This window comes from Solea solea, chromosome 21, assembly GCF_958295425.1.
Source record: "Solea solea chromosome 21, fSolSol10.1, whole genome shotgun sequence".
Taxonomy (NCBI): domain Eukaryota; kingdom Metazoa; phylum Chordata; class Actinopteri; order Pleuronectiformes; family Soleidae; genus Solea; species Solea solea.
In genome coordinates this window covers 16,993,763-17,100,345 of record NC_081154.1, presented here as the reverse complement: position 1 = coordinate 17,100,345, position 106,583 = coordinate 16,993,763, and the positions used below count along the sequence as shown (strand labels likewise).

The 106,583-nt window shown below is 40.2% G+C and overlaps 8 protein-coding genes across 11 annotated transcripts; 4 read left to right on the top strand and 4 right to left on the bottom strand.

Annotated features, from left to right (window-relative positions):
• The first annotated feature begins 12,076 nt into the window (after positions 1–12,076).
• Positions 12,077–14,780, top strand: LOC131448623 (carbonic anhydrase 4-like). The gene is made up of 9 exons (XM_058621231.1): positions 12,077–12,129; positions 12,230–12,305; positions 12,398–12,424; positions 12,525–12,695; positions 13,275–13,423; positions 13,518–13,613; positions 14,075–14,153; positions 14,224–14,387; positions 14,483–14,780. The coding sequence occupies exons 2-9, from the start codon at positions 12,230–12,232 to the stop codon at positions 14,660–14,662; spliced, it is 942 nt and encodes a 313-aa protein (XP_058477214.1). The 5' UTR covers positions 12,077–12,129; the 3' UTR covers positions 14,663–14,780.
• A 13,558-nt stretch (positions 14,781–28,338) lies between these two features.
• On the top strand, positions 28,339–33,363 carry LOC131448621 (carbonic anhydrase 4-like). 2 transcript variants are annotated; one of them, XM_058621229.1, is made up of 9 exons: positions 28,339–28,433; positions 28,735–28,810; positions 28,913–28,939; positions 29,399–29,569; positions 29,727–29,875; positions 30,736–30,831; positions 31,561–31,639; positions 31,710–31,873; positions 31,969–33,363. In XM_058621229.1, the coding sequence occupies exons 1-9, from the start codon at positions 28,431–28,433 to the stop codon at positions 32,146–32,148; spliced, it is 945 nt and encodes a 314-aa protein (XP_058477212.1). In that variant the 5' UTR covers positions 28,339–28,430; the 3' UTR covers positions 32,149–33,363. The 2 variants fall into 2 exon arrangements, with proteins under 2 accessions (XP_058477212.1, XP_058477211.1); XM_058621228.1 differs by having other exon boundaries at positions 28,392–28,466.
• Positions 33,364–34,969: 1,606 nt separating this feature from the next.
• Positions 34,970–38,279, bottom strand: LOC131448622 (uncharacterized). Its single transcript, XM_058621230.1, has 5 exons — positions 38,178–38,279; positions 36,728–36,836; positions 35,936–36,055; positions 35,744–35,822; positions 34,970–35,339 (listed from the first exon to the last, which is right to left on the bottom strand). Exons 1-5 carry the CDS (start codon positions 38,273–38,275, stop codon positions 35,248–35,250), a joined length of 498 nt encoding a protein of 165 aa, XP_058477213.1. The 5' UTR covers positions 38,276–38,279; the 3' UTR covers positions 34,970–35,247.
• A 1,829-nt stretch (positions 38,280–40,108) lies between these two features.
• LOC131448589 (alpha-tectorin-like) lies at positions 40,109–62,278 on the bottom strand. The gene is made up of 24 exons (XM_058621190.1): positions 62,100–62,278; positions 61,974–61,997; positions 59,364–59,479; positions 57,145–57,423; positions 56,670–56,765; positions 55,536–55,701; positions 53,332–53,732; positions 52,664–53,240; positions 51,994–52,577; positions 50,555–51,107; positions 49,872–50,467; positions 49,577–49,734; positions 48,451–48,851; positions 48,167–48,363; positions 46,979–47,374; positions 46,591–46,874; positions 46,228–46,505; positions 45,985–46,104; positions 45,193–45,377; positions 44,899–45,062; positions 42,784–43,035; positions 42,523–42,682; positions 41,591–41,681; positions 40,109–40,976 (listed from the first exon to the last, which is right to left on the bottom strand). The coding sequence occupies exons 1-24, from the start codon at positions 62,140–62,142 to the stop codon at positions 40,882–40,884; spliced, it is 6,216 nt and encodes a 2,071-aa protein (XP_058477173.1). The 5' UTR covers positions 62,143–62,278; the 3' UTR covers positions 40,109–40,881.
• A 4,548-nt stretch (positions 62,279–66,826) lies between these two features.
• On the top strand, positions 66,827–77,329 carry cenpt (centromere protein T). 3 transcript variants are annotated; one of them, XM_058621993.1, is made up of 14 exons: positions 66,827–67,142; positions 68,673–68,793; positions 68,873–69,017; positions 70,114–70,207; positions 70,440–70,576; positions 71,456–71,513; positions 71,638–71,783; positions 72,006–72,410; positions 72,441–73,241; positions 73,795–74,085; positions 74,615–74,714; positions 74,894–75,061; positions 75,252–75,356; positions 76,708–77,329. In XM_058621993.1, the coding sequence occupies exons 1-14, from the start codon at positions 67,057–67,059 to the stop codon at positions 76,835–76,837; spliced, it is 2,787 nt and encodes a 928-aa protein (XP_058477976.1). In that variant the 5' UTR covers positions 66,827–67,056; the 3' UTR covers positions 76,838–77,329. The 3 variants fall into 3 exon arrangements, with proteins under 3 accessions (XP_058477976.1, XP_058477977.1, XP_058477975.1); XM_058621994.1 differs by having other exon boundaries at positions 72,006–72,524; positions 72,603–73,241; XM_058621992.1 differs by having other exon boundaries at positions 72,006–73,241.
• Positions 77,330–78,361: 1,032 nt separating this feature from the next.
• On the top strand, positions 78,362–90,892 carry LOC131448758 (speckle-type POZ protein). Its single transcript, XM_058621490.1, has 10 exons — positions 78,362–78,466; positions 84,927–85,126; positions 85,217–85,338; positions 86,296–86,447; positions 86,576–86,703; positions 86,804–86,981; positions 87,066–87,121; positions 88,374–88,496; positions 89,438–89,580; positions 90,658–90,892. Exons 2-10 carry the CDS (start codon positions 85,049–85,051, stop codon positions 90,800–90,802), a joined length of 1,125 nt encoding a protein of 374 aa, XP_058477473.1. The 5' UTR covers positions 78,362–78,466; positions 84,927–85,048; the 3' UTR covers positions 90,803–90,892.
• A 4,984-nt stretch (positions 90,893–95,876) lies between these two features.
• Positions 95,877–98,298, bottom strand: LOC131448092 (neurexophilin-1-like). The gene is made up of 2 exons (XM_058620191.1): positions 98,158–98,298; positions 95,877–96,848 (listed from the first exon to the last, which is right to left on the bottom strand). Exons 1-2 carry the CDS (start codon positions 98,233–98,235, stop codon positions 96,117–96,119), a joined length of 810 nt encoding a protein of 269 aa, XP_058476174.1. The 5' UTR covers positions 98,236–98,298; the 3' UTR covers positions 95,877–96,116.
• A 1,845-nt stretch (positions 98,299–100,143) lies between these two features.
• LOC131448093 (cytochrome c oxidase subunit NDUFA4-like) lies at positions 100,144–104,621 on the bottom strand. Its single transcript, XM_058620192.1, has 4 exons — positions 104,252–104,621; positions 101,940–102,028; positions 101,687–101,747; positions 100,144–100,422 (listed from the first exon to the last, which is right to left on the bottom strand). Exons 1-4 carry the CDS (start codon positions 104,297–104,299, stop codon positions 100,366–100,368), a joined length of 255 nt encoding a protein of 84 aa, XP_058476175.1. The 5' UTR covers positions 104,300–104,621; the 3' UTR covers positions 100,144–100,365.
• Between the last annotated feature and the right edge of the window lie 1,962 nt (positions 104,622–106,583).

Sequence of the window (106,583 nt, the reverse complement as noted above, 5' to 3'; positions counted from 1 at the left end):
ACTCATTAACTCATTAACGCCAACATTAAAATACAGTGATGTTCATATAGGTCCAGCAGAGCCAGCTACAGCCTCTTCACAGGAGGCTCTCTCGTCATCCTCCTCTTCCTCAGGTGTAGTGAAATTAGATTAAGATGGGGCGAGAGATAATTCCTCAGCTCCACTCTAATCACGTACTCTGGTATATACAGTACAGTGGCGATGGCTCAGCAAGGGAAGCTCAGCTTCCTCTAAAATGTCACTTTTAGAGAACAGTAGATGTTCAGCTTCAACTGCCTGATAATTGGGTCGTGTGGATGAGAAGACCAAGGCTGTAGGTGCACAAGTGTAAGGATAGATCGCATTAAATACTGTAGTAGCTGCCTTTTTAGTTGTTTTTTTGTTGTATAAACTGTATGGCGATTATTGCATTGCTAAAATAACAAATCTAATGGTGGCAAAAGACTTTTCATGAGTGCTGTAGATATTTGGGGTGCAGTGGTTCAACACGTCCTAAGTTTGGTTTGTATTGCAGTTTGGGGTCACAGTCTCATTTTTAGTTATTTTGTTTAGTACAAAGCTAGTGCTGTGTTCATTAACGTGGGAAAAAAAAAAATAATTTCCATATCAACATAGTTTTGCACACAATCCAATCCATGCAGAATTTATTGCTAGAGAATTTGGTTGGGCCCCAAACCAAAAACTCCTTCCTCATTCCTGTGACTTGTAAAGCAGTTGATTTCAGTGTAACTGAATCATTAGAATCAGTTAATTAAAAATATTTGTTAAATATTTTAACTGATCTACAGTTCGGCATTGTTCGGCTTGATTCTTGTGCCGGACGTCTCTTCCTGTGACGGCACTCTGACCAATCAGTGGCCGGCAGTCTGGCAACGTCACGCACAGTATCACCTCAGCTTACCTGGTACCAGGTACTTTACTACTGCAACACAACTTAACCGTGCCAAGCAAAACCAGGCGTGGTGAGCCGGTGGAAACACTACCATTACTGTGGGAAAAGAACAAGTGTTGTATAAACATAGTTTTGCACACAATCCAATCCATGCAGAATTTATTTCTAGAGAATTTGGTTGGGCCCCAATCCAGAACGCCTTCCTCATTCCTGCCACAGAAATGCCTTGGTGAGGCTGGCATACTTGGGCATTCATATTAGATGTGTTATTGTGAGCAGACCTGACTCACATTGACAAACAATGCTTGCAGACAGTCTGGGTTTTATTGACGAGGTTTACTCTGCTGCTGCCACAGTCCACGCTAATGGATTTAATAGATGACGGTGCAGCCTCAAACGTTTGATTTTGTCCTCCACTCGCCGTTCTCTGCTGACACTAACGGCCCTTTTCCATTATGGTATTATCGGTTTGGGTTGCTTTCCACTGCACTACTTCATTTTTCTCGCGACACACACACACACACACAAACGAGTGGCCAGTGACTTGTAAAGCAGTTGATTTCAGTGTAACTGAATCATTCAAATCAGTTAATTAGTAGTAGTTAATTATAGTTTTTAGCTTAAGATAGCTTAAGATTGTGTCGCTTCAAGTGGAGGTGAAGCCACCTGCGGATTACGTGGCTTTGTACAGCCGTTACGCTGCTCCTGATCACTTCGTAGGAGTAATCATTCGGCCGTCCTCGAATCCGTCCACTGTCGTTGGCCGGGCCTACTGTTTTTAATATCTCCAGCAGGCACCGCCATTTAATAGTGTATTGTTTTTCTAGTGCTTATTTTCCTTGATTATAGTATGGGTTTTGTGTTTTTCTATTTTTTGGATTTCTTTGTTGAGTTTACTTGATCTTTATTAGTTGGTTTTGTTTACTTTTGTTTAGAAGTTATCATTTTCTGTTATTAGATTATTTTGGATGTAAATTAAGATGTGTTATATTTGTCGTGTTGTGATTTAAGTGTTTATATGTTTGTTTGTTTGTTTGTTTGTGTATGTACTTTCTCAGTATTATTTTCGAGTAATTTAGTTCCCTTTTCTTTTTTTGTTTAACGGATGCTGTGGGTCGACACGTGCGGCAGCCCAACTCCCTGGTGGTGGTAGTGTGTTGTGTCACGGGTGGTGTCGTGTTGGATTTTCCCTTTTTGATTTTCCCTTTTTATTTTTCCCTTTTTTCTGCCGCCGTGGTAAGCCCCAGTCCTGTTCTTATATTGATTCTTGGTTGTGCCTTTGGAAGCATTGTTTTTATTGTGTTAGGAAAACGTTATATGTTGTTAAATAAAATAAATTATATTTTGTAACATAGAACCCGCTCTCTGTCCTGTGTGTCAACGAACCTGTGTTGCCCTTTTCGATACATTATTCTATAATTCCTGGGGGTGAATTCCCCCAGGTGGTGTTGTCGCTGGTCTGCTCCCCTTGGTCCTGCCACATTCAAATCACAAGCATTTCAACACAGACATCTCTGGTAATATAATAGCTAATCAATCATCAGTAGATGTGGGAAGGAGTTGGCTCTTGGCTGTCTTGTCATGGTTTCACCTCAGGCATCCACTGTCACAACTTAATTACCTAACTGCGAAAAACAATTAAAACGGTAATAAGTCATTTAGAAACAGCCACTGTCATGCCTGCAGGTAAGGGTCAGAGGACGAGATAGCAGATGTGACATGCAGGTACTGTACAGGCTGCTTTGATAAACTAGTTTCATAATTGGGGCCTGTTTTTTTATTCCGATTGTTGCAACAGGACAAGGCCCAGCACAAGAAGAGAAGGTAATCTTTCATCTTATCTTGGTGACGTCCATCAACACATGGCAGATGGTATGCTGCACATTATCTCCACATGTGGTGTGAGCTTAGCCATGTCTCATACCTGAGCAGGTGTTTGACTCTTTGACCTGTACATGTAAAGCACATGATGTTATTATTCTGCCTGTCAGGCCTTCATAAACACAAATGATGTCATGTTTTTTGTACACGGTGTCCTTTAACTGGGGCAACAATGGCAATCAGTGGCAATCAGTGGTAATCAGTGGTAGAGCAAGTTGAACTGAAAGGCTGTGGGTTTGATTCGCGCCTCCGCTAGTCTACATGCCGATGTGTTTATGAGCAAGACACTTGACCCCATGTTGCTCCTCACAGGTGTGTCAGCAGCGTGTCAATGGGTATGAGAGATGAGTGATAGATGCGCTGTATGGATGTGAGAGTGAACGACAAAACTATAGTGTAAAGCAGCTTTGAGTGACAGCCCATTAACCATTGAAAGGTGCAAGTACACGAAATGAGTAAATGAGGATTTATTTAAGGATTTACTAGGGATTTATGAGGATTCTCAGGCTTTTCCATTACTAACGATATAGTGGACACAGAAAAGTGATCGTCATTTCAGCTTCTTCAAAAGGTTCAAAAATGTGTGTCACTTGAAACACGGTTACACTTAATCAGCTTTGTGCGAACATGATTCAATAGCGATTGTTGTGATGCTCCTGTTGCTTGGGAAGGAAGAGTTGAGGGTTCTTCCTGTGGCTCTTCCGGTGCATGCTGCTTTCGTATAAGATGTGCGGGCACTCGACCATTGTAGATAAGAGAGTGTCTGGGCCCAGGAGTCAATTTTTCTTTGCTGATGCTGTTGAACATTAACCACTTTAAAATGCAGTCTTTACCTATAATATCTCTGTAAGAGTTAATACTTAACCTGTTCTATGCTTAGATTCTGCAATTTCCCATAAATACAGGGCTCACCAAAGTTTATTAACCAAATAATGTCACAATCTCTCAACAGACGTCAAGTGTTTGTCTTTCCTGCAGCTCATCTTCCTCTCAGTGAGTCAGAAAATCTTATGAGCCATGGTATTTATGGCTCCAGGTCTCTCTATGTCTACAGAGAGAATCCACTCTTAAGCTTGTTCTTGTATGTATGAGCCCTTTCACTGTTGGTATGCCATATTGTTATTATGTGTTATTATATATATTACATATATTATATACCTATACTGTATGTCTCATCACATACCACACCTGTGGTGGAGTGATATGATAATGAGGCGGTGTAGCCCTGAGCACCTTTACATGTAATTAGACACAAAATAAATCAATTTATTGTGTTAGTCAACAACAATGTTGCTTAAAAAATACATGTAAACATATTTGTCTGATTGGAATTGCACAAAATCCCATTTTTATTGTCAAACTAACACAGCCACATGATGTGACTGTGTACAAACTACGACGGCATATACTGTACATCTTCATTCTGAGTTGGACTCAAGCTGATGTTAGTGCTGTGTGCGCGATTCTCTGTGACTCACACTTTTATTGTGTTTTATGTTACACAACAAGAACATATCATCTCCACACATATGGAAAAAAAAAAGAGAAAACAAATGAAAAGCAGCAATAATAATGAAGACAACAAAACAACAACAGAAACAAGGTTCCAAGGCATCATCATTTTTATTTTTCCACCTCGTTCATCAGGCTATATGACATTCTTTTCTAATGCTACCTTAGCCAATTCTGAAACCCATTCTTAAAATGATGCGCCCCAAGCATCTTCCCACTTTCTCATTATCATCTGTTTGCCAATCCAAATACATGTCTGGACCCAGCTGGCCAAAGGCTTTATCAAGTGGTTAATGGGTTGAGGATAGTATGTACAGTATAGTTCAGGGCATAGTTTGTAGTCCCATGTGGCACGAGTTTCAACGTCCTGGCTAATCTTTTGAAATAACTGAGGAAGCCGGTCCACAAAAGGATAAGACAGCAGCAACAAAAACATGTTGAAATTGGGGCAGGTATATTTTATGTTCTATTACCTTTACAAAAAAATAAAAAAAATACATTTATATATTTTAAATTGAGTGGATGGTAACTCGACGCGCTAACAACTAGCCTCATGCTAGTCAGAAACCGCTTATTACTTCCAATCTAGTGGAGTCAAACTCAGTTCATGTAATAACTGAACCACCAACTACTTATGTAACGGGACAAAGGCAGTAGTACAATAAAACAGTCTAGCTGAGTGTGACTTGACTGTGCACTGAAATGTTGTGACTGTTGGAATGTTGACTTTTTAGAACATAAAGGACTGAAAAACCAAAGCAGTTCAGGGTGACAGTGACGTGTGTTCATGCACCCGCATTTCTTCTGTGAGACAATGGACGTCAACCCCCCTGTCATTTATCACTGAGGTGATCATGTAAACTATATACTGTATATGTGTGTGTGCAGCTGTGCAATCATTAGGCTAATGTTTGCATTTCTTAGCTGTACTTATTAACATATTAAATAATGCTTCCTATTTATCATACAGTCTACATTGGACACATTTGACTTTCATTCACAGCAGTTCTGGACTTCAGCAGGTAAAATGAGTTAGCTTTGATAAACAAGGGTCCGAAAAAAGTCCAAAAACAGGTCCAATAAACCCATTGTATAATACATATTTTAAGTAATGCACTGTTCTGATCTCTTTCTCCATGTAAATGATCGGCATTGCAATGAAAACGGTGTTATTTGCAATTAAATAATGGTTGTTGGTTAGGTTTTATGTATGACTTTATTATGACTTTAATATTTTCACTTGAGTTTGGCTCCTATGTAACTCGAACCCAGTTTATGTGTGATTTGTTGTTTCACTTTATCGCAGGCTCTGTGCTATTGTTTTGTATTTTGTGTCCCCATCTTTCATGCTGGGGGAGATGAATCTTATGTATACATTTATTAGTAAACTTAATGACTCAAACAATTAAATCATAATGGCATTAACTGTCCATGAGCTATGTTGTTTTTGGAGACACTGAAACAACTTTTAATTTTTAATCCCTAGTGCACATGGCAGATGCAATCATACATTTATTTTTCAGTGACCATTATCCTCATCAGTGTAGAGCAAAAAGTGCTATTTGAACAAACTAAAGACTTCACTTACCACTGAGTGAATTCTTGTGATACAGAGCACGACACCAACAATCTTCTTTACTAAAAACTGTTTGGGACTAACTGGTTTCTTCCAGATTCCAGTCAGAGACAGTAGTTCAAACAAGTCTTGTTCCTGGATTATATAACATTACATGTCATTTAGCAGACACTTTTATCCAAAGCCACTTACAATAAGTGCATTTCAACATTTGGGTACAAACAAAAGCTAGAAGTAAGTAAGTGCTTCAAGTAAGCTTTTTTTGTCAGTGTATTCGTCTTAGTCGAGGTAGAGTCGAAAGAGATGTGTGTGTGGAGATGTTTCACCCTCTTGCTCAGCAATGTTTCTTTAACACCGATAAAAGAAACAATGCTGACTATCTGGTTATCATAAACAGTGTGATTTACTTCACGTTGCATTGTGTAACATTTGCTGATTTCTGTTGTTTCTCTGCCTCTGGTCATTGTGAACAGAAATGATATATCATTATTTTTAAGCTGCATCCTTCACCTGAAAACAGCCTCTGTCAAGCAACACTATCAGACCTGAGTGAGGGAGCCTTTGTTTGTTTACAGTAGAATGCTGCTTGGGCCACATTTTTCTGTCAAAGATAATATAGTGCAATCCTGACATGCTTTCTGTACTTTTTGTTGGAGCCAGGCCAATCAGAGATTGTCTCTATGTCTGTCACGCAGGTCCAGTCATAGTCATCTGAGATGGTGTAGTGATCTCAGATGTTTATGATTATATATATACTGTATATCTTAGATTTAGACATCTACAACGGATTTACTCTTCCCTAATAGCATTTCATCTAGTTTTTATTCTAGTAGATTCCGTCATCACATTTTGGAGACTACTTGAGTATTTTCCTTGTGTTCGCTAATATTTTCTGAGATTGGATTGTGTTTACAAAAAGCGGCCACCTTATTGGTCGAGCACTGTCAGGTGAATGCTTTACCACTTGTGGACAAAATGTCACTACACCCAGAGCAAACTACTGTCGAATTAAGTCACTGACCATAAAACTGTGGGGTTATAGGATGATACATTGTATCCTCTTGTTCAATATGACCAGGTCTTTTAGTAAAGTAAGAGTTAAGTAGTCCCTGAGTATCATAATGGCTGGTCGTAGAGCTGAATGACAGCGAGCGCCCCCACAAACCAGAAGAACTTCTGTTATTGAATCTGGTGTTTATTCTCCTGCTGGTATTTATTCTCCTGCTGGTGTTTATTCTCCTGCTGGTGTTTCCTCTCCTGCTGGTGTTTCCTCTCCTGCTGGTGTTTTTTCTCCTGCTGGTGTTTTCTCTCCTGCTGGTGTTTTCTCTCTTGCTGGTGTTTTCTCACCTGCTGGTATTTATTCTCCTGCTGGTGTTTTCTCTCTTGCTGGTGTTTTCTCATCTGCTGGTGTTTATTCTCCTGCTGGTGTTTATTCTCCTGCTGGTGTTTCCTCTCTTGCTGGTATTTATTCTCCTGCTGGTGTTTATTCTCCTGCTGGTGTTTTCTCACCTGCTGGTGTTTATTCTCCTGCTGGTATTTATTCTCCTGCTGGTGTTTTCTCTCCTGCTGGTATTTATTCTCCTGCTGGTGTTTATTCTCCTGCTGGTGTTTCCTCTCCTGCTGGTGTTTTTTCTCCTGCTGGTGTTTATTCTCCTGCTGGTGTTTTCTCTCCTGCTGGTGTTTTCTCTCTTGCTGGTGTTTTCTCACCTGCTGGTTTTTATTCTCCTGCTGGTGTTTTCTCTCTTGCTGGTGTTTTCTCACCTGCTGGTGTTTATTCTCCTGCTGGTGTTTATTCTCCTGCTGGTGTTTCCTCTCTTGCTGGTATTTATTCTCCTGCTGGTGTTTTCTCTCTTGCTGGTGTTTTCTCACCTGCTGGTGTTTATTCTCCTGCTGGTGTTTTCTCACCTGCTGGTGTTTATTCTCCTGCTGGTGTTTTCTCTCCTGCTGGTATTTATTCTCCTGCTGGTGTTTTCTCTCCTGCTTGTATTTATTCTCCTGCTGGTGTTTCCTCTCCTGCTGGTATTTATTCTCCTGCTGGTGTTTTCTCTCTTGCTGGTGTTTTCTCACCTGCTGGTGTTTTCTCACCTGCTGGTATTTATTCTCCTGCTGGTGTTTCCTCTCCTGCTGGTATTTATTCTCCTGCTGGTGTTTTCTCTCTTGCTGGTGTTTATTCTCCTGCTTGTATTTATTCTCCTGCTGGTGTTTTCTCTCTTGCTGGTGTTTTCTCACCTGCTGGTGTTTATTCTCCTGCTGGTGTTTTCTCACCTGCTGGTATTTATTCTCCTGCTGGTGTTTTCTCTCTTGCTGGTGTTTTCTCACCTGCTGGTGTTTCCTCTCCTGCTGGTGTTTATTCTCCTGCTGGTGTTTCCTCTCCTGCTGGTGTTTTCTCACCTGCTGGTATTTATTCTCCTGCTGGTGTTTATTTTCCTGCTGGTGTTTTCTCTCCTGCTGGTGTTTTCTCACCTGCTGGTATTTACTCTCCTGCTAGTGTTTTTTCTTTTGCTGGTGTTGTCTCACCTGCTGGTGTTTATTCTCCTACTGGTGTTTCATCTCCTGCTGGTGTTTTCTCACCTGCTGGTGTTTCCTCTCCTGCTGGTGTTTCCTCACCTGCTGGTGTTTTCTCACCTGCTGGTATTTATTCTCCTGCTGGTGTTTTCTCTCTTGCTGGTGTTTTCTCACCTGCTGGTGTTTATTCTCCTGCTGGTGTTTATTCTCCTGCTGGTGTTTCCTCTCTTGCTGGTATTTATTCTCCTGCTGGTGTTTTCTCTCTTGCTGGTGTTTTCTCACCTGCTGGTGTTTATTCTCCTGCTGGTGTTTTCTCACCTGCTGGTGTTTATTCTCCTGCTGGTGTTTTCTCTCCTGCTGGTATTTATTCTCCTGCTGGTGTTTTCTCTCCTGCTGGTATTTATTCTCCTGCTGGTGTTTCCTCTCCTGCTGGTATTTATTCTCCTGCTGGTGTTTTCTCTCTTGCTGGTGTTTTCTCACCTGCTGGTGTTTTCTCACCTGCTGGTATTTATTCTCCTGCTGGTGTTTCCTCTCCTGCTGGTGTTTTCTCACCTGCTGGTATTTATTCTCCTGCTGGTGTTTATTTTCCTGCTGGTGTTTTCTCTCCTGCTGGTGTTTTCTCACCTGCTGGTATTTACTCTCCTGCTAGTGTTTTTTCTTTTGCTGGTGTTGTCTCACCTGCTGGTGTTTATTCTCCTACTGGTGTTTCATCTCCTGCTGGTGTTTTCTCACCTGCTGGTGTTTCCTCTCCTGCTGGTGTTTCCTCACCTGCTGGTGTTTATTCTCCTGCTGGTGTTTCCTCTCCTGCTGGTGTTTTTTCTCCTGCTGGTGTTTATTCTCCTGCTGGTGTTTTCTCTCCTGCTGGTGTTTTCTCTCTTGCTGGTGTTTTCTCACCTGCTGGTATTTATTCTCCTGCTGGTGTTTTCTCTCTTGCTGGTGTTTTCTCACCTGCTGGTGTTTATTCTCCTGCTGGTGTTTATTCTCCTGCTGGTGTTTCATCTCTTGCTGGTATTTATTCTCCTGCTGGTGTTTTCTCTCTTGCTGGTGTTTTCTCACCTGCTGGTGTTTATTCTCCTGCTGGTGTTTTCTCACCTGCTGGTGTTTATTCTCCTGCTGGTGTTTTCTCTCCTGCTGGTATTTATTCTCCTGCTGGTGTTTTCTCTCCTGCTGGTATTTATTCTCCTGCTGGTGTTTCCTCTCCTGCTGGTATTTATTCTCCTGCTGGTGTTTTCTCTCTTGCTGGTGTTTTCTCACCTGCTGGTGTTTTCTCACCTGCTGGTATTTATTCTCCTGCTGGTGTTTCCTCTCCTGCTGGTATGTATTCTCCTGCTGGTGTTTTCTCTCTTGCTGGTGTTTATTCTCCTGCTTGTATTTATTCTCCTGCTGGTGTTTTCTCTCTTGCTGGTGTTTTCTCACCTGCTGGTGTTTATTCTCCTGCTGGTGTTTTCTCACCTGCTGGTATTTATTCTCCTGCTGGTGTTTTCTCTCTTGCTGGTGTTTTCTCACCTGCTGGTGTTTCCTCTCCTGCTGGTGTTTATTCTCCTGCTGGTGTTTCCTCTCCTGCTGGTGTTTTCTCACCTGCTGGTATTTATTCTCCTGCTGGTGTTTATTTTCCTGCTGGTGTTTTCTCACCTGCTGGTATTTACTCTCCTGCTAGTGTTTTTTCTTTTGCTGGTGTTGTCTCACCTGCTGGTGTTTATTCTCCTACTGGTGTTTCATCTCCTGCTGGTGTTTTCTCACCTGCTGGTGTTTCCTCTCCTGCTGGTGTTTCCTCACCTGCTGGTGTTTATTCTCCTGCTGGTGTTTTCTCTCTTGCTGGTGTTTTCTCTCTTGCTGGTGTTTATTCTCCTGCTGGTGTTTTCTCTCTTGCTGGTGTTTATTCTCCTGCATGTGTTTTGGGTCGTTGCAGTGCGTTTGCCCCTGTCAGCCACTGTAGTATTACTATTGTAAATACAAATCTTACATACTTAGGTTCTTCACACGTATATGAAACCTTAATAAGTGTCTTAAAAGCAATGATACATGTGTTCATAAACTTTATTAACACTTATATTGACTTATCTTGGGTAATCGGTCAGGTTTTATCAGTGCCTTATTGATGGTTAATTACAGCTTATCACAGGATCTTAAAATAAAAAAGTTTCCCAGCTGAAGCATTTTTGAGTCTGGCCACTCCAGCAGTTCCACCCCGTGCACCATTTCTATCTGGCTCAGATCAGTCTGTCTCTGCCTGTCTGTGTATCAGTCTGTCATCTCTTCACAGTAATGTACGGAGTTTCTGTCATGTGGCTTTGTACGGGTATGGCCCGCACCAAAGCCACCTGACAGAAATGACCAATGTTACAACATCACACTGCTCCACTTTAAAGTAAACAGTCACTAAATGACCAAGCTGCTTTATGATATGAAAATATCCCACTTATATACACACGCTTTTCTACATTGTAGATTAATACTGAAGACATTTTATAGCCATGTTTTCACTGAGTGGAACGGTTCAGTTTGGTACAGAACAGAATAGTACCAAAATAACCAGCCCCAACCATTGCACCGTTCTGACACCCTTCCCTTGGGGTACAAGAATAAAATGGTAAGCTACAGTACGGATAAAGCTAGACCTGCTTCACCCATGGCAGTCAGCTAATTGGGCAAAGAGGCACATTCAGTGTCTTTGTTTGTTTGTTTTTTGAACCAGTACGACGTCATGCTACATGTCTCAAAACATGTAGGATTTTTCTCTGTTCGATATCCAACCAAGTGATTTTTGACCAGTTAGGATCAATACAGATATGGAGTATCTGAGTGGTACAATATATACCACCCCGAAATTCTCATATGGGGGGAACCGTCTTCAAACTCTGAAGGTTAAGGACAGTTTGGAGTTTATTCCATTGAAAAGCATTTAAATTCCTCAAACCAGTTCTGCCAACATCAGTACACATGCAGGTTGTACATGGTTTAGTAGTCACTGAATCTTGTATTGTAGAAACTTGATTTGGGTGAGATAAGAAACGATTGTTAGGAAGGCCACCCCTTCTTGTAATACACAGAACAGTTCCGTAACTGTCTTTTATGACACAAGCAGTCACTATGATAAACAGGGTTTAAAAGTATACAATATAAGATGTCCCCATAGTCACTTACAGACACAATACATACTACAAATGGTTTGTATTTATATAGTGCTGTTCTAGTCTTTATGACCGTTCAAGGCTCCTTCACACAGTTTCACCAAAGCCATTCACCCATTTACTCACACTTTCATACGGCACATTTGAAAATGCCAGTCATCTTTCATACCCATTCATGCACAGCCAACAAAGCGTCTTGCCCAAGGACGCATAGGCAAGAGTAATCCTCTTACGGATGATATATTGAATAAAGAAGTATGTATACCTTTCAACATTGAAACAAATAGAGTCCCAATGTCTGGAAATGTTTAATTGTTTGTGACTCCCTGGTTGGAGGGGGACAGAAAAGTCCTACCATTGTTGTTGTTTTACAGCATGACATACCTCCACCAAGCAGGAGAGAAGATCCACAGACTCAAACTATGCTCTATCACAGGCATTAATCAATGACTCTTCCTGGAAAATTGTGCTTACAATCATGTCACAATCATCATCATCAAAAAAAAAAAAGAAAAAAAAAGTGAAACACTGTACAAATGTAGGGAGGTGCCTCCTTGTGTATGGACAAGGTCAATAAAAGAGAGACTCCACAGCTATTTGAAGACTCACTGCAAAGTCAAGGTACAGCAAAGGTGAGACACTGATCAACTGGATTCAGATACTCAAAGATCGTTTAACATTTGTGTGGATGTATATAAATCTGGTGAGTAACCTTTTGACTGTTACTTTTAGATGAGCGTCCTTGTAACAGCTCTGTTTGCTGCATGCGCCCTGTTTTCAAGTGTCAATTGTGCCGACAGTTCAGTTGGTAGGTATTTTGATTGTTTATCTCAGATTTACACTCTGGTATTAATACTCTTCAGCCATTAATATGCAAATTGTTTGTTTCTCTTCTTTCAGAGTGGTGTTATCATCTGCCGTCCTGCAGTGAGTAATCTTGTCTTTTTTACCTGTAAATGTCCACAATATGAGGTAAATGTCTCCTCTTCGTTGTCACTGCTCCTCAGAGTCTTGTCTGTGTTCACAGATGATACCAAGTGGCCGGTCATTGCAAGTAAATATTGCAATGGAACCAGACAGTCACCCGTCGATATCGTCACAACAGCTGCCAAAGGAGATGCTAAACTCACTGAATTCACCTTCCATAACTTTGACAGCAAGTCTGCTTTCAAAACAATTGAGAACACCGGAAAGACAGGTGTGTCTGTGTGTGTTTGTGTGTGTTTGTGTGTGTTTGTGTGTGTTTTCTGCCTTCATTGGACAGGACGGTGAAACATGAAAGAAAGAAGACCATGTGTGGAATCAAACCTGGGTCACTGGATGCACTAGTGGATAGTACTAGTACAATTACTTAAATTTGAGTACTTACTGATACTGAGTACTACCATTACAGAAAAATAAAAATAAAATATTTTTTAAACAAAAATACATGTAAACATTTGGGTTGGTCATCAAAAGATAAAAAAATAAGGCACAAGATCAATATTTCAGCTTTTATTTCCAGCTATTTAGATCAACACTTTAGGAGGATAAAGCAGTAGATAATGGATGGATGGATGAAAGATACATAATATTTGTCCTTTGCTGTGCGTCCTGTTGGTTCTTTCTATCAAATGACTTGTGTTGAGGAGCTACTTTTCTGATTCTGATACCCGGTACTGGTTTTGTTGCATCTCTAGTGTTTATGGTAATAAACATATACTCAGACTTTATTGGTCACAGCATCTACTAAACCAATGACTTTTATTTGTACTCCCTATTTTTGAACCTGCTCCAGTCAAGGTTAATTTCAACGGTGGCATGACGATTTCTGGAGGAGGTCTGTCCGAGCCCTATGACAGCCTCCAGTTACACTTGCACTGGGGAAACGGCTCCTCCATTCCTGGCTCTGAGCACACTGTGGATGGAAAGCGCTACGCCATGGAGGTAAACACAGTTTTCTTCAATGCTGATGTATGTATACAGAGTGGAATTAAAGAACAATAGCTTCATACTCACATACTTTTCTTGACGTCCACAGCTGCACATTGTGAACGTCAAGTCAGTCCATAATCTAAACGTGACTGCGGCGGGTGCAGACTCTACTGGCCTGGCTGCTCTTGGTTTCTTCATTGAGGTGAGATGCATTCCATTACTATGTACATGTATATGTATGTATAGATACATACACACAATGACATCAGTAAAACCTTTTTTTAGGGGTGCAATAATTCAAAGTGCCAATGCTAATGAACTTATATATCTGGTTCAATTCACATGCTTTCTTTGTGAAGTGCAAGTGTTCTCTGGAGTAGAATGAGGGAAAGTTTATCAGAAGGATGAGGATGTAATGCTGCAGCTCTGGAATAATGTCACTCCGGCTATTTCCATACTTGTGAAAAGGATGTAAGGATGAGATATATTGAGTCTGTCAGGTTCTGTGATTTTGTTGGGGCGTGATCTGTGTGGATTCAAAGTGCACAGTGAACTCTTAAAGCTTGAAACCAGCATTGGTCTAAATTTTCAGGAGCTTTGCCATCCAAGATGGGTCACAGAATTCTAGAGCTCTACTGAACATTATGGTGTGCTTTCCTTCAGGTAATGTCAGGTGATGCGACTGGCCAACCAGCTAGCTGGAAGACCTTGACGTCTTACCTGGCCAATATCACAAAGAAAGGTAAGGAAATGTTTTACCCCTGGAATGACATGTCAGCTGCAGTCTCTTCAGAGGTTGTTTCTGTCCCCAGGTAACTCGTCGTCAATGGCATCTGGGATTTCACTGGATGATCTCCTGGAAGGAGTGAATCGCACAAAGTATTATCGCTACCTGGGCTCCTTAACCACCCCTAGTTGCAATGAGGCCGTGGTTTGGACTGTGTTCAAGGAGCCAATCAAAGTCAGCAGAGATTTGGTGAGTTTTCCCTGAGGGCCTTATAAGCACCGTGACCACTACATGTGCTCCACCAGAGTCTCCCACAACTAACTCATTTAATATCCCGTCTCCAGATTGACCTCTTCAGCACAACGGTGCATATCGGCAACGGCTCATCGCCTTTAATGGTGAAAATCTACAGAAACCTCCAGCCACCACAAGCAGTCACAACCCAGGCTTCGGACTCTTCTTCTACAACCTACTTATCTATGGGACTGTTGGCTCTGAGCCTCATGCTGGGGAGATGTTACTAACTACTGTTGCTGGTGAACCTGTCTCCCACATATGATTTTTGTCTGAACTAAGCCTTGTCACTGAACTTTGATTTCATGATTAGTATAGTGCCCTAAATGTATGCTCCAATATGCACATCAGTCTTTTTACAACCACGGATATATGAGCGTTAAAACCACGGGAACTTCGCGTTGAACAAAACCGTTTCCATCACGGCATTTATGATGTGATTGTTTATTGCCAAGTAGTTTGAGGATCCTGCATGAACCGAAAGACTAATACAAATAAAATAAACTCCTGCTACTACTGATTCAACTAGGAGCCATGTAAGTTTGCATTTCCACATTGTGTATACAATTCACTATGTGCTAACAATTATCCCACTCTCTGTTTTATTTTTATCAACATGAACCTTTTCGCTCAATTTGTGTGTGTCGGCACCAGGCAGAGATTGGGGTGGGTCGGGCCGCCCTTACACAGCATCTGTCTTCAAATTCCCAATATGGGACTTTAAACCATGTATTTCTTACGTACAGTTCCTTTAAGTGCATCATCATATATTTCATGGTAATGCTATGCTGAAATATTTATAATTTTGTAAAGATTGTTTTTAAAGGTTGAGAAGGAAAAAAAACAATGTATGCAGCCCAGCTGCGATTTGTGCATAGTCTGTGTTTATTTTGACCAGATGAGGTTATATTCGGGGATAAGGGATGAACACTGTTTACTGAGTAGCTGCTAAAATTAATTCAATTAATCAGAGTTTGTTAAAACATCTGAGATTCGAATATCAAGAGTTGACAATTTGATTACCAATAGTTGTTGCATAATATGATACTTTTGATGTCTTTCTTTTTAAATGGACTCATTTTGTAACCAGATTTGCATGATGTTGCCCTCATTGATGTAGACACTGTGAGCAGATGAAATGTGGTCACAATATTAAGCACTTGTTATGAAAACGTTTGCTGCCTCTCTCATTTAGCGAAAACGCTGCAGTCACACTGAACACACATTTTTGCTGCGTGCTGCAGGGTCACTTTTGAAAGCATGTAACAGAACTGTCAGCTCTTCTAGACCTTTATGAAACCTGGAATGAAACTGAACCTCTGCTGTTGCACTTGCACTGGCTTTGAGCTAGACAATAGAAAGGCAGCCATTGAGGCCTTATCAGTTAAGTTTTCATAATATTAGATAACATAAAAGCGTGTCAAATTTCTTGACAAGGAACAAACATAAACTTACTTAAATAACATTAGTACTCTTTGAACTGGAGACTTAATGGCTCACCATGGATCTTAAATGACACACCTTTGTCAGATTAAGGCCTGAGTGAGAGCAAGTTCATTCATCAGTCAATGAACAATAGACAGTACTTGATCTAGCTAAATGGCACATCCTTTTATCTTCTACTCTGTTATCACACCTGTCATGGCCTGAAAGGAATGGTTACACCTGACAGATATACATCTGTGACCCACAGCTGAAAAAAATGTCTGGCTGTGAAGTGGGTCATGATTGTGTAGCAACATCAGGAAGTAAGCACCTAACAAAGGTGTGGGCTATTTTCAACTCAGCCTGAGATGAAGATACAGTGCGTGAGCTGGTCTTGCTGTATGGAAGAGTATTAGGGAGAAATTCTGAGGAAAAAAGTCAGAGGGTTAGGGGTTAGGGTTAGGATTGCTTTTTCTGTGACTGTGCACCTGCTTATGCCAAGCGTCCGAGTATGAAATAGTCTAAGGGCCACATGTAAAAAATGTTTTTGAAAGAAAGTATAAAAAATAAATAATTTCCCTAATATTCTTCTGTAAATATTTACAAAAACACAAAAATGGGACAAATACAGGTAATGTCACACCGCGGTGAGATCTGTCCTGTCTTTGTCTTGTGACTTCCTGTGTTTTACTTTAAAAGTAACACTAGCCCTTCCTCCATGTGTCACCAGTCTGCCCTTGCCTTGTATTACGCTCCTTACCTTGGTTCTGATTTTATGTTCCTCGCTTCAAGTGAGGTTAAAGTAAAATATCAAATAGGGGGAAAATATCTACACACTTACATTTGAATTTACACCAATCCATTCATACAAACCATCGTTTAGGCCTGTTAGTGATAATATAAGCTAGAGTATCTTATTAAGGCAACGTAAGATATTTTTTCTTAAATATAGATTTTCTCATGCAAAATTTGCTTGCCAATTAAAATGTCCCTTTTTAACAAACACAATTCCCCAGAACAAAGGGTTATTTTGCTTTCTTCAAAATCAAGTTTTGCAGTGTAGAGATTCAATGTCCCAGAGGTTAAAGTTCCTCTGCAGGTAATATTCAACACAATAGGGCTGAAGACACATTACACACACAAACATTCCCACGCACCATTCTTACTCGGAGACATGATGCATTCCCTATTGCACCTTCACTTAACATTCACCATCACAACTTAATGCCTGACCCTAACAAGTCTCCCAGGGGGCAGATTCTGAAAATGTGGTTTCTACGCTTCCCAATGATGTCAAACTGGTTTAGGGAGAATTATAGCCTCAACGATGTACACCTTCCGGGGGAACCAAGTGATATTTACATAGTCCAACCCCCTCCCGGTCTAGTTGTCAGTGACATCTGATATCTGTTAGCCCACAGGACAGAAACTATTGTAGTAGGTTTAACAATGGTTATCCATAACATGTCTAGGGGCACTGAGGGTTCTATGAAGAGGTCCCAGGGGGTTCATTTCAATTCAATTCAATTCCATTTTGGTGGACATTATTATTAGTAATTATGGACCACATCATAAATCAGTTCTCTCTCGCACACACAAGCAAAAACCTACTATGAAAATGTTCACTTTGCTTTGTTCAAAACTTCAAAACGAATGCAATAGGCTCACCTGAATGGATTCAGGAGTGATTCAGGTGTGAGCACAGGTGAGGTAGGCGGGTACCTGCCAAAACAAGTTGTGCCATATTCCCATTATTAAAGCGCAGTGTAATGGCACTTTAATATCATCATCATCTACCGCTTTACCCTCTGCTAGAGGGTCGCGGGGGGTGCTGTGCCAATCTCAGCTACATTGGGCGATAGGCGGGGTACACCCTGGACAGTTCGCCAGTCCATCGCAGGGCCACATAGAGAGACAGACAAACAACCATTCACTCTCACACTCACTCCTATGGTCAATTTAGATTGTCCAATTTACCTATCCCCACATCGCATGTTTTTGGACTGTGGGAGGAAGCCGGAGAACCCGGAGAGAACCCACGCACACACGGGGAGAACATGCAAACTCCATGCAGAAAGGCCCTTGTTCCAACCGGGGCTCGAACCCGGGTCTTCTCGCTGCAAGGCGAGAGTGCTAACCACTACACCACCGTGTGGCCGCACTTTAATATATAATATATAAATGAATGACCACAGTTTTGTCTGAGTTTGAAAGTAGAAAGTTACAGATTGTCCAGGACTTAATGTCTCTGAGAGTTGGACAACCTGATTTATTTCATCCGGCCTCATTGATAAACAGCTGTGTGTCATCTGCATAACAAAGAATGTGTATGTGGTGCGTTCTTATAATGTTCCCTAATGGAAGCATATATAAGAAGTCAAAAGTATACGCCCAAGCACTGACCCCTGTCGAACTCCACAATTAGTTTTTGTTTGCAATGAGGTATTATCATTAACATGAACAAACTGGAATCTATCAGATAAGTATGATTTAAACCTGCAGAGAGCTGTACCTGTGATCCCAAGATTCTGCTCCATTATCTGCAATAGAATATGATGATCAATAGTGTTGAAAAAGATATAAGTAAGTAACACTAAGCTCTAACAGGACAAGTAAAGAGACTAGAACATTATCTGAGGCCAAAAGAAAGTCATAACTTTATCTAGTGCTGTGTCTGTGTACATTGCTGAAAAGAAACTCTGAAATAAGGTACAGGTGGACGATAAACTGTGACTCAGAATTGGTTTCTGTGTTTTCTAACTAGGATATAAGAAAGATGAATATCCACGTTTGGGCTTGGGGTTTATTAATAGTCTGGTATTAAAAATGGCTGCTACTCCTCCTCCTCGGCCTGAGCCTCTGAGCATATGGGTGTTAACATAAGTGGGTGGATTGAACTCATTTAAACTTACATCTTCTTCATGTAACCACAACATTCAGTTACACACGATAAATCAACTTGATTGTCAGTAATGAGATTAATTAAAACAGTCCACATTTAAATGTGTATTCTTGGAATCTATTTTATTGGCAGACAAGCTACACTTAATAAGCTAACTTAAGCTAGAAAAATCACCATGTGTGAATCCACTTGAGAGTTAAGCAAAAGTGTCACCAACAGAGGTTGAAATTATTAATCAATTTACTTATTAATCAATTTACTACATTACATTTCAGTACATGCCATTTAGCAGACGCTTTTATCCAAAGCGACTTACAAGAGCTAGAAGTAAGTAAGTGCTTCAAGTAAGCCAAAGTGCTAGTCATAAGTGCGATGTATAAGTGAGTGCTTTGTTTTTGTTTTACTTGTCGTCGCCGTTGTCTTAGTCGAGTTAGAGTCGAAAGAGATGTGTTTTAGTTGGAGATGTTGAAGATGTGGAGGATTTATACTGTGCGGATGTCGATGGGGAACTCGTTCTACCATTTGGGAGCCAGGACAGCGAACAGTCGTGAGTTTAGCGATTGCCTCTGCGATCCTCTCAGTGAGGGGGCAGCAAGCCGGTATGCCGATGCGGAGCTGAGTGGGCGGGCTGGGGTGTAGGTTTTGATCATGTCCTGGATGTAGGCTGGACCGGATCCGTTTGTAGCATGGAACGCAAGCACTAGCTACAGGAAGCCAGTGAAGGGAGCGGAGTGCAAGAGTGCTTGTTCAGTGAACTGACCGTAACAGTAGATAAATAATCACAGGAGAAACACACAGCGTTACCACCCTCCTTCTAAATTCCAAATGTCTGTAGGGAGTACAAATGTCTTCCTATAGTTCCTTTAGCTGATGTTTTCTTCTTGTGCATCTCTGTGGCAGAATGCTTTTCAAGTTGTTTGTGTCATTGCAGCTGATCCCAAAATCCCGCCAACACAATGTGCAGAATTGCCACCCATGGGTTTAGCCCAGACATGGGCATCTTGCGGCCCGCGGCCCGCGGGCCACATACGGCCCTTTGGGCATCACTGTCCGGCCTGCGGTATTTCAGTCATAAACACAGATGAATAAGTATTTATGCTGTGCATGCAATACAAGTGTGTTGCTTTTATTTTGAAAAGCCTGACGTATAGAAGCACGTATCTGCGTCTGTCTGCACAGCGACAGGTGACCCTAGTCAGTTACCCCTGGCCGCCTAAAAATGTCAGCTCACGTTAAAAAAAGAAAAGTTAATTCTGAACGGCGCGTTTTCAACTGCACTACACCACAGTAGTATAGTATAATAGTATTCATTATATAGTGTAGTAATTTGATATTTTTAATAGAGTTGGTTAGTAATTGTGTTTATTGTGTGTGTTTGTATGCTGCCAAATTTACACCAAAACAGTACAATTTACTGCTTTTTTAGATAAAAGAGATACAAATTAAATTAAAATGAGTTCAAATTTGGCCCAACAACAATATTTGTTGTTTCTCATGTGGCCCCTTGGGGAAAATAATTGCCCACCCCTGGTTTAGCCCAATCAAACATTTGTTCCTGCTTTTTAATGTAGTAATAGTTCTTTCTTTTGGAGCAGGGCCAGCAGCCGACGCCCCGGGCTCCTCGCCCGAGGCTCCTCATCGTTATCACTCATGTTTTCCACCACCAGTCACAGATTTTAGCACCTGTATCCACACCAATTTTCTCTCTCCCTCTCTCTCTCTCTCTCTTTCCCCTTCTCCATCTGATTAAACAAAAAAATCATGTGACATTTCCTGTCAGAGTTAATCAGAATGTAGGACGCAGAGTAAGAGAATAAATGCAACACACACGTGAGCGAGTGGCAGCACCAGTGTTGAAAACACCAAGAAGCGTCCATTCATCCATCCATCCATTTTCTACCACTTTATTTTCCACATCTCTGCAGTTCATGACTGTTTCCTAGATGCACACTGAGCAAGTAATGCCAAGGTAAAAGACAGATAAACAACAACTGTAGAGAAAACTTGAAAAGACTCCATTTCGCTCTCTCTCTCTCTCTCTCTCTCTCTCTCACTCACCATCTTGGAATATTTGAGGTCTTCTTTATAACTGAAGCTCCTCTAACATAGCACACCTCCTCTTGAGCTGTGGCTGCAGTTTAGTTTGGTGTGGCAGAGTCATTAGGCCTTGCTACACTATGTCCTCAAATCCAAGGTCAGCATTCCAGGCATTGTGCTCTTGTATTTACACAAGACGTCAAACACGCTTCCTTTGTCTCTGTGTCTGCCCTGCAGTGGACTGGTGACCTCGCCTTTTAGTCTTTTGACCCTTTTCCACTATGGTTCCAGCTCGCCTCACCACGGCATGGAACGGTTTAGGTTGGTTTTCCACTACAAAAATAGTACCTACTCAACGTGGGCTGAGTCATCGCTGCACGACTTCCTCCATGACTAGAGCACAGACTCCGTCTGACACAGTCACTGGACTGAAACACAGCGGCTGCTCGTGATCAGCAGTGCTGTCACTAAATACACCAGACTCCTCTGTTAAATATAGAGATTTCCCTGGTAACCGTTGGAGATTAACCCACATTTTTAGGATTGTTAAGTAGTTTTAACTGTTTTAACAGTTCGGCAGTCTGACCAATCATCGCGTAGTATCTACTCAGCACACTTTTGGAACCTCGTGGGAGCAAGTACTAAAAATAGTACCTGGTACAAGGTACTATGCTAGAAATGCTACTTAAACCGTGCCGTGGCGAGGCGAGTTGAGGTTAAGAAATGTTAAGTAGAAAGTCAAAATCATTTTAAGTTTTCTTATTTTGGACTATAAGATTTGAAAAAAATCTCAAAGCATTATTAATTCTGTAAACCTTTGGATGATTTATTTTTGAGGATGCACTTTTTTTATTATTATTTTTTGTAATTCTGGTTGACATGTCAATGCATTTCATTTTATATTTACCTCCACAATACCTTACTGTTATTGTTATTTACAGCAAATGACCACATATTTTTGTGTGATGACATGAACAAAATAAACATTTGAAGAGCAAAAACTTCTTTGCTGTTATAGATAGACCAGAGCTACTAAAATATCAGTTTTTCACCACTGCATTGTGCACAAACTGCAGATTATATTCAGATTATATTAAATATGAATTTATCGGTTATCGGCATCGGCCATGAGAAGCAGGAAATTATCGGTTATCAGTATCGGTTGAAATTTTTCATATCGTGCATCACTAATAAGTGGCCCTGTGATGGGCGGGTGAACTGTCCAGGGTGTGAACCCGCCTATCGCCCTATGTCATGGATGGATGGTAAGGTGATACCAAATTTGAGTGCTTTTGTTGTTTTTTCCGCCAATCAGCTGCACAATCGAATCCCATGGCTACAGTACTTTATATGCAGCTCCTCTTACATAGGCTAGTTACTGTTACTGCTATTTTGAAAGCTGTGTGTGTTTTCATCAATGAATGAAGAAGGAACCAGGAAAAACGGAAAAAATAACAAAATCGTTTCCGTTACGGCATAAATCTTTAGGAGTACTTTCTTAATGAAGACAGAAGCACATTTCTGCTACGGAAGAAGAAGCCTCAACGTGTAAAATATGTTTTTTTCATACTAGACGCTTTCTTTTAATAATCCACTGTGCGTTTCAGAACATCGTGTGGTGTACATAATGTAATAAAGAGTGTATAAATTGTATAGATTTTTCTCTGGGAACCCCCTGGGACCTCTTCATATCTTCCCTGGACCTGTTATTAATAGCCATCGTTCAAACCACTACAAAAGTTTCTGTCCTGAGGGCTAACAGATATCAGATGTCATTGACAGTTAGACCAGGAAGGGGTTGGACTATGTAAATGTAACTTGGTTCCTCTGGAAGGTGTAAATCTTTGAGGCTAAAATTCTCTCTGAACCAGTTTGAGGAGTGCCTTCATTCAAATATTTTCAGAATGCCATGTGTTAGACATTGGTGAAAAGCTTAGAAACCACACTTTATGTGTATTTCAGTAAATAAGAATCAGAATTGCCCTTTAGAGACTCATATATGCATATACATGACAAATAATGTGTCTATTGCCCCGAGTCCTATAGAATCCCTGGCATTTTGAGATTTTTTTAAAAAAAAACAAACAAACACAAAACAGTCACAGGTGTGTCTGCAAGGAGTAGCGTAGCCTCACATTGAGCATTTAAAATTAAACATAAGTATGATGACAAAAGGCACTGTCCCAAAACACAGGGAACATTTGTGTAAGAGAGAAGCTTGACACACACCAAAGTGGAAAGCTTCTCGGTTATCACTTTGCAGAACCACCCATATATTAAAGGATTAGTCAATGTGAGAGCATTGTAATGCCATTGGAAGTTTCTGTGGAACAATCTTTGTCGAGATTCTTCTTTCGTTCATTTGTATTTAAGTCTTTTGTTGCTGAGGGCCACAAGTAAGGAAGTGTCAAATAAGACTTCAGCTCAATCCTATTTCACCCCTAGCTTCCACCACTTAGCCCTACTACCCCTACATTGTGTATGTCCACATATAGACACAGCATGTGCCAACTCTGGTTCAAAAATCGTCAGAAAGAAGCAGGCATGATAAAATGTTGCCGCTTCTTGTACCCCGTCTGCCCCTGAGCTGCTGCTGTATAGAATACAGAGAAAAACCCAAAATCACCAAACATTTTGCACAGATTAAAGTAATGCTTAGTAATATGTCTTTACAATGTAGAGAGCCAAGTTCTTTGATATGTCACACCCAAGATTGTTTTGACATCTTTGATTACATGATGTTTCGACCTTTCCTTCTTCGTAAATGCATGTCTAATGAATTCAAAAGAAACAATGCTGATCATCAGGTTATGATCAAGACAACATTGCGTCACCATTCCATAGCGCCATCCATCTCAACCACCACATTTTCTGCCATTTGTACGTCAACTGACATTCTCTTCTGCTCTTATCATAGTCAGTAGAACAAGCCTTCACTATAAAGCACAACTGAAAAGTAATGGGCACTTAGTCATTTTGACATCTATGTTTTATCCGTCTGTGTTTTACAGGATAGTCTTTGGTTTAAGACGGTAGCTGTGATTGATGATAAGAAGGAAAAGATTCAGATTAAAGTTCGGTCCAGCAACATACAGAGTAACAGTGTTTCTGAACTGTGCAGTTGCAGCAGTTATTGTAGAAAGACGGCGTTCTATGAGACCTGAAACTGTGTTTTTTGGAAACGCCTCCCAGAGTGGGAAAATCTCAAAACGAGAATGCGATACTTAACGAAAATGATGACGTCATATTCCCAGCTCTCTCTTGTGCTGTCGTTCATTAGCTTGTATTTGGAGATTGACAGTTTTACCAATTACTGTCAACGAAAAGTAACTAAAGTCAGCCTGAAAAGACACGAGATATCACCAGAACACGTCCTGTCTTTAGAGATTTAACACACAGGAGTGAAAAAAGTATTACCTGCAATAGATACAGTTAGATAGATCTACAGTTTATGACAGAGAGTCTCTAGATTTGTCGATAGTGGCTTTTTTTTTTTTAAATAAGAAAAAAGTTGCTAAATATGCATGAAAACGGCACAAAGCGTAAAGTTAAACAGACTTTATTTCTCTTTCTTTCCTCTGGCTCGGTTCATTCTGTCTCTGTTTCTGTTATTTTATCTGTAACGTGTACAACGTCATAACTTACAGTCATATGTACGACAGCTTTTTGAGTCGTTTCAGGAGGTTCCATGTGCACAGAGATATTTCCTGACGCGATGCCGTCTTTACGGGGAAAGAAAAAGAATGTTTACGTTTGTGCCCGTCTGGACGTGGTCTAAGTCTGGGAGTTAATGAGCCTCACAGCCTTTGGGAAGAAGCTGCAGTTAAGACTTTTGAAGCTTTGATGCTGCAGAAAATTCTGAAGGGAAGGGGGTGAATAGTTTGAGTCGAGGCAGATGGAAGTTTGGCTCTGTCAGAGATTTCTTCTTCTGTTTTCTTTTACGTTCCACTTTCAAGAGCTTTGAAATGCCTCATTATGCAACTATAGACTCACAACAAATGCTATGCAGTAATGGCATCTAGCGACTTTTGCCTGGGGGAGCTCTGTGTAACAAGTTGTTTAAAATGGAAGCAACAGCTAAATCAAAGGACAGCTGCTCATGTTGGATGTGTACAGAAGCTCCTAGACGTCGCTTCTCTGTCATCACATTAAGCAGAAAATTACATCCTTGCCAAATATGTGCGAAGCGAAAATCTAATCGCTGGTAGACTTGGCTGAGTTTACCCCAGCTAAGGATTTACAGTATAAAAGACAAACTTGACGGGAAATATGCAGTCCTTCATAGAGACTCTGATCAATAATAATAATGTACATAATTAGTAGAGAGGAAAAATGCTTACTCCGATGGCAAAAGGATGAATAAGATACGATAATCCTTTATTCGTCCCACATAGGGAAATTTGTGCAGTGTTACAGCAGCATACAATCACAACACTGTAGGAAATTAGAAATAAGGAAAGGAAATAAAGACTATTAAATGTTATTAAATACGTGCAAGACAACAAATGAAAACAAGGTAAACAAGGCAATCAGAGATGGCAGACTTCAACAATACTTCCCTCCCACTCGGGGAAGACAGTGTTGCACAGGGCCTGAGGCAGTTTTGGTGCGGGTGTGGTCTACTGACAGTGCTGGTTGTAGTCTGCCTGCAGCAGGGAGGAAAGACACGCAATTCCTTTCCTAAATACACCAAGGGTGCAGCAGCCTGTCACTGAAGGAGCTCTTCACTGTCTCTGCCTGCGGAAATCCACCACCAGTTCTGTGGGTTTCCCAAAGTTGATCTGGTGTTGGTTCCGCTGGCACCAGTCCACAAACTCCTGCGTCAGTTCTCTGCACTCCCTCTCATCCCCATCGTTGATGAGTCCGATGATTGTGGAGTCAACAGAGATTTCTGAGGTGACCTGAACATGAAGTCCGCAGTGTAGAGAGTGACGAGGAATAGAGCCAGGACTGTTCCCTTCGGGGCCACCGTGCTGCAGACGACCATGTCAGACACACAGTCCCATGTCCTCACATATTGTGTACGGTTAGTGACGTAGTCCACAATCCAATCTGTGAGGTGGTGGTCCACCCCTGTGTGCTCCAGCCTTTCCCTCAGGAGCGTGGGCTGGATGGTGACCAGGTGGGGAAGCTCCCTTTCTACTTGGCCCTGGGCTCTCCTTAAAATCTACTGTGCTCCAGATGAGATGGAAGAGAACCAGCCTCTCTAGTGTCTTCGTCAGATGAGATGTTAGTGCCACTGGTCTGTAGTTGTTGAGGTCTTTTCGGTGTGATGTCTTTGGCAATGATCCAAGGGACACATACATTGAGTCCAGGAGGATATCATCCACCATGGATGACTTCTATAGTCTGTGTGTTGCATTCACTGTCCTGTCGTAAATAGCACACTCCAGTTGTAAACACTATCAGTTTCTACTTCTTATCCCATATTTTTACTTGTTATACATCTTGTTTAAACCATATTTGTATTTAAGCAAAAAACATTTAAATTCACCAAAGTTTACTCTATGTTTCCCCAAAAGAATGTACCATGTCGATTTTATGCCACTGAACCAGACCTAAGCCCAAAAATCTTGTATATCTTGTTGCAGTCCTGACGGGGTGAGGAGTGATTAGAGCTCATGACTGACCAGAAATGGTCACAATTGTGTCAGCAGAATGAGGGCTTTCAGAGACCATGAAAGTGTTTTCTCAGGTTTTAGCTATCCCTCACACAATCACACAGGAGTTGTTCTTACTCGTTCTTACGCACTTTAATAAAAACAAATAGCCACTATCTGTCTACAGTCCAATTCATGGATAATAATCCGTACGATAAATGCACTCAGGCGAGTTTGTTAATTTATGAAGCGTGCAAATCGCCAAGATGGACGTCAAATTCAAAATGGACGACTTCCTGTTGTGTTGAGGCCGTGGTCCCAGTGGACTTTTTTTTTTTTTTGGTTCGTCTTTGGCTATAACATCTTCCCACCGAGTTTCGTGAAATTCGGCGCACTTGGCGTGCTCCATCCACGTTTCACATCAGGGGGCGCTATATTGAGCAACGTTAACTCCCCAATCAATAAATAATAACCCCCAATAAAATTAATCTGAAGGATAACAATAGGTTCCTCGCATGAATTTGTGCCAGGAGCCGTTTTGGCCCCTGCTATTCGTGGCTCGGGCCCTAATTACATTTTGGCATTGAAAATATAATTTTGGTTAAAGAGGTTCTACATACTGGTGTATTAACCAACATTAAAATGATTTTGATAATTACCAATGCTGTTAACATAGGGCAGCTGTGGCTGTGGTGGTCTACTAAATTTGTTATGCACTGTATATCATCTGCATATAGAGGATTTAGTTTTAATATTTATATAGGTACAGATATTATATATGCGCATATATATGAGGGGCAATATGTTCGTATATGCTATTATGTATCACATATATGTCACATACAGTCTTGTGCAACCTTAGCCGTACTGTTGGCCCTGTAAATGCTAAATTATGATTATATGTCTGTACAATTGGCATTTTGAATGTCATTACATTACATTACATTACATGTCATTTAGCAGACGCTTTTATCCAAAGCGACTCACAATGGAATTGAGTACAATCAGCCAGGGGTGGAGTCCAACTTGCGACCATTGCGACCATGATGTCTTTCATGTCATATGATTGAAAGTTGCTCTCACATATTACCGTCTCAAATGAGTGACACGTGTACTGTAGCATAGTTGACCTTATTAACAGCAGCTATTTCTAACATGAGAACAAACACAGGCGTGTTAACACATTACATACAAATGTATGTAATGTATGTAATGTAATGTATGTACCAAGTATGTGTTCACATACTTGGCCAATAAAGCTGATGCTGATTCTGATTCTGATTCTGAAGAGAGTCAGAGTCCTATACTGTTCAGGTGTGAGATGGAGGTCACTAGTTTAGCATAAAAAAGCTATTTTTTAGCAAAAATGGATATGACATTATATCAAATGAACACTTGAGATGGTAAATGGTGACCAGTACTGAATATTGTGTTAGTCTATGGACAGCAGCATTTTCATTTATGTATTTTGGAAAATACAGAGGTGTAACTATGTGATGCAGAGCTGTCATCTTAGGATACGCTGGCAGATCCACCTTTGCGTGCCTTCTTCATGTCATTAAAGAATTTCGAGCTGTCTCAGATGTTTTCTCTCTGTCTATTATTCTGTCATCGATCTCTTTGTACATTTGAAAGGACATTTCTGACATGATAAACATAGGCCCAGCTCTCCATTATAACCTTCTTGCAGAAATACAAAAAGATTTTTTGTGTAGTTTTAGGACCAAACTTGATTTTCATATTATTTTTGTTCATAAATGTTGTTCTTTTGGTCCTAAAATGTTTCTAACAAAAATTATTTTTCTTTCTTTTACAAAAATAAACGACAATGACAAAAGATACCTACATTTACCAGAATCTCATTGCCTTTTACTTTCCCAATGAGTAACCACTGAGAGCTCAGTGTAAAAGTTCCTGCAGGGAGGAGCATTCTCGGCTGCTGCTGGATGAGCAGGGCGAATAAAAGAGGGAGGCTGAGGCCCCCACTTGACAGAGGAGACACAGAAAGGTACAGACAAAGGTACAGGTGCTACAATGGTAAGACACACTGCTGCTGCTGCCGCTGCTCAGGTCAATTGCTCAAAGATCTGCTCCAAATTTTTGACACTTACCTGCTTTATTATTATTATTATTATTATTATTATTATTATTATTATTATTATTATTATTAATAATAATAATAGTAATAATAATAATAATAATAATAAAATAAATGTCTGTGCTCTAGTTAATTTTGGTTTATTTAAGTATTTCTGCACCAAGGATTTAGTGTGGTGGATGTTCACTGGTTTTGCTCTATAGATTTGGTGAGTGACTTTTACTGTTACTGTTACTTCAGATGAATTTCCTTCTAAGAGCTGTGGTTGCTGCCTGTGCCCTCATATCAAGCACACACTGTGCCGGCAATGCAGTTGGTAGGTATTTTGACTGTTTTATCTTTGATTTAAACACTTGGATAAACACTGTGTTTCTCTGGAGACTACAAGCCATTAATAAGTGATTTTCTTTTTCTGCAGCTTGGTGTTACGATCAGCCAACCTGCAGTGAGTAATCTTTTCCTCTAAATGTCACAATGATACTACTACTACTACTACTACTACTAATAATAATAATAATTTTATTAATTTATAAAGCACCTTTTCAAACCCAGTAATGAAGTACCTTGCAGGACATATGGTAAAATGAAGGCATACCATATTAAAAGCAGAATTAGAAACAGATATAAACAATAAAAGCTGTAAAATAAGTCAAAAAAATATTGACAGAAACATTAAAAAAGGGATTTTAATGGTGAACACAGAGTCCTGCAAAAATGCTCATGTGAAGAGATGATGAAAGAATGAAATGGATCTCAGGTTATGGTTATTCCAGGTTATTCCAAAGTGAGACAGTGTCCTTACCCTTTGACCTTAGCTGAGGTTGACTCGGGAGAGTGTGACATTAATGTCTCCTCCTCGCCATTGCTGCTGCTCCTCTAGAAACTTGTCTGTGTCTTGTTTTAGATGATGCCACCTGGGCAACCATTGCGACTAAATATTGTAATGGGACGAGACAGTCACCCATAAACATCGTCTCATCAGCTGCCAAAACTGACTCTAAATTGTCTGAGTTCACCTTTGAAAACTTTGACAGCAAGTCTGCCCTGAAAAGCATCGAAAACACTGGCCAAACAGGTACGTGGGTGTGTCTGTGTGACGTCTGATGGTGTCTTTTTTTCTAAGTTTCTTGGCCAGCAGATTTTAATGGCAAATGTCAGCACCTGCATGGCCAATCAAACACCTTTCTTCTGCTTTCATAAGTTTGGTTTTTACCTTCTTTTTTTTTTTACAGTCAAGGTTAGCTTTGGGAGCGGTGTGAAGGTTTCAGGAGGAGATCTGCCTGAGGCCTACAACAGCCTGCAGTTCCACTTGCACTGGGGAATGGGCTCCTCCATTCCTGGCTCTGAGCACACTGTGGACGGAAAGCGCTACCCCATGGAGGTAATTTCGTCTTTTATTTTCTTCCATGTGCTAAACTGGCTTAACAAATGGAACAATTGCAGATAACGAAACTCAAAGGTAAACGTGAGGTTAAAATAAAACATCAAACATCAAACCATCCAAAATTGAATCTGTAAGCTGAGACAAAAAGGAACTAGGGAAAGAAGGAACAACAAGAACCACAAACAAAAGGCAAACATGGGAAAAGAGACTTGGGAGCACAAAGACAGATGATGCTAGAAAACTGAAGGACCGGTTAAAGGCGGGGCCAATAAAACAAGATAATGACAGGTGGCAACACAAGCTACTTAACTACAAATTAGAAAAGGAATTCTACCAGATACAAAAGGACACAAGTAAAGGACTATCTTATCTTACATCATCAAGAAAACAACAACCAAGGCTCATACATAACAGAAATATATCAAAAATCTTTAACTGAATCTTTTAAAATAGCAAAAAACGATTGACATGCTTCCTGGCTGCCTCTTCTGTGACTCACATTTATCTGGATATTAGGCTGTTTTATAAGGGTCTGACCATGCAGATGTTTCTGTAGTCTCTGTGTATTAGTGTGAGTGCCCAGGAAAGAAAGCTCAGTGAAACAAAATCAATCAAAGCAGTTTGGAAGCTGCTGTAACACTGTGAGATTTGAATCATTGAAATTGCATTAGTGTTAATACTGCAGCGATGTCTATATCAATAATTCCTTCATGGGTGAACTTCCTAAACCACTTTTAAAGTTTGATCAGTTTGATCAGTTCGATGTTAATGACAGGTCTGAAAGCACCATGTTAACATACATAGTGGAGTCACGTTCATATTCACAGGGTTTTCTGGGGTGTTTTTAACTCCCACAGTTGCACATTGTGAACATCAAGTCATCTCTGAATGGAAACACAACCCTGGCGGTTGCAGATTCTACAGGACTTGCGGCCCTTGGTTTCTTCATTGAGGTGAAACACATTCACATTTATTTATGAATTTATAATCTATTAAAGTGGTACACATGATTGCTCTCACCTGTGAGGTGAGCTAGCATGAAGAAGACATAAAAAAAAAAGTTTCTGTAATTATTTTTTCTAAGGTGACCATGAGAGTCCTGAAAGGCGCCTATAAATAAAATGCATTATTATTATTATTATTATTATTATCAACCGATCCCTGTTTTGGGTATGAAATGTAAAAGTTAATGAACAGACTGCAGTTGAACAACTCTCATCCCTGTCCTTTGGTGATTTTGAGGGATCTCTTGATGAAACTGCGTTGTCACTACCCTGAGATTTGAAGCTTAAACCCTCCAGAGGTGATTGTGAACTACAGCATACATCACTCGTATTAAAATATCCTCAGTGTATTTGTTATCTCTGCTTCGAAAAAACCTGCTGTTTTAAGACATAAAGCCAGAACACCATGTGACATCAACACGCACAACTGATGTGTTGTAATAGTAGCGCCGTCTGGTGGTCACTGTCAGGAACAACCACAGTCTGGCAAGTCAAATAACATGAAGTCCCAGGTGATGAATCTGTCACATGGTGCAAACCGATATTTCTTGTTTCCAGTGTTTCAGCTGTTAGACTCTTCACTGCATGTTTGAATTCTCTCTCTTTAGTTTCAAGCATGTTTTCCCTCCACTGTGTGTAGAAAAACAACCAAATATATTATGGTGTGCATTCCTTCAGGTAATGTCAGGTGATGCGACTGGCCAACCAGCTAGCTGGAAGACCTTGACGTCTTACCTGGCCAATATCACAGAGAAAGGTAAGGAAATGTTTTACCCCTGGAATGACATGTCAGCTGCAGTCTCTTCAGAGGTTGTTTCTGTCCACAGGTAACTCGGTGTCAATGGCATCTGGGATTTCACTGGATGATCTCCTGGAAGGAGTGAATCGCACAAAGTATTATCGCTACCTGGGCTCCTTAACCACCCCTACTTGCAATGAGATCGTGGTTTGGACTGTGTTCAAGGAGCCAATCAAAGTCAGCAAAGATTTGGTGAGTTTTCCCTGAGGGCCTTATAAGCACCGTGACCACTACATGTGCTCCACCAGAGTCTCCCACAACTAACTCATTTAATATCCCATCTCCAGATTGACCTCTTCAGCACAATGGTGCATATCGGCAACAGCTCATCGCCTTTAATGGTGAAAGTCTACAGAAACCTCCAGCCAGCACAAGCAGTCACAACCCAGGCTTCGGACTCTTCTTCTACAGTCTTCTATTCTCTGGGGCTGGTGGCTCTGAGCCTCATACTGGGGAGATGTTTGTAACCATTCCTTTCACATATGAGTCCGTGTGAACTTAGCCTTGTCCAAACAATTGCTCGCCACTTGTAAGATGTGTTTAGCAACAAAAATGACGCATGTTAGGCAGATTAAGTGTTGCTCCGCTCCTCTCAAGTTGTGATTTTTCTTATACTCTGTCGTATGATTGGTAGTCAACTCTTCCATGTAAGCGTTTCATCTACAACCAGTGAACCGTTGTCCTCTCAGTTGAAGTACTTTCAAATTAGCTTCCTCCTCAGTTTTATGGACCATTCATTATTAAAACTAAAACAAAAATAAAAAACACACACAACTATACTCCATCTTCAGGTGCCTCTTTCATAAAACAACAAATTTGTCATGAAATTGGACAACCTTGAACTGCTTATTATTAACTTAATTATTTGTGCCCTTAATTTAATATATAGGCTGCGATACGCACATAAGATCAGTCTTGATATCACAAAAAAGTCAAGTTAAGTGAGTTGTTTTCCAGTGATACACAATATTAAGAATATTAATAAGTGCACCAACAGTTTTAAGCATTGCACTCATTGCAAAAACATTTTTAAATGCATTGCATCCAGAATTCGAGCACGTTTCATGTCGGTTGAGCAATCGATAGAGGTGTCCTCGTTTTCATCACTTACAATTTCATCCAAGTCTGTGAAAACTCCAGTTGCTTCAGCAGTGGTTAGACATGAAAGTAAATTTAGTCTTGTACTGCGATTCTCCGGTAGATGTCGTTCTTATATTTCATATGCACATAACTGTTAACTCTCTCAGGATCATTGTAAAATAGAATGTAGGTGGTTATTTAATGACATAGACGGGTTACAGATACATGGCTTCAGGCTCCGTTGGTGGAAGAAGATCACTCACTTGTTCTCAACTTTGGTCTTTGTAACTTGGTTGATATTTATATAAGCATTAAAGCTATGTGAGGCACAAAATGGAAAGTCAAAAGGTGAAGTATAATATATGCATCTCATTACGCATTTTTGTGTTTTAATTCAGTTTTAATTTGAGACTGATGAACTGTTCGGTACCGGTGACTGTAACAGTAATAGGGTCATTTTAAATGTTTTTTTTTTGTTTTTTTTTAAATATATACATTTTGTAACCAGATATTATGGAATATGATGTTTTGATTGATGCACATACTGTGAACAAATGAAATGGTGCCATATTTCAGTGATCAAATTAAACGATTAAAGGTGAGCAGCCTATTTCAGTTGGTGTAATGAGGCGTCAGTATGATGAACACTGATGTTGTTTATCACAATTCACGCACTTACAATGGAGACTCAGTAAAGACCGTAGAGAATCAGTTAGTACTCAGTAAAATGTGAGTAAGGACTCAGTGAAGAATCAGTGGAGACTCAGTATGGACACACTTAAGGTGCATTAAGCCTGTAATGACCCTTTAGTGACTCTGTTACTACTTGGTAACAAATCCTTAAAGTCAATAAAGACTGTAGAGACTCTAAAAAGTCAGTAATCACTAAGTTAATATGCAGTAGAGATGCAGTAAATACTTATTAGCATGCACTGATCTTTTACTCACTGATTGGGTGAAAGTTTCACCCTCAAGAGCAGTACAGCTTGACTATGTTATGTGAAAATATGACTTGTATAAATGTAATGAAAAAGTTTGCATTCTATACCCAGGATCATAGTTTGAATGTAAGTACACATTCATTTTAATCCGAATAAATTGCAGAAAAAAAGTACATTGTTAGCCTGCATATAAAACACTATGTATTATGTATGAGTATTATTCACTTAAAATAATAGAAAATAAGACTTAATTGTGGAATCACAGATTGTTTTATGTATATATACTGTATATATATATATATATATATATATATATGTATATTATACAAAGAACATTAACCTTTGTATAACACCTTGTCACACTTTTAATTACAGTTTAAATGTAAAATGACATGTGCCTTTCAAAAAGAAAATAATGTAGATTGCTTTTACTGTCGTAATTCTTTATATAATGTGCTGCAGTTTTTTATTATGGATAATAATTATAATTTTACATACATTTGTATGTATTTTAAGAAAATGTAATGTATAATTAATCTGGTAAATTTACTGAAAAAAAAGGAGAAAAAAAAAGGAGAAATGTATTATTATTTCACATAAAATAACTGGCAGGTTGTTTTACAGATAATTTACAGATAAATTACAGATAATGTCTGTAATTTTAAAGTTTGCAATGCTGTTCTTTCTAAATAGAAAAATACTATAGATATAATATAAGTCGATGAGTTAAGGATGTATGTGTGTATTTTGAATTTGTGAAGTTGAGTTTGTGGAGTCTCAGGCTGAATGTGGTGGGGTTGTTGTGCTACCGATTGGATCCACCTTCAACTTTCTCTGCCCTTGTGTATAGTGGAAAGTTGAACCTGTACAATATTACAGACGTTCTGCTGAAGCGTGTAAGCTCTTGTTTGTGATGTGAACCAAATTCAACCGGAGAAATGCCACTATTTTGTCCTTCTCCACTTTTTCATTCAGCATACCTCTTTAAGGTTTTTACATTCACAGACCGCAAACATCAGAATAACGTGAAAACAAAACACACACCGTATGAAATGTCCTTTTAACGTCTTATTTTCTTCTTATTTACTGAGGAGCATCTATTCCTCCATTTCACCTGTGTTCAAATTGAGCATGAGAAAACCGTGATCTTGCACGTTACCCACGTAACCAGTAGGGGTCTTTCCTAAATTAAACAAATGAATTAATATTCATCTTAATGCAATATAGTCATTCAGTAATTTTACTTGAATTGGTATGTAATCAATACAACTTTAATTAACAAAACATGAGCCAATACTGTAAATAGACAGGGATAAAACATTTCATAATATCTGTCAACAAAATGTGACAATACATGCAAAATATGGAAAGACTGTTCACTTAAGTTTACTTACTTACTATGTAAGGAGCACAGAAAATGTACTCAAAATAGCAACAGCAGCAAGAAGGTAGAACTGAGAGTTTATTACAACATTCGAAGAAGAGGAAAGCCAAAACATTGGCTGGACATTGGCTCTGATGGACTCTGGTCGTCTATATAGTCCATCAATAGACAGTGCAGTTAGCAGAAGAACGCTGTGTACATTGGAAGTCACTGGTCACCTCTTTATAACCACGGGCTTCATTAAGACCACTTCCTGTTTGACAAATGACAAGAGACGGGGCATGTTAAATGTCTGTCCACAGATGAAGTACACAGACAAGTACTGCTGAGACTGTACAAGAAAACCCTGAGGAACCGTGAAACGTTTGTTTTTAAAACACATGAACACATGAATTCTGTAATTCAATACGTAAATCCTTGCTCTTACGTTTCACCATCATCCCCATTTGCTCTTTGTCATTGGTAGTATTCTCATTTTTATTCTATCATTTTGTTTTAATATATCATTTTTTAAAAATACATTTAGTTACATCCATTATGATTCTTTTTATTGAGGCTCATAGTGTCAAATGTTCTTATATAATCATATCACTGATAAAAAAAAAAAAAAAAACACTTCTGAAAATATAATACAATGCTGTCTGTGTCTGATCTTACCCTCCATTAGATTGTAGAGGTTGCAGTAGTTGGTGCCATGATCTTCAATGGTGTGCCACGTCTCAGAAATGGACATGGCCTAAAGACAAATTACAAATGTATTATATACATATACTGATGGTGTATGTGTGTGTGTGTGTGTGTGTGTTTTTTGTATGTCAGCTAATGAATTTGTGCTAAATGACAACTTACCGAAACATGACAGCATGTGAAGAAGTGATAGGAGACCAGCCGGAAGTTGATGTCGTCCACATGCCTCTTAAAAGGAGTGGTGTGTTTGGCTGCTATGAAGTGAATGGAGGCAGACTGCAGCTGAAGAGAGAGCAAACCAACTATGAGTAAAAAAACAGTGACTTAAAACTCCTGAGAAAACTTTCTCTCTTAAGTCATACAATAACACACCTTTAAACTTATTGATGGAGGCAGAACTAAATGATAAATTATTAAAAAAGAAAAAGCCCTGCAGGCTGGCAGGAGAAACCCCTTTACCTGGTTTCCCTCTAACTCACCTGCAGCAGATTACGCTGATTGCCACCACTCATTCACTCCTGTTTAAAAGCGAGGAACAGCTCACCAGTATCCATCAGATTGTTTTGTCTTCCTTCCGGTAACACGCAGCCTTCATCCTTGCCTTCTCAGCTTTTGATGCCAGCCATGGTAACTTATTTTGCTTTTAATTTTTTTTACAGCATCACCTACCTCCTTTGATTTTGTCGCTTACCCAGCCTTGCTGTCGTGTTTTTGTTGTATTTGGACTGCCTATTTTATTTTGGTTTTGGAAGTGAAAGATTTTACTTTCGAGTAGTTTTTGTGTCTGCACTTCTGCTAAGCACACGGCACTCACACCACGGAAACATGTCTGATTGTCATGTTTTCATATACTGACAGTATATGAACATTTGACAGTGTTGCAGATGTATTTTCTCTTGGATACGTGTTTATTTAGGAAAACAGATTAGTCATTTGTGTGGTGTATACATTTACCTTGTAAAGGCACCTCTGTCCTCCCATGGTACAGCCGGCCATGGTTCCCCACTTCTTGATCTGTGAGACCAGGGACTCACTAACCACTTGACATGGTATTCCAAAGTACCTACATGTGCATGAAAAAAAGCTCAGTCAGTGAAGATCCATATGAGTCACCTGGTTGTTCTGAATGTGTGAGGAAGAGTCTACAGCCTACATGGAAAAGCAAAAGCCTAAAATCGTGATATGAAACAATGTAAACTAAAAGATATACATACATACATACATACATACAGTACATACATACACACTAAAACTGTCAGCTCTTATACATGTTCAGGCTAGGCCAAGGAGAAGAAGTGGATTTTTAGTCGAGATTTAAAAAAAAAAAAAAACTCATGGGAGCAAGTTTAATGTGGGGGGGGGGGGGGCAGTTTGTTCCACAATTTAGGAGCCACCACAGCAAAGGCTCAGTCTCACTGATGTACAAGTGGGACAAAGTTGGAGCCTGATTTCAGGTTTTGCCCGTCGTGTGGGGTAAAGCTTCCGTCTCTCGTCGATGGTTCCGCTCCTGTGAGCTTGAATGCATCTTTAAATGTCTCCCCACACAAAAGGGATGAAGTCGCAACATCAGTCGCTAAAGTGGTGACACCACTTGGTGCAAACCATATGACCTCATTAAATCTAAAAAAGTTCCAGGCCATCCAAGCTTTAATGTCTGCTATGCAGTCAAACAAGCGCTGTACAAAACTTGTGAATTAGTGAATTCCTGTGCGCTATATCATTCCTGGCATGTCAATCTTCTTGACAGATTTGGTTCAGTGAGTATGAAGCGAGCTTAAGGCCTTCACAAGGTGTCCATAGACAGAAAATAACAGAACATATGGAGATAATTGTAATTACATGAGCAGGGATTAAAAGAACACAACAGAATTAAAAGCTAATTGTCAGAGGTAAATTGACAGAAAGTTCTCATTTTTGATAGTTCATTATAAATTCTCTCAACATACCAGACCAACGCCAAAAGACAACAAGACAACATCTTCACAGCTGCTCATGACAGCCTGAACCTCTAAAAAATACATGCATCAAATACTGTACATAAACCAGAGACAACAAGTACTACACTATTTGATTGCACTCTAGTATACAGTATAGGGTTGGTTGTATAATAAAGCACAAGTTAAAATGAACTGAGTAATCCTGTGGAGAAGGAAAATTTCGCCCAAATCTCACCACTAGGTTGGAAAAACAATCATAAACACAGAAAATAAAAATAATTCTGCAGTAAAAGAAGACTAAAGACTTAAAACAGATATTCATTACAGATATGTTAACCTGTAACTCTTGAATACTGAGCTTTTAGTTACACTGTTGCTATGGTAATGTCCTAAATATGAAACGGTTGAAAAAGTACATCAAATGTAACAAATCTTGTAAATAATTATGTAGACGAAAATGCACCAACCATTCTACTTTGCACTGAGCATGAAGTGGTCCTGCAGAGCAAAACACGGAGACGCCAACGACCAGAGAAACTGCACGGAACCAGTGGACTGGATACATTGTCAGCAGCCTACTCACACTGATGAGAGCTCCGGTGGCAGATACACATTAAAGTAACAAAAAGGGGGGAAAAATAAACCCAATATGATCATGTGCTTTTCTGAAACGGATGTAGACTAAATTCAATTTAGTTGTTAAGATCAGACAGTTAAGGGTTTGGTGCACTCTGGATGGGTGTGCAGTGTCTTCTGTATGTCTTTCACAGTTACTTTGTGATTTCTGTGAGATATGAAGTGCAATATTTATCTACTGCAATTATGATTAGTTTGAGTATCGTGATCGCCTTCTTGGAACCAGCATTTGGTGTTACATGATCGGGAAAGAGCACCACCTGTTTAGGTTTTTCTGTCGATTCGACCAGTTTCAGTCTAAAAACGCCTTTTGCAATCATTTCTTTTGATTTTTAAGTTCTGTCTCACTCTGACCAAATCTCCAGTGACTGAGACCTACAAAGAGGCCAAAGGGAAAAAAAAACATCACAAGATGATCATGTGCTTTTCTGGCGAAAAACCTGCATGGTCTTATGAGGAGAGAGGGCATACTTTCCATTTTGGATGGATCAGTCACAGTTTATTAGACATCCAAACCCCTGACAAGCCAGAGTTGAGACCAAAGCCCGACATCACAAACACAATTTGCCTTGAAGGGCTTTACGCTCTCTACAGAAAGTGACACTGTGACCTCTGTCCTTCGACCCTCACATCGAGTGAGGAAAAACTCCACAAAAAAAACTAAAGGGGGAAAAAAGTTTGAAACCAAAGGAAGAGCCACAGAGGAGGGATCCCCCTGTCAAGACGGACAGACGTGCAGTAGGTGTCACATGTACAGAAACAAGTCCAGCAGATTACAGACCCTGGGGTCCAAGCCCCCCTTAGGGAGGGGCTGGTTTGTCCTGGACACAAGCAAGGGGGGCTTCAAGGTAAAAAGGTTGGGGACCAGTACAGCTCCGCTCTGTCTCTCAGATGACAGATGGTGATAAATAAACACAAAACGGAAGCTTTTTCATCACAGAATATGACGTAAAGAGTATCTGACAAAAAAATCATTCACATTTGTTTAACTTTCATAAAGAGTGAAGCTCCCGTCAGCGTTAGCCTACGAACAAACTATGAAAATGAGGAGAAAAACATTTAAAAAGTAAAAAATGTTACTCATGTTAATGAAATTGATAATGAAGTTTATTCAGTTTAATCCTCTGCTGTCCCCTACAGTTTAGAGGGGGATTGTTTACACTCATTCTCCAGTTTTTATATTAATGTTGTACTTGTCTATGCAGATGATACACTTTACTTCACAATCATTGTAGAATGATTTAGTCAAGGCTGGCCTTTGAACATCACTGCTGTTAATTAAAGGAAACACATCTTTAAACAGTTTGGTGGGGATGGGATCTAACTGACAGGTTGATGGTTTGGATGAAGTCTCATGTTTTATTCTTCAATCAGGTTGACTCACTGCAGTTTGTCAGAGATCAGCTGTGCTTCTTTGGCTTCTCTTCTGAAGTCCAACCCAGGATTCAGGAGTGAAGCTGCTGTGTTCTGGGTTCTGTGTTTATTTGGACTCAATATTCAAATAATTGATGTTTTGCGTCATGACCCATTCGCCAAACGAAATATCAAAATATGCATTGGCCATGGCAACATTGCAATGAAGTGAACCTACAAATGATTTATATTGGATCATTTTAATATTGGATGATGGAACTACAGTACACACTTTCACAGACCAGATGGAATGAAAGAATGCTTGTTTCAAAAAGAGACTTGTGAACACCTCTGGAACATGTTGCAATAGCACAGTGGCGTTTGGTCATTTCAAAAAATGAGTCACAACTTTGACTAAAGGCCATTTTTATTGAAATAAATTTAAAAAATGCTGCCGGACAAAAAAAGTGAATCAGCTTTGAAGAACTTGGATAAACATATTGTCAATTTGTGTATTATATAAAAGGACCTTAATGTTAATATATGTGACATTATTGAGTTGTTCCATACATACATTACATTAATTACAGTTTTCTACCTGATCATTTTCACAGAGTACATGTTGTTTAAGAGATAATTAATGCCTTCAGACACTTGATCACACATATACATTATACTGAAAACAACACAGTGGGCAGCATTATGTTGAGGTGTGTGTTTGATTGTGTGCTGCCCTCTGCTGTTGAAAAATTAGAAGCTTCAAAATGACTTAACATGAACTCCCTAAGGAAAACACACAATTCAGATATATGATGTCTGTAAACCTAAGACGGCAGCTCAGTATATGTTGATCACAATGTCAAAAAAAATCATCATTCTTTATATCAGGTGTGCAGAGATCAAGCTACAGCTGACTGATGGTGTGTGTGTGTGTGTGTGTGTGTGTGTGCCTGCGAGAGCTTGTCATTGTCACCTCTTCAGGACTCTGCTGGCAAGTTATAAGGCTAAGATTTGTGGTAAGATTATGGTTAATGTTAGACATTAACTGGTAAGGGATAACGCCTTGGTTAGGCTGTCCAAATAAATGGAAGTCAATGCAGTGTACTAAGAAGAGTAGCTGTACAAGCATGTGTGTGTGTGAGTGTGTGTGCGGGTGTGTTTGTTTGCCTATCACTCATTTCTCTAACTGAGGATACTGCCAGTCAGAAAACTGATTAGCAGGGTCACCATGGAGATCATTTGGCCTGGAGCGCCACTCGGTTTTATTCGCCAGACGCCTGCAAGAGAGCACCAAAATATATACATGTTATTTTTATACATTCATTTTCTACTGCTTTATCCTACACATGAGGGTAGTGGGGGTCATACCCTGGACAGGTCACCAGTCCATCACAGGGCAAACATACAGAGATGAACAACTGTTTACTCTCAATTTAAAGTGTCCAATACATTTAACAGGGTTACAGGTGGACCAGATAATCAAAAAAATACAGAATGATGAAAAATCACAATATACACTATACAATTCACAGCATTCAGCAATAAAACGAAGCACTGTGATTCAGTTAAAACATCTGAAGCCAGATTTACAAGTTATTCAAACACATTCTGAGATCAGCTCTCAGCTCCCACTTAGTGCTTCACTTTGCCCTCTATGATTAAGATAAACACCAGCAGTAGGTTGTGGTAGATAACACAATAATGTTACATTTCTCTCAATAATAGTCAAGCACCGGCTATTCCAGGGTGGTGGGAGGGGGCCCAAATTCAGCTTGGGGCTGGCCCTGACTGGCATTTGTGACTCAAAGGTTTTCAAAACTTTGAGAACCCTGGTCAGAGTGCAGTATGTCATCAGCAAAATGTACACAGGTTATGGAAATGTTAGCATTACCTTTTTTCTGGATTAGTGGTCCCAAGGAGATGGCTCCACTGTCATGGTGAGAAACATCTCTCTCCACTCTTGTGTGACCAGGGTAGCAATGCTGCAAGAAAAAACAACATTTTCAGACAGTCACTAACAACATGGCTGCCAGTGGGGACATGGCACTTAACAAAAGGCTTACAGAATAAAAATAAATGCCTGCTTAAATCATGCTTGCCTGCTTTGTTACTTTTTCTCACTCATTAAGACTTTCCTGTACCAAAGTCCAAAGAGAGCTGAAAAAATGATAGAAAATCTGCATTTTTAGCCCATGGGGACACAGGAGCTGGAACCAAGAATCAATTGCTGTACAATTGCAAATTTTCTATTTGGACTTTGATGCAGAGAGTTAGCAGTTTACTTAACAACTAAAATTGTCATTTCAAGTTGGAAAAGGCTGTCTAATGGCGAGATAAAGATGTTTATCACAACTCTTGTGTGACCAGGGTCAACATTTAAACTTTTCAGCTGAAGCTTTTTACACAAAGTGATTTACAGCAACTATACACACTTTAGGATATTTCCTCCATGTTTACTCTCCAAATACCATTCATCCATCCATCCATTTTCTACCACTTTATCCTCCACAGGACGGTCGTGGGGGGGTGCTATGCCAATCTCAGCTGACATAGGGCGATAGGCGGGGTCACACCCTGGACAGTTTGCCAGTCTATCACAGGGCCACATATAGAGACAAACAACCATTCAACCATTCACTCTTACACCATGTTCAATTTACAGTGTCCAATTTACCTAATCCCCATATTGCATGTTTTTGGAATGTGGAAGGAACCCGAAGAACCTGGAGAGAACCCACGCACACACGGGGAGAAAACATGCAAAAAAGAAAGGCCCTTGTTCCAACCACGGCTCAAACCCAAATAAGTCAAATTTGAACATACGGCTGTGCAGTTGTTTTGTCTCAAAAGACAAAGGTGGACCCGGCAGTGCAGGTAGATGGATGAATAGTTGGTAAAGGTGAACATCCTGAAGGAGAAACGGGCCACAGTGGAGACACCATTTTGAACAAGTTCTACTGTGCTATCTGCTGGATTAGGACACCTGGGGAGACAGAGAATGACATAAAAGTTACTTAAAACCAGAATCAGTAGTGCAAACAGAAGGACACTATACTGGAACACTGTACTGGAATACTGCTTTACTCTGTATTAATGAGATCCCAGCGGACAGGGCAGGTAGCATTATTGAAAGGTGTCGCCCAGCAGGAGTCCAAAATGGTGGAGATCTGCCGACTGTCGACTCCCACCGTCTGCACCTCAATGTACAACCGCTGGTCTATTTCCATTTCGAAGTTTCTGCTTCTGGTCAGGGGAACGTGGAAGCCTGGGTCTTCAAAGGGGATCATCCGCAAATGATAGCGACCTTGGCCAGAGGGAAGTCTCTTGTTTACAATGCTGCAGGAAAAAAACATTACACCATGTGATTTAATCTATGGAGGAAAGAAGGTTGTCTGTAGATTTCATACTCAGTGTGAACATAAACTCATCCAGGATGGTTGAATGGGAAAAATATACTCAATGATATCAATTACCAAGTAATAGCTTGGTAATAAATTGGAAAAACTTCATGGGACATAAGGAAGGGTGAATTTCAACTATATGGAAAACAATATGGAGTACAATAATGCATGTCCATGTAACAGTGTAAATAATTACTTTTTTACATTGTTTTCATTGTTAAATTCCTGTTAAACTTCGGACTACAACCGCATCATTGTGTATTCTATTTTGAAAGTCCACAGCGGAAGTTAGGGTTACACTTAATGCTGCTAATTTTGCTTAGCGCTCAGAAGCAAAATGTTACGCTGTGGGTAAGTTGTCGTCCTGTCCGCTCGGACATAAAACTCTTTTATTGCTTTACGATGGATTGTTGCCGTAATGTGCGAAGTATTTACGTTAGCTAATGTGTGAAGAGTGTTTAAGCTAGCTACTAACAGCGCGAGGTGTGCGTGGTCTGGATGTACTAATACGAACTCCTCTTTTATAGTTCGAGCGGGAACAGACCATGGATGTATTATAAGAACTGGATAGAGCACCGCCCCCCCCCCCCCCCCTGCCTTGAAGACAACTGTGTCATGGTGGCTACTCCCGGTACTGCAACAAAAAATACTCATGGGCCCAAAAAGCATTTTTCCCATTGACCACAATAGTAAAAGAGACGCCTATAAAACTGTTCACGGGACACCTCGAGACATGAACACAGGCATGTATAGATCTTTAGATTCTATATTTTTAATTCATGGAGTTTCACATTTGTAAAACTGTGACATCACAGGTGTGTGCGAGCACCTGTCAGTAGCATACTCCCATCATGCCTTCACTGTTTATGGACGCGCGGACGGCTCGTTCACATAGCCGACAGCATTATGGGGGGGTAACACTACTGCGCATGTTCATGCTCTACACAACCCGGAAATAAACGTGGAAGTCAGAAACTTTTTTGGCATATGCACTGGGTGAGCAACTCCATAGGAATGATTGGAGCCAAAGGGGCGGTGCTCTATCCAGTTCTTATAATACATCCATGGAACAGACTTGACATCTTATTAACTGCACACTGGTTGAGTATTTGTCCCATGTTGCAGGTATGTTATTTGTACTGTTGAATGTGCAATATTGTTGTGGGTTATTAATATGTGAATGCGAAACTGAGCTTTGGCAGGTGAATGCTCTGATTTAATGTCAGATTAATGTAATGTAATTTTACTGTTACTCATTACAGATCATTAAGATATTTAATGTTTCATATTTTATTTACAATATGTTGTTCTAAGCAAATAATGCCACTATGCGATCACTATGCTCAGAAGCAAAATGTTACGCTGTGGTTCGAGCAGGAACAGACTTGACGTCTTATTAACTGCACACTGGTTGTGTATTTGTCCCATGTTGCAGAAATAAACCAGTCGAGTGCTCCATCCAACCTGTCTCCATGAAGTTTATGCAAACAGCAGCAGAGCATTATAACCAAAGTCACATCCACATGTTATCAGGTCTTTGAAAACCTGTAGCTAGTTTTCCATAAAACGTAATGCTAATTTTATAGCAGTTGGTTTATGCATCTGGTTTTTGAGGGCAGAGCTTTAGAGTGGACATTGTAAGCTCCTGCTTCAAAATAGGACAGTTTAAGGAGATGTTTGGAGTTTGTAAACTTTTAGTTTTTTAGAACCACATTCAAAATGGTCATTAAAAAACAGGCAGATGGAAATGCACCTAAAATCAAAAAACAACAATGACAATGGACACTGTGGTTATCACCTCTCTACAGGGTTGATGCCCACATCCATGGATAGAGCCTGGGACAGAAGATATTCACAGCAGAAGTGCAGGTGAATGGACTTCTCACGGCTGATGATGAAGCCCTCATGAGGGTCCACATCCCCCTGAACGGTATTCTCATAAACGAAATGGGTCCCATTGCTCTGTAAGAGTAACACAATAGGAGAGTTTATTTTTTAAAGTAAGGTGCTTTTTTTTTTTTTTTCAAATGTGGGTTTTATTTAAGTGTAAACTGTGACCATGCTCTTTAGACTCTGTGTATATGGACTGTACCCTGAGAGATGTCCCACACAGCTGGTCATCATTGTTAAAGTGGAACACCAGTCGTCCGTCCCGCACAGTCCCTTTGCAGGAGGGGTCCCGCAGGTGTAGAGCATCAGAGTGGAAGCCGGCTTCGAACAGCTGGCAGCGGGAAAGGGATAAGGTGCCAGAGCTACTGACACATGTGGTGGATGGGTCTATGAATCAAAAACATGATGACTAAAACAAGTGACTTTCACTGTGACAGGAAACAGACAATCAAAATGTAGTTGCCAGTAGGGACAGATGAAAAAAACAGATTTCAGTCACTTAATAAAAGGCTTGCCTAATAAAATCAATGTAAGCCTAAATATCTTAAGAATATCCCTGCTGCTTTATTTCACTGTGAGACAATCTTTTCTCACTGGAAACTGAATTTTGTCTTCAGTTTGTAAGTAATTTTACATCACAGCACACAAGAGTTGTCGATCCACCATGAGTAGTTCAAATGTGTTATTTTGGGACTTTGTTGAAATCCTTCATTCCAACTTACCTTAGTGACACAAACTTACCAAACAGGGCAGCAGTAAGCATGCAGCTCCTCTGTTCCTGTCAGCTAAAATGCTCTTTGTACTGTGGTGTGGGAGAGTGAGCAGCTACCATATTCTTAAAGAGGAACTAAACCCCTGGTCTGAGGCTAACTCTGCCCAATGCCTGATTTTGAAAATCTTCAAAAAAAGTGGGCAGGCCTATGACTACCATGTCCTGCATGATCTAACGCAAGGCTCCTTTAATTAATACTGAAAACGGATGCCTTTTTCTTACCATAACTCTCATTGTTGGGCCGATGGTGGTGTTCGTCACAGAAGCAGCCGTAAACGCCGTCTTTCTCACCACACCATTCATGATCCCAGCAGTCCAGCTGCTCACATGGGTCTGACTCAGCTGCACCAACAAGAGAAATGTTTGTGGAAAATAAAACAAAATGAATAAGGTAGAAGATACTGTACCAACAGTCACCAACAGAAATATTAATTTGTCTCCATTATCAACCCACTGTTTACATACCACAGTGCAGTGCTGGACGCCACTCAGGGATGTCCAGTCCCAAAACTGAGCAAGTTCTCTCATAGGCTGCAACAGCACTACACAGCATGCCATTGGCTGCAGTGTAGAGGCAGAGATCAAAGACACAGGAGGTGAAAAAATGCTGGGGGTCAGAGTGTGGGTGACAGGTCCTGAATGGGCCAGTGGTGTTTGTGATAACACTACAGAGGGCAGTGTACTCTTCCCTGAAGGTACAGTCATTCAATCCTTCATCAACATCCCCATCTTCGGATCCACATCTAGAAAACAACACACCAACTTGTCATCAATATCTCATGCATACTCCATACTATTCATTTCATACCACTCTTCACAACAGCTCACCCTGGTTGGCTTGTGGGTGCCCTCCAGCTGTGTCCAAACTTGTTGTCATTTTGTGCCAGAGTGCCATTGGGCAAGACTTTGTCATCTGCAAGATCACTGTTGAAATTTCCACACATTCCAGTGACTCTGTTTTGACGATGTTGGGAGACCCTTACCAATAAAATTCTCTGGCCATCAAACTGGACCACCAGGTCATTAGCATCGACCACTACAAAGCTTCCCTGCCTAACGACTTGAGCTAAGCCTCCTGTGGCATTTGTAGAAGATGCATCACTTCCATTTATCTGATGGGACGAGAGATGAGGCACAGTTTATTTGTGAGCACCTCTTACCCCAGACTGAAGTTTTATATACATACATACAGTATATATAATTATGAAATTGTTACCTTTACTCTTTTGTTTGGTCCAATCTTGATGTACATGCTTTCTTGTTGTTTTGAGATATATATATCCACAGTTGACACAAAGGACACAAGGTTGTTACCACGGTGCTTATTGGTGGCAATTACTTGGAACTGGGTTTCATTGCTCCTGTGGCTTAGACTCTCAGTGATGATGTAAGAGCATGTGCCCTGGAAATTGACTACTGCACCATCAAAGGTGATGTAGTGTGGGTCCCCCAACACGGTGCAGGTGGACATTGAATCAAAGCAACCCAGGTGGCCGTCTCTGATGGTACACTGTTGTGCAGGAGTGCAAGATGCAGCCGTACAGAGCAGGTCACTGGGGCCACGGCATTCACATCGCTGGGAGCAACCTTCTGTCCAGAAAAACTCACCAGCCTAGGATATATCAGGAAAACAGATAATAAAAATTTACTTCAAAGCATAGACTGTGTATAACAAATGGATGTTGCCTTCTGGTGTGAAGAGTGAGGCCCATGAAGTATGACATAAGTAACAGTCAGCCACAGAACCCATTTGGATATTAGTCTGATTGTGACGATGTGTCTTGATGCCAATATTTGTCTCTGTGTGTGTATAAATTTAAATATATCTTTGTGGGGTCGAAAAAGTATACAAACCTGTGAGGACATTTTGACCTTGTGAGGACATTTTGTCTGGGCCCCACAACTTCAAAGTGCCTTTTCAGCGTTAAGACCTGGTATAGGTTTAGGGTTGGAATGAGTTAGACACTTAGTTGTGATGGTAAAGGTTAGGGAAAGGGGCTAGAGAATGCATTATGTTTATAATGTGTTCTCACTAAGCTATACAAACAAGTGTGTGTTTTGTGAGGTCCATTCATCATTGATGATGATGATGATGTTAATATTGTGGTTGTGGCTTCACATAAATTCATGTATAAACACTGATTAGTATAAAAAAAACTGATAATGTGTCCTAAACCACCCCCGAATATGGGTTTTGTGATTATATTTCAGGTTATTATTAGGAAGGATTGGGACAAAATGTGATCAAACCAGTCAGGATACATGTTCATATTAATTCTAAAAGGTGTCTTAGTGTGCAGCCCTGCTAAAGGCTCACACAGAGGCACATGTTACTAAAGACCAACGCAGCTCAAGTTATTGCTAAGTAATTCACATATTTAGTAATTATTTGGACATGACTTACTTTATAGTAGAAGCCATCATATTGACAACCACAGTTTTCCACATGGACACACAATGTCCCACTCCTGACATAGTCCTCGTCACAGAAACATCCCTCAGAGCAAACGTGGTCACAGCTGGCATCAACAAGGCTGGTACAGGTGTGGCCACAGTCGGTACCACACAGCTCATAATGGCTGTTGGCCGGACAGCTCAGGACTTAATGGTGTAGAGAGAAAAAGTTTCATTTAGACTGAAGCAGATGGCTATTTAGCTTTCCAGCAATGCATTGCATGGTTGACTTACTGCAGGTGGTGTTCTGTCTCCAAGGGTAGACACGAACATTAGCCAACTGACAGACACTGACATAGGCTTCAATGGCTTTGCACAGGAGATCGTTACCCTGATTTCCCGACACACAAACGTCAAACACACAGTCACTGAAATATGGCGTTGGGTCCACATGCTCATGGCAGAAGCTGAAGGGGCCATCGGTTGCTGTGATCACTTCACACTGGGCTCTGGCAGGGAGGTCATCGGTGCACTGAGGACATGAGGAACCACAGCCGTCACTGCAGGTGTAGTTACCCGCCACCTTCCAAGCTTTCCCAAACTCATCAGGAGTGTTGACTATTGATCCAGATGGAGTGCGGAAGTCGTCAGTGCGGTTTCCATTGAAGTTTCCACAAAGTCCACATGTTTTTCCTCTGTGAAGATGACATCATGCAAGTACATGATTAGAGAGGTGGTTTTTAATGGCTGAAATCAAAGGGATACTTCAGGGTTGTTGTTTGAGTGTGATTGTATGAGTTACTGATACATTACTGCCAGCAAGGACACAAGGATTTTAGCCATATAAAAACATCTAGTGAGTAAGAATTTGTGACATTAAATGGTGAAACTGCACAGGTCCCTATCCCAAGTGTTTCATGTAACTACAGTGGCTTTTGCATGAGAGAAAGTATATAATCCTTATTTGTTTGCAAAGTAAGACACATTCACACAGCACAACTATGTACTGCACTTTTTTGATCACACACACTGGGCAAAGCTGTCAGGAGCCACTTGGTGTTACTTGGGGATACATCAAAGTGTCCCAGTAGACAGTAAAAACATAGCCTTTTAACAAAGTGCTCTATGACTGTTCAAGTGTATGATGTTTTATGTTTGCAACTTTATTTTCAAATTTGATGGTCTTTGCTGCCTGGAAACAGAAATGTGTTTCTGGTTGCCATTTTAGCTGGCATGAACATGGGAGCTACCTATCTTGTTTGGTAGGTCGCTGAATTGCTGATTATCGCATAGAGTCTGCCTCCCTTCCTTCCTCATGCTAGTTCTTGGCACTCTTAGCACTAACTTATACAACCACACTTCAAAAAACAATTAAACATGTCACAGCATTCCAGTTTTTTTTCTTAATGAAGGAAGGTACCTGTAATTGGCAGGTACAGAGAGGGACACTGTACTAGAGCCATCATAGGTAACATTTAAGCCAAAATTAGTACTAATGAATATACGGGATCCACTTGCATAGATTGAAACATGACTTCCATTCAAGAGGACTGGTAGATTTCTACTAAATCCATTGACCTAAAAAAGAAGTTGGAAAAATACAATTGTCAATGCTCCATTTAGTAACTGAAATTGCAATAGCTTGTTGCAACTTGATTAAAGCTAAATGTTAATTATGCATAAAACAGCTATCTTATAGGAATTTATGAACTCACTTGAACTACACCACGTCTTTCCCTTGAAATGTGCAGTTGGTAGCCCCACACTTTGACAAAAACTTCAGCTACGATTGAAACTGGCAACCCATTCCATAGCTCATTCTTAGCTTCCACTGAAAATTGGTGGAGTCCACCAGTGATGTCACAAAGGGTTGCCAGAACATAGCGACAGGTTCCCTGGAAGTCATAAGCCTTGCGATCAAATGTCACGTAGTGGGGGTCTCCAGAAGCAGAGCAGGTACCATGAGGGTTTGGATGGCAGCCAAATTCACCCCCCACCACACGGCAGGACTCCTGGGGACCACAAGAGCTTGGGGTGCAGTACACTGTCCCAGTGGTGCCATTACAAACACATGAGCTCTGACAGTCACCGTCCCAGAACTGCTCACCATCGTGCCGGATGCGTCCATTGTGATGGCATCCACAGGATGTTGGCGGCACACACTGGTTGCCATTGAGGACAAAACCATCATTACACTGGCACCCCTCCTGACACACTGCATCACAGGTGAAAGGGAAAGAGAGGCTGGGGCAGGTGGAAGGACAAGGGGTTCCACAGACCTCGTAATGGCTATTTAGTGGGCAGACTTGTTCTAGAGAAAAAGAAGTTGAGACAATATTGTCATGATATAGATTTATACCACATGCAAAGTCAATTTAACTGGAGGAAGAGTGCTTACCACAGCCAGTTGCATTCCTCCAGTGTTGCAGGACTACACGGTTCTGTTGACATATTAGTGCATAATCTCGTAGGGCTTTGCATCGTGCTGATGTTGGATCTCTAGAGGCTTCAAGAGTCTTGATGCACATTTCCACATGTGGTTGTGGGTCTACCACGGCCCAACACTGAGGAAATGGCCCATTTTGTGAGTTAAGAATTCCACAGTACTCAGTAGAATTATAGTTTGTTGTAGAATTATTATTTCCACTTTCAACACAGTGTGCAGCGAGGGAGCCATCTCGCCAGCTGTCTCCAAATTCCTGAGAGCTGTTGACCAGAATGCCACTGGGTGTGCGGAAGTCATCATATGAGTGACCATTGTAGTCACCACAGAGTCCACCCAGTGAGCTACTATAGACACCGGGAGCAGTGATTCGCACAAAGTGAGGCCAGACTGTCTGCACAGTCACACCAAACGAGGTGCGAATAATGATGCTGTGAACGCTGCTGTGGTAGATTTGGATTCGGTTGGATACAGAGCTGAAAGGGAGTCTGATCAGCTGACCGTCAACCTAAAGAGAAATTCAGTTTCATTTATTGCAGTTAAAAACATTTAAAGAAGGGTTCAAATACAGTGCACATATCACATTGCAGATGTTTTCAGACATGAACTCAAGACAATCTCCAAAGAATTGGGTCCAGGCATTTGGTTTGCTGTTCCCATTGGATTACTGGCAGACTGCAGTTTCACATCTTTCACCAAAAAAAATTAAAAATGAACTCCTATTCCCATTGCCAGTGGTTGTTCTACCCTGTAGTGTTTTTTTCCACTCCTTTTTCACCCATGTCTGAATTGTGTCACTGATACACTAGAAACAACTAAATGAGTCTTTACATCAGTCTCTGAATGATCCCCTTGTTGAAATCAATGATATCGAGCATTGTCCCGTTTTGAATACATGCTAATAGCTATCGAAATGGCGGATCTCTGGCAAAAAGAGAATAGATGAAGTAGAAGTTGATGCATTCACCTGGGTCTTTCACTGTTTATTCCCATTGATGCCGATCGGCGCCAAAGCTGATGAAAACCCATTTGCATTGCAATGTCAGACTATTTGTCTCACCCAACCCATTGGCCAGTGCCAATGTAGATCTTTGGACAGAATAGTGCTGCTTTGGTGTTGCACTCTTTCGCTACACCAAAGTGAAATAACATTTGTCCAAACCAGCCGCATAATTGGATCTCAAGGATTTTAAAATGTTTTACAGTTCATATTATCTAAAGATTGGGGTTGTGAGCTGGCAGCAGCAGCAGTCTACGTATGTTTAGAGAAATTTCTGCAGACTTTGGCATTGTTGCATACAGCTCCTCTGGTCAATCTCTGTCTGGAAAATGTCTGGGTTCAGTGCATGTCTGAAAGCATCATAAGAATTTTTAAAAGGTCTGTAGTCCCTTACCTTAACAATGCTGTTGTTTGCCATCTCAATGGAGACATGCATTCCTGCTGCCTCAAACTTAAGCAACCTGGCAAAACTCTGATGTCCTCTCGGCACTTTTTCTGCTATTACCGTAAACTCAGTGTGATTTAACACTCTCATCACTTTGGCAAGAGTCAGCTGACACGCCCCAGGATACCAGTATGTCAGTCCATCAAATGTTTTATATGATCCTGGGCCCTTTATCCAGCATGATGAATAGCTCTTAGGTCTACATCCTCTTTCTCCTTCCTCCACCTTACACAATTCAAGTGGACTACAGCTATGCGAGCGACAGGTCATGGAGCCGTACTGGCAGCTACAGCGTCTCCCACAGTCCTCATCTAGTATCACAGTTTCTCCAGAGCTGTAGTAACGACCCTCAAAGCTGCAGCCACAGTCGGCATGAGGGACGCAGACCCCAGCACTGAGGATGTACCCTGAGTTGCAGATACAGCTCTCCTGGGGAGGAAGAGGGCAGTTTTGTGTGGAATTTGGATTGACACATGTAGCTGGACATCCTGTGCCTTGGGGATCAAAGTGACTGTTGGCTGGGCAGGAGATTTCTAGACAAACAGACAAAATTAACTTTGACTTTATGGAAAAGTTGAAATTATATTTGAAAACAATGTTGATTGACTGACAGACATACCACAGAAGCCTGGTCTTCTCCAGCTTGGCAACTGGATACCAAGTTGCTGACACTGACTGGCATAAACATGCAGGGCTTGACACAGAATGGGCTGGTACCCTCCTCCCACACACAGATCATACACACAACTCTCCACAAACATTCGTGGGGGAAGCTGCTGATGGCAAGCTGCAAAGGGTCCTGAAGTGTTTTGGAGGAGCCCACAATGGTCTGAATTGCTGTATAAAGCTGTCTGGTGTTCAGTGCAGGCAGCACAGTCCTGACCTTCACATGGAGGCTCACATCCAATCTCATTGTACCATTTAGCTCGCCAGCTTTCAGCAAAAACCACATCGGAACTCACAATTTCACCTTCGGGTGTTTTAAAATCATCTCTGGAGTCGTTGTTGAAGTTCCCACACAGACCACATGTTGCGTTCTGATAAGTGAAGGGCACATTAATTCTGACAAAAAAATACTTGTCATAAGAAACCTCCAAGCCAAAATCAGTGCTGATGACCATAGAAAATCCTGACTGATAGACATGGATTGTGCCGTTGTTAAGGTAGAACGGTGTGGCTGCAAAGGCTCCGTTGACCTGTCAACACACAAACATGTTAGCTGAATGAAACATACGTTTGTTTAGTGACATAAAAGTGCTGTTTTTAACCCAAGTCAGAATTACTAACCTTGGCTTTACCCTGATTTCCTTTGACGAGCTCAATAGTTTCGTTGTAAACAAACACTCTAACTAGTTCTGTCCAGGAGACTCGAGTGCTGCCCCGGTTCTCATTCTTAGCCTCTACCCGGTAGTATGGCAGCCCACTGCTGCTTTGCTCTGAAATAACGTATGTGCAGGTTCCTTGAAAGTGAAACACTTTGTCATCGAAAGTATAATAATGTGGATCACCACTTATGGTGCAGGTGCGCTTCCGCACCGTCTGGCAAGCGAACTTAAAAGCAACTGGTTGACAGATTTGGGAAAAGGAGCAGGGCTCCGGGAGGCAGCGCAGTCCTGCTGAGGTGCAGGTGCACTTCTGTGCACAGGTCCTGTCGGTCCAGAATGAGGCTCCCAGCTGCACAGATTCACCTTTAAAGAAATCACAGGAATCAGTGTCACTTATCTGCATACTAATATGCACTGGCACGCTCACAATGGTGGTGTTTTATAGCATTTTTAACTTGGCCTTCTTCTGGATTCAACCACCCATTACTGCTTAATTTAAATGGATAATTCAGCTTTTTTGAAGAAGTGTGGTTGTATGAGGATTGCGCAGTGTGCACCTAATGTGCCTTAAACTAGATACGGAGGCTTGCTCTCCCTGAAAACATGGCTCTCAGCAAACACACAAGGAATAGCACATTTAATCCACTTAAGGCTAACCTAAAAAATATATACCTGCCTAAGTCAACAGTAAGAATATGTCTGCCACTTAATTACACAGTCTTTTCTGACTGAAAACTGAATTTCACTTCGCTTTGTAAACCAATCGGAGGCAATTTTATCAATGCTCATTGATCGAGCCTTTTAGAAGTAGCAAATCACTACAGATACGCATTGTGACCAGATTGAACAGAAATTCAATGCGTCTCACATGTGTCTCGCTTCCACCTACAACAACATGATGGGGATGACTGTAGCAATAGGATTTTGATGTGGACACCGGAGACACATGTTAATAGAAGGTGTAAATGCATGTGGTGAAGAGCTATCCACGCTATGCGGACATCAGCAATTGGGCACAGCCCACACACCGCCCACCAAGTACTGTTTTCAGTCGAAACAAAAGCCTGTTTCAGGGCTTTACCACTCCAAACTGTACCATACCATGATGCGAACACAACAATTGAAAGCACGCCATGTCTCCTGTTCTCATAGAAGAAGAAGAAGAGAAGGGGGCGCTCACAGCACAGTTTGCACACTTCATGACTATTATGAATTGTTTAATTTAATTTATGCAGTCTTAAATGCAGTCATTTATTGTAATGCTCAGTACACTGAGCTAGTGTATGTGCATAATTGTGTAGGGCATTTTATCAGGTTTATTGAAAGTACATGATCAAGCAGTGGTCACTTGTTTCACAATCTGAAGCAGATAGGAACTCGTTAATTCTGTGCAATACATCAGAGGCGATTGCACTAAGACAGCAAGGAAAGCTTTGCTTCCTCTAAAATGTCATAAAAGAAAAAGTCAAATATATACTGTTGTATCAGTACATTATATTTATCAGCTGTTTATCACAGATCACCTGAGCTGATTTTCTTTTCATATATACCCGCAGCAGCTCGGTGCATTAAAACCAGTGGAAGCTCAGCTTCAATTCATCTCTATGAGACAGAAGAGAATAAGGGTTTTTGTGGTGAGCGAGAGGGTGATTGGATAAATGAGGGAAAAAGGGAAGTTCAGTGTCTCTGGGAATCAATGGAGCAGTGGGCAGGTGTCATGTGGCATTTAAATCTGCATTGTAAGCTACATCAAGAAGCAGCAAGAAGAAGTGTTACCAGGAACTGAGGAGCTAGTGGTCAGAAAAAAGTCTGTTGTAATGTGGAAGATTTTGATAACAGACAGGAACCTCAAACCCCGTCTGCAGTGATATGATACACAGACAGACAGAGTGCGGCAATTTTGTCAAAAAGCTCTCAAGCAACATTTGGAAAATTACAGAACTTGAAAGTAGTCATGTTGTGTCGCATTTCACTTTCTTTCTTTCATTTCTTTCTTTCATTTCTTTGCCTTTCAAAGTTGCATAATATACTGTAATTTACAATATACATGATATCCTGAGCAACTCAGGGGAAAAAAATGCCCTGAAGTGAACTGAAGTCAGTCTATTAAAGAGCCTTTAATGGACTGATAAACATTACTGCTATGATCACTGCTTTTGCTCTTACCGTTAAAGGTGCAGCCTCTTGATCCATGGTCTGTTCTGAAGGCCCATCGACCAGGGACATCAACGTTGCTTCTCAGGCGGAAAACTGAGTTGGGGCCTGTTGCAGAAGTGGAGAATGATCCAGGGATGGTGAAGTAGTGAGCAGACCCTACTGTATCATAGCCAGCCTGCAGAACACAAAACACATATCATGAGTCTGATGAAATAAAAATTAATTAATAAAAAAAATGAACATTATAATTTGAGTAGTAGAAATAGTGAGAGTATGTGAGTTTGTTAGTTATGAAACACAAGAAATAATTTGTGGTTCAATTCACTTCACTTAAAGCACCTTATGGCGCATTTCCACCGGCTCTACTTGTCTCGCCTCGCCTTGGCATGGCACGACACGGCACGGCACGATTAGGTTGCATCTCCACTACAAAAAAGTACCTACTTAACGTGGGCGAAGTCATCACTGCACGGCTGAGTGAGACTACGGTGACTTTGTTTTATACGCGACACACACACACACGAGTGACTAGTGACTTTACACCAAACTTCTGTAGTTGTTGGAGATTAACCCACATTTTTAGGATTGTTAAAAAGTTTTAACTGATCTACAATTCGGCACTGTTCGGCTTGATTTCTGTCCACACGTCTCCAGAGTACCGGTGTACAGGCGATGTCCCTAAATACACCACTCCACTTTAAAATACTCCTGTTAAATATAGAGGTTTCCCTGGTAGTTGTTGGAGATTAACCCACATTTTTAGGATTGTTAAGAAGTTTTAACTGATCTACAGTTCGGCGCTGTTCGGCTTGATGTGTGTGGGACGTCTCTTCCTGTGACGGGACTCTGGCCAGTCAGCGGCCGGCAGTCTGACCAATCATCGCATAGTACCTATTTAAGCATGCTTGGAACCTCGCTTGGAGCAGGTACTAAAAATAATACCTGGGACCAGGTACTATGCTAGTGGAAACGCTACTTAAACCGTGGCGTGGCGAGGCGAGTAGAGCCGATGGAAATGCGCCATCAGTGTCATTGTGTCATACAACAAAAACGCTTTTCAAGGCATAAATTAAGATACCAAGTCATCAAACAACAATAAAAAAGATTCCAAATATACACATTATCACCGCGGTGCGCTCTGACCTGCACATTCCGGGTGGTTGAGGCTATTATCCCATAGTTCATCAATACAAATGACGTCTGGCCCCCAGAGATCAACACGGCCTGGACAGTGGTGCGCTGCAAAATATGAATATTAACATCATATGTACACTTTTCTTCATTCCAGCACTGACCCTGCAACAAGCAATGTACTTATTATCTTACTATTCCAGTTTATTGTATTCACAGTTGATTTAAATGACCGGTACAAAGTCTTCTGAGCAAACATTTTAAAAAAATTGTTGCTTTTTTTATTAAAGCTGCATGGTGTTTGCGAACTGCAGGCATTTGTCTCAACTTCCAAGGGATATTTACACCGATAACAAGGGAGTGACAGGGAAAGGGTGCTAAAGAAACATTGGAGCTGGTTATTTTGGTACAATTCCAAATGGAAATGCAACTGAAACCATTCCACTTGGTGGAAAAACAGATATTAATGACATAAATTCAGACTTACTGTTCCTGAATTGGGGTAGTAGGCCACCTCGTACCATGTTGCAACAAAGACAAACGTGGCTTCAAAACTGATGCTTGAGAAATAGGTGTTGATGTCTCGCGTAGCTTGTTGGAGGACACTGCCGCTGGTGTACTGGTTGTAGTAGACATGACCATTTCCTCTGTTGTCCAAATCTGTCCAGAAGGGAGCGATGAAGTCTCGATTTCCGTTCATAGGAAAACGTTGAGGAGTGTAACTGCTCCATGCAGTGTTGAAGGTTAGGTGTCCATTCTGGTTGACCTGTAAATGTAGAAATGTTTTCAGTATCATCACTGTAGGTACTATAGTATATTTAGATTAAAATGTCAAGGACCACACGTAATATTTATTTTGTGTGTGTTTGTGTGTGCACATACAAAGAAAAGGGGCAAGCTAACAATTTCATGCATACTTACTTAGGGTATTTTTAGTGGACAATTTAAACGTTTAAACCACAATCTCGAAATAAAATCATTATGAATCACTAGGTTGTGGAATCACTGGAGAGATGTTGGCCCCTCCCCCTTTGGCACTTATAATAAATAATAAATCACTCTTAGTGATGTTTGCAAGCTCGAGATTTTCTCACTTGTTCACATGGACAATAACTGAAATTTACCACAATCAACTAATTGTGTTATTTTTTTTTAGATGATGATCAGAGCCATCTTGTGTCGAACACACGCATCTACAGCCATGCTGTTGTGCGTTTCGGCCTGAGATCCACAGCCACAGCCTTGTGTTAATATGTTTTAGGCACCATCTTGCGTTGAACACACGTCTATGGCTATGCTGCTGTGCGTTTCAGCCCAAGTTCTGCGGGCTTATGTTAATGTCTTTTTGGTGCCATCTTGTGAAGAGGCGTGCATCTACAGTCACTGTTACTGCGCACACCTCTGCCATTTTGGTTCTGGAAGTGGGAGCGGCTACGCTTTGTTACCAACCGTGTCATTTCACTTCAGTGCACAGATTCATACTTTCAATACTGTTTAATTGGAATATCTTTTGATATTACAGTTAATTACAGTGATTATTTAGACTAATTTTAAAGGCATAGATTGATTGTCTATTCCCTGTGTTCAGGGTGGTGCCCCGATCTGATACAATTAATAATTATTCCAGAAGGGCAATATGGACAAAATCACCAGAACTTTCTGCATCCATCCTTTCCTAAGACCATGAATGACTAAGGTTGTAGTTAATGTATGTGATGGAAATCTGCCTTTCTAAATAAAAAGATAATAAATAATAATTAATTATTAATTTTTTTTTCTAAATATTTAATTATTTCTATCAATCAAATTATTGACACTAACTGTTGAACCCCAACGTTAATGGTGCCCCGTGTGAGGCTTTCAAGTATACCAACTTTGTCACAACTGTACTGTACAAATGTCAGATATCTTGTTATTATTCTTATTGTTATTATTCTTATATATCTTATTATTGTTAAATTTATGTTGAATTCTTGAAGTTCTGCCTCCTAAATTGCTTGCAGTACGTTAAAAAAATATATATAAATATCAGCAGGTTGCGTTTTACCTTGTTAATCCATGCCGAAGTAATTTTCGTATTTCATATCAAAGATGTGCTTAAATATTTTCTCCACCTTTTCCCATGTAAAGAACATGTGCACAATTATTATTATAATATTCCCTTCCAGTATTTAGTTTGAGTCACTTTAAAATGTTCGTTTTAGGGAGTCTTTCCAGGCCTTTGTCGATATGTTCATTTGTATTTTTTTTTCCATTGTTCTTTTACCTTTGTGTCTGCAGTCGTACATTTTTGCAGTATCTTGTTTCTATTTTGGATGATATATTGTATTCATTTATTTGCTGGTTTTTGAGGTAGCTTATAACCTGTAAATGTTTGACACTCAGAAGCAATATTTTCAAAGGAGTTAACTGTGTAATCTTGTGAGTAATTGTTAATATGTCACTAGTCCCTTATAAGCCCAGCAGTATATTATCTTGTCCAATCCATTTGCCATTGCACGTGGAACTACACATACCAATTCCCTTTCCATACTTCCACCTCTGTGAGTGCTTCTTTTCATCGTATATTGTCTCATTGTTAGCTAGGACTAATATAATATTCTATAATATAATAATAGCATTGTTTGACATTCTGTTTGTTTCATGGTGATCAAACATGTTAATTTATTTTTTCTGTATAAATCATGAAAAGTGAACTTTACATACGTAAATGTAATTATAAGTCCGTCCGAAGTAAACAAAAGGCCTCTGCAGGGTGATTTTTGGTGAACTTCCATCATCTGATGAAGGACTTGAAGTTCCAGATATTGGGTAGAGAGAACCTGGAAACAAATGTCTTAGTTTAGTTTAGTGAAAACAGTATTAAAAAGAAAGGGTGAGACAATCTTTGAGACAAACCTTGTGTTATGTATTTGATAGTGGTGGAACGGTCCAAAAAAAAAAATCCGTCCTGTTCGGTATGCCTGTCACAGTTTGGGACACGTGTGTACCGTTCAGTTTATGACACGCAACGTAGCGTAAGCCTTGCACCAGTAACCCAGGGATTTTTTTTTTTTTTTACATTTGCTATGAGGAGGCGTGTACTGTTAAGTGCTGCAGGTCAGTTGCAAAAATGTCAAGAGAAGACAGGAGCCCAAGAGTCGGATGATGCGCCAGCAGCATCGTTTCGTTCTCCGAATTTCAGCAGATGATTAAAGTACTTGAGCCGCTGTATAATATTCCATCCCGCCGTAACTTCAGCAACACAGTGGTTCCTGAACTTTATGAAGAGACACAACTACGAATTGTCAAGGAATTGTCCGACACAGTTTATGTGGCTCAGATGGATGGACCTCCAGGGCCACTGAAAGTTTTCTAACTGCGACTGCTCATTACATAAATTCGGAGTGGGAGATGAAAAGCTCTGTTTTGCAGACGCGCCCACTTTATGAAAGCCAAACAAGTGAGCATCTTTCTGAAGCACTGACACAAGCAGTGACAGAATGGAAACTAGAATAAATATATAAACGTGTAAATTCAGCAATCGCTCTCCTCTTACTGTTTCAAAATCTCTGGAAAAAATAATTAGTTATAGTTACTCACTACTTGTACCAAGGAAAGTAACTATTTGCGTTAAAAAGAAAGTTGCTATATGTCAAAGAATTTGGATTTTTTTGTATAGTTTTCACAAGTCAGTTGAAATGAGTAGAACAGACAGATGTTTGTACATAACTTTCTATATTTATTGCATGTCGACAGACAGCAAGATGTTTATCCTGCACTTCAGGTATTATCTTTGTAAGAAAAGTAAACAGTTACACCATATAAAGTGCATTTAACTCTAGCAAATTAAATCAAACTCTCTCAACCTGAGACAACAAAAGTAAACTTTTAAACAACAAAAAAGTGTGTTTAGCTCTGTAGTCTTATTCTTAATCAAATAAATCAAACTCTCAATAATCGGTGTTTTTGGCAACTAACTTTGTAGATGCGTGTCCACTGTGAGATGCTTCATTAAATTAGAATTGCTTACAACGGATGTCGACAAAGTTTTTGCTCCGGGACATAATGTACACATTTCATGTACATTCTTGCTTTGATCACAATGAACTTGAAGAAGTGATTTTATCGCCACAAACAATGAAAATGCCAACTTTACATCGGAGTCCTGACTCGCCATCTCTGCTGCTTCATCGATTCTCTATTTTGTTCTCTCTCTGTGTGTGTGTGCGTGTGCGTGTGGCGCGGCGCGTATGCTGGAATGCGTGAAACGTGACTCTGCCTTGGTCAATCATAATCGCTTACCTCGTTATTAACCTGTGAGCCAGGGGTGCGTTGGGATTACACAGTTTATTCAATCAATGCATAGTAACGCACCGCATTTTACGTCCAGTAACGTTAACGGCGTTGTAACGACGGGAAAAGTAATTAGTTAGATTACCCCGTTACTGAAAAAATAACGCCGTTACCTAACGCCGTTTGTTACAATGATGTGCATAACCCCTAATCAAGCTGCCTCATCATTTCAGTTTTTGCATGATTGCATGACATGTCCTTGAGAATATCTGATAATAAAAAAATCTAATTATTAGGCTATAGATCTGATACATGGTATTTTTGTAAAAAAGAAAAAAAACGGAAAAAACCAAACTGAAAACTGTGACCCCAAAACTGTGATATGAACAGAACCGTGCATTTTGTGAACCATTCCACCCCTAGTATTTGATATTTCCAGAAACATGTAATCTAAATGTAATTCACCTCACTGGTACATGTGGTTTGAAACTTGGGTGAGCACCATTTATGGCTCCCACCACCTCAGAGTAGCAAGTGCTTGACTATTATTGATACAAATTTAACACTTTAAATTAAATGAATTACAGTTGTCATTTACACCAAACCAAAACTGTTTGTTTTTTATTTTGGACGGCTTGTAAAATCACAAAAGTGGTATTAAATTTTCACTTTCATATTCAAGTAGGTGTGGTGATACTGAACTTGAAATAAAAGTTTAATGACAGATGTGCAAATGTATAGGTAAACTAAAACCGAATAACTTAATCTCAACAATATTTAGATATCTAAATAAATCTAAAGACATCTAGATTTATTTAAAATGTTAAAATGCATTACTACTACTGGGGGCCCCTGGTGATCAGGGGGCCCAAGAAGTCGATTTGTTTGCTTATGCCTTGGGCCAGCACTGCTCAAGGCATTTCCCATATTCAGGCTGATGTCTGAGCATAATGCAGCACAAAAAATTAATTTACCTCTAAACCTGTCACCTGATACATGACTGATCATATACCTGTCATATTAAAAAAAAAGTTAACTTACTCGCTCCCTGGGGAGTCACTGCTCCTGTGGGTGAAACAAAGAAGAAAGAAATAATGAAACAACTCATGGTGCAAACAATTTTTAAATAAATAAAAAAAATTTAAAAAAACACTTAAAAATACTTACTTATCCCCAAAAGCAGCAGAAACAGCGAGAGTTGATTGGCCATTCTGCTCTTCTCCTATTTAAATCTGTTCAAACGTGAAAAGTACTGTAAATGTAATAAGCATAATTCAAGTGGCAAATTATTTTTGTTAAAATAAATATCTGATCTATAGGATATGGAGTTTTTGGGGAGTATTCACCTGTTATCATCTGAGTGATGTAAGACTACAGGGCTGAAGTGATGTTTTTATAGTAAAAGCTACATGGTGTCATAACACTGAGGGAGGAGTTACAGATTGAGTGTTTGTGTGTGTTCTCCTTTCTATTTGGGTCATTTTGAATGACTCAAAAGGAACAAAACAAACTGTTCTCCCTCACATAAAGGATTTATCAATTCCTGTTACAATAAAACAATAAAACATTTCACACCGTGTTTTAAACAAATACTCCATCAGCTGCTCCATCTCAAACTGACATTTCTCAACACAGCATTTACAGTAATGGTGTCCAATGATTTACTTTCTGAGATATTAGTCAAGTCTTGACAAGAGGTCTCATTGTCCTGTCAAACCAAATTACATGGTTTGATTTTTAACAGAGATATAAAACTGTGATACAACAGGAATGTGCATGAGATCAGCAATTTGTTTTTAAAGCGATGGTTCAGGGTTCAGGGACTTTCAAGTGTGGTTGTATGAGGTCCCGAGACCATAATTACATTTTGCATTGTACATTTTTAATAGAATTTGTAAAGCAAATATCACAAAATAGTTCACCGAGGTAAGCATCATTGATGTGTTTCTATCATGGTACGGTTTGGTACAGTACAGTACAGTTTGGAATAGTGAAGTCCTGGGTCAGGCTTGCGTTTTGACTGACAACAGTACATTTACTTAGTGGGCGGAGTGTGGGCTGTGCCCGATGGCTTTGTACCATGACGTCGTTTCAGTGCGACAACAACAAATAACGGCATTAAATGTGACGCAAGAGGCAACAATGGAGGACATCGGGCGGCTCTTTTCTCCGGCTCAGTTTGTGGCTGTTTGTCTCAAAATGATGTCAAGCATTGTATGAGAACTTCCATGTGATATTTACACCAAACGCAAGTGAGTGATTTTATTAAGTAGCCCAATCGGCTGACAGTACCGTACCATTTTACTGTGGCACCACAGAAGAAGGGTGCCATAATGGCTGTTTTTTTTGGTACTATTCCTAATGAAAATAATGAATTATTTGCCCGGTAGATGACAAAAACGTATTTCTTTTTGAAAATGTTTTTTAAATTGTTTGCTTTTCTTTACAATAACAACAAATTCATGCAGAGCCTTTACTAGAGAAAAAAGATGAACTAAGAGTCTAAGAGCAGTTTTAACACCAGTAACAGTCTGTGCCAAACTCCAGTTACTTTTTTAAACCAACATATCTCCTAAATGTTCCATATTTGTACAATATTGAATAGTTTCAATTAGAAGTAAAAAGGTTTTTATAAAAAAAAAAAGGTTTTGCCTGTGTTTTGGTGCTGTATTCCATTACTTAGAAAAAATACTGGTCCTACTTGTCAGCCCCTGGTCTATACAGAGATGTCAGTGCTAAATATATGTCAGTATTAGGGCTGTTGGTTTTTAATATTCAAATTATATTCAAATTTTTAATTAAAATTTGAATACATTTTAACTTAATATGTGGTTGTTATACGTTCTGTCCACTGGGCCATGCATAGGACACTGGCAGACTGCAGGTGTTAATATAATTAGCCACGTTGTCTGTGGTGATGGAGAGCGCTGACTCACGGCCGTGTGGCTGGTCTGAGCTTCAGTCATTTTGACAAGTATATCTTTCAGCTCCCCTTCCTCATCTATGAAATGTGCAGTGACTGTCACAGATGCCTCCGTGGAAACTCTGTCGCTGATGGTCGCGCGGCTCAGAGCCGTGTGCCTTGGCTAAAGCTCTTGGATGAAGTCTTTGAGACCAAAATCTGGTTTCTCTGAATCACTTAGAATCTAAATCATTGGTCAGTCACTGCTTGTAGGTTTCTGTCATTTGCTTCTCTCATGTCTCATAGTTTTATTGTCCTTGTTGATGTGTGTTTGTTGCTGCTGCCTGGATGCCCTTGGAAACAGCATTTGCAGTCTGAATTTCTTCTTATCATTGCCTAATTGTTCAATACTCACAACCTCTTTAGGTCTTGAGCAGGATCATGATGACAAAATGTAGTCTGAAAAAGTTTTGGAAGCCCTCTCTGGACGTCTTCCTCCTCATTTAAAGTTTATTTAAGTTGAGTTTGTGATGCAACTAAGGATGGAAATTCAGGATTGTACTATTTTTTTAATCCCTAAACGGAAATCTTTCTCTTTCTCAAACCCATTAATGGTGGTAAATTGTGTTCCAAAATTCGTAACAGAAATGGTCATGATGGTGAACTGTACGTGACATGTTGCACATTGTTTCTGAACAAACTTTTGGAGGACTGCACTCAGTGTTTGCCCACATCTTCTATTTTACTACTTCTGGGATTTTCTTTTCTTAAGTGTACTTGGTACCACACCTTTTTTTGTCCCAACATAATCTTGTGTGAAATATTTGCACCATATCCAGTTCCTCTTTCCTCCAGTACACAAACACACCTGTTGAAATGTACCAGGTCACAGTGCAGTTTACATTCTGTCAAATCATTCAAACTAAGGGCCAGTATTTTTCTAAGCAACTAAATACTGGGCCAAAGCACTGCGTCTACTTTTATCTACTAACCTTTTTTCTTCTAAGCTAAACTATTCAATATATTGCTAACAAAATAAACGTGCAGACGACACGTTTGCGCAAGCGCATTTTGCATTATTGCAATTACGTGACAGTTTGTGGTATCGGAAAAATTCCAATGGTTTCTGAAAACGTGTGGTCATCTCCGTTTCCATTTTTTTGGCCTGTTTTTGGACATTGAGACAAAAACTCAAACAAATGTTATTTTAAATATGTTTTATACTGTTCAAATTTCAAATTTAACATGCAAAAGCTGGTGTTTGTGTACACTACAGTGTTTTTTCTCAATGTCTTGCTTCATTTTAACTTGTTAATGCACTGTTTTGACACGCAGTAAAGTGTAAATAACTGCCAGATATTGAAAGTGATTCTTGAAAAATGGTTAAAATAAGAAAACAAGTGCAGACGGACATTTTGAGACTTAGGTGTTAAAGGGTTAAAGGTGTGCAGGTGTGGCAAATAAGTTTTATGTTGCAGCTGAATATCCCTCACTTCACTCTTCCCTTCCAAGTGTGTTGGAGAACCTATGTAGCCTTCAATTAGAAGATTTAGTTTGTCCATTGTGGGCTCCTGTAAAAACATGATGGTGCAGATTGGAAGGCTCTGTAGAGCGGACACCATTCCTGATATAAATACAAAATGCCCCTTTTTTAGGTAATGAACAACAACACTGTAGACAATCAGGTTATTGTACACTTGTGGAAAATGAATAAAAAAACGATTATTTTACTTTCACTTTCTGCCAAATGATGTCACATCCACTTTTCATTGTTGGTGGTTCTGTTTCTTCATTTTACAGTTATATTCTGACACTTCAGAAGTTTTTAACTTGTCTCTTACAGGAAATTCCCTCCTTCTTCTTTCTCTCTCTTAATGAGTGCATTTCCTCACTATAAAAATAGTTGCTGATGGGCTTATGTGTATTTACAGTGTGAAGCACTGAAACACTAACTGTAAACATCGATTGTGTATATTAATCTTTTCTCCTATTATTATAGACTTTATTAAAGACACAAAATGGTCCATAGCAAAAATGTTAAAATTAATACAACCACAACCACCTTCACCTGTCAAGTCAAGTCACTTTTATTTATACAGTCTGTACTGCAAGTGACACCTTCTATCCTTAGACTACATGTGTCAAACTCAAACATCTGGCCCGCCACACAACTGTATTTGTCCCTCGAGATAATATGTCCTTCCTGCTCCTCCATTAACACACGTATAAATACCACACATCAAGTTGCCTCACCCTTAAAAGAAATGAACAAATTAAATGTGGACTTATGGATATTCCCAGAGGATATAAATGGATAAGATGCATGTGACTACAGGCCTGTATGTGAAATACAGCAAAGCAAATCAGTTAAGACAGAAATACTGCTGATTTCAGTGGAATACCATTCATAAATTATTAATATTAATTATTATTAATTAATATTTACCACTTTTCTACTTGTATGGTCTTTTCTGAGGCTATTCCATGGGTAGATCATTCAAAGTTATTTTATGGAAAAAAGGTATTCATTGCATTCACTAATGTATTGTAACAAGACATCGTTCATTTCAAATTTGATCTCTGAATTGTTTCTTTATTTAATCTATATGATTTGTTCTGAATTATTTTATTTTTCTGGCCCTCGTTTGGACACAGTTTTTAATTTTGGCCCCCTGAGTTTGACACCTTCTATCCTTCTGTCTATTATTGTATGCACTATGCCTTTACAGGTATTTCAGTGGGCTGAGTGGGCTGTAATGTATAAAATACATTTCCCCCAAATGAAACTAATTAATTTAGTCACAAAAATATTTCCTCAACCGGAATACTGCATGTTACCATTCCCATTAGCCCTTAATGAATAAAATATTTTAAGACCAAACTGTGTTATTTCTAGATTCTCCAGGAGGTGGCGGAAAAACGCTCAGCCGCAACAGGAAGACAGCCGAAGAAGTACATCTTCTCGCGAGATTAAAATTCAAAATAACGCGGGACGGTTCGAGGAACTTATCTGTTGATTCTGACAGACGTTGGAGTCAACAGTTATTATAAAAATGGTTGGAGTCAACAGTTATTATAAAAACCTACGTGACTACAAAGACCTTTGAATACGTTACGCTGACTACGGATCAGCTTCTTTTGCTGGACTTAAAGCCGCCTTTGAACACGGTTTTACTGTCAGCTAACGGCTAAGCTGCTGTGTAGCGGCTTCTCTGTTTACAAATGGATCCCACGGAGGATTTATCAGCCCGGCTCCTGCTGAAAAACATCCTCAGCACCGAACCACTGCGGACCCCCATTACCCGCAGGTACTGCCAACGTCACTGAACCATGTGTGCCACTTTTTCTAGCTTAGTGTTTGGTGTTTTCCATTTCTTGACTTGGTTTGACTTGGCTGTATTGGACGGTTGTTTGAATACATTTGAAAACTACTTTAAAAACACCCGACCACTCTGCCTTTGTCACATTCTGCTTGTGAGATATGATTAAAGTATGTGTTTCTGTATGTAATGTGGTTTTACACTTCATCAGTAAGCCCCTTGGCACTACCTTGGACCTTGTTAGCACTGATTCACATTTTCCACATGAATCATACACTGTGTGCACAATTATTAGGCAAGTGAGTATGTTGGCAATATCATCATTTTATGCATATTTTCCAACTTCAAGCTGTATAAACTTGAGTGCTTATTGGTAAATAAGCACTCAGGTGATGTGTATTTACTAAATACACATTACTAAATGTGTATTTAGTAAATGTATATTCACTAAAATACACCAGGTGACGTGTATTTGTGTAATGAGGGAGGATGTGGCCTAAGGAGATCAACACACTATATCAAGGTGTGCATAATTATTCGGCAGTTTCTCTTCCTCAGGCAAAATGGGCCTAAAAAGAGATGTAATGACTCTAAAAAGTTAAAAGTTGTAAAAAGTCTTTCAGAGGGATGCAACACTCTTGCTAAGATATTGGGGCGTGACCACAGAACCATCAAACGTTTTGTTGCAAATAGCCAACAGGGTCGCAAGAAACGTATTGAGAAAAAAGACGCAAATTAACTGCCAAAGATTTGACAAGAATCAAATGTGAAGCTACCAGGAACCCATTGTCCTCCAGTGCTGTCATATTCTAGAACTGCAACCTACACAAAGTGCCCAGAAGTACAAGGTGTTCAGTGCTTAGAGACATGACCATGGTAAGGAAGGCTGAAACCCGACCACCACTGAACAAAACACACAAATTGAAACGTCAAGACTGGGCCAAGAAATATCTGAAGACAGACTTTTCAAAGGCTTTATGGACTGATGAGATGAGAGTGACTCTTGACGGACACAGAGCTCCACTTAGACTCAGACGCCAGCAAGGTGGAGGTGGGGTACTGGTATGGGCTGGTATTATTAAAGATGAGCTAGTTGGACCTTTTTGGGTTGAAGATGGCCTCAAAATGTTCAGAATAAGGCAGTATAGGAGCCAATATAATGCAGCAGCTTCGTAAACAACCAAATGTCAATAAAGTAGCACCTTTTTATTAAGTTATGTACATGTAACCTTTATTACTTTTTTAAGTGATTACAGGCTGACTAGGCACTGCAATGCAGAACAGGTGAAAATACACCACAATCAAATAGTGGGAGAGGGGACACTAACTTTTTTCCACTCAGGGCCCCTGATCATGATGTCACTGCAGACTCCTGTACATAAGAAAAAAAAACAAGTAATAGCCCAGTGGGTAACACCTCTGACACAGAAGGCTGTCATTGAAATGTTTGATTATCCCAAATGAGTCTCATTGAATTGGTTGTAAACATTTAATCAATTTTGAGTGTTGTTGTCTCAGTGCCTCTAAAGCTCAGAGTCCCAGCGGGAAGCGACGCAGCAGCAGACTGAGCAAGAAAGATGCTGGAGCCCAAACACCGCAGGAAATCATGAGGCGCAGCATGAAGCATAAATTGCGTGAGGTGGGGAGGAAGAGGAGAGTGTTTGATGACTATGGACATGTTGAGTGTATTGAAGCTCACTCGTCTGAATTCTTTGCAGAGCATAACCAGGAAGTCTTTGCCTGCCACCACGAGTAGGATGACGACCTCAGGACTGCTGCGAAAGACAACTCCAGGCCTGACGTCAATGTTGTTTGACGATGATGACACACCGAGGCACTTACTCAGGAGAATTCTGCAAACAGGTGTGCACATGGAACCTGTCACTTCCTAATCTGTACTGGAAGCTTGAATTGTTCCAAGTCCACAAACTTCCTCTTACTGATAGATAGATAGATAGATAGATAGATAGATAGATAGATAGATAGATAGATAGATAGATAGATAGATAGATAGATAGATAGATACTTTATTCATCTCACAGAGAAATTCACTTTATTTTATTTATTTATTTTTTTTTATAGATAGATTGCTATAATTGCAACTGTTTATCGTAAAATATATCGCAAACTGTATTATTTTATAAGAATAACTGCTGCAAATGATATGATGAGCCGAACTCTGGCTCTTATTTTGAAAGCCAGGGGGAAAGGAAGTGGTGATATATCTGCTTTGTTACATCATTAAAACAAACGATAACATGAAAACATGCATTTCATTTTCTAAGAATAACTTCTAAAATGAAAGATAATGTAAAATGTGTATCCGTCTTATAACTACTGAAATGGATGATAATGAAAACACATGCATTTTATTTTCTAAGAATAACTGAAAGATATGTATAAATGTACATTTTATTTTATAAAAATAACTACAAAAAATGTGATAATTTTATTTAAAATGTCTGAAATAGAGCCGCAACCAACGATTATTTTCATAATTGATTAATCTGTCCATTATTTTATTTCATAAAATATCAAAAAACCTTAAATGTTGATCGGTGCTCGTCAAACCTGGAAATGATGATGTTCTCAAATGTTTTGTTTTGTCCGCAAACCAAAATGATTAACTTTTAATGATTTCTTTGTTATCCAGAGCAAAGAAATGAAGATAATACTCACATTTAAGAAGCTTAAACAATCAGAAATCTTGTTTTAATCATGAAAAGAAGCTTCAAAGCGATTAATTGATTATCAAAATAGTTGTCAATTTATTTAGTAATCGATTAATTGTTTTAGCTCTAGTCTGAAATGACAGAAGGTAACTGCACTTTGCACATGTGCTGAACAAGTCAGGTTTCCTGTACATATGGGGTTGTTGTGATGGCCCTAACTTTCTTCTTAGACAGTCATGTCATGTTGCAGCGGTCTGTTTAACCATGTCTTTCATCATGTGATTCAGAGCCTGTGAGGTCTCCAGTGGTGCACAACAAAGCTGAATCAGAGGAGCCTGGGTCCTCCTCAGCCAACTCCAGCATCTCCAGCAAGTGTTCCAGGTGAACCACCTGTAAAACATTTTTATAGTGTTTTCTTCTTCCTCTTCTACTTCTCTTCATTCCCTTTTGTCTCACTTCTCCATCTTCCTCTTCTTAGTAGTAGTAGTTGCTGTAGTGGTATTATTTCCACTCTCAGTATTGGTTGTTTGCATGCAGCTTGCTGTATTATGCTTTGTGTGTTTGCAAGTATAAAATGCACACATGCCAATTTGATAATTATCTTTATTTTAAGTATTGAGCTCTCGGGGCTGGATCTGCCTGATTTGACCCTGGGCAACCCAGGAACCGTAGCTAAGGGACTGAGCAGGAAGAGACCACGACGAAGCCTTAATGTGACAGCTTTTGAAAAACGACTCAAACATGCAAGTGGTAAGGTCAAACCCAACATTGATGGGCACCAAATGATTGAAAGAGTCTCTAATACTAATGCCATTTAAAGTCTACTTGTTGTTGTATTCACTAGAGACAAATCAAGTAGCCATTTTGTGTGTTTCGATCCATTAATGTGTGTTTCAAACACACACACAGGGTTCCTATGGGTCCTTGAAATCCTTTGAAAATCGCCTTAAACAGACATGGGGTCATTGGAAGTACTTGAATTTTGTGCAAGAAAGAAGTTGAGTTGATATTTATGTAAATGTTTCCCTTGCGCCCTGCATTGCCTGATGTACGTAGACTAGGCCTAAACAGAATAAATGTCAAGTCGTAATTACTTGAAGTGTTATGGACACTGTCCGCTGTCTCTCCGCTGTTGATGTTTGATTCCATGCAGTATAATGACCAAACATTGTTAAACAAGAGAGCAAATTGAGTGATGCCTGGGAAATGCAAATCCTGAGAACTCTGCACACAAAATGGCCGCTTGACTCTGTAACATCATATAAATTCTGCTTGTTGTTATAAACGCATGCATTCACTATTGACAAATCGAGAAGCCGTTTTGTGCGTTTCATTTCCATTACTGTGGAAAGGTCGCAGTGATTCTCTGCCTGCTGGAGAGTCAGTTTATTACCGATACAGCTACATTATGAATGGCAAATTTATATTATTCAATTTTTGTGCTAAATTAAGTTCACAACTGTACATTGTTATTGAAACTTGCATTCCAACTGTGGTGAGAAGTGACCGCAGTAATGGCACTTGGCTCAAGCTGCTACAGCTGCAAGAGTGGGAGGCCTGTGTTAAAAAATATTGATCTGTCTCATTAAGCAGTTTTATTGATTACCTGATGTATACTTGTGTTTTCAGATTTTCAAGAGGAACATGAAGAATCTGCAGAAAACTATTCATCACTTTCACTATCAAGGTATGGGAAAAAAACTACACTGTCTTGTGGTTGGTTTGTTTAAAGTGCATGTTTTTATAATTTTACTACTAAATTGTTAATGAGTGAATAACTCATAGCTCTGTTCTCTGTCTAATCTTTTAAGTTCCACTTCTTTGAGTCTAAAAACTCCCTTTGTGGATGTCCGGAGTGAGAAAAGGGGCCTGCAGAGGAGAGCGTCCAACCGCAGAAAAATCACAGAGGAAGAATTTGGCGCTGCTGTTAATAAACAGTGGATGGGAGGTGATCATGGTAATAAAATGAATTTCCTAATTTACCAAGTTCTTTATTTGTTTTGTTTGTTAATGCATTTATGATGAGTCAAAGATTTATAAACTGTTTTTTGTTTTTTAAACAGCTAAGCAGTTTATAATATCTTAGTCCAAAGCAGTCATTTCATTCCATAATGTTCCAACTGTGTAACAGACTATTTACTTATACTTTATAATTATTTCCTTTCCTGTCACCTTGCAGTAAAGGGAGTGGAGCTCAACCATTCAACCTACAGTGATGGCTTCACTCTGGGCCTGAGTGAACTCTGTGAACCTAATATCACGACTGACATCATCAACTGTAACACAGCCCTCTACACACAGTCTGACCCCATGGCCTCCACCCTTTCCATTATGGCAACGCAGGACAAAGATACAGTGATGGCCACTCAGCTCCAGAGACAGATGTCCGAACAGGAACAGAGCAAGTTGGGGAAAGATGAGACAGAATTTGTGTTTCCAACTGAAGTTGGAGTCATGGAAGAGCTTCAGAATGAACAGTGTGTGCCTGAAGGTCAGTTGAAGGAAGAAGTGGGTACAGCTGGATCCCAGTCTGACGAAGAGGAGGCTGAATCTCAATCTGTAAAAGGAGATGGAGAAGACACAGGTGCAGATGATTCTCAATCTGAAAAAGAAGGTGCAGATGATTCTCAGTCTGAGGAAGATAAAATTAGGTCTCAGTCTGAGGAGGAGGAGGCTGAACCTCAATCTGAAAAAGAAGGTGCAGATGATTCTCAGTCTGGGGAATATAAAGTTAGGTCTCAGTCTGAGGAGGCTGAAACTCAATCTGAAAAAGAAGGTGCAGATGATTCTCAGTCTGGGGAAGATAAAGTTAGGTCTCAGTCTGAGGAGGAGGAGGAGGCTGAAACTCAATCTGAAAAAGGAGATGAAGAAGAAGGTCCAGATGATTTTAAATCTGGGGAAGATGTTGAAGCTGGGTCTCAGTCTGAGGAGGCTGAAACTCAATCTGAAAAAGGAGATGAAGAAGAAGGTCAAGATGATTTTAAATCTGGGGAAGATGTTGAAGCTGGGTCTCAATCTGAGGAGGAGGAGGCTGAACCTCAATCTGAAAAAGAAGGTGCAGATGATTCTCAGTCTGGGGAAGATGAAGTCAGGTCTCAGTCAGAGGAGGAGAAGGAGGAGGCTGAAACTATATCTGAAAAAGGTGATGGAGAAGAAGGTCCAGATGATTCTCAATCTGGGGGAGATGTTGAAGCTGGGTCTCAGTCTGAGGAATTGGGTGATGATGGAGAGGACTATCAGCATGACCAAGAGGATCCAGATACCAATTCCCAATCTGAGGACAAGGATATGGCTGAGTCTCGTGATGAAGATGAGGATGAGGAGGGTAAGCAGGCATCAGAACAGCTGGAGCACATCAGTCGGAGAGCCCATCACTCTCAGGGTGGACTCGTCGTGCCTTTTGTCACAGAGAGAGGTAAGGTCAAAAATATGGTCTGTTATTGTGGACCGTACGGCTGCTGCTACAAATTATAATTGCCTTTGCCAATATTCTGTTTTTAATACTTTATTAATCCCCAGGGTTACATTTGCTCCTTCAAAATTACAATAGCACTCAGGAAAGAAAATAATTAACTGATAATGAAAGCACAATATTAGATGTGTGTGTGTGTGTGTGTGTGTGTATATACATATGTATGTATGTATATATATGTATATATATATATATATATATATATATGTGTGTGTATATATGTATGTATGTATTCATTTATTCATTCATTCATTCATTCATTCATTCATTCATTCCGGGTCTGTGAAGTTGTTACATATGCACACAGAAACGGGAGAGGCTGACTGTGAGCTGCTCAGAGAGTGAGAGAGCGCAGAGCCCGTTCAGAGACGCTTTTCTGAAGCAAAACAAAAGTTGAAATGTTCTGAGAAAACATGCACATGAGGATGCTCAAGTGATGGATCGTGCAGCCCCTAGTTCTTACTGAAATGAGTCTTTCTGGGGGGGGGGTTTGTAGGAAGGTCCAGAGTACACAGTGCTGGCGGTGTGCACATCAGCTTGGAAGCGGGAGGCAGTGACGGCAGCCCACCTCGTAGTGGGACACCTGATGTGCAAGAGTCTCTAACCTCTGGGACAGAGGCAGTTGACTGTGTTGCAGATGGAGAAAACAGCTTTCATCTGGAGATGACGCATGATATTGAAGAAGGCAGCCACCTCAGTGATGCTCCGCCTGAAGAAGAAGCTGCTGCTTCTGCTGCTGTGGACCCTGTTGAACAGGAAGAAGAGTGGGAGGATGAAGAGACTGAGGGTTAGTCTCCCTTTCTCAGTGTGTTGCTGTGTGTTTTTGTCTTGGGCTACCTGTGGGGACAGATTTTAGACAGAACTGTTAATCTGGGACATTTGTAAAATAGTGGTTAAGATTATTGCTACTTAGAAGTAATTAAAGTAGTTCGGGTTTTTTGAATTGTGATTTCTTGGGGTTCTAACATAGTCAGCACTGAATGCTCTGAGCACATGCGCTGTGCTGAAAACCAGCCTGAATTGCAGACACTTGGAAACTGAAAGTTGGTAAACTACTCACTTTACTGCACCAAAGTCCATAGAGAGTAAATCAGTAAATTACCATCTGACTGATGAAGGCAGCAGTGCATCATCAACTGCTGTGTGTTGGGAAGTACAATTTTCTGATTTTCTGTATGGACTTTAGTATGGGGAGTTGATCGTTTTACAAGAGGACACAACTCAGAAAAGCAAGAAAAAGTAGCAGACAGGCTGGTTCTAATTATACAACCACACTTTAACAACTCACTTGTGCATGTGTCTTATAATCTCTGTAGAATTCCCCTGCAAGACTCCAGCATTTGTCAAAGAGAAGAGGAACTTTTTTTTTCGGGAGCATGAGACCTCACCCTCTGTTCTTAAGAATATTCAAACCAGGCAAGTTGCACTAGAACCCAGAATCCCAATCTAATACAAACCTTCCCTTGTACAGGATGTAAAATACTGTTTTTAAAAAGTCAATATTAGCTTGTGTGTACTCCTAGAAGACCACATTAAGGTCACTTTGAGTCTTACATGTTACTGACCAGCTCCCCTCATGTGTGTTGTGCCATCAGTCGTACAGGTGAAGCTGTACCTGCAGCTAAGCCTAAGAAGGTGCAAAAGAAGACGAGAGGACCAACTAAGAAACAAGCCTGCCTTCCTAAGAGCTACCTTATGAGTGTCTTCAGACACTTTGCAAAAACCAAGGTCTCTCCCGACGTTTACCCTGTCCTACAGGAAACGTAAGTTACTGTGACTACAGAACAGAGGTTTTCTGCTTCAAACTAAAACAAGTGGAATGTGCATGTATTCAGCCACTTAATCTGAAACTTGAAAAAATCTCAACTCCAATTCAACATTTTTGATGCCTTGTTTTGCAGTTTGGTGAATGTGCCATTGTTAAACTCACTGTGTGCTGTTCTATTTGGACAGAATGGATCAATTCTTTGATCGGATGGCTGAGGACCTGGAGACGTACGCACATCACGCCAAGAGAAAAACCATTGATTATGAGGACGTTCTTCTTCTGTTGAAAAGGTATGTCTTTTGTCATGTTGGAATATATGTATAAAAGAGCAGCTTGCGCCACATTTTTCTGTCTGACTAATCCTGACGGATGTCCGAATGGAGCCCGAACCCAACATGCTTTGTTTTTCCTTTTCTTTTCTCTTTTTTTTTGGAACCAGACACAGAGTAAGCTTAAGCCAGCAATCTGCGACATAACGCTCCGTCACAATTACAAACGTTGAAAATTATTGCCGCAGGAGGAAGCAACTACTAGCCCCATGATGAACAGAAATGCACACACAAGATACACACAAGTCACATACCTTATGAGTCATATGATTACAATAAAATTTCAGACTCGCCATTGACAACCATCAGTTCTTAACTGTCTTAACCAACTGTTGTCATAATTCAACCATGATGGTTTATTTTGAGTTGTTGTGGAGGAAAAGGATGAACATCCTGTTGGTTCTAAAGATTACTTTTCAGTTTCTACTTATCACTTATTTTTACTCACTATACACATCTATTACATTTTTACACTATAATCTTAGACTTAGACTTAGACTTCCTTTTATTGTCATTGCACAGAGAACACAGCAGTGAAAACTGGCAACGAAATTACGTTGCTTGGCAAGCAGATAACAAAAACCAACACATAGCATTGAAGAGGTAACACATAGCATTGAAGAGGTAATCTTAATGAAGCATTTACAGAAACACCATTTAAATTCACCATATTTTATTACATGTTTAACTAAAATAACTTGAAATGACCATGTCAATTGACGTGACCTTGCCTGACAATCATTTCTGAATTTTTGTCTGAACCATGGTATCCATATTCTAATGTGTAATGGGTCAAAATAAATTGTGTGACTTTTGTCACCAAAACATCCCTTAAATGTAAACCTTGCTAACATACTTACGAAAAACTAGAGTAGACGGAGGAATGGAATGGAATAGAATAGAGTAAAGTAACGTCTTTTAAATTTATAAAGCTGTTTATTACCAGCACCTCTGTGACTGAATAACCAAGTCTCATCAGGTCAGTTTGCGGATATACCTGATTTTCCCGTTGTCAGCACCTGTACAGTGAAATATGATGTCTGGGAAACTCTCCTTGTGTCCAAGACAAGACGGTAGGAACCACTGCTGTAGCAGAACAGGAAAAACCAACACGTGAGGATTATACTGACCACTAGATGGCAAGTTTGAGCCGCCCAATTTAGTGTGAGACAGACTGCTCAGGAGTGTGACCAGTCAGCACAGTCACTTTGCTTGTTGTGAAATATCCTTCATCATTGAGAGCACACATCAAGTCAGAAGTATGGAATAAAATGAGTGCCACGTGTTCACTGCGTATCTTTGCTCTGTGCAGGATAGGATATGTGAATGACAAGGTGCCAGTGGAAGTGCTGATTGAAAAATACCTTCGTATGGATCAGCGCAGACTCCTGATCCCCATTGCAACGAGTGGTAATGTTGTTGTCCCTAGACAACGCAGATGAATATTCCATAAATGGCTTCATATTTTATTTGTCCTGGTTTCATCTCTTGGACTTGTATTTTTGTATTTATTTTTTGATTTGTCTTAGTTTAGTGTGTTTATAATTTGTACATAGTGCAAACTTTGCTTTTAACTGTTGTACTTACAGTCAGCACAGGTATGTGTCACCTTTCTTTATCTTTCCATGCTCATGTTTATATTTTCTGACAGTATGCAATAAAAATAAAGTTTCTTTTTTAATATTTCTCTAATTGGTTTGTGACCAAACATTTTTTTAACTATAATATTCCCCCTAATGAAATGGATTGTAAAGAAAAGACCATTCCTCAGAATGCTGTGGTTGTTGGATATATAAAAAAATCTGAATGGAGTTTGATTTGAAAATATTGTTTGTTGTTGATGAATGACTGAGAAAGACTGAGGTGCTTGTTCTCAATGAAAAACACTTGTAATAAAATCTATGCTTGTGTAAATAAACGATATTTTAAGAATATTGCCACTTTATTTCAATGATGGACAGACTTTTCAGGAAACTGAAGGAAACTGCTCACTCCCTGCACCAAAGTCCATATAGAAAATCACACACACACAAGTTGCTGATCCAAAAAAATTGATTTGCTCTTTGGTGCAAGAGTAAGTTATTCACAAGGTTCAGTTAGTTTTCTTGTTCCCCACTGGCACCAGTGTTTTCTGAGAGAACGCAATGAAACCTTTTAATTACTTTTAATTTAAATCCCAATGTCTTAACAGTTATACTTAACAGCTTATTTGAATAAACTTTGCATTTTTTTTCTACCGTAGATTTTATTTGCAGAGTTAATTACAAGTGAACTTGGTCACTGTGAACATGAGTGGTTGATTAAGTTCATCCTTCAGCAAGCAGTCAGTAAAGGGTAAACTTGGCACTTGTTTCTAATCTTGTCAAATGGCAATTGTGTAAATGCCTTGAAGAAATACACACGTTTAATTTAGTTTCTTAGGTTAACGGGAAAGCTAATGAAGACGGCCATCTGCATACTGTGGTTATTTTAGAGCTACTGTTGAATTTCTGTCTTTAACCATTGGGCATCACCAAGGCATTTTCTCCCAGAGAACTGCTGATGGTTTAACATGAAAATCCGAGTAGATAAGCAGTTTCTGTAACACCCCACCCACAACTATGTGACATAAATCACTTTTATTCCTCACTCTGATGCCCTGTTGGAACTAAAATGGTTGTTCAGCTGTACCTGATAAAATGACCAGTTAGTGCATATAAAATACATCAAACCAGATTAGATAGATTGTCATAGCTAAATGACATGTAATGTAATGAATTAATGTATGTAATTATTAATTCCATTTTATATGATTTATTGGCATTTAATGTTCTAAAAAAAGATCTAATTTTGCATCCCAATCACAACATGCTCAGAACAACCATGTTATTGGGCAGGAAAAAAACTGTCAAATAATGTCTCTCTTTATTATTATCAATTGGAGTAAATTATCAATTACTCCAGTGCAGCATGTGGCGCTGTTTGCGAGACCGCCTCTCTATGTCTGCCAGTATCTACAGACAGCTAGCCTGCTAGCTAACAACAACATAAGATCCCTCACGACCGCCGACAGAATTTAACTCAACATAAAGGTGAGTCTGTCCATAATTGAAACGTAGAGCGAAACATAATTACACAAGACGTGTAGTTACACAATAGACGTCTAGTTGCAAATGGCAAATTTAGTCTTTGTGGCATTTCCTCCGATATTTGTGTTTGGCTCATGTACAGGGATACGGCTAAATGGCTAGTCGGCTCGATCGCGTTAGCGGACGTGCTAATGTAAGATTGCGGGGGATTATTTTGCTGTAGTGTTGACGCTATCAGACCTCGGTGTCGTGTTTTTCGTTCCTCTACAAGCGCATTTGTTGTCTACGGGCAGCTTCATTTAAAAGCTCAACGAAGGAGACGTTATCTTGATTGTTAGCAGCTTATCAACTGTCATCGCCCACATCCACTGCTCAGTCTGTGTTTATGTCCAGAAACGATCAGCGACAGGTGATATTTAAGTAGGAACTTTATAGAAATGTGTCACTTTTATGTAGTTTTCAACTTCGCGAAAAAAAAGGCAAACAGGAAAAACACTTTTGTAAATAATACTCGGTAGCAATAGGATTAAAATATTCGCCCATTCTGTTGTCTTGTACAAGTTCATAGATGGTATGATCTCGAGAATTTAGCCTTGGAAGTGTAATTTTCTTGGTCTAAAAAGAGATGAGATTGATTTAGAATTGGCTAGAAAAAGACCATAATACCAGCACAGCAATGATTGTGACTACAGTATCTTCTCATTGACGTAGCTTGATATCGTCATAGCTCTTGAATTAAAGTGGTGACTACAGTAACATACACACACATATATTTATATGTACACTTATACAGTATATGCACACTCGTCCATTATGAAGATTGTGAGGATAGTACAATATCTAGTTGAAAATGTGTTTCCAACTGTTTGCCTGTTGTCTTTATTATTATCATTATAAATGGTTGTCATTGGGTATGGCATGATGCAGCTTTTTCCTGGGCGATTCTGATACTAACATCACAAACTCGAGTATCTGTCTGTAGCGATATCAGTCCAATAGAGTCATTTTAGACCTTTTAAAACTAGGAAACTGTTAACACGCTTGTGTTTTACACTCCACTACCATACCATGTAGCAGATCTATAGCCTAATAATTGAATTTTTTTAATCAGATATTCAGATAAGGACATATCATGCAATCTTGCAAAAATGGAAATAATCAGGCAGTTTGATACGGGATTAAGCACATCATTGTAACAATCCAGATATTTTGAAACAGTGAGAGGAGAGAGATTGCTGCATTTACACATTTATATATTTATTCTAGTTTCTATTCTGTCACTGCTTGTGTCAGTGCTTCAGAAAGATGCTCACTTGTTTGGCTTTCATAAAGTGGGTGGGTCTGCAAAACAGAGCTTTTCATCTCCCATTCCGAATTAATGTAACGAGCAGTCACAGTTAGAAAACTTTCAGTGGTCCTGGAGGTCCATCCATCTGTAGTAAGAGCCACATAAACTGTGTTGGACAATTAGTCGTAGTGTCGCTTTATAAACTACAGGAATCACTGTGTTGCTGAAGTGACGGCGGGATGGAATATTATACCACGGCTAAAGTACTTTAATCATATGCTGAAATCCTGCATCCTCAACAACGGCATAAGGCTGCATATCTTTCACTATAAACACCCCCATTGCTTTACTGTTTAAATGCTGTGGGGAGCAGAAGTGGCTTTTTCTTACCCGACTCTCTCTTCCTCTCTTCCACACTGGGGTGACATCTCTGCAGATAGCGCTAGCATAAATAACGCATGTTTTCATACAGTGACAGTTTTGTCCATCAACTTTTAACCACTGTCATCATACAGTTACAGTAAATCCGAAAAGCTCCCACACAGGAGAACGGAACAAAACGATGCTGCTGCTGTGTCCCGAACTGTGACAAGCGTACTGAACTGGACGGATTCTTTGAATGAACCGATCCACCCCTATTAGACAGAAAGACATACTTCCCCCACTGTAACAAATATTTCCCCCCAATAATGAAGAAATAAACATCCCACAATGTGACTCAGCAAAAATGCTGATTTTTATTTACATTCCATGGTGCATAATGTAGCATGTGATATATAGGATTTTCTGACTGTATTGAATTTTGCATTTTTATCTGACCAATAATTGATCCATTTTGACCAGTATTTTTCAAATACTGTATCAGTATTGACTCATCCCTAGTTGCCATCTCACTCGCTCATATTCTACCTTTATCCTCCACATGAGGGTTGCAGGGGTGCTGGTGCCAATCTCAGCTGACATTGGGTGAAAGGTGGGGTACACCCTGGACAGGTCACCTGTCCATCACAGGGCCACATATAGAGACAAACAAGCATTCACTCTCACACCTACAGTCAATTTAGAGTGTCAGATTTACCTACTCCCCATGTTGTATATTTTTGGACTGTGGAAGGTAACCGGAGAACCCGGAGAAAACCCATGCACACACGGAGAGAACATGCAAACTCCATGGAGAAAGGTCCTTCTTCCAACCAGTTCATGAACCCACTGCTGCAAAGGCAAGAGTGCTAACCACTGCACCAACTGTGTGGCCCTAGTTGCCGTCTCTTCTTACATTCAACCAATTCATACGTCAAATTGTTTGGCTCCCTTCAGGACAGACTTGGTAGTGGCACAGAAAACATGGCTGCCAGCTGGTGCTTAATCTAATGCACATCTAATAATATGTATGCCCTCCTAAGTGTACTTTATTTCAAGAATATGTTCCTAGTTTAATGCACACAGAGGAGTTGTCCGTCCACCACTGATATTGTGTCTGTGTTTTTGGAATCCACAGATTTTAAGGTAATGACACTTGTATGACGTACTAAAACATATTCAGCATTTAGGCACACTCTCAGATTATATCAGTGGACACAATATTTGAGGAAACAACTCTTATTTTCTTTCAACTTAAGCATTTAAGTAGAAATTCAAAGACTTCTAACTGTAAGATCACCCGTGCCGCAAACAAGCAACTAATGGAACTATTAAAAAAAACGGGGACTGGTCTCTCCATATCTAAAAATTTCAACCGTTTCATGGCATACAATGGTATTTTTTTCAATGCATGAGTATGTGCAAATGAGAGAGAGGCACAGTTGAATGTGTGCGCTCATATTGAGCTTGTGGTCGAGCGAGAGGTGGAGTGGTGGAGTTGTGTGTGTGTGTCTGTTAACGTGTGTGTGTGTGTCTGTAACTACACACATTCTCAGTGCTCTAAGACGTGTTTTCTGCTAAGTTGGTGGAGTAAATTGCTCGCCGCTGCAATTACTTCCACAGCGGCTTCTTCAGCTAAGCCTTTAGCATGTGTGGTGCAGCAGTGTTGTAAGTGTTGGTAAGAGACAGGTGACTGGAGACATTAGAGATGCATTGAGTTCTCCTTTCCCTTTAACCCTCCTGAGTGGGGCCGGGGGGGGGGGGGTTTAAGTCAGGAGTCCAGGCAAAAGGTGAAACCTGCCTTCTAAGGCTTTTTTTTGGCCCTGTCAAATCCCCTTCTGTGTAATTGTGAGCCTGCACAAAGTCAGAGATTGGAGCAAGGCAAGCCGATCTCTGTAGCAAAATCAATAGTTCATACCTCACCTAGATTGAGCTTTTAGGAAAGGTAGAGCGCCAGCACCAAGAGCAGAATATGAAACCACTCCCATGGAGCCCCAACATGCGCTGTGCAATCGATCCCCAGTCCCTGTACCAATTATAGTTCAAGGTTTGTCCGTGGCTTTACTGCAGTCCTCAAGGACCACGACTTTGGAAATCGACATTGTGTCCACGACAACAAGAGTTGAAATTTGTTTCATTCCCCATTGGAAATTGCTGCCTGAAAATGCCTTTACACGACCCCACCCAAAAGAAATGCATTTCTTACCTCTCGTTTTGTTGTGTTCCTTATTCTTATTCTCCTGAAAATGTATCTGTAGTTGTAGGAATTTGTGCTCAAATATTAAATCTGCATCTGCTAATTCAGCATGATGTTTCAGTGTGTTAGAAAAGAGTTGCATAATGTTCTCAAAACATTGCAAAGTTGCCTGCAGTTGTGCTGTTAGTCACAGATCATTATAGAGTTTCTCACACAGATTTTGAGTTGGTATTCTAGTGTTTTTTTTTATTTTTTATTCTAGCCTTTATATTTTCAAATCCTCACTACACTACATTTTGCTCATACAGTCACAGATACTGAATGTATGTATTTTATATGAATAAGTGTACAGATTCCCTGGTTAAAGTTCAGCTGATAGCTATAGAATGTGATACACGTGTAGCCTAGTTTGTGTTTTGTTTTTTGGAAACTGATATGTCTTCAAGTCTACAAGTGGTAACCTGTTATACAAAATAATCCCATTTTGAAGTCTTGTGATTTGATCATTGCTGTGTTGATGTTTTGCAACTAGAGATGTAGAGGCATCAACTGCAACAATGCTCCTATTGGTGTCCACTCATATGTGTTTATCCTCTAAATGGGATCATAATTTATAAGATTGACATCATGTTCTATTGACATTAGCGATTGAGACCATTAACTCTTTAGGAAACTGTGAATCGTGAGAATTAGAAACTGAGTTTCTCATATACTTCCATTTAAACAGACCTATTTTGCACAAATATCACACAGTAACCATTTTAAATATGTTTTTTGAATGATATTAAAAAATTCTTACCCTAATTTGACCTGACCTGCATGTCTTGAAGGTAATTTGGGCAATGGCTCTTGTAGTGGTTATTGATCCAAGAACAGGCATGGACCATCGATCTCCTGCCGGGACAATTCTCCAAGCACTGTTAAAGCAAACCTCAGCTGGGTCGTGAAGCCAGATACCATTATAAAATTGCACAGGTAAAATTACAGGTTACAAATGGATTAGACCCATATGAAATCCCCAGTGTAAAGTGGAGCAGTGAGCAGACCTTCTGCCTCCGTTGTGCATCTTCTCTTGCCTTGTTTGTGGTGTGAGTGCCTAAACATCAGATCAGTTTAAAACCGCAAATATTTAGCCTCTAAATGTACAGTTCTCTTAATTTTCTGTATAGCACCAGATCACAACAGAAGTCATTTAAGGTTACCTTTCCTATAGACCAGGTCTATACCTTGCCCTTTTATTAAACAAACTAGGGATGCACCGATATGACTATTTCCACCGATACCGATATCCGATATTAATATTGCTGCTATGGCCGATAACCGATATTTACCGATATCGATATATGTTTTTTAAAAAAAGTTTCTGAGATGATAAAAGTTTGTACAGAATGAAAATCATGCAAGCTGAATTTTTGAATGTCTTTCTTTATTTTCAAAACATGTTTTACCTCCAAATAACAAGGTCACATAAGACACAAGTAACCAACTACAAGTAAAGGTTTTTAGAAACCTTTACCACTTGTAGCAAGTGTGTAACTAAATTAAAGTACAGTTTAACTCCCTCAACTCACTAAACTCCTGTGAGAAAGTTTGGATCATAAATTACAAACATGAACATAAATAAAAATAATACCCTGCCAAAGTTACTGTAACCGAGATAAGGGCGTCTATACTGGGTACGTAAATAAAGTCAACAACCCTTCCTCCCGGCAACAACAACCGCGCCACTTCCCTTCACAATAAAACTACACAACAGATATGAGAAACAATACCTGACAAGCTCTACTAAGAGCTGCCATAATTAAAAAAAACATGTTAAAATACTTTATCAAACTTGCCAGTATTCATGGCAACCAGATATTTATTCAATTGCAAAACATCGGAAAAGTAGCGCCGACTTGGCAGGTTGTTGCGGGGTTCAATATGCGCTATCAACCGTCGGAACCCTCGGCTGGTCGTCAAGAGCAATCATTTCCATTACCTTGATCGTTATTGCCCTGGCCACTGTCTTCCTTTGGTCGAGTCCCAGCTGCGCTGCTTTCTTTTTGTCTGCTGCCTAATGTTACTAGCGTTAGCTTCCTGCCGTTGTTTGTGTACTTCTGGGTGGCGGTTTTTCAAATGACATGATCAAATTTGTGGTATTGAATGACTTGACGCGGAACCCTTCTCGCATTACCTCGACTTTGCAAGTGTTGCATAATGCTTTTCGCGTATCTTCTATTGACACCCTGAAAAATCGCCCACACCGCTGACATTCTCTCTCCTCCACACACACACACACCTTGTGCTGCGCTTGCATCACTGACGCTGTCCCCTTCCCGACACACATACACAAACAGCAATTAGACGGGTATAAACATCGGTTGTTAAAATCGGCGCAGTTTTACTCATTGCACCGATGCCGATATGTTAAAAAATGACGAACATCGGCCGATACCAATATTAATGCCGATATATCGTGCATCCCTAAAACAAACTAACAGCCTTCTGTTATTTATCTCATTTACACGACGGCATGTTATTTCAAGAAAACAATTGTTAGTTGGAGTACTAGGTGTTTGACTTCTTACCTCTGTGATAGGAGATGGGATTTTAATCCTTGCATCATCTGTTTCTAGGGAGCAAATTGCTTCCATCTGGTGTGTACTAATGCAGATGGACGTCAGGAGTGAACGTTGACAAGTTAAAGTGGCTGACATCTTCATCCTCTCGCTCCCCAACACCCTCTGTCACGCTGGCAATGTCAAGAGTCCCGAGTCCCCCTCCCCCTGCGGAAATGTCCAGCGGGCCTGTGGCCGAGAGCTGGTGTTACACACAGGTAATGTTACTCCACAGTGAACATCGTTATCCATTAAAACTTAAAATGAACGGGTGTTTTGCTGATGTATTGTAATAATTTACCCATCAGATCAAAGTGGTGAAGTTCTCTTACATGTGGACCATCAACAACTTCAGCTTCTGTCGCGAGGAGATGGGCGAGGTCATCAAGAGCTCCACCTTCTCGTCTGGGGCCAATGACAAGCTGAAATGGTGGGTGAGAAAAGAGCTACGTCATTTCATCCTATTCACAAGTCCAGCATAATTGTATGGTGTATTGTTCAGAAACGTCATCTTTAAAGTTCCACTTTTTGTTGTTGTTAGGTTCTAGCACGCCTCATGTTCCTCATGTGGAGGATAAAGCGGTAGACAATGAAGTTCAAACATTTCCATATGGCTTGTAATTCATTAGAATCCCCCTAATACTCCTGATATGTCACAGTTTTCACTACTTTATTGACAATTTTAATAATTGTTGCTTCATTAGCTAATGATAGAGCAGTCAGTAGAGTAGGATGGAATAAACATTCCTTGAACAGGAAATTACTAGCTATGTTTACGTGTACACACGTAATCGAGAAATGAAAGCTAGGAATAAAAATATCATGTAAACATGCCAATTTGTATCAGATGCTCCGATCTGATACAGCCCATTCAGAAACAAATTTAATTCTGAGTGAGAGGGATGATGTATGCCGGGTCATCTTTCAAATTGGTGTTCATATAAACCAGGGGTGTCAAACGCCGGTTATTGCACCACAATCAGATCATTTAATTTTGAGTCCCTGTAAACGATGGAATTGTGAATTCCAAAAGGAACAAATCTTTTTGTAATGGAGAAATTTTGCACATGTAAACTTAGCTAGTGACAACAGGAGGAAACTCTGACAACTTTCAGCAGTAAAGGCAAATGCCCCAACAACATTTCTAGTATTATGTGCCAGAAACACAAGTCTGTCGACCCTCTCTTTTTATTTACAATATTACCTGTGAATAAGAATGTGCCCTCAGAGTGCACAGATGTCCCTGGAAAGGTCTGCAGAGAGGAAAGCCTAACCTCATGTAGGCTTTTCATCTCTTTTTTTTATTAATGTGAACTTTACACTTCACATTCAAAATTTAACAAAAAGATAGAGAGATCTTGACTGTGGTGTCTGGTGTTTGTTTCAGGTGTTTGCGAGTGAATCCCAAGGGCCTCGATGAGGAGAGTAAAGACTACCTGTCTCTCTACCTGCTGCTGGTCAGCTGTCCAAAGGCGGAGGTGCGCGCCAAGTTCAAGTTCTCCATTCTCAACGCCAAGGGTGAGGAGACCAAAGCCATGGGTGAGTCTGCTGGTTAGCATAAACCAGGAAGAATAAATAAAAATTCCTCTGTGGAGTTTGTAATTTTCCATTTTGTCCTTGACGTAGATTTAATCTTTGTGATTTTTGTATGTGCCGGTTGTCTGCAGAAAGCCAGAGAGCATATCGCTTTGTCCAGGGGAAGGACTGGGGATTTAAAAAGTTCATCCGGAGAGACTTCCTCCTTGATGAGGCCAACGGACTTCTACCTGACGACAAGCTGACACTCTTCTGTGAGGTAACGGCACGGTTGTTGTATTCAATTTGTACTTTTACATTCCAATATGCGCGTAGAGCTTTTTGTCCTGCATGTCTCTCATTTAGTTTATCTCCCGCAGGTGAGTGTGGTGCAAGACTCGGTCAACATATCTGGCCAGAACACCATGAACATGGTAAAGGTGCCTGACTGCAGGCTAGCAGACGAACTTGGGGGCCTGTGGGAGAACTCGCGCTTCACAGACTGCTCGCTCTGTGTGGCTGGACAGGAGTTCCAGGCTCACAAAGCCATCCTGGCAGGTACAAGTGGAGACTTTGCCCTCTGACTGTTGCTTGATGCCATTATCCTGTTGTCCTAACCTTCCTCCGCATCTCTGCTTCCAGCACGATCCCCAGTATTCAGCGCCATGTTTGAGCATGAGATGGAGGAGAGCAAAAAGGTGAGCAACTTTTTTTATTCTTTCAAGATATGTGTGTTTTGTTCCCATGACATAGCAGCAGCAGCAGCTCAGGTTTTCATTGCTGTGTTAAGGATTGTGTGCAGTCACGTGGCTGCAGCACAGAGCTGTGTGCTGAAACTGAATGATCGTGCACCTGAAATGAAATTGTCCTGTCGTGTTTGAGGGTCAGGATTCATCCCTCACTGACAAAGCTGCAGAAGCAGGGAATTGCTTTTTTTCTAGTTGTGCAAGAAATGAAATTGCTTTAGAAGCTGCGCAGATTTTGTTAGTGTTACTTCTTGTTGCTGAGTTTCACTCAATTATATTAGCATTCTTTTTTATTCCATAAAGCAGTCACTAGAATTGAAAAAAAAATTAGAGCCATCAAATTATATTTTATTTTAATTGCACAATTTTCTGTAATTAAATTTTGCGAAAATAAACCTTGGGTTTATAACAGATATTTATTTATATAAAATCATGGAATAGAGAGAGAGAGATAATTAAATTATTAAATGAACGCGTTAACACTGACAGCACAAAAAAAAACGAAATTTTTTTATTTATGTTTTCACAATAACAAAACATCTCCTAACATCCCAAGTAATAGCTTTGCTGAAATACTAAGAAAAACATAAGATCTTAAGTGAGATAAAAAGTGGAATAAACTTTATAACAATTCTAATTTTTCTCTCTGCCAAAAAATACTTTTTGGCATTGAAGAACAGTCACATTGCTTTTTGCCAATATCACACATGACTGTGGTTTATGTTGCCAAAGGAGCTTGTATGTATTCCTTATAATAGACACAAACACTGCAAATGAAGAGCTGCTGGACCAGCTGCAGAGAGCTCTTCTCAGAATGTTGAATATTGATATTGATGAATAATGATAGGATATTGAAAATTAAAGATATAAGGCTGCAACTAATGATTATTTTCATAATCAACTAATCTGTCGATTATTTTCTTGATTAATTGAGTATTTGTTTGGTCCCTAAAATGTCTTTTTCCGTCCACAAACTAAAGTTATTTTGTTTTAATAAATTCTTTGTTATTTGGAGCAAAGAAACCAGAAAACATTCACATTTAAGAAGTTGAAAAATCTGAAAACTTGTTTTAATTATTGAAAAAAACACAAAATAGTAATCGATGAATCGAATAGTGGCTGCAGCCCTAAACAGATGTAGCGGTGGAAGCTTGTGTCGCGGGGAACTGCATTAATCAAAACCTTCTTGTCTGTTTTCTGTCAGAACCGCGTGGAGATCAACGATGTGGAGCCCGAGGTTTTTAAAGAGATGATGTGCTTCATTTACACAGACAAGGCTCCCAACCTGGACAAGATGGCCGATGACTTGCTGGCAGCAGCTGACAAGGTAATATAACAGTACAATACAACACCAAGAGGAAGATACAGTATAACTGAATAAAGAAATTGCAAATCTTGGCTCTTGACACATGATGATACATCTATGTGGCTTTCTTCAGGTCTTTCTCACTGTTGGAGAGTCCCAGGTTCTAAAGCCCTGTGTGTGTCCCGATAGCAACTGAAAAACCGTCTCGTGGAGCTGAAATTTTGCACGTCTGGACGCTTTTTCTGGCTTCCTCTCCCCAAAATTTTCAGTGTACATATTTTTTCCAATAACAACAGGTTTGCTGGCAAGTATGCTAACATCTCAGCTAGCAGGCTAACCTAGTAGTTCATAAAAAATGGTTGAGCAGATACCTTTACATCAATAACAAAAACAGTAAATGTACAGAAACACATGAAGAACAGAGAGTTTATCCCAAAGATACTTATAAGATAAGTGCAACGGTAAGAATGCCAGGACGGCATCGGGTTCGCACGCTTCTGTGTTTTTCAGTTCTTGCCATTCAAAAAAAAAAGCTGGTCCCCTCGCTCGGTCAGACAGTCGAAAACATCTTCCTTCGTCAACAGTTTTCTCTGCTTCGTTTTCGCCCACTATCACTGCCTTGATCTTATAGCTGGTGTCTGGCTACGGTGTGTGTTTGTCGTGCCTTGAAGCACATTCATGTTTCTCGCAAGACCTCCCGATACTGAGGACTCTGGGTCGGCTGCCCTGATCTCGCAAGGTTGGTTTTCCACTAACAGACACTAGGGGGAGTGGAGACAGCCCCCAATCTCCCTGCAACAAGACATTTAACAGTCACAGTGACTCTGAAGCTGTTGGGGGTAAAAATCCTGCATAGCTCTACTTTAATCAGCATTGCGTGGACTTACTTGACAGTGGTTTGAATGACATTTGTTCATCTCTCTCTCTCTCTCTGTCTCTCTCTCTCTCTCTCTGTCTGTTAGTATGCCCTGGAGAGACTGAAGGTGATGTGTGAGGATGCTCTGTGCACCAGTCTGTCTGTGGAAAATGCTGCTGAGATCCTCATCCTGGCTGACCTGCACAGTGCTGACCAGCTCAAAACACAGGCTGTTGACTTCATCAACTAGTGAGTTCACACACAGAAAAGCTCATCATCACATGTAATTGGGGTTTTCAGCAGCTGTTTTCTCTTTCTCTTTGGCATCATTTCATCACCGACTTTTGAGGATCCAGTCTCATCCTCTCACCTCAGATCTCGGCGTCGTAGTTAATGATTCATTTTCACATGTCCCCCCTTCCTCAAGTAGTCTGTCTGTGTGATGTTTTTAAACTGACATATCAGGGCAACCTGACTCACTCCTAACCAGGTCTGCCTTCACCTCCTGCGTTCACTCGGATGAATGTGTGATGGTAACACATCAGCCTGAACGTGTGTCTGTGCCAATGTTCAGCTCACACATATTTCTTTAGATTTTCCTTAAAGTGATACTTCAGGATTTTTTTGTGTGTGGTTGTGTGAGGGACTGACACATAAGCCATGTTTCCACTGAGTGAAACCGTTGAGATTGGTACAGTATGTATATATTTTTGTGTTTCCATTAGGAATAGTACCAAAATAACCAGCCCCAAGTGTTCCATCCTTTGACATCCTTCCCTTGGGGTACCAGAGTAAAATGGTATAGGTCAAGTCTGACCCAGGACATTCCAAACTGCACCATACTGTACCAAACTGAATCGTACCATGAAAGAAAGACCACAATAACGGAGAAGTTTGGCAGACTTTTTAGTTTTGGACTAGCAAATACGGAGACCTTTGGAAAAAGATGATGCAGGAAAATCTCTGTTTGACGGTCTGCTATAAGAAATCTTTGTTCTTAGTTCTCCCAGCAGAGATAGTTAGAAAGCGAGATGTCTCACTCCGTATAAAAAATGAATTTTGATTGAAATACGTAAAAAAAAAAAATAATAATTAGAGTCATGTATCTCGCTCCATCTTAATCTAATTTTACTGTATATGTGAGGAAGAGGAGGATGATGAGAGAGCAAATTGTCTTATTGGGAATAAATCTTCCTCCTGTGTAAAGTCTGTAGCTGACTTAGCTGATTATAATGGTGTTAGTTTGAGAGCTAAATATTTTCAAGTTTGAGAACCATTGCCTAAAACCATTTGTATTTCTTCTTCCTTCTCTCTCTCGTCCTCCAGCCACGCTGCAGAGGTGATGGAGACGGCCGGCTGGAAGTCCATGGTGGCGTCTCATCCTCACCTTGTGGCAGAAGCCTACCGCTCGCTGGCCTCGGCCCAGTGTCCGTTCCTCGGACCCCCACGCAAACGCCTCAAACAGTCCTAACAGCCCGAGGACAGAGGCGTCCACTGTGTCATATACACACACACACTTTCACACGTACAAACATGAAAGACACAGACCCCCCCCCCCCCCCCCCCCTCCAACACAGGGGTAAGACCTCCCCTCATTGTTACCTACTACTACCTACAGCGCCCCACCCTCCCCCCCGCTAAAAAAAACTTTCCCTTCTGCCCCATCCCAACCTGCTGTATTTAGTCTCTTCAAAAGATGAAGGGAAGGAGGAAGAGGAGGAGGAGGAGGGCATGGAAGAGAGGGAGAGGTGGGTATCGTGAAGTGGACGTAATGTTGTTTACGAAAGAACCACACACCCACTTCCTTTTCTGCTCGGCTCCTGACGTTGTGCTCTTCTCTGCGTGTGAGAAACAAAAACCCTTAGACATCCTGCTTATTCCTACTTTGGAATCCGTTCACAAGGAAGACTGAACACACAAGAGCCCCACAAGGAGCCGAGTGTCTGGACATTTCAGAGGCTTCAAGGACAAGTGCAGACAAATGAGAGATTTCTCTGCTCTGGTCTTAGTGTTTGGAGTTGAGCAGCTGGAGAAGCCCCCAAACCTTAAGGACACATGGGCCTGCGAGGGACTACAGAAAAAGCTACATACTAGAAGTGCTGCCCCCCCCCGCCCCCAGCCCCCCCGCGAGAAAGGCAACCAAGGGCTAGTCAGGAAAAAAAGCTGAAAATGGGACAAAAATCGACAGACATTTTCCTAAAGAAAGTTGGAAAAACATTGCACTAAAATCACAGATTACCCCCCGTCAACCCTTACCAGCAGTGAAGTCGAAGTACTATAGGTAAGCACACGTTTGAAGCACGCTTCATGGACTTAAAAAAATAAAATAATAATAATAGCCAAGCTGGACCACCAAGAACAAATTCCCTTTAACAAGATTTATCAGCAAGTGACAAAAACAACATACACCACACTCCCATTCACACAAGTCTTCATCTGCGTCCGTTTTCATTTTTATTTTAATAGTCAGGAATACAAAGCCGTATAGAGAGGAGACAGAGAATAGCTACGCACAACTGGATGTGTCATTCCTGCAGAAACAGTATTTTGTGTGTCTTTGGAAACCTTGAGATAAAAATGACGTCCAAGGTGTCACGAGACAAACCAACCAGGGGACAAACAGAATCAAAAAAGTGGGGCATGTTAATGTTCTTTTATGATGGAATTATCATTATTTTCTTCCCCGTAGAACTGTCATTTCTATCATTTTTCAATAGGAATTTGTACAGACACGCGTTTTTGAAGATGTGTAAAACGAAAGCATTTTCAATCGTGAAATTGAAAGAAAGTCGGCGTTTTCTTTGCAGGCATTAAGACTGAGGGGGAAAATGGATTTGAAATGAACACGTTTTAATGTTCAGAAAGGACAGAATGTGGAAAAAGGAGTTAAAAAAACAAGAAACAACCACATGAATTACATTGAAAGTTATGGTCATCGATAGAAGGAACCGTTGTTGTTTCTTTCCTGTAGATATTGCTGGTTATCATGACAAGTGACACTTAGTTGTTGCCATTTTTTGTTCCCTAAAGAATAAACCACAACTATTTTGTATTGAATGCAATGTAGACTTTGTGTTGGTATTTTTGTATGACTTATGTCGAGACTCCACAGAAATAGGTCACATTTTGAGTAAAGATATTTGTGTGCAGCTGAGACATTCCTGTATTTAATTTTGTAACAAAAATCCCCCCAAAGTGAAGAAAATTTAAAATTCCACCTGAGTATGAGCATAACTATGCCCCTATTGTGTGAGCATGCACTGTGTTATGAATGAACAATATATTTAAAAGAGTAAAATCACACAATCATCATTCATGTAAAAAGTGAGAGCCACTGCAGGGAGTCAAACTGGCAGGAAGTCTGTTCAGAGCAGTGGTTTCCGGACACTGGGTTTTCATCTCCGTGCTACTTGAACAGCTGTCGACTTGTAATCTATGTTTATTCATAGATCATTGATTGTCATGATTGATGACCAGTTGATGTTTACAGATCATGTCGCGTTCGTACCTAACTCAACAGGTTACCCAGCTCCTAGTACAGGCTTTGGTCATCTCCCGCCTCGATTACTGCAACGCCCTGCTAACAGGCCTCCAGACCTGTGCTGTGAAACCACTACAGATGGTCCAGAACGCGGCGGCTCGCCTGGTCTTCAATCAGCCTAAAAAGGCACATGGCACTCCTGTTCATTGAGCTCCACTGGCTACCCTTAGCTGCCTACATCAAATTCAAATCACCGATGCTACCCTAAAAAGTGCTTCATGGGCCTGCTCCCACCTACTTAAATGCTCTCCTAAAGGCATGTAACCCCTCGACTACTCCGTTCATCACAGGATTGTCGTCTGGCGGTGCCAACACCACGCACAAAACAATCCAGACTCTTTTCATGTGTCGTTATACGCTGGTGGAACGACCTACCGAGTGTCTATCTTCAAGAAGCTCTTGAAAACCCAGCTCTTCCAAGAGCATCTTCTGTACCTAGCACTTAGCCTACCTCTACCCCCTCTTTCTGCACTCGCATCCACCTCGGCACTCCCACCCTCTGTCAGTCCACTGTTCATATCGAGTGGATTTCTTTCCAAGGCTTTTCTATGCAGCTTATTCCTCTCTTGTAAGTCGCTTTGGATAAGAAAGTCTGCTACATGCTTAAATGTAAATGTAATGTTATTCCCTCGACTTCGGTATCACAACTGAGATGTTTGTGTTACCTCCACCAGTTCCTGGTTCTGAACCATAGTTGGGAACCTCTGGTACCGCGCCGATACACCTCGGCGTACCCGTAGCATGTCGCCGGTAACTGGCCATCAATGAGTCTGGACCAACTCTTGTGTGAACAGAGGACTTTATTTTCATCCAGCAAATGCGTGGTACATGTTTGCTATACTATATTTAGGCTGTGGCTGCTAACTGTACACATCACATGTGCACTTTGTCTCCTTTTCTTCTCTCCTTTCCTCACACACACACAGTACCCACAAGGACAAACTTCTCTTAAAGGGCCAGACTCAACCCTTTAAAACACTGAAACTACATAAGAACAAACTGACAAACCAAAAGCTGTTTAAAATCACCCACTTCTTTAAAAATGCTATTGGTCTTGAGTATTTAAATTAAAAATAGATTCAATCATTCTTACTACCTGAACCTTTTCTTCTGTGCAGTCTAATCAGCTGATGTGAATCAATTTGTGTGGCTACCTAGTGGTTGCTATAGCGACGGCCCCTCAGGAGATTTAGAGCAGGGTCATTAATCATTTGTGGTGGTTCTCCATTAAATACAAATGATCTAATTAATTAGGGACTTTGTAATTAATTAATCACAATTAATCGCATATCAATATTATTATCAGTCCATCAATTATTAGTCCATCCATCATCTACCGATTTATCCTCCACCAGAGGGTCGCGGGGGGTGCTGTGCCAATCTCAGCTGACATAGGGTGATAGGCGGGGTACACCCTGGACAGTTCTATCAAATATTATTGACTGAATAAATTCATAGATATATGTTTAATAACGTATATCTATATATACACGTATATTCATTTGAACGTAATTCAAACAAATGTTTTATTCGTTTGCATTTTGTCAGACGTGGACTCAGACTGTGCTTTGGTCGTCACATTAATACACACAATAATATTTTTCCTAACCCACTGGGTCAAGAGCAAACTATACTGCTATAATATTTATTTTGTAACTTGGATCATGATAGTTAGTCCCTTAAAAAAAAAGTGGGTTCCCACATTAAAAGTCTGGGAAAGGCAGACAGTTTTTTCTTTGCATTATTTCTCAAGAAATCCATGAAAACATGGCACCATCTCATAATGTTAAATAATAATAAATGAATTGGTGAAAACATGTCTTTAGTCAAAAGTGAAAAACAATGAATTTGTCATAGCTTTTATTTGAAGATTATAGGTCATTCAAAAAAAACACACTTTATTAATACTTTAAAAATAAACATTGCTACAGCTCATCATCAGAATTATACATATTACTGTATATATAATTTAACATTAACGCATGGACCATTTAGTTTGAGGCGATATTGCCTGCAAAATGGGTGAAATTGCTCATGTACAATAAATGAATAATCATTTTTCATTGATTGACAATCAGTTGTTATACAATCAAATACATTTGACAAGTACAACTTAGCCAATCTAGGCTACATTTAGCAGTTTGAAAATGACATTACCATTTTTAAAAGAAACATATAGAAACATTTTGAACGTTCTTGTTATAGCGTGGAGCGTTCAAGCAATAGTTGGGTTTTTTGAAGTGTGTTTGTATGAGTTACTGATACAGTTAGTGCTGACTGCACTGTGAGCAGCGCCAACTGGAGACACTGAGGCTCACTCTCATTATTTTGGTGATTTCTGAGTTTGAGATCCTTCCTTTGACGCAAACTAGGCAACGGCAGACCAGCAGCTCCTATCAGAATTGTACATTTCCCTTCACACTTTTGGTTCAGGGGAGTAAGCGGTTTACAACGTAGTTGGATTATTGTCTGAAATCAATTTGTGAAATCAATGTTGTCAGTTATCCAGGTGTGGAGTGTTAAAATTCAAATTCAAAGTCCAAATTGCGCAATTGATGTGCGGCACCAAGTCAGTCGAGGCAAGAGAGCAACGAGAGCTGTAATCTAACTCACTGCTGACGCATCGGCAAGAACGCCAGTTTGGCATCGGGTTTGCACGCTTCTGTGTTTTTCACTTCTTGTCTTTCGTAAAAAGCCAGTCCGATGTTTACTAACCTTAAACCTCTCTGCGACAACGGTTTTCTCTGCTTCCTTTTAGCCAGCTCTGCCATGATGAACGTCTAAAATAATGTTATCACAGGCTCACAGAGACTCTGAAGCTGTTACATGCGGTTAGAAATCCTGCATAGGTCTTTGTAGAGATCTCCAATCCTCCTACTGTCTATTAGCCCTGCGAGACCAGGGCCACTGACCAGGAGTCCTCAGAATCAGGAGGTCTCACGAAATCACAAAGCAGAGAAAACCGTTGTTGGGCGAAGTGAGGAAGAGGAAACAACTGTTCTTTTTTGAATGGTGAGAATTAAAAACACAGAAGCATGCAAAACAGATGTTGTCCAGCATGGACATGGCTCCATGGCTTGGGTTTGAAGACAGGAAGGGAAGGGGGAGTGTCAGCAGGACGTAGAGGACTAGGACTATAGAGCTCCGTAGAGATAAAGGTGAAAAAAGCGACCAGACTTACAAAGTTACGCTTTAACTGAACTCCTCTTTGCGTGCGCGAGTATTGAAACTTGAATGCCTCGTTTTATCCAGAGGGCAGGTAGGCTCCTGGATTCTGGTCACTGGAGTCCGGACACACTTTCTGCACCAGTCTGTAGTCTGTGCTGTAGAAAGACACATAGATGCAGATGACCTGGAAAGGTTTGGAGCACATCCAGGTGACATAGCTCTGAGTCTGCTCCTGATCACACGTCTTTGATGGGTCGTAGTTGCACAGCATCACCTTCTTGTTGCGCTCAGTTTTCTCGTAGTCCACCCAGCAGCTGAACGCCTTGGAGTCTTTTGGGTTGACCACACTTTGGCGCTGTAGGTCAAACTCCACTTCTTTCGTCAGTGGGACAAGGCTGATGGAGATGTTGCCCACACCGGTGGAGTTGTGGCGGAAGTACACACCAAGAGAGCCATTGTCATGATCCACGATCTTCCCCATTATCAGCAAGTTCAGTTTGACCGTCTTGATGTTGGAGTAAAAATCTCCCCAACTGAACTTTCGGGAGAATTTGGATGTACCGTGAACTTTCATGATGGGCCGAAGCTTGAGCTTCAAGGAAGAGTTGGAGTGTGACTGGGAGTGTCCAGCTAGTATTTCCCAAAATCCCTGCTTGGGAAAAGGGATGAAGGAACTAATGGGGAGTTTGGCGTCTTGCTTGTGATTCCTACTTTGAAGAGATGGGTTCTGCTGTGAAGAAGACTCATGTTCTCTGTTGAGTTCAGGAGATGCTCTCAAGTCGCCATTATGACACTGACCGAGAACCAACTGGACAAAAAACATGGCAGAAATTAGACTTAGATTACACCTGGAGGTACTTCTGACCCTCCTCCCTCACCAAAGACTTCTTTTCTTATTTCTCTCTTTGTTTTGGTAGTTTTTCTTCCCCCTTGTTGAGGGTTAAAGGGATAGTTCAGGGTTTTGTGGTTGTATGAGGTACGGTTACATAGGAACTGTCCAAAAACTAGTCTATCATATCATCAGCATTTCGTACACATAGAAACAGAATTTTGGGAGCGCTGAAATGATTTATGGAAACATGTCCCAGAGTGATTTTATATATTATAATGTACTCATTCAATAACTTTATTTAAAAGAAAAAAACTTTGCTTTATGCGCATGCTCAACGCCTTCTTCTTCTCTGTTTTTGGTGTCGCAATCAGCATCAGGTACAGGCCTTGTATATGTACTATAAAGCTAAGAGTCATTTTGGAGCGTTTCGTTTGGATGAAGATATTTCCGATATGGAAGACTTTTACAAAAACGCAAAGAAAAAGATTGTTTTACGTTCCATTCCGCTTTTGTGTATTTTATCTCAACAACAAACAGACTTGTCTTTATGTCACTTTGTAAACCACTCACTCCCTGCACCAAAGTCCACAGAGAAAATCAGTGATTTTACAGTAAGTTTGCGTGAGTTATTTTGCGTTTGAAATCCTTTGTTTGTGTTTGCCTAAGTGACACAAACTTACCAGATGAGGCATCAGTAGACCAGCAGCCCTCGAGTCTCCACAGGATGTAAATGCTGATCTTCTGTGTGGGCTTTGGTGAAGGAAAGTGAACAGTTTACGACCTTCAGTTTCCGTCTGGAAAAAGTGTCTAACGATGAGAACATAATTCTTAAGATATTGCAGGCTTAAGCAGGTGCAGATTTCATTAGGTCAGCAGTTTGTGAGGTTGCTAAGATCAGTCATGTTTTGTGTGAGCCACTGTGTTTCAGTCACTAACTCATGTAACCACGCTTTAAGAAAAACAACCCTGAACTAACCCTTTAAGGACACCTTGTTAAGCCCTATGATTGGTACTGATTGTAAAATGATACAAACTTGTCCCAAGTCCTTTATTTTTATTTAGTACAAATAATTTAGTGAATATATAAAAAAGGTTTAATTAGTTATGTTTAATTAGTCTAACAAATTGTGACATTTTGACAATTAGTTCAACATCAATCCATAACATAACATAATATAATATAGTATAATAAATATAATACGATATGATATGATATGATATAACATAATGTATCGTAATGTAACGTAACATAATAGAATAGAATAGAATAGAATAAAGTACATACCAAACAAATGATTCCTTTCAGAATGACTGATGCAAAGCAGTGGCAGACCAACATCTCCATAATGCAGAGACTATCCATCCACTGTCATGTGAAGTTGGTTAAGATTTGGAGGTCCGTGTTCAGTGGCAGCTCCATCCACACTGAGACACTCTGTTACCAGGCACTGCAGCCTCAACACACACACACACACACAGAGGTTTCTCAGATCTGGAGGATTGAATACTCTCTTTTGCTATGTCTGCATTCTCACCCTCTTTTCTTTCATCCCTTGCTCTCTCATGCACACACCTGCCCTCTCCCTGCCCCGAGAACTAGTGAAGTCTTTAAACTTCAGCCTTTTTCTGGAGGAAAATGAAAAAGAACTCTCCCGCGCCAAAGTTTTTAGCTCACAGAAACACGGGAGCTGCTGCTTCACTGCTGCCTCATTTGGTGAATTGGTGTCACTTATGGAAAGTTTTTTTTTTTTGGATTTCAAAATCAGTGGTTTTCAAATGCTGATGTCACAAAATAACACATTTTAACGTACTGATGGAGGCAGCAGTGGATCAACAAGTCCTGTGTTGTTGATTTTCTCTGTGGACTTTGGTGCAGGAGAGTGATATATATATACATATATACATATATATACATATATATAAATATATATATTTAGGATTTTATATATATATATATGTATATATACATATATTTAGGATTATATATATATATTCTGGTGTTTCTTATTCATGTTTAAAATTAATTACACTAACCCTAACCCACATAGTGGGATGAATAAATGACGGTCATCGTATCTTACACTCCATCAGTTTGAGGGTTTAGTTTTCTGTCTTAGTTTTTAGGCAAATAGGACATTGTCACACTGCCACCATGTGGCCAGATAGAAAAGTCCAGAAACGTAGATCGGTATAAGTTACTGTAGAACTATGAATAAAATAAACACAAAACAATTTATTCTGTACCATTTTGCAATGAAGCCCATTGACTTCCGATTACGATTTACGTGATTTACTTACGCAGCCAATCAATCTCCTTAACAGTGCTTCACGCGTACGTGCAGAAGGTGCGGCGGTAACTCCGCCGGTAAATGAGGATAGAGGTAAACGCTCCACGACCTGCAGCACTTAGATGTGAGGAGGTAAAGATCTCACAGATCGTGACAGAGCGCAGATTGAGTTTAATCAATCATATCAAAGCAGCATCCACATCTGGACCAGCTGTAAATGTGATGTGGTCCGGCAGTGCCACCTTGTGGTCAGTTCTGCCTTTGTTTTTGAGGAGTGACGTTTCTTCTTCGTGTGTTTTTGTTGTTTTATGACGCTGTGCTGCTGCTGCTGCTGCTGCTGGAACACGCTGTGTGCCACGGGCTACTATTATCTATTATCACTAGTGTTTATTGTGACTTTAGCGCTCCATGTGGACAGTCAGTAGAGTCCACTCACGCTCGTGCATCGTCTGTGAGACCTACACATGCTGATTGATTTATTTTATTCACGAAAGGAAAGTGTCATTGTTTAATGTGTTTATACAAGTAAACTGCACGTCAGGCTCAAAAGCATGTGTGTATTTTATTTGTGAACTTGGATTTGTTTATTTCATATAATTATTATTTAAAAGCCTGTTTAAAATGCCTTGTATTTAATGTGATTAATATGTGAATATGATTTAATGGTGAAGCTACATTCTGCATCAACCTGGACAAAGTCTACAACCGCTGGAGACGTGAGGACAGCCGGGGAAAAATAAGGTGAAATTTAAGTATTCTAGTGTCATTTTTTAAAGAATTTTCATTTATGGATGTTAATCATTAAATGCTGTTGCTAGATTATGAGTCGTAGAAATGCTAATAAAAAACGGTAATTATATATTTTACAGACAAAGATACTACATCTCTCGGCTGGTCTGGGAACGCCTCAGGATCCCTCAGGATCCTTGATCCCTCAAAACCTCTTATTTCAAATACTGTAGCATCAAAAACACACATACAAGTGTGATTGAAACAGTTTTAATGATTTACAACATAGTCAAAAAATAAATTCATAAATTAGTAAAACAGGTGGTTGCCTGCTTTATTCAGTCAGCCATCGATCCCCTGCCTGAATGATACTCTCACTGGGTGTGCGGCGTCACTTTCACTCATTTCATTTCAAATATATATTCAAAGGTGCAAAAGGCTCTTCACACTGCTGACAATGTCAGAGACACAGCCACTTAGAAATCAGGCCTGTCCTTCTTCAGCTTGGAGTAGTCCATGTTCACTGCGAACAGCTGCAAACAAACACACAAATGTTCACAGTCAGTAAAAGGCAATCGTGGACTTTGAGGCTTTGATAACATCTACACAAAGTGGCTTGTGATTTTAATCTAACCGGACCGACATGCAAAGGAATATGAAAAGATTTGCAGAGCCCTGGGACTGACGTTTCAACATGTACAGAAGAGGATTAGGACCACATGTGAATATGTTTAGAAAACAAAATGGAAAAATGACAGAATTCTGCGATTAAAGTCATTTTTCTGAATTTAATATCAATATCTTTTTTTCTTGAAGTCAGGAATCTAGGATTAGAGATTAATATCAGATTAAGAGGCAAAGCCAGAATTCTGAGCCAACTCTATGAATTCTGTCTTTAATCTCACAATTCTGACATTAATCTATTTCTGATAATTGTGACTATAATATCAGAATTCTGACTATCATTAACTTTATTAGAATTCTGATTTTAATCTCAATTCTGACTATAATCTCTTATCAGAATTTGACTAATCTCTTAATCTCCCAATCCTGACTTTAATCTCAGAATTTTTAATCCTGATTTTAACCTCCGAATTTTTACTCTTGATCTCAGAATTCTAACTTTAATCTATTTCTGACTTTAATCTCAGAATTTTGACTCTAATCGCTTAATCTTGGAATTCAAATTTAATATTTTACCTCAGAATTCTGTCTTTAGTCTCAGACTAGAGTCTTTTAATCTCAGACGTCTAACTTTAATCTCGGAATTTTGTTTTATCTTTTTTTTTTGTATCTCGTTCCAAAAAGAAAAAGTGACCGTAATCCTCTTCCATTAAAAGCATGATGAAAGTGCAGGGTGGAGGTTGTTTATAGTCATTTGGGAACTAGCAAATAGGCTGAGTCATGGAGGAGGAATTGAAATATTTCCTGTGGCCAAGAAAGAAACCTAAAGAGGACATGGTGCACAGGACAAGAGACAAGATGGCAGAGAAATCATTCAATACTGTAATAAGTCAATGTAACACAGATCAGTTGTCTCTTGTTGTTTTTACTGCCAAATTCTGCTGATTTCATGTCTTTATTTAAGGTGCATATGTGTGCACAGACCCAGGAGTACACTGACCTAAAGGAATGTGAAATATAAATATTTTGGGGAATGTTTTTTTTTTTTTTTCTTTCACAATAGATCAGCAAAAATACTGTGTCTTTATTTGGTCAAATATTGAATTTTTTTCCCTTCCATGTTCCTTCCAAGGCTCCGTGATAATTATTGTGGAGAGAGTGTGACGCTGTTACTTTGTACTGCTGAGTGGGCTCCAGTTTGTTCCAGGGCTCAGGGTTGTTCTTGCGATCCCATCTGAGAACATAAAACAAGTCAAAAATGACATTACTATGACAAAGCATTGAAGCGATCGTCTGAGCGTATCATGTCGTACTTCTACACACGCTAAGGTTTACCGAACATTTACAGCACGCGCTTAAGCAAAAACAAACAAAACTATAGATCCATAAGTGACTTTAAGATGTTTGAGATGACTGTGGCACTTACGATACGTCTGGATTTTTCAGAGCCAGTCGAGCCAAGTAGGCGGCGCTCATGGTCACCCCACCACCGATGAAGATGAAGAGGGGGATCAGCTGGAGGGCAAAACAAAAAAACAAAATCACTGAAATTGTCTTATGTCAGGACAACAAACACAATCTGCTCTAGCTCACAATACTTCACAATAACACATAATACTCCACAATGCTACATAATACTTCACAATACTGCACAGTTGACTCTTTTGGATCTGAACCTTTTTTAATTTGAAATTTAAATTTTGAAAGTGTGGTTGTATAAAGTACTGACACGGTAAATACTGACTGCTGTATTTTCGCTTAAATTTACAATAGCTTAAAGTGTTTGCCATTTTATCTCGTTGATAGACAGCGGGGGTTTTTTTTCAAATTGGAAATAGAAGTTTGTAAACTGCTTACTTTCACACACCAAAGTCCATAGAGAAACTCAGCGTTTTTAGCTCATGGGGACACAGGAGCTGCTGGTCTACTGCTGCCATGTTTGGTAAATTGGTGTCACTGAGGGCAATCTAAACAAAGGGTTTAAATACCAAAGTGTCAAAAGAACACATCTGAACATACTGATGGAGGCAGCAGAGGATCAACAACTCCTGTGTGCCAAGATGTAAAAATCGTTGATTTTTTATATGGACTTTGGTTTGGGAGAGTGAGTGGTTTAAAAAGCGACACAAAATGTAGTTTTGAGTCACAAAATGGTGTCAAACGGCAAGATATTTATATTTGAACGATATCTTACACTTAGATTTTATTAGGTGAGCCTTATGTTAAAATCTGCCTTTCCTTGTGTCGCTGCTGGCAGCCATGTTTTCGTGGAAAGATACATTTGGTTTCGCAGTAGAGCTTCAAAGGTGCAAACTGTGTGTGTTTTCTTCGATTTCATTTATTTACATAATGCATTATGCAGGTCATCTTACGACAGAGCTGTTTTTGAAACATGCACAATAATCCTACTGTCCTTGAACAACCCTGAGCATGTAAATATAGCCAAAAAAGGCTATATGCTACTCAGCACATATCTATTTAGTCCCTATATGTCACATTGTTATTGAAGACATTACAGTGTTTCACCTGAAGTTGTGAACCGTGACCAACCACCAGTGGTTTATTAATAACCACAGTAATAAACAGAAGACTCTGTACACAGGTCTCAGCGCTGGGGGCGGGGATTCACACAAAGAACAGCTGATTAATTCAGTCGACAGCAACAACAACAACAACTGTACAAGTGTGTGAGAACCCCTTTACTTTAAAGCTGTAGTGCATAATGTTGGTGTTTGTTGTTATTATTCAGCGCGGGAATGTCACGGGGTGAGACAAGGTCTAAACTGACTGTTCAGAGGTCTAATGCACACAGACACAGGACTTTGCCCATTACTTTTTATCTTTTATGTTTTAGTTAACACAGCTTTGACTCAAGAAATGTTGACATCCACACGAAACCCCCCCCCCAGGTAACTCGATAAATGTGGTACAAAATCAGTGAGCCAATGGAAAAAAAAATAGACCAAACAATCTCCAAGCACAAAACAGCGACCACAACCGCACCTGTGGAATTACAACATTGTTACATTGCACTGGATCCTAACCAGACCCAATGCCACCAGCTTGCTGGGCCCCCCACCCCCAATTGTCTTGATCCGCCCCTGTGTGTACATGCAATGGCATTGAGTCATCCCAGCATGGAGACCCTGTACGTGCTGCGGCTGCGTGCCAAAATGGCTTTTAACGGACATGTACACGCCGGTTTTTAACGTATCTGCCCCTCAAATTATTATTATTATTATTTACTATTACTATTACATTACTATTACTAGTGGTAGTAGTGGTGGTAGTAGAAGTATTCGGCTGCATTTTAAAGCAGACAAATGAAGGTGTGATGAAGGTGGCACAAGGACAGCTACATGAGAGGACGAATATTTATTTAAAATATATAGACGAAGAAATAAAGCTTTGTTATAAATAAATTGATTAATACGAGTCGCATATTTCTTATTTATCCGTTCATCCGTCTAAAGCACCAGCTGCCGAGGAATTCAACATCGCCAGAATGTGGCGCATACTCTCTAATATGCTGTTTCTATTTCGCATTGTCTCTGTCACTGTGACACATGAAGATGCTCTATTGTTAAATAAATGTCACAGGAAGAGACCATCATTAGACAGAGGTGAGGAAATGAGAGCGCGCCGTCACACACACAGCGTGTCCTCCACGTCCCTTTCAATGTCACCGGGTCACACACACACACACACTACAGTGGAAACACGTCGGTCAGGACTTACAGCGGGATGGCTCTTCAGTTGTTTGCCGATGACGCCGAGAAAAGACATGTCGGCTGTTTTTCCCACTGACAGGAGGCCGTTAGAGTCGAATTATCGGGTAAAAGCGCGCACTTGATGCCGCTGCTGCCGGTGCGGGGGAGGCGATCTACGTTTTCCTACAGGCCGGCAAAGACAGTGAAGCGCGCTCCGTCACCGCCCTCCTCTGCTGTCAGCCAATCACAGAGTGAGACGTCACAACAGCTGCACATCTGTAGTGCTGGACTCGAGACAGGAAGACGTAATTCACTTGTTCTTAAATGCTCGTTAGGGCCCAGCGCGAGGCGAAGTGCGAGGAACCGACTGTTAAGGGCGTAGGTTTGGTTACAGGACTGTGGGGACACTGCTTAAACTAAGACTTAACTAAGGAGTGTGTTTATCATGACATAAAAAAGTCTCAATTTATACTACACACATCACAGGCAAAGGTTATCAAAGGCTTTGTGGATTCAAAAGGACGCGGCCACAGCAACCATCGGAATTTTGGCAAATTTTGGTCAATTTCGACCGTTCGAAAGAGAAAGTGCCCGATAACTTTGCTTCACGTTGACCGATCGCCTTGAAACTTCATATGTGACACAAGACACCGATCCTGAACACATCTATGGACTCAAACTTGACCCAACAGGAAGTTGGCCATTTTGAATTTGGTTGCTATTTTGCCATGAAACAGAAAGTGCCCTGTAACTTTTCTGTACATTGACTAATTGGCCAGGTAACTTGATAAATGTGAGCCAATGGACCAGACAAATAGACCAAACAATCTCCAAGCACAAAACGGCAACCACAACCGCACCTGTAGAATTACATTTACTTTATATGTGAGACACATGTCTGCAAGCCATGACCTGCACACAGGAATTAGGTAATCTGAAAACCACAAGTGCCCTGTAACTCGCTTCATAAAAGAACAAACTCGTCTGAGCACGTTCATCGTACCAGCAAAAAAAAATGTGTCAATTTGTATGAGATTCATCAAAGACAAAAAGTTATTATAAGGTTTTGTGGATTCAAACCATCCGACGTTTGGCGAATTTAGACCTTTTCCTACGTAATAGGAAGTGCCCTATAACTTCGCCACACATTGACCCATCGCCTCGAATCTTCATACGTGACACAAGAGACCGACCCTGAACACATCCATGTTATTATTGTTATTCCATGCCTTTGTAGTCATTTTTGAGCGGGTTAACGAATAAAAGTAAACACTGTTGAGTGAGGTCAGAGAATTGCTGCACTCCCTGACATGATATAGCATCTCATAGTTATGGGATATCATCTCAAAATTATGACTTAGTATCTCATAATAATGATTTGAGTAAAATATTGTTTAGGCTTCATGACAATGTCGAAGTGGCCGTGGGAGCTAGAGCTGAAACAATTGCTCAATTACTCGATTTATTAATCAATGACTAAATTAATCGTCAACTATTTTGATAATCGATGGTTTGAAGCTTTCTTCATTATTAAAACAAGATTTCTGATTGTTTCAGCTTCTTAAATGTGAATATTGTCTTTGTTTCTTTGCTCCACATAACAAAGAAATCAGTCACAAGTTAATCATTTTGGTTTGTGGACAAAACAAGATTTGAGAACATCATCATTTCCGGGTTTGACAAACACTGATTGATTTGATAAATCGAGAAAATAATTGACAGATTAATCGATTATGAAAATAATCATTAGTTGCAGCTCTAATGTGAGCTAAATAAACTGTCCATTAGTCAACATGCCAATGTGTCCTTGGGCAAGGCACTTAACCCCATGTTGCTCCTGATGGCTCTGCCAGCCGGCAGCGTGTCAATGGGTATGAATGCGCAAAACTGTAGTGGAAAGCAGCTTTCAGTGGTCGTCAAGATTAGAAAAGTGCTATATGAATGAAATTAAATGTATTTATTTATATAGCACAACATCACAAACACAATTTGCCTCAGAGGGCTTTACAGTCTGGCAAGTGACACCCTCTGTCCTTAGACCCTCACATAGCGTGAGGATAAAACTCCACAAAAACCCTTGTACAGGAAGAGCCACAGAGGAGGGATCCCCCTCCCTCCCTAAATAGAAACCATTTACAATGTTGGAGTTCATAAGATGAACAAGGAACAAAGAGCAGGACCTGATAAAATGTTAAAAAGCTGAATTCAGAAACATTACAATGACGTTTTTGAAAAAAAAAAGAAAATAATTAAACATAACAGATTTTACAGAGCTAATATAGTGGGAAAGTGCAGTAAGAGAGTTATTTGGGTTCACCCAGGGCACCATACAAGCTAGAACCGCCCCTGCTAACACCATT

Excerpts from the sequence above, each read along its gene's own strand:
- LOC131448623 (XM_058621231.1), top strand. The coding sequence starts at position 12,230 with ATGAGCGTCCTTGTAACAGCTCTGTTTGCTGCATGCGCCCTGTTTTCA. Across the intron at positions 12,306-12,397 it reads TTGTGCCGACAGTTCAGTTG|AGTGGTGTTATCATCTGCCG; the intron begins GTAGGTATTTTG and ends CTCTTCTTTCAG. Across the intron at positions 12,425-12,524 it reads TTATCATCTGCCGTCCTGCA|ATGATACCAAGTGGCCGGTC; the intron begins GTGAGTAATCTT and ends CTGTGTTCACAG.
- LOC131448621 (XM_058621228.1), top strand. The coding sequence starts at position 28,431 with ATGGTAAGACACACTGCTGCTGCTGCCGCTGCTCAG. Across the intron at positions 28,467-28,734 it reads CTGCTGCTGCCGCTGCTCAG|ATGAATTTCCTTCTAAGAGC; the intron begins GTCAATTGCTCA and ends CTGTTACTTCAG. Across the intron at positions 29,876-30,735 it reads GAAAGCGCTACCCCATGGAG|TTGCACATTGTGAACATCAA; the intron begins GTAATTTCGTCT and ends TAACTCCCACAG.
- LOC131448622 (XM_058621230.1), bottom strand. The coding sequence starts at position 38,275 with ATGTATCCAGTCCACTGGTTCCGTGCAGTTTCTCTGGTCGTTGGCGTC. Across the intron at positions 35,823-35,935 it reads TCACATGCTGTCATGTTTCG|GCCATGTCCATTTCTGAGAC; the intron begins GTAAGTTGTCAT and ends ATTTGTCTTTAG. Across the intron at positions 35,340-35,743 it reads CCTCTACAATCTAATGGAGG|GAAGTGGTCTTAATGAAGCC; the intron begins GTAAGATCAGAC and ends TTTGTCAAACAG.
- LOC131448589 (XM_058621190.1), bottom strand. The coding sequence starts at position 62,142 with ATGGCCAATCAACTCTCGCTGTTTCTGCTGCTTTTGGGGATAA. Across the intron at positions 49,735-49,871 it reads AAAGACGTGGTGTAGTTCAA|GTCAATGGATTTAGTAGAAA; the intron begins GTGAGTTCATAA and ends CTTCTTTTTTAG. Across the intron at positions 48,364-48,450 it reads GAGACAGAACACCACCTGCA|TCCTGAGCTGTCCGGCCAAC; the intron begins GTAAGTCAACCA and ends TACACCATTAAG.
- cenpt (XM_058621992.1), top strand. The coding sequence starts at position 67,057 with ATGGATCCCACGGAGGATTTATCAGCCCGGCTCCTGCTGAAAAACATC. Across the intron at positions 68,794-68,872 it reads TGAAGCATAAATTGCGTGAG|AGCATAACCAGGAAGTCTTT; the intron begins GTGGGGAGGAAG and ends AATTCTTTGCAG. Across the intron at positions 71,784-72,005 it reads GTGGATGGGAGGTGATCATG|TAAAGGGAGTGGAGCTCAAC; the intron begins GTAATAAAATGA and ends GTCACCTTGCAG.
- LOC131448758 (XM_058621490.1), top strand. The coding sequence starts at position 85,049 with ATGTCAAGAGTCCCGAGTCCCCCTCCCCCTGCGGAAATGTCCAGCGGG. Across the intron at positions 86,982-87,065 it reads TCACAAAGCCATCCTGGCAG|CACGATCCCCAGTATTCAGC; the intron begins GTACAAGTGGAG and ends CTCTGCTTCCAG. Across the intron at positions 89,581-90,657 it reads GCTGTTGACTTCATCAACTA|CCACGCTGCAGAGGTGATGG; the intron begins GTGAGTTCACAC and ends CTCGTCCTCCAG.
- LOC131448092 (XM_058620191.1), bottom strand. The coding sequence starts at position 98,235 with ATGGATAGTCTCTGCATTATGGAGATGTTGGTCTGCCACTGCTTTGCA. Across the intron at positions 96,849-98,157 it reads TGAAAGGAATCATTTGTTTG|TTGGTTCTCGGTCAGTGTCA; the intron begins GTATGTACTTTA and ends TTTTTTGTCCAG.
- LOC131448093 (XM_058620192.1), bottom strand. The coding sequence starts at position 104,299 with ATGTCTTTTCTCGGCGTCATCGGCAAACAACTGAAGAGCCATCCCGCT. Across the intron at positions 102,029-104,251 it reads AACTGAAGAGCCATCCCGCT|CTGATCCCCCTCTTCATCTT; the intron begins GTAAGTCCTGAC and ends TTTGCCCTCCAG. Across the intron at positions 100,423-101,686 it reads AGCCCACTCAGCAGTACAAA|CTGTTCGCAGTGAACATGGA; the intron begins GTAACAGCGTCA and ends GTTTGTTTGCAG.